The following is a 106512-nucleotide window of genomic DNA, read 5'->3' as shown; positions in this document are numbered from 1 at the left end:
CAATAGGGCTGTTCTGCCCCCAATAAGGGGTAATTATATCTTAGTTGGGATCAAGTACAGGTACTGTTTTATTATTACAGAGAAAAGGGAATCATTTAACCATGAAATAAACCCAATAGGGCTGTTCTGCCCCAATAAGGGGTAATTATATCTTAGTTGGGATCAAGTACAGGTACTGTTTTATTATTACAGAGAAAAGGGAATCATTTAACCATTAAATAAACCCAATAGGGCTGTTCTGCCCCAATAAGGGGTAATTATATCTTAGTTGGGATCAAGTACAGGTACTATTTTATTATTACAGAGAAAAGGGAATCATTTAACCATTAAATAAACCCAATAGGGCTGTTCTGCCCCCAATAAGGGGTAATTATATCTTAGTTGGGATCAAGTACAGGTACTGTTTTATTATTACAGAGAAAAGGGAATCATTTAACCATGAAATAAACCCAATAGGGCTGTTCTGCCCCCAATAAGGGGTAATTATATCTTAGTTGGGATCAAGTACAGGTACTGTTTTATTATTACAAAGAGAAAGGAAATAATTTTTAAAAATGTGAATTATTCTGCATTTCATCATCGCCAAATTTTTTGTACAAATCTGTATAATAATAATTTGGCATGATATAAATGTCGCCGAGACTCCATCTTAGAGTCATGAAGGAATTTTTTCCCCTCTGGGGCAAATTAGAGAGGCTTCAGATGGGGTTTTTGCCTTCCTCTGGGGCAACTAGTAGTTAGGCAGGTTATATATAGGCATTATGGTTGAACGTGATGGACGTATGTCTTTTTTCAACATAACTTACTATGTTGCTATGTACTTTTCTATACATTCCAAGGACAGTTATGCGGTACTTTATGACAGCAACATACCAAAGAGTATATATATTTATCTCCAATTATGTTCTTTTTTTTTTTTTTTAATTTGGAAGATGTGAAGGTGAGATCAAGGGTAAGGCAAATACTAAAGTCTATTTCAGTCAGAAAATACCAGGGAATCCTATGAGGAGTATTCTAAATATATGCACATTTGTCACATTTAAAAAATATGTATTTTATCCATATTCTGAAAAAGTGGCTGTGCAATTAGCAGTTTTAAAATGACAGTTTGTTGGAGTCCAGCTAATGATAAATGGTTGTTGGTCGCACCTGGACAACTGTCTCTGCTCTTCTTTTTCCCGAAGTAGCTGATTTCTGTGATTTTCTTGACCTAGTGAAAGTAAAGAGTCGGTGTTAGGAATATCCATGATCTGGAACGTTTGCCTTGAACAAATGTAGGGTGTAGGGACATGTTTGTATGCCACTTTCTTGCCGGCTAGTTTGAGGCTAGTTCTAAGATCTTCATCAGAGTTTCTTCTAGAGAACCACTTCCCATAAAAACAATTTTGAATAGACAAAATTGAAGTAGGATTATATGAGTATAAACAATTATCTGCAACCTCATGTTTCAGTACACTCTACGGGTAAGGTCATGGACCGATGAGAGAGTTCTACATGGTGCTAAAACCTTCTGAGTCTTCTGCAGATACAGCCATAAAAACGAGAGTCCGGCCTCCCCTTTCTACCCTAGCAAAGAAGACTCACTGGTTCTTCTCCAGCACTCACTACAGGACAGTAGATGGGGGCAAAATGAAGAGCTGCTGCTGTTCGTAGCCAGTGACCTGATATAGAGAGAGCATTCATCAAAGGAACATTAAGAGGAACCTTTAGGAAGGAACAGTAACTCTAAAAAATTTAAGTGTATAAAAGTAATTACAAAATAATATACTGTTGCCCTGCACTGGTACAACTGGTGTGTTTGCATCAGAAACTCTACTGTAGTTTATATAGTACATAACAGATAAAACACCATTGTATTCTACAGAACTTATCTGTTATCTGCTATTTAACCTGTGCCTTTTCTCCTTTTTTTCCAGCTTGAAACTATAGTAGTGTAAAGGTGGCCATACAGGGGTGGATTTCAGCTGCTGATTCTGGTCCTTCAGACTGATTCAGCAGCTTATGTGCATGTGTATGGGCACCCACAATCGGCCTACCCGACCGATCTTGATCGGGCAGGTTTGATTTTCTGTGGGATCTAAATGTGGGCAATATTGGGATAATTTGTATGTATGTATGTATATCTTTATTTATAAAGCGCTACTTATGTACGCAGCGCTGTACAGTAGAATACATTAATACAAACAGGGTATTAAGATATTAGATAAATACAAAGTATAACAATAAATACAGATAAATACAGCAGCAATAAGTTAAGAGTCGAGGACACAAGAGAATGGAGGTCCCTGCCCCGGAGAGCTTACAATCTATATGGGAGGGTAACTAACAGACACAAATAGGCAAATATAAGTGCTGTAGGTCACAGTGGGTGACATTACAATATAAGTGCCAGTTCCCAGATCAGGTGCTGGGCGTGTGCTCCAAAAGGTAGTCTTTAACCTTAGTTTTAAAAAGACTGGGGGAGGATTCTCTCCGGAGGAAATCAGGGAGGGCATTCCCAATGTAGGGGGCAGCAGGGCAGAAGGGTTTAAGGCGGGAAACCGCAGTAGTAGTTGGGGGCGCAACCAAATGATTGCTCTGCGAGGAACGAAGGAGTCGGCCAGGAACGTACGGAGACACAAGGGAAGAGATGTAGTGAGGGGCAGAGGAATGGAGGGCTTTGAAGGTTAGTAGAAGAAGTTTGTAGGATATTCTTTGTTTAATAGGAAGCCACGATAAGGCCTTTAGCAGGGGAGGGGCCTGAACTCTCCTGGATGAGAGGAGGAGAATTCTGGCAGCAGTGTTTAATATAGACTGTAGGGGGGAAAGATGGGAGTTAGGGAGGCCAGTTAGTAGCAGGTTGCAGTAGTCCAGTTGGGATAGGATGAGAGCATGCATGAGCAGCTTAGCTGTTGCGGTAGAGAGAAAGGGACGGATTTTGGCAATATTGCGTAAGAAAAAGTGACAGGTTTTGACAGTGGAGTTAATGTGGTTAGAAAAGGAGAGACTGGAGTTAAAGATCCCCCCAAACAACGTGCCGAATCGACAGGGTTGATGAGATAGAAAAGGGGGGGGAAGGACCAGGCTTGATTGTTTGGCCCTAGGGAAGACATAGGCACCATTGATTATGGGACTGCATCAATAAACCTATGCAATCCCCGATCCAATGGCGCCTATGCCTGCCGTACTAATTCGATCATTTGACCGTATGGCCAACAATCCAATTAACCCATTATCGCCTGAGAAGATCTGCTCACTTGGTGACCTCGCCAAAGAGCGAATCTTCCCGTGTAAGGCCACCTTTACTGTAGCAAGCACACAACTTGTCAGGACAGGGTGACAGTACATTAAATTTCATTTACTTTGAAAAACTTCAATATTTTACTGTTCCTTTAACCTGAGTTTGCCAGGCAGCACATTATTAATTGATTTCAGCCTGCCTTGTGAATGAAGAGAAGTGGCAAAAGGACAATATAGGTTTTCATTCATGTTCACTGGGCAAAAAACAACAATTAATGCTTATTTTGGCAAGAGATGAAAAGCATAAAAATGTACCACACAACAAACATACAGGTTTACAGAGACTACATTTGCCAATGTTTACTGTATATTTGTATTTATTTATCTAAAACACTTACCTAACAAAGATATACAGGACAAGGCCTATAAGCATGATCAATATGACAGCAGCTACACCTCCAAGTATCATAGGCAGCTCCTCTCCAGACCAGGGTGCTGCCAAAAGAAAAAAAATACATATAATATACCGTAATGATAATGTTGAAAATATAAGAATATTTTAATTTTTGTGTGAGAATACAGGGAGAAATCACAATGCTCATTGCCTGGTAAATGCCAATGCTGTTAGATTTATTTATGTTTGGCTCTATTACACACTACAGTACAGAAAGTGACCAGTGACCCGTAATGAAGTGTAGGGAGCGTGGGGCATGACAGAGCCGTAGGGGGATTTAAGCCACGCCCAGCTGTAAGGGATTGGTGGGTTTGAATGATGCAGGCAAGGGTATAAATAGGGGGGTTGGATTTTCTCCCGCTCACTTCCATCTTAGGCAGTGCAGGAAAACCCCCACCCTCCCTCCCTACACAGGTGAGTTAGTATAGAAGTTTTGACGGCGGGGTAGTTGAGTCCGGGAACCAATGGTTGCATAGTTATTGGTGGTTGTCACGCCTGGCACCTCAGGGGTAAGGAGGTGTATCAGGAGGTGAAGTGTTTGAGGAGTAGGTGGTTCCGGGCTAGGATGGCAGCTGGCAGCGCGAGTGGCGTTGTGCAGTTAGTGGATGGTTGCGGTTGTTTGTTATACAAACGTTTCAAGTTAGGTTTATCAAATGTTCATGATATGTTTACCATAATTTAATGTTATGTTTTGATATGTTATCATATGTTCAGGTTATGCCATTTGCTTATGGTATGTTCTAAATTAAAAGTCTATTGTTAATAAATGTTCTGCGGCCCTTTTCATCCAAACTGGTGTCTGTGTAATTCATTTGGGATTCAAGGGACAGAGGGGAGTGGTGTGGTAGGTTGTTAAGGGGCAGGGCAAAGTCCCAACGATGCGCCTGTCAAAGGGTTTCTGACAAACTGACACATTTATCATGTTAATTAATAAATATAACAATTCATTAAAACACTTTTCTGACTGGCAGGGACATTTTAATATTGTTGATAACCGTTAATAAATTTTGACCTGTAGGATTTTATATATATATATATACTGGAACAAGGACAGCACTCCTAGGATTTAAAGAATTGTGAGCAAAATGTAAATGCAACAATAGAAAGGTTTATTACTCAACGTTTCGGTCTCACACAGAAACTCCAGATGAAGGTTTCTGTGTGAGACCGAAACGTTGAGTAATAAACCTTTCTATTTTTGCATTTACATTTTGCTCACAATTCTTTAAATCCTAGGAGTGCTGTCCTTGTTCCAGTGCATTTTTTTGGTACTAGCACCCAGGTTTTGTTACTGCAAATGGTGTGCACCCTATGGACTATTTTATATATATATATATATATATATATATAATCAGGACATATAATAGTAAATTAGAAAAGTGCTAAATGTTGTGTTTATAAATATTTTATTTGAAATACTAAACTAAGATGTATATAACACCAAGCCCTACAAGGTGTGAGAGAAACACAATAAATCCCACAGTTACAGTTCCTTTGCCAATACAGACTCTAAAGTAAAGTTGCCACGGTCACAGCTGGAGCCGGTGCTACAAATTTCCACCAATTTAGTTGCTAGAAATTATTAATACATTGTCCTCCACCCCTGCGCTCTCTGATCCGCCCCTGTGCTCTCTGATCCACCCCTGCGCTCTCTGATCCGCCCCTGCGCTCTCTGATCCGCCCCTGCGCTCTCTGATCCGCCCCTGCGCTCTCTGATCCACCCATGTGCTCTCTGATCCGCCCCTGCGCTCTCTGATCCACCCATGTGCTCTCTGATCCGCCCCTGCGCTCTCTGATCCGCCCCTGCACTCTCTGATCCGCCCCTGCGCTCTCTGATCCACCCCTGCGCTCTCTGATCCGCCCCTGCGCTCTCTGATCCGCCCCTGCGCTCTCTGATCCACCCCTGCGCTCTCTGATCCGCCCCTGCGCTCTCTGATCCACCCATGTGCTCTCTGATCCACCCCTGCGCTCTCTGATCCACCACTGGCCGACCTTCTATCCTTTCCCCTTGATTGTGTCCCACTGATGTCATTCCCTGCCCCATTTACATCACAACTCTGCCCCAACATCATTTTCCCCACCCCTTCATGGATCCGCCCCCATCTAGGCAGTAAGAATTGAAACTAAAGGTGGCAACTATACTCTCAAGTGATTATAGAGTGTATCTTAAATTCATTTTAGGTTAGTGAAAGAGAAACAAAAGTCTCTTAAACATGTTTGCCCATATGTTTGCTCATTTAGCCTGCCCCCCCTTGTGTGCTGCAGAGCCCCAGACTGGCACAGGGTAAAAGGTTGGAATGCCAATCAGAGCCTCAAGTCAAGGAAATGAATTTGGGGGAAAAGTGAATACAGCAGGCAGAGTTACAGACCAAAGATGGCTGGCTTAGATAAATATCTGACCAAGGTTATCCAGATACTTAAACTATGTATCATTGTTGCCCTAGGCCAATTGCATCTCTTTATTGAATGGCAGCCTGTTTATTGTTCCATAGACAGTTTTCTTCACACCATAAGTCATAAGCATTCCGCATACTCACATGTGATTGTAACAGTAAGTGACAGGGAAGAGAAGTTTCCATCTGGGGTGTGCACCTTACAGCTGTAATTCCCAGAATCAGATTCCTTAATATCATATATTCTCAGTGTCCTTTGTGTCCCCTGGTTCAAGGGGATTCTATTCCTATACCAGCTGTACTGGGTCGATGACAAATTAGGCAGTAAGAAGACGCATTCAAGTTCCAGGACTTCTCCTTCTCTGGTGTCTTGTTGTCCTCCCATTTGGACCACTTTGGCATTAACTGGGACAAATATAGATTATTTTTAGCCTCTTAAAAACATTACCCAATCCATACACACATTACCCAATCCATATTGCTAAAGGGTCCTTGACAACAATGAACATTTTGCAAGTAACCAATATGTACAAAGTATCTATCTATATACAGTATATATATATATATATATATTATGTTGTTATGTTGCATCCTTTGGGTTAAGCCTAGTCACCTCCATTTGAGCAGGAAAGTCAATTTGGACTTTGTATCTAGATGCACCACTGGTACCTTCAGACTATTTCTAGATGAACTAGTTCTGTCCTTGCTTGTCCCTGTGGAACTTTCATGATTTTCTTATGGTAAAACATGGTGGTGTGCAAGTTGTTGAGGGCCAGGCCCAAAGCTAAAGATGGCTCTTATTGGCAGAAGAGCAGGCTTAGTTAGTAACCAAGTTACTCCCCTGGGGGTTGGAATTACCGTACATGACACACAGCTTTCATAGTGACATATTAAAGAAATGAGGCAGCAACCTCCCCGGTATTCAACTTTAAATTGGAAGACAAAAGTAAACAGAAACCACTTACAAAACAAGCTCAGTACTTACAGAACAGGCGCAGATCTATTATGGCAGAATCATTATTCCCCAGCCAGTTCCTTGCAGAGCAGGAAAACATCACATTCTCCCAGTTTATAGTCACAGTTATCTCCTCCCCATGTTCCTTTAGCTCCTCCTTTCCTTTTTTATTAATGCGGTACCAGGTATAGTTATTAGCGGGAGGGTTGGCATCGCTGGTACATTGTAAAGTCACTTCTTCTCCTTCTTTTATTTCCTTCTCTCCATCAAGTTTAGTAACTGTAACTTGTTTGGGAGGATCTAGTAGAAATTAATTTAACGTTATAGTTCATAATCAGTTATTAGTAAACATGTTGACTGTATCCAAACATATAAAGGTGCATTTATGAATGCAGGGCGGTGTGCAATATATGGAAACATAATTAGACAGACACATTTGTGCATTAAAAATGTAGATGACCCTGGTTTTTTTTTTCTCACAATGCAACTTTTTTTGCAAAATGACAGTGATTGATGGCACACAATGTTGCATCAGATACATGGGTGCAAGGATTGCATTGGTTCTTGAATTCTATCCATTGGGAAGCAACTTGTGTCTGCATAGGAAGGGGCAGGACATGGGTGGTTCATACACTGTAGGTGTTCCCATAAACACTCTGTTCTTCACAGCAAAAACATGTACAGTAGGCCTAAATAGGCCTCCTCAATTGGCACCTGAAGATCAGTATAATAGGCTCACTTCAGGAACAGATATCAATACAGATATCAATAATAAATAATAATAAATAAGTCAAAGCCAGTCATATAAAGAATATCCCTAGATAGTAATACAGTAACTGGCCAGTTGGGTAGTATGTTGGCCACAGGAGCCATAAAAACTCATTTATGTAAGAAAGAAACTCGCTCAACGGTTTTTTGAACAATGGGCAAGGTGTGATTTTTATCAACCTCATCTGATTAGTTGGTATGTGGGGGCAGTGGCTGAAAAGGGGTATAAAGGTAGACTGGACAGGAGAAAGAGAGGGAACAACATCGAGGAAAAGCATCTGAAGTGACAGGGGGGCAGCATGTGAGGCCTGGAGACCAGAAGAGATGGAGGACAGCCATGATGGGAAGACAAGCCGACCTTTATTCTTTTACACTGGTGGAAACAATAACGTAGACTTCACAAGGCACGCAATGGGATGCCATAGAAGATCAAAGATCTCAGATTCTGCAAAAATATGTAGAATATTAAGGGTTTCTTGTATGTAGAGACCTTCTGAAGGCAGGTATTGAGTACAGGACCCCTTACATATTCTGCCTTGTACCATATGTGAGTAAGTTGCAGAGTACACTGACTACATGTTCCATTGTAACAACATTGGAGTAGTCAGCTCCTCTCCAGCCAAGTTTTCATTTCCCATAATGTTCCATAATGTTTCCCTAGTTCCTTGGGTTGGGTTTAACCAAAACTGCAGGGTTCTAGATATGCCTTGCCCAGATGCTGACACTTCCAGTGACACATTCACAGTCAGCTTCAACTCTTTTATTAACTATATCAGAGGTGCAGAGAGCTTCCGCTGACAGTGCTGGGTGAAATAAAGGGACTATTTATTTCCAAAAAAAAAAAAAAAAGTCCTACATGCTAAAAAATATGGCTCGTAAAGAGTAAACTATCCCAACATTCTTTATTGGTCATGAAGAGATAAAATCAAAGATATAGAAACAGTACTTGAAAATACTTTATAAAGCACAATCTCTATTAACATCAGGCATTATAGAACCTCCTATATAGGTTTGTGATGGCCCATGCATTAATCTAGAAGGAAGTCTGCCTCACAATTCATTATACAGTAGTTCTTGCAACTTCACATTACAGTATTTTAATAGGCAGACCCATAGGCCATGCTATAGACTATGGTTCTACATGTCCTGTAAGTGAGAGACCCTTTGGGTTGGTTCGCTTGGAGCTTTTTATCTACCTGGGTTCCACCAATGACATTTTCAGTACAGGAAGGTTTAGGGATGATTGCAGCAGAATGTATAATAACCATGGAAGGCTGTAATAATAAGCAGCAACACGGAACATTAAAAATACACAAAACTTATACATAATAATGTGCTGAAATATAAAAGTAAGTGATACTTACATGTGATATCTAAGGTGGCTGTTTCCTGTGAGACTTGCCCTGAGCGATATATAGATTCACATACAATGGGAGAGCCGTGATCCTGATAGGTGGGAATATAATCCATTTCATGTACAAATCTCCAGACTCCTCCCTCAAGGTATTCCCTCTGCAATGTTCTATCAAAGCCGACTTTGTTCCACCGGAGCTCAGGGGGATTGTGGGTACAGGTGTGTCGCACAGAGCAGGTGATACGGGCAGGGGTACCTTCAGTCAGACTGGGGGGCAGCGTTAGTACTGGTTTCTCTGGGGTATCTGGGAGAAATTATATACACATTCCTGCATTTATATGTACAGATACAGACGTGTGTGTGATATAAAGAATGAACAGGAATAATCTGTGGCACAACTGATTTAGACTGTACCAATGTTCCCTCACTGTAGGGGGCACTCTCTGTGTAAGGGCGGGGGTATCTGTAACTTCATTTATGCACATACAAAGCTCTAAAATGGCTGAAAAACTGAGCTGGCACTGACGGCAAGTACAAGGGTAATTGTGCCCCAAATGCCCCTCACAATTTGCAGAGGGTGTCACTGCACCCACCAGGTTCACTCGTCAGCTAAGGGAACAGGAAAGATAGGGGCACATTTACTCAAATTTGTTATTTCTGGCTTTGAAAGTCGTATAATCGCGACATAGTATAAATTCGAATTGAAGTTGATCATTGCAGTTTACATTGAAAAATTCCAATTTTTTTCGAGTTGAAAGCATTGTTAAAAAGCGAAGAAATTCGAGTTTAAGCGGACTTCGTTTCCATGAATCCTCTTTATGTTTCCCAAACAGGAAGTGCTCCAGCAGCCATGTTAGAAGCATTGGCGCTCATTATTGGAAAACAATAATGTGTTGTTGAACAATAATGTGTTGGTGAAACTGAAAACAATGAGGGGATTAACTTCCCCTTGAACTGGGTGAAACGGAAAACAATGAGGGGATTAAGTTCCCCTTGAACTGGGTGAACTGCTTGAATGTTCAGGCCCTCTCCTATTACTATCACAGTATCTCCTTCAAGCCACTGCTAAGAAAAACAAAACCCTAGCAACCAGATAGCTGCTCAATTTCCAAACTGGAGAGCTGCTAAGTAAAAAGCTAAATAACTTAAAAACCACAAAATATATAAACCAATTGCAAACTGTCTCTAAATATAAATGTCTATGTCTGTGTCATTCTGAAAGTTAATGTAAAGGTGAACAATCTCTTTAACCCAAATTAGGTTGCTATGGGCAAAAGAACCTACCAAAGTCAGACTCTTGACAAAGTTAGCAGGTAGATTTACACATATTATGCTTCTCTAATTAGTGGCATCTGCGCCCGATTCTTAAGGTGCAAGGGTGCTGCGCCTACTGACACTGGGCATGAAGGGTGCAGCATCCTGACAGTAGCTCCAGGGTCCCTCTTCATCAATTGGTGCAGGCATTCTGGGAAAAATGAAATCATTGTGGGAGAAAACTTGGCGATTGTGCTTGAAACTGCACTTTGCTGAATGAGCTGAGTAATGTATTTCCACACAAAGTCTGTTTGTCTTCCCCTTTAAAACTTGTGTGCACATGTGTAAAAGGTCCCCAGACATTTTTCTTACAGCAGGGAGTGGGACATTTTAATGTTTCATTTGCCTTTAAACACTGCTAGACAGGAGCAACTAAGGGTGATTATCCCCCCCTCACACATTACTGTTTCTGTTTATTATGTGAGAGTTCTAGCTGTGAGTGTAAATTCTGTTATTTTCCCATTGGGTACCTTACCTGAGACCTGAACCCAGACTTTATTAAATCCTCTGATCAGATTACAGTTAATATTCCCATTTATACAGGGATAATACGTTTCACTGTCTCTCACATCATCAATCCTCAGGGAGCAGCTGTTTGATTCCTTCCCCATCAGGAACGTTCGGCCTCTGAATGCTCCATGTATATTGGATGGATTTTTGTTATTAAAGATTATGGGGTCAGTTCCAGTTTCATCCCTGTACCAAATCAGTTGGAAGCCTGCAGGCACCCTGGGGAATGTGCAGGGGATCTCCACACAGGATCCCCTCAGTGCTGGGATGGACTCCGGGAGGAGAACTGAGTTATCTTGAGACTCTGAGCCTGGGAACCAACCTGAGCAACACACAGGAACATTAGTGCAACCTCAGCAATGATAATGATTTCTACTCACAAAGGAACAGTTTAGTGTAACAGCCCCAATAACTGGAATGAACAAATCTCATGCACAAACTTGCATATTGCACATTTATTGTATTGGACAACTAAAAGAAAAAAAAACAAACAAAAAAACACAATGTTTACAATGCTGCATACCCCTCTCCAAATATTGTAATATTGCACTATTCTTGTACTGCACTGTTTATTTCATCACTGCACTGATTTTGTGTTGCAAAGTTCTGTGTTGATCTTTTTTTTCACTGTGTATACCATTTCACATTATGCTGTATATTATATTATATATTCATTATATTGTATATTCTTTATTTTATTATAGTTATTACAGTTATGTATATATCTTGTGTATTGCACCTTTTTGATCCAGGAGGACGATATTTCGTCCCACTGTGTACTTGTAAGTATATTGTTGGGATAACCATAAAACTCTACTTACTCACATCTAGGGGCTGATTTACTAATCCACGAATCCGAATGGGAAAAATTCGGATTGGAAAACGAACATTTTGCGACTTTTTTGTATTTTTTGCGACTTTTTCGTAGCCGTTACGACTTGTGCAAATAGTCGCGACTTTTTCATAGCCATTACAAATTTCGTGAATTGTCGCAACTTTTTCATAGCCATTATGACTTTCGTGAATTGTCGCAACTTTTTCATAGCCATTATGCCTTTCATGAATTGTCGCGACTTTTTCATAGCCATTACGAATTGTCGCGACTTTTTCATATTGAGCGCTCGAAAAAGTCGCAAAATACCGATCATTACGAAAAAAACGCATTCGGACGCTTTTCGGACGTTCGTGGATTAGTAAATGTGCCCCCTAGTATAAATAAATCTAAAGCAACTGGACTTGTTCAGTAATCATTTCAATGATTACTGAACAAGTCCAGTTGCTTTAGATTTATTTATACTAGATATACCATGACCTGGATGAATGAAAATCTTCATAGTCTACTTACCTGGAGAGCTGCTTAATGAGCAAGCTGGGAAACTAAGCATTATTTGCACAAAATTTTATTGTTTCCCCCAGTCGGCGTGTAGGCTCTATATGCCCGCACCTCTGGTGTGAGAAACTATTTTTTGCTGATAGCTGCCCTATAATGAAACACTAAAGCCAACCATAAAGCTGTCCCTCTGCACCCCCTAGACCTCTATAAACTTTAAAGGGAGGGGCATTAAACCAGCACTGAACAAGTCTGTCCCTTTATCCCCATGTCTGATTCCTGTGCCATATAATGACGGGAAAAATGCCATCATTATCTCTATATGTAAGGTACCAGCAAGGGGCCTGACACAGTGCTGGGAATCAGCATTCTCATTGGTCACTTCTTGAATTTATAATTAATGAATTGGTCAGTCGTATTCTCAATGGTGAATTGTATTCCATGTGTTATTAAGGTTTTTTCAACACCTACAGACAACGAGGGGCCCAGTTTATCAGTTATACTTTTCTCAGCCGCAATCCCTTTAGTTACAGCAGCAGACAGACCTCCCTTCCATTTTACAGTCCCCTATAAAGTGCAGTGAGATTTTCTTTTTACAATTTGTGGCCTGAATATAGCTCCTTTTAACACAACTAGGGGCGGATGTATCAACTACATTAATCCTATGAATCAGGTTCTGGATCGTTATCTGGATGGTGGGATAAAGGTTTTACCTTGAATAGCAGCCAGCAGAAATATCCTCTGTAAGGAAATGTGAATCTCCATGATCTGTAGGTTCAGCCGCACTTCTCTATAGAACTTGGCCTTTAGCTGTTTTATCCTACAAAGAAAGTGAATTAAAAATCTATATCTTTCATGCACAGTTATATTTAATAAAGTGTCTTATCTATTAACATATAATGTAAAAACATATAATAATTGTCCATTTAAGAAAAACAGAAGCTGTATGCATTATTAATACCTAAAGGGAAACTATAACAAAAAAGGAAACTAAAATGAGAAGTGTCTCTTTAAAAAAGGAATGATTTTTTTAGCATATTTTGGAAACTATAATCTTTCTATCTATCTAGACTCTTTCTATCTATCTAGACTCGTTCTATCTTTCATCTATCTATCTATCTATCTATCTATCTATCTATCTATCATCTATCTATCTATTATCATCTATCATCTTTCATTTATTACAAATAAACAAAATATTGCTACACTTACATGTCTTAGCATCAAAGATTAAATGTGCCTTTATTAACAAACCCAACAGGGGTAATTAACAGATCCCAGAATCCAAATGCCAGAGCTTCAAGGGGCCCCAGAGCAGCGTCAGATATGCTCCCCCAGATGCAGAAGTGACATTGTGTGCAGCATGTGCATGGTGTCACTTCCAGCCATGTGTGACATCACTTCCATACGAGTGATGTCACACTGACTGTGGCACACAGAGAAACCCTCCTACCCACCTCCAACTCCGGTGTCGCCTTTCAGCAGAAAATCTCTGGCTGGGGTGAGTTTTAATTTTTTTTACAGAAAATGTTTTATATAGTCACCCAAGGGACATCCCCCAAAAGCTGCCGCCCTCGGCACAGGCCCTCGGGTGCCTATATATAAATAGGGCTCTGCCCAAAAGTGCCCCCTTAGTGCTCATCTAACAAGCAGTTGTGCCTGGGGCAAGCTGCACTCTACTCCTTGCGCTGGGCTGCATTTGCACTTTTTTTCCAATTTTAATCTCCACAATAATAGGCTTTTTCGTTCACTTATAAGCCCTGTGAGTGCAGTTACCTACATACTGTGTGTGTCTGTGTGTAATGTTCCTGCTGCACTCAGGCTCAACCCAAATCTCCTTAACTTGAGTGCCGGCACAACGTGAATGTGTCTTTGCGTGTATGTATGTATATATATATATATACACACAATACATACAGTCTGATCATTTCCCTATGGGACCAAACTGTAAATTATATCCTTATAACCTTTCACAGTAACATTTGTTTACAGTTTATAACAAGCCCCCTGGCAACTGACCTGTATTATTGTGCTCACACTGTCTAAAATGACCCTATGGCTTTTATATTTGTGACTACAGATCCTCCTGACACAAATACAGTAAAAAGTAAAAAAATTGCTTCTGAAAACCCATGTACAGCTACTGGGCAGTCTCTTGTTTCTCAAACTCTCTTCAGCTGTAAAGCTACAATATAATTTACCCCAATGGGGGTGTTTGGATTATATCCAGAATTATATTATATACAGAATGATTCAAAATAGCGACAGAGTACTTACAGCTCTTCATCGATTCCCAGTTGTGTCTCACACTGCAAGGAAAAGGAAACAGTAGAAACTGTATGGTGTGTAACCACACTCACACCCAAACATAGAGTTCCTGTAGTGGCCCTGTGTGCTAATACTTCTCTTTCCTGTCACTGACGGGCAGTATATAGATTTTACTCTCACCTACTCTTTTCTAATATAGAAAGTAGAACTCAGTGACAGACTTGGCATAAAATCATTTTTTTCCAAACTTTTTTTGGAATATTAGAAAAAAATGCAACGCTCTAACCCATTTAGCATTTCCCCACTCGCCCCATTTTTCCCACAAAGTATTTCTTCTTATGGGCTCAGAAACTCTGCTGCAATCTCTCGGCCAAGGGGAAAAGTCACAAGATGTCTCTATACTGTGGGAAATGTATCCCAATGCAAGTCTGTGGGAAAGTATTAGTAACATCATTTCACTCAGGAAAAAATAATTTGAAAATAATAATTGTTTTTCTGCCATTTTTATTAATCTGTCCCCATTGTCTTGTCTCAGGTAGTAAAATGCAGGGGCAATACAGCTGAAACTTACTTATTATCCTTCAATAAAAGTACAGTATGGGGCACATTTATCAACAATCATACAAAAATGGCATTTTCAGGGGGAATAAAATCGCATTTACTGAAAAAAATGCACTAATCTGGGCCATATTGGGAAATAATCATCAGGTAAATCTACAGCAAAAAATTGTAACCTGTAATTTATGGGGGTGAGAGGAATAGAAGATATTTGAAATAATTACAATTTAGGACTACGTTTGGGATGTCCCATGTCTCTTAAAAGTCATGAACTTAAATAATTTCCTGCTGCTCGTATTGCTGATAGAAGAGTGCAAAAGAATAAAAGCAGTGCCGGGCTAAGCCGGCTGGGCATCTTGGGAACCCGTTTGGCTTTGCCCAACCCCCTGTGTGTGCCGCAGATGGGGGCGGGGTTGCCAGGGCCGCTGGAGGCGGGGTGATGCAGTGGGGGGGGGGGGAAAGGGCCTTGGAACAAGGGGTAGGTGAAAGAAGAGATACCTGCTTGCCCACTGTTGCACCCTAGGCTAATGCCTCTTTTGCTTACCCCTAGTGCCGGTCCTGAATGAAAGTCCCTGAGTATGAAAAGTATCAGTCTTATGTAGGATTGTTACCTGGCCACTATTTCACTATTGGCCTAACCAATAAAATAACAGCCAGGGCTATTGCCCGTATTAGAAATTTACCAGCAATGTACTGCTGGTAAATTTGTAATCCTTAATATTCTGCCCCCTCTCCTCCTCCATCCTGCCCATTCCCTCTTCCACCCTGCAGCTCCTAACTGTTTCCCAATAGTTTAAAAGCTTTACCCCCTCTGCATCATGGCTCCACCCCCTCAGCATCATAACCCCGCCCATGTCCGGTCCAACCTCAATTCAGTAAGGGGCCAAGAAAAAGGTGGCAAACCTAGGCTTCTGTAACCTAGGAGTTTGTCTTATTAAAGATGATCTACTAGGATTTCACTAAAGGGCCACAGAAGAAATATATTATATATTATTATTAAGCAATAGACCAATAGAACAAGTCCAGCACTTATATTTTCTTTCCTGCAAAACTGCATTTTCCAGGAACACTTCCTGCTCCCGCAGAGGGAACCAAAGTGCACAGCTGAGGTGGGGACTTTTACCTGATGCACCAGTTCCCATGTGTAGGATTAAGAGAATGTTCCTGTTGTCTTTCTGCTCCCTGCAAAAAATTGAATCACTTCTCTCTCACCCTGAATTGATTTTCATAAGTGCAACAATAATCGACATTCAATAGAATATAGAATAGAATATCTTTATTGTCATTGTTACGAGAACAACGAGATTTACAGAAGCAAAAAAAGGGACAACTCAAAGCGAAAAGCATTTAGCAGCAATACCGGCAATACATCAGTCTTTCATATTTAGGGCCATAATTGCTTTTGAATAGAAGCTATTTCTCATCCTATTTGTTCTAGCTTTCAAGACTCTATATCTCTTCCCCGATGGCAAAAGCTGGAAGAGACAGTGGCCAGGATGGGTTGGATCATGTATAATGTCCATAGCTTTTTTCCGGCAGCGAGAGCTGTAAATGTGTTCCAGGGTGGGGAGCGAACAATCAATTATTTCCTCTGCCGACCTAACAACCCTATTTAGTGCTTTTGCATCTTTAGAAGTGCAGCCACCAAACCACACACATAATCCATATGTAAGTATGCTTTCAATGGAACAATGATAGAATGCAAGAAGCAGATTTTTAGGAAGATGGTTTTTCCTTAAAATCCTCAGAAAGTACAGCCTCTGCTGCGCTTTCTTTAACAGCCCCTTGATGTTTGCACTCCAAGTCAGATCATCCTCCAACTCCATTCCTAGGAATTTAAACACCGAAACCCTCTCCACATTCGTTCCATCAATCATGAGTGGCTCAATGTCGGTCTTATTTCTCCTAAAATCGACAACCAGTTCCTTTGTTTTCGCAGTATTTAGGAGCAAGTTGTTAGTTCTGCACCACTCCGATAGCCGCTCAACCTCATCCCTGTAGTCCATCTCACTCTCTTTTCCCGAGATCAGTCCGATCACCGTAGTATCATCTGCGAACTTAATGATTTTATTTCCAGAGTAAGAAGGAACACAATCATATGTGTACAGAGTATACAGTAGTGGACTTCAACATGTCTGTTTGGTGCACATTTTGGCACCAAACAGAATGAGATTCTGATGCTGATGGATTCTAAATAAGCCAAAGTCTGCAGAGGGAAAGTTACCTACATGGGTGGACATTGACTACTTAGGCTTTTGTGGACTCATTTAACAATAAATGGGCTGATGTCTGGAATCAGGATGACCCACTTTTTCATTGATATTTGCCAATTTGCATTTATGCCTGGTTAGGTTAAGCACTTAAGTGCGACAAGGATATGCAGTGCTGTACAGGTATGGGACCTGTTATCCGGAATGCTCGGGACCAGGGGTTTTCCGGATAAGGGATCTTTCTGTAATTTGGATCTCCATAACTTAAGTCTGCTTAAAAACATTTAAACATTAAATAAACTCAATAGGCTTCTTTTGCCTCCAATAACGATCAATTATATCTTAGTTGTTTTACTTACTGTTTTATTATTACAGAGAAAAGGGAATCATTTAACCATTAAATAAACCCAATAGGGCTGTTCTGCCCCCAATAAGGGGTAATTATATCTTAGTTGGGATCAAGTACAGGTACTGTTTTATTATTACAGAGAAAAGGGAATCATTTAACCATTAAATAAACCCAATAGGGCTGTTCTGCCCCAATAAGGGGTAATTATATCTTAGTTGGGATCAAGTACAGGTACTGTTTTATTATTACAGAGAAAAGGGAATCATTTAACCATTAAATAAACCCAATAGGGCTGTTCTGCCCCCAATAAGGGGTAATTATATCTTAGTTGGGATCAAGTACAGGTACTGTTTTATTATTACAGAGAAAAGGGAATCATTTAACCATTAAATAAACCCAATAGGGCTGTTCTGCCCCAATAAGGGGTAATTATATCTTAGTTGGGATCAAGTACAGGTACTGTTTTATTATTACAGAGAAAAGGGAATCATTTAACCATTAAATAAACCCAATAGGGCTGTTCTGCCCCCAATAAGGGGTAATTATATCTTAGTTGGGATCAAGTACAGGTACTGTTTTATTATTACAGAGAAAAGGGAATCATTTAACCATTAAATAAACCCAATAGGGCTGTTCTGCCCCAATAAGGGGTAATTATATCTTAGTTGGGATCAAGTACAGGTACTGTTTTATTATTACAGAGAAAAGGGAATCATTTAACCATTAAATAAACCCAATAGGGCTGTTCTGCCCCCAATAAGGGGTAATTATATCTTAGTTGGGATCAAGTACAGGTACTGTTTTATTATTACAGAGAAAAGGGAATCATTTAACCATTAAATAAACCCAATAGGGCTGTTCTGCCCCAATAAGGGGTAATTATATCTTAGTTGGGATCAAGTACAGGTACTGTTTTATTATTACAGAGAAAAGGGAATCATTTAACCATTAAATAAACCCAATAGGGCTGTTCTGCCCCCAATAAGGGGTAATTATATCTTAGTTGGGATCAAGTACAGGTACTGTTTTATTATTACAGAGAAAAGGGAATCATTTAACCATGAAATAAACCCAATAGGGCTGTTCTGCCCCAATAAGGGGTAATTATATCTTAGTTGGGATCAAGTACAGGTACTGTTTTATTATTACAGAGAAAAGGGAATCATTTAACCAATAGGGCTGTTCTGCCCCCAATAATCTTATGTAGGGATCTCCAAAATTGGGTCCCTAGGATGGTTACCCCCAAGTTAGACCCCAAGGGAGGGTAGTGCTCGGTAATGGGACACCTTGGGATGGTTTGGTACTTAAACAGTTAAGTGGGAGTTAGCTTCCCTACAGTTCGGGTTATGGCCACAGGGTGGTACATTTAGTATATAAGGGTATGCAATCATGTGCTGCCAGGTCTTCCTGCCTGGGACCCCTCTTGCTATAGAGGTTAATAACAGGCCGGTGTTAGACAGAGAGTTGTGTGATTATAGTCCGCTCTAGGAGTGGAAGATAGGCAAGCTAGTCGGGCAGCTTGGCCCCAACAGGAGAATTACTGGATTAACATCCACCAGCACTCATAGCTGGATTCAGGGAACAAAGTGCTAAGTATAGGAGATTTGCCTAATCCAGGGGTATCTGAGTGTAAGTACCGGAGTGAGTTCTCAAGGGGGGTGTCCGCTTGGCGTGTAGTACCGGGGAGAGCCCTAGAGAGGGTCTTCTGGCGCGAAGTACCGGAGGGAACCCCTAAAGAGAATAATTTGGCGGGGAGTACTGCTAGTATCTCGTGGAGAGAGGGTCTCTTAAGGAAGAGGGAGTGTAACCTGACTGTAACATTGCTCCTGTGTGATATGCCGTCTGATACATTTGTGCTAATAAACAAGTTCCACTGGTTAAGCATTCATCCAGTGTCCTGGTCTCTGCATACCCTGAGGATCCACTCTGCCTGGTAAGAATCTACCCCAAAGGGAGGGGGCAAGGTGCCAGGAATGCTGGGAGTCCCCAAGTATAAGTACAATATCAAGTTCTCAGGAGGGGAGTTGCAGTTCAGTCTGTCCCTATCCTGGGTGGAGGCACGCCAAATAGTACAGCAACATCTGTTCCCCATAGTAAGCGGGGCTCAGGATCCTGTTAGCGCCACTTGATCTCAGCAGGTAGCAGCACAGTGTCACAAAAGTGGGAAAGTACAAACAGGGAGGAGAAGAATTATAATAAAACAGATAAGTATAAATATACAGAGATTACGTGCCGCGTGGTATGAGACACAGTAGGAACGAGGTCTCTGCCCCAAAGAGCTTACAATTAAGTTGATATTATTTACTATAAGATGATTTCTAGCTCATCCTGCCATGTAAAATGTGGGAATGCATATGCACCACAATAATAGCAAAATGAGAAAGTAAAGTGTATTCCATCAGTAAATACTTAACGACACTCGACTGTAAAATGAAATTATTATTCTGTACAACTGAGTGTGGGTTAGAGACAGAATAATATGAACAAGTGAGGATCTCAGTAAAGTAGTGAACAGCCAAAATCCCCCCCAGTATTTAACAGTTTGGAATATTTGCGTTGCTTGGCAGTTCACTTGAGAATCTTGTCTGATGCTAATTAGCAAAACCAACTGTCTGTGTTTATTTCTATCAGACATTTCCCATAGCAGAGAGTGGGAACTGTGTTGCTTACTTCACTAAAAAGAATGTAGAAACCTGCCGAACTTCTCAGTTAAAAGCAGGAAATGTCACAACTAAAGATATTTCCAAATAACTGCATTAAACTTTGCCCTATCTGCTGTAACCCATCTTATTGGAACTAATAATACTCTAGGGCAGTGCTTGCACCCCCCCCCCCATTAAAGTCTGTCTGCTGTGACTGCTTACCTTTGTGTAAGCTTAAAAAGGTATCAAATTAACTGACTCCTGCATTGCTCCACCTCAGATTAAAGCTGAAAGCCCTTGTATTGTTTACACATGTAAGGAGCTGCATTGTTCACACCTGCAAGCCCCTGTACTCTGCCTGCCCAATGCTGCCTGTGTGTTCCATACTCTGCCTGCCCTATGCTACCTGTGTGTGCAATACTCTGCCTGCCCTATGCTGCCTGTGTGTCCCATATTTTATCCTATGCTGCCTGTGTGTGTCATACTCTGCCTGCCCTATGCTGCCTGTGTGTGCCATACTCTGCCCGCCCTATGCTGCCTGTGTGTGCCATACTCTGCCCCTCCTATGCTGTCTGTGTGTGCCATACTCTGCCCGCCCTATGCTGTCTGTGTGTGCCATACTATGCCTGCTCTATGCTGCCTGTGTATTCCATAGTCTGCATTCCCTATGCTGCCTGTGTGCCATACTCTGCATTTCCTATGCTGCCTGTGTGTGGCATACTCTGCCCGCTCTATGCTGCCTGTGTGTGCCATAATCTGCCTGCCCTATGCTGCCTGTGTGTGCCATAGTCTGCATTCCCTATGCTGCCTGTGTGCCATACTCTGCATTCCCTACGCTGCCTGTGTGTGGCATACTCTGCCCGCTCTATGCTGCCTGTGTGTGCCATAATCTGCCTGCCCTATGCTGCCTGTGTGTGCCATACTCTGCATTCCTATGCTGCCTGTGTGTGGCATACTCTGCCTGCTCTATGCTGCCTGTGTGTGCCATACTCTGCCTGCCCTATGCTGCCTGTGTGTGCCATACTCTGCCTGCCCTACCCTGCCTGTGTGTGCCATACTCTGCCTGCCCTACCCTGCCTCTGTGTGCCATACTCTGCCTGCCCTACCCTGCCTGTGTGTGCCATACTCTGCCTGCCCTATGCTGCCTGTGTGTGCTATACTCTGCCTGCCCTATGCTGCCTGTGTGTGCCATACTCTGCCTGCTGTACACTGCCTGTTTAGGACATAGTTTGCTTACTAAGGCCTGGAGCATTACTATTATAGGGCTTATTTAAAAAGTGATAGCGTTGTCAGCCTGAAACTATAGGTCTGTTAGTTTGACCTCAGTGGTAGGAAAGCTTTTGGAAGTGTAATAAGGGATAAGATACTTGAGTACACTGCAAATCACAATACTGTGGTTTTTTCCCATGGTTTTATGAGTAAAAGATCTTGCGAGGGGACATGATAACTCTGTACAAGTACATTAGAGGGGATTATAGGCAGATGGGGGGGTTCTTTTTTCCCATAAAAACAATCAGCGCACCAGTGGCCCCCCCTTTAGATTAGAGGAATGGAGCTTCCATTTGAAGTAGCGTAGGGGGTTCCTCATGGTGGGGGCATTGAGGGGGTTGGGGAATGCCCTGCCGGGGGATGTTGGGTAGGGGGTTCCTCACGGTGAGGGCAGTGAGGTTGGGGAATGCCCTGCCGGGGGATGTTGGGTAGGGGGTTCCTCACGGTGAGGGCAGTGAGGGGGTTGGGGAATGCCCTGCCGGGGGATGTTGGGTAGGGGGTTCCTCACGGTGAGGGCAGTGAGGGGGTTGGGGAATGCCCTGCCGGGGGATGTTGGGTAGGGGGTTCCTCACGGTGAGGGCAGTGAGGTTGGGGAATGCCCTGCCGGGGGATGTTGGGTAGGGGGTTCCTCACGGTGAGGGCAGTGAGGTTGGGGAATGCCCTGCCGGGGGATGTTGGGTAGAGGGTTCCTCACGGTGAGGGCAGTGAGGGGGTTACATAGTAACATAGTAAGTTGGGTTGAAAAAAGACATACGTCCATCAAGTTCAACCATAATGCCTATATATAACCTGCCTAACTACTAGTTGATCCAGAGGAAGGCAAAAAACCCCATCTGAAGCCTCTCTAATTTGCCACAGAGGGGAAAAAATTCCTTCCTGACTCCAAGATGGCAATCGGACCAGTCCCTGGATCAACTAGTACTAAGAGCTATCTCCCATAACCCTGTATTCCCTCACTTGCTAAGAATCCATCCAGCCCCTTCTTAAAGCTATATAATGTATCAGCCAGCACGACTGATTCGGGGAGGGAATTCCACAACTTCACAGCTCTCACTGTAAAAAATCCTTTCCGAATGTTTAAATGGAACCTCCCTTCTTCTAAACGGAGTGGGTGCCCTCGTGTCCGTTGGAAGGACCTACTGGTAAATAAAACATTAGAGAGGTTATTATATGATCCCCTTATATATTTATACATAGTTATCATGTCACCTCTTAAGCGCCTCTTCTCCAGTGTAAACAGACCCAACTTGGCCAGTCTTTCTTCATAACTGAAACTTTCCATACCCTTTACCAGCTTAGTTGCCCTTCTCTGGACCCTCTCTAACTCAGTAATGTCCCGTTTGAGCACTGGAGACCAAAACTGAACAGCATATTCTAGATGAGGCCTTACCAGCGCTCTGTAAAGGGGAAGAATAACCCCCTCCTCCCGTGAATCTATACCCCTTTTAATACAGCTCAAAACCTTGTTTGCCCTTGCAGCTGCTGCCTGGCATTGCTTGCTACAGCCAAGTTTATTATCTACAAGGACTCCAAGGTCCTTCTCCATTATGGATTTGCCTAGTGCAGTCCCATTAAGGGTATACGGGGCTTGCATATTTTTACATCCCAGGTGCATGACCTTACATTTATCCACATTAAATCTCATCTGCCACTTAGCTGCCCAGATTGCCAGTTGGTCAAGATCCTGCTGCAGGGATGTCACATCCTGGATAGAACTGACTGGTCTGCAGAGTTTTGTGTCATCTGCAAACACTGATACATTACTCATAATACCCTCCCCTAAGTCATTTATGAACAAATTAAACAAAAGTGGACCCAGTACAGAACCCTGAGGGACCCCACTGAGGACCTTATTCCAAGTAGAGAATGTACCATTAACAACCACCCTCTGTACCCGATCCTGTAGCCAGTTTTCTATCCATGTGCAAACGGCTTCACTAAGACCAATAGACCTTAGCTTAGAAAGCAGTCGTTTGTGGGGAACGGTATCAAATGCTTTCGCAAAATCCAAATAGATTATATCTACTGCATCCCCACTGTCCAGCTTCTTACTTACCTCATCATAAAAAGCAATTAAATTGGTCTGACATGACCTGTCCTTCATAAAGCCATGCTGATTACTGCTCATAATGCCATTCTCCACTACATAATTTTGAATGTGATCCCTTAACAAGCCTTCAAATAACTTGCCCACCACGGATGTCAAACTTACAGGCCCTGCCGGGGGATGTTGGGTAGGGGGTTCCTCACGGTGAGGGCAGTGAGGTTGGGGAATGCCCTGCCGGGGGATGTTGGGTAGAGGGTTCCTCACGGTGAGGGCAGTGAGGGGGTTGGGGAATGCCCTGCCGGGGGATGTTGGGTAGGGGGTTCCTCACGGTGAGGGCAGTGAGGGGGTTGGGGAATGCCCTGCCGGGGAATGTTGGGTAGGGGGTTCCTCACGGTGAGGGCAGTGAGGGGGTTGGGGAATGCCCTGCCGGGGGATGTTGGGTAGGGGGGTTCCTCACAGTGAGGGCAGTGAGGTTGGGGAATGCCCTGCCGGGGGATGTTGGGTAGGGGGTTCCTCACGGTGAGGGCAGTGAGGTTGGGGAATGCCCTGCCGGGGGATGTTGGGTAGAGGGTTCCTCACGGTGAGGGCAGTGAGGGGGTTGGGGAATGCCCTGCCGGGGGATGTTGGGTAGGGGGTTCCTCACGGTGAGGGCAGTGAGGGGGTTGGGGAATGCCCTGCCGGGGAATGTTGGGTAGGGGGTTCCTCACGGTGAGGGCAGTGAGGGGGTTGGGGAATGCCCTGCCGGGGGATGTTGGGTAGGGGGTTCCTCACGGTGAGGGCAGTGGGGTTGGGGAATGCCCTTCCTAGTGATGGGGTAATGGCAGACTCTGTTAATGCCTATAAGAGGGGCCTGGATGAGTTTTTGAACAAGCAGAATACCCAAGGCTATTGTGATACTAATATCTACAGTTAGTATTACTGGTTGTATATATAGTTTATGTATGTGAGTGTATAGATAGGTCGGTGCAAGTGTGTATATATGAGCACTGGGTTTGGTTGCAGGCGCTGAACCTAATGGACTTTTTCCAACCCAACCTAACTATGTAACTATATGATTTAGATCTGGCACATTTTCGATGCTGTTATGTTTTTACCACATTTAGATCATTGTTAGATAACTTCACAAGGAATTAGTCCAAAATGTGCCTACACCGGGTGATCTGTTATCTAAGAAGTTCTCTTGAGTAAGAAGCATGAAAAACACATACAAATGCACTGATTCACCCAGAACATTTAACACTTTCAATCCTGAGTCACTTGTCTACTCTCTCTATCAGTATCACTATAACTTGTTTGGTTTATAAACAGACATTCTGTTAATAAGGAAAGCAGCACTTCTCTGTCTGTGTATAAGGAGAAGCAGCAACTAAATGGCTTCTAATAGAAGCACAATCAGCCCTAGTTTATGTGCCTGAGGAATGGAAATTAGATTGCAAGCTACTGGGGCAGTGCTTAACAACAACACTATACAATGAGACAGTATATTCAGTGTACTGCATGGTATGACTTCTTGTCTGCAATGAACTCCTTTATGTATTTTATGGCAAATAGTTGAAATAAAGATAATTCCTCTTGCACATCAGTGCGGTTAATGTGTGAAGAACATGAGAAGTGGTTAAAGATGCTTTCTCAGGAATGCCTACAGTACAGTGTATGTCAGTAAAAGCTTAGGGATCAACTCACAATATCCTTCCTCTGCCTTATTGTTCTAATCTCTGCCTCTTCACTATTATGCATGTGTACAAGCCAACCAATCACCGTCCTCTCTATCTGCTTACTAAGAACCTAAACCCTCCTCTGGCACTTTGATCCCGGAGCTGGACTTTAGCTGAATCCTGAATATAGTGAATCCCTAGTTGTGTAATGATCCCAAATGCTGAGCTGTGTTAGTGTTTCCTCCCTCACATAATCTTTGGTTCAGTTGCAGAATGAATTTATAAAGGGAGAGGAGTCCCATACACACGTACAGGTCAAAATCCATGGGCAGTACTTGTATGTGGGATCCCATAGGGCTTTATTGGGCAGTAAACACTGCAGCTTCCTATCAAGCATTATATTTAGGTTGGGATATTGGATTTGCACTGCTATATTTTGAAGGGAACCTAGAAAGCTTGGAGACATAGTCAGAACAAATAGCCTATAGAAAAGCATTACCTTGTAGACTTACATAGACATAAAAGCCAACTGATGTTATTTATACACTACCACTTCCATATTGTAGACAAAAACCTAATCTACAGACTGCAATAAAACATCTCATTTTGTCCAAAGTAAAGTGAATAGGTATTTGAGCACAGCCTATTTAATATAGGGAGATCACAAACTGTGACGAAAGTTATAGGCTCTCATTTATAAACACTGAGAAAGGTTGCTCCTGGGCAGTATCAGAAAATAGTGTCACTGATTGGTTGCTATTGGTTACTGCCCAGGTGCTAATTTGCCCAATGTTTCTACTTTGCTTATGCAAAACAGTCTGTCTGGGAATTTCCCCTTTGTAAATGTTTCCCTGTATGTACTATACTGATTTGTATATGAACCATGTGATCTCCCCATGTCCAATGAATGGTACATAAATGGCAAGTAAACTGATCTTTTTTATAAACTACTGATGCTCCCAACTCCAATTACAGGAACAAAGACGAGGAGCCAGAGTTACACAGATCAGCTGGGATTCTCATTGGAGGATTAGTTTGCATCTCCCCTATTGGGAAATATGAGAATTACAGGAGACCCATAGCAAGAGGTGAGTATTCACACTGTGTTAATAAGTTGATACACACTGTAATTTCAGATAATAGTTGTAAACAGGCTGGAGACAGCAGTGTCGTGCTCTGTGATTGGTGGGTTGGACAGGCTAGGGGATGCAATATATCCATGTATGTAATAGGATACATTATTGTGCCTGTACACTATGGGGCACATTTACTAAGTTATATTGAGAAAAAGTAGATGTGTCCAATATTATCCAAATTCTAATTTGGAAATTGTCCCAGAAAAATGCAAGTTTTTTGAAAATAACTCCCATAATTTGTGATTTATTAATGTTTAGTTGACTTTTTTTTTGGCAAAACAAAATTTGGCGGATTTGACCATTGTGTCTAGTGGAGACTTAGAATAGTAGAGGAATAGAATAGTCAGTGACAGCCTGTCCTTGGCACATTTTCAATTTAATGACTTTATTGTTTTCTATTTCACTCACTTTCAAGGGTAAATTAATCCCATCATTGTTTTCTATTTCACACACTTTCAAGGGAAAATTAATCCCATCATTGTTTTCTATTTCACTCACTTTCAAGGGGAAGTTAATCCCATCATTGTTTTCTATTTCACTCACTTTCAAGGGGAAGTTAATCCCATCATTGTTTTCTATTTCACACACTTTCAAGGGGAAGTTAATCCCATCATTGTTTTCTATTTCACACACTTTCAAGGGTAAATTAATCCCATCATTGTTTTCTATTTCACACACTTTCAAGGGTAAATTAATCCCACCATTGTTTTCTATTTCACACACTTTCAAGGGAAAATTAATCCCATCATTGTTTTCTATTTCACTCACTTTCAAGGGGAAGTTAATCCCATCATTGTTTTCTATTTCACTCACTTTCAAGGGGAAGTTAATCCCATCATTGTTTTCTATTTCACACACTTTCAAGGGGAAGTTAATCCCATCATTGTTTTCTATTTCACACACTTTCAAGGGTAAATTAATCCCATCATTGTTTTCTATTTCACACACTTTCAAGGGTAAATTAATCCCCTCATTGTTTTCTATTTCACACACTTTCAAGGGTAAATTAATCCCATCATTGTTTTCTATTTCACTCACTTTAAAGGGGAAATTAATCCCATCATTGTTTTCTATTTCACTCACTTTCAAGGGGAAGTTAATCCCATCATTGTTTTCTATTTCACACACTTTCAAGGGGAAGTTAATCCCATCATTGTTTTCTATTTCACACACTTTCAAGGGGAAGTTAATCCCATCATTGTTTTCTATTTCACACACTTTCAAGGGTAAATTAATCCCATCATTGTTTTCTATTTCACTCACTTTCAAGGGGAAGTTAATCCCATCATTGTTTTCTATTTCACTCACTTTCAAGGGGAAGTTAATCCCATCATTGTTTTCTATTTCACACACTTTCAAGGGGAAGTTAATCCCCTCATTGTTTTCTATTTCACACACTTTCAAGGGTAAATTAATCCCATCATTGTTTTCTATTTCACACACTTTCAAGGGGAAGTTAATCCCATCATTGTTTTCTATTTCACACACTTTCAAGGGGAAGTTAATCCCCTCATTGTTTTCTATTTCACACACTTTCAAGGGTAAATTAATCCCATCATTGTTTTCTATTTCACACACTTTCAAGGGGAAGTTAATCCCATCATTGTTTTCTATTTCACACACTTTCAAGGGGAAGTTAATCCCATCATTGTTTTCTATTTCTCACACTTTCAAGGGTAAATTAATCCCATCATTGTTTTCTATTTCACTCACTTTCAAGGGGAAGTTAATCCCATCATTGATTTCTATTTCACACACTTTCAAGGGTAAATTAATCCCATCATTGTTTTCTATTTCACTCACTTTAAAGGGGAAGTTAATCCCATCATTGTTTTCTATTTCACACACTTTCAAGGGGAAGTTAATCCCCTCATTGTTTTCTATTTCACCCAGTTTCAAGGGGAAGTTAATCCCATCATTGATTTCTATTTCACACACTTTCAAGGGTAAATTAATCCCATCATTGTTTTCTATTTCACTCACTTTAAAGGGGAAGTTAATCCCATCATTGTTTTCTATTTCACACACTTTCAAGGGGAAGTTAATCCCATCATTGTTTTCTATTGCACACACTTTCAAGGGGAAGTTAATCCCCTCATTGTTTTCTATTTCACCCAGTTTCAAGGGGAAGTTAATCCCCTCATTGTTTTCTATTTCACCCAGTTTCAAGGGGAAGTTAATCCCATCATTGTTTTCTATTTCACACACTTTCAAGGGTAAATTAATCCCATCATTGTTTTCTATTTCACACACTTTCAAGGGGAAGTTAATCCCATCATTGTTTTCTATTTCACACACTTTCAAGTGAAACTTGAAACACATTATGAAAACACATTATGAAGCGCCAATGCTCCTAAAATGGCTGCTGGAGCAATTCCTGTTTAGGAAAAATAAAGAGGATTCGTGGAAATGAACGTCCATTTAAACTGAATTTTTTTTTAATTTAGAGATTTTCGAATGTAAACTTGACATTTTGGTACCGCATCACAACATAACAGCATTTGTGACATTTTATAAATACAGCAATGATCGACTTTAATTCAAATTTGTACCATAAAAACTAATTTTACTAAATCAGCCACTATATATTCAGCGCTGCTTCAACAGACTCTTGTTCGCAATGCACACTTTTGGACTATTTGGACACTACCTTCCCAAGGTTGTTGTTGTGCCGACCATGTGGGGGCTGTGAAACAAAACAGAGACAGTTTTTTTTAATCATTAGTTATGCAAATGTATTTCTGCAGAAAGCGCAGTTATTTACAATCGATTGAATCTATAGTAGTACAGGTATAGGACCTGTTATCCAGAATGCTCGGGACCAAGGGTATTCCGGATAAGGGGTCTTTCCGTAATTTGGATCTCCATACCTTAAGTCTGCTAAAAAATCAATAAAACATTAATTAACCCCAATAGGGCTGTTCTGCCCCCAATAAGGGGTAATTATATCTTAGTTGGGATCAAGTACAGGTACTGTTTTATTATTACAGAGAAAAGGGAATCATTTAACCATGAAATAAACCCAATAGGGCTGTTCTGCCCCCCAATAAGGGGTAATTATATCTTAGTTGGGATCAAGTACAGGTACTGTTTTATTATTACAGAGAAAAGGGAATCATTTAACCATGAAATAAACCCAATAGGGCTGTTCTGCCCCAATAAGGGGTAATTATATCTTAGTTGGGATCAAGTACAGGTACTGTTTTATTATTACAGAGAAAAGGGAATCATTTAACCATGAAATAAACCCAATAGGACTGTTCTGCCCCCAATAAGGGGTAATTATATCTTAGTTGGGATCAAGTACAGGTACTGTTTTATTATTACAGAGAAAAGGGAATCATTTAACCATTAATTAAACCCAATAGGGCTGTTCTGCCCCCAATAAGGGGTAATTATATCTTAGTTGGGATCAAGTACAGGTACTGTTTTATTATTACAGAGAAAAAGGAAATCATTTTTAAAATTCTGAATTATTTGATTAAAATGAAGTCTATGGGAGACAGGCTTTCTGTAATTTGGAGCTTTCTGGATAACGGGTTTCCGGATAAGAGGTCCGATACCTGTACTGTTTATTCCCAATTTCTAACATTTAGATTCCCCCACATAATCACATATTTTGTAATAAATTTAAGCCCCACAACCTTTTGCAATCACAAATCCAGGACTGTTTACAATTAAAGGGAAAGTAAATGCAAAACAATGATTCCTATTCCAGTTATGACTTGTAGGGGGCCCATTTACAAAGGTTTTCCTAAGAAAACTACAAACATACAGAAAGACAAAAGGGATTGATCAATGCACATTCCCTGGTCCCCTGTTTCATAAGTAAATTGTCTATTAGTTTCATGCTAGTGCATACAGTATATTGACAAGAAACAGGGGTTTTTAGTTACAAAATTATGATCATAAGATTGGTAAGCCACCATACCATGTCAAGGTAAACCCCGTATGGTGGTCCTATCTATTTACCTCTGGTCATATTTTTCAAAGGCCGGCACTCCCGTGCACTATTGCCATTCTTGACCTGGGGGCTGGTTTGAATCAGAGGGCTTAGTCACTCCCATGCCTTTTGCTTATATAGAGAGAGATTGCCTGGTTCCCCAGACCAAATCCTCCCCCGCTTGCGGCTTGTAGAGGAGAAGACTGCCCATTAACCAACACCCATTCTTTTTAAAGGCATAAGACCACCATTAAAGGGACGGGTGTGGGGGTGCTGAACCCACATGGAAGTTTGGCCATTCTTCCTGCAGAATTAAATCTGCTAAAATACATAAATACACAAAAAAAAACCCTGTTTCTTGTCAATATACTGTATGCACTAGCATGAAACTAATAGACAATTTACTTATGAAACAGGGGACCAGGGAATGTGCATTGATCAATCCCTTTTGTCTTTCTGTATGTTTGTAGTTAATTTGGCCAGATCAGTTGCACTTCCATTGTATTTGTATACTTTATTTAGCCTTGGAGTGCTCCCACAACCTCTTTTTGTGTATTTCCTAAGAAAAGTTTGATTCTATTTTTTATGTTTTATGTATGTGGTTTTTGGCAGTATATGATTGCTTCATTTTTTCTGGAAAAATGTGAGAAATGAACAAATAAAAACTTTATGTGACTTTTTTAGACGCCACGTTTGATCTGTCAAGTACCATTGAGTCCTATGGAGGCTTAGATTAGTAGAGGAATAGAGACTGTCACAGAGAGTGACAGCCTGTCCTGACACATTTTCAAGGGGAAGTTAATCCCATCATTGTTTTCTATTTCACACATTTTCAAGGGGAAGTTAATCCCATCATTGTTTTCTATTTCACACACTTTCAAGGGGAAGTTTATCCCATACCTGTTTTCTATTTCAAACACTTTCAAGGGGAAATTAATCCCATCATTGTTTTCTATTTCACACACTTTCAAGGGGAAGTTAATTCCATAACTGTTTTCTATTTCAAACACTTTCAAGGGGAAATTAATCCCATCGTTGTTTTTTATTTCACACATTTCAAGGGGAAGTTAATCCCATCGTTGTTTTTAATTTCACACATTTCAAGGGGATATTAATCCCATCATTGTTTTCTATTATATACACTTTCAAGGGGAAATTAATCCCATCATTGTTTTCTATTTCACACATTTTCAATTTCTCCCAGTTTCAAGTGAAACTTAAACACATTAATGTTTTCCAAGAATGAGCGCCAGTGCTCCTAATATGGCTGCTGGAGCACTTCCTGTTTGGGAAAACTAAAGAGGATTCATGGAAATGAAAAGCCATTTTAATTTTTGGACAATAAACTCAATATTTGTATTAATAAATGCAAGAATGATTGTGTTTTATTAAAAAACAAACCCACCAAGTTGAATATACGAGTTTCAAGGCTATAACAATTCTAGTTTTAGTAAATCTACCCCTTAATGTCCAAATATACCTCCTTGTGTCATGGTGGCATTTAGGTTTGGGGCCACCCAGATGCTGCTATCCAGGACTTTTATTGGTCATTAAGCTAGTCAGTGACTTCTGAAATCTTTAGGTAATGTCATTATTATCCAGTTTATACTGTGCATTTGCCACTGCATCTGGTTTCTTTTACTTAAGTTCTTAAGGATTTACCTTGATTTCATCATATGTGTCAGTGTTGGGCTTCTGTAGTGCGGTGTAGGGACTGTCTGTAGTCTCGGCACCCTGGGAAAATACATGGGCAATAATAACCAAAAAAAAAGTAGCATCATTTATATGTATCATCAACCTTATTATTTTATAATGACATAGTTGTTAAATGACAGTTAAATAATATTTTACTTAATGGAACCAACTATGTGGGAAAGTCCTAAAAAATTCTACATTGTTGTAATTTTGCCCATGTCCAGTGATGGCCCTGGGCCCCGAGCAGCACAGTGGTGCCTGTAGCTCTGGTGTGGGAGCACTAGTTACACATTAGCCCTGGCTCAGGGGCACAAAGAGGACATCAGCATTGCTTTTTAGCATGAACATCTGTATAATCAAACCCTTATTGACACCAAAGCTTCTCCTGACTGTAGGTCGCAGATGAAATAGTCGAGACAATTTGCGAAAAAGTCGTGACGGTGACGAAAAGTCATGACAATTCGCAAAAAAAATCGCAAAAATACCGATCATTACGGAAAAAACGCATTCAGACGCTTTTTGGACGTTCGTGGATTAGTAAATGTGCCCCTAAGTCTACTAAAAAATCAATAAAACATTAATTAAACCGAATAGGATTGTTTTACATCCAATAAGGGGTAATTATATCTTAGTTGGGATCAAGTACAGGTACTGTTTTATTATTACAGAGAAAAGGGAATCATTTAACCATGAAATAAACCCAATAGGGCTGTTCTGCCCCAATAAGGGGTAATTATATCTTAGTTGGGATCAAGTACAGGTACTGTTTTATTATTACAGAGAAAAGGGAATCATTTAACCATTAAATAAACCCAATAGTCCTTAAAGAGTGAAATATCACTCATAAACTCAGCGCTTGTTGGTAATAGTCAATTATAAATAAAGTCTCCAATGCAGTGAAAAAATGTGAACTTGTGCTGCTTCTTCTTGATAAAAGAGTACATGGGGATGCGATTTTGCACATTTGATTTATTGCTCCTGAGGAAGCGTGCAGTATAGCACGTGAAACGCGTCGAGCTTTGGAGGACACTCCGATTGTTTTTACTTATATACTACTGCTGTACTGTAAGTAGCCTGCAGAGCGCAGGGCCTTTTATATTTATTAAATAGTTTTACACTATATTTGCCTCATTTTCTATTCTATATACACCGCTGAATTGGATCTTACTTCAATCAAAAGCCCAGTGGGGTGTGGTTTATATGCGTTTTGATACGTTATTCTGGTGAGCAGTTTGTACATATATAGAGCCGGGGTCACATTTAAAGGTGGTGTCCAACTAAAGCTCTCACCCGATTTATGGTTGTGTTTATTATTTTACTTTTTTGCACTATATATTTCTTTTTATTTTACATGCGCTTCTATCAACATTCTGTACACAAATAAACCCAATAGGGCTGTTCTGCCCCAATAAGGGGTAATTATATCTTAGTTGGGATCAAGTACAGGTACTGTTTTATTACAGAGAAAAGGGAATAATTTAACCATTAAATAAACCCAATAGGGCTGTTCTGCCCCAATAAGGGGTAATTATATCTTAGTTGGGATCAAGTACAGGTACTGTTTTATTATTACAGAGAAAAGGGAATCATTTAACCATTAAATAAACCCAATAGGGCTGTTCTGCCCCAATAAGGGGTAATTATATCTTAGTTGGGATCAAGTACAGGTACTGTTTTATTATTACAGAGAAAAGGGAATCATTTAACCATTAAATAAACCCAAAAGGGCTGTTCTGCCCCCAATAAGGGGTAATTATATCTTAGTTGGGATCAAGTACAGGTACTGTTTTATTATTACAGAGAAAAGGGAATCATTTAACCATTAAATAAACCCAATAGGACTGTTCTGCCCCCAATAAGGGGTAATTATATCTTAGTTGGGATCAAGTACAGGTACTGTTTTATTATTACAGAGAAAAGGGAATCATTTAACCATTAAATAAACCCAATAGGGCTGTTCTGCCCCCAATAAGGGGTAATTATATCTTAGTTGGGATCAAGTACAGGTACTGTTTTATTATTACAGAGAAAAGGGAATCATTTAACCATTAAATAAACCCAATAGGGCTGTTCTGCCCCCAATAAGGGGTAATTATATCTTAGTTGGGATCAAGTACAGGTACTGTTTTATTATTACAGAGAAAAGGGAATCATTTAACCATGAAATAAACCCAATAGGGCTGTTCTGCCCCAATAAGGGGTAATTATATCTTAGTTGGGATCAAGTACAGGTAATGTTTTATTATTACAGAGAAAAAGGGAATCATTTAACCATGAAATAAACCCAATAGGGCTGTTCTGCCCCCAATAAGGGGTAATTATATCTTAGTTGGGATCAAGTACAGGTACTGTTTTATTATTACAGAGAAAAGGGAATCATTTAACCATTAAATAAACCCAAAAGGGCTGTTCTGCCCCCAATAAGGGGTAATTATATCTTAGTTGGGATCAAGTACAGGTACTGTTTTATTATTACAGAGAAAAGGGAATCATTTAACCATTAAATAAACCCAATAGGGCTGTTCTGCCCCCAATAAGGGGTAATTATATCTTAGTTGGGATCAAGTACAGGTACTGTTTTATTATTACAGAGAAAAGGGAATCATTTAACCATTAAATAAACCCAATAGTCCTTAAAGAGTGAAATATCACTCATAAACTCAGCGCTTGTTGGTAATAGTCAATTATAAATAAAGTCTCCAATGCAGTGAAAAAATGTGAACTTGTGCTGCTTCTTCTTGATAAAAGAGTACATGGGGATGCGATTTTGCACATTTGATTTATTGCTCCTGAGGAAGCGTGCAGTATAGCACGTGAAACGCGTCGAGCTTTGGAGGACACTCCGATTGTTTTTACTTATATACTACTGCTGTACTGTAAGTAGCCTGCAGAGCGCAGGGCCTTTTATATTTATTAAATAGTTTTACACTATATTTGCCTCATTTTCTATTCTATATACACCGCTGAATTGGATCTTACTTCAATCAAAAGCCCAGTGGGGTGTGGTTTATATGCGTTTTGATACGTTATTCTGGTGAGCAGTTTGTACATATATAGAGCCGGGGTCACATTTAAAGGTGGTGTCCAACTAAAGCTCTCACCCGATTTATGGTTGTGTTTATTATTTTACTTTTTTGCACTATATATTTCTTTTTATTTTACATGCGCTTCTATCAACATTCTGTACACAAATAAACCCAATAGGGCTGTTCTGCCCCAATAAGGGGTAATTATATCTTAGTTGGGATCAAGTACAGGTACTGTTTTATTACAGAGAAAAGGGAATCATTTAACCATTAAATAAACCCAATAGGGCTGTTCTGCCCCAATAAGGGGTAATTATATCTTAGTTGGGATCAAGTACAGGTACTGTTTTATTACAGAGAAAAGGGAATAATTTAACCATTAAATAAACCCAATAGGGCTGTTCTGCCCCAATAAGGGGTAATTATATCTTAGTTGGGATCAAGTACAGGTACTGTTTTATTATTACAGAGAAAAGGGAATCATTTAACCATTAAATAAACCCAATAGGGCTGTTCTGCCCCAATAAGGGGTAATTATATCTTAGTTGGGATCAAGTACAGGTACTGTTTTATTATTACAGAGAAAAGGGAATCATTTAACCATTAAATAAACCCAAAAGGGCTGTTCTGCCCCCAATAAGGGGTAATTATATCTTAGTTGGGATCAAGTACAGGTACTGTTTTATTATTACAGAGAAAAGGGAATCATTTAACCATTAAATAAACCCAATAGGGCTGTTCTGCCCCCAATAAGGGGTAATTATATCTTAGTTGGGATCAAGTACAGGTACTGTTTTATTATTACAGAGAAAGGGAATCATTTAACCATTAAATAAACCCAATAGGGCTGTTCTGCCCCCAATAAGGGGTAATTATATCTTAGTTGGGATCAAGTACAGGTACTGTTTTATTATTACAGAGAAAAGGGAATCATTTAACCATTAAATAAACCCAATAGGGCTGTTCTGCCCCCAATAAGGGGTAATTATATCTTAGTTGGGATCAAGTACAGGTACTGTTTTATTATTACAGAGAAAAGGGAATCATTTAACCATGAAATAAACCCAATAGGGCTGTTCTGCCCCAATAAGGGGTAATTATATCTTAGTTGGGATCAAGTACAGGTAATGTTTTATTATTACAGAGAAAAAGGGAATCATTTAACCATGAAATAAACCCAATAGGGCTGTTCTGCCCCCAATAAGGGGTAATTATATCTTAGTTGGGATCAAGTACAGGTACTGTTTTATTATTACAGAGAAAAGGGAATCATTTAACCATTAAATAAACCCAAAAGGGCTGTTCTGCCCCCAATAAGGGGTAATTATATCTTAGTTGGGATCAAGTACAGGTACTGTTTTATTATTACAGAGAAAAGGGAATCATTTAACCATTAAATAAACCCAATAGGGCTGTTCTGCCCCCAATAAGGGGTAATTATATCTTAGTTGGGATCAAGTACAGGTACTGTTTTATTATTACAGAGAAAAGGGAATCATTTAACCATTAAATAAACCCAATAGGGCTGTTCTGCCCCCAATAAGGGGTAATTATATCTTAGTTGGGATCAAGTACAGGTACTGTTTTATTATTACAGAGAAAAGGGAATCATTTAACCATTAAATAAACCCAATAGGGCTGTTCTGCCCCCAATAAGGGGTAATTATATCTTAGTTGGGATCAAGTACAGGTACTGTTTTATTATTACAGAGAAAAGGGAATCATTTAACCATGAAATAAACCCAATAGGGCTGTTCTGCCCCAATAAGGGGTAATTATATCTTAGTTGGGATCAAGTACAGGTACTTTTTTATTACTACAGAGAAAAAGGGAATCAGTTTTAAAATTCTGAATTATTTGATTAAAATGGAGTCTATGGGAGACCGGCTTTCCGTAAATCGGAGCTTTCTCAATAACGGGTTTCTGGATAAGGGATCCCATACCTGTACCAAATAAAAGAGCTAAGGCTTTTCTCCTTGTACCCAGTACCAGTTTTGCCTTTGGCTGTTCCTCAGAACCTGCTGTCTCCCACATTCTTACTAAACCTTTCCTGATGGCCATTGGCCTACATAGTGTGTTTCTAAGATGTCTCTAAGATTGCATTCAGCCAGGCCATGATATAGATGTCTAAGTCAACTGGACTTGAAGTGTCTCCATTTGTCTTTTTCACCTATCTACAGAATAAGTTGCTGAAATGAATGGTGACAAGTTTAGTTACTGAGCAAACCCAAATGACTTAGACTTGCCACTGGTGGATAAAGTTTGGAATCCTACTTATACGTTGGTATTGATTTACAAGAGGAAAGGGTCATTCTTCCCATATATAAAGCATTGGTATGGTGTAATCTGGAATAATTAGTGCAGTTTTGGTATCCAGTGGTCAAAAGACATATTATTAAAATAAAGAGTTGAAACTAAGTTGATAAAGGGAACAGAAGGGTTCAGTTATGAAGAAAGACTGGCCAAGTTGGGACTGTATACACTAAAGTGGGGATATAACTATGTACAAATATACATTATATGGGGGCCATACAATAAACTCTCTCTCTAACCAATTGGGTCCTTCCAGCAGACTTTTGGGCATCCACTGAGATGAGGAAAGAAGGTTCCACCTTTAGGTGTGAAGATCATTTTTTTTAAAGTGAGTTAGGGGGTTTGGGTAATTCTCTCTTGGAAATGGCCATACTGGCATATACATTGCAGTGTTTTAAAAAAGGCCAGATTTTAGCATTAGAAAATATAACATTATTAAATCTAACTCTAAGAAGACAGCGACAGGTCCAGTTGCCTTTTTGGAGTCCGCTTCAAGTAAAACTGATGGAGTTTTAATGGAGAACTTGATGGACCAGCAGTCTAGGTGGGATAGCACCGACCGGTATAAATTTACTTATATATTAGAAATAATAAACTATGTTCTTGTTCTGATAAACAGTTATGCTCTTTTTATGTACTAAGTACATTCTTATTGTTTCTATTGCCATATATCCACATACATAAACTTTACATTACCTTTAATTCAGAATATTCTGCAGATAAGTCTCTCTGCCCTAAGTTCATGTAGGTAGCTTCACAGACCTCTGATGACTACAAAACAATTATTAATACAATATAAACAAACTGATTTTTATTTTTTGTTTGTATTTTTGATTTTGTATATCAAACGGTTGGGCAAACTTTTTTTCCTGACCCTGGTGACAGCATTTCATAATCTGTGGATTCTGATGGCTGAGAGTAAATTCCGAGAGCTCTTACTCATGAATTCTTGACTAGTAACTCCATTCACTAGAAGCCAGTGAGAATGTCTCTTAGCCAACTGTAATACCGTATATACTCGAGTATAAGCCGATCCGAGTATAAGCCGAGGTACCTAATTTTACCTAAGAAAACTGGAAAAACATATTGACTTGAGTATAAGCCTGGGGTGGGAAATGCAGCAGCTACTGCTAAGTTTCAATAATCAAAATAAATACCAATAAAATTACATTAATTGAGGCATCAGTGGGGTATATGTTTTTCAATATTTATTTAAAAGAAAAACAGTAAACTAGCTCTGTAAGCGGAGAAGAAGGTCAACAAAAACAATATGAGTACTACCCCATGCTCATTGCACATAGGCAAACTGGCAGCAGACCCAGTCCCGGAGGGATGTAAGGGGAAATAAGTATTGCTAGTGGGAGCCTAGGCCAGGGCACTGGAGGGTCTGGTTGCGGGTGGCCTAATTTGCACACAAAGGACAGAGGGTGCTAGTCTAGAGGGACCCATGGCACCCGACTCGAGTATAAGCCGAGGGTGACTTTTTCAGCACATTTTGGGTGCTGAAAAACTAGGCTTATACTCGAGTATATACAGTATGTTGTTTTAGTTGGTTTAAAACTAGAAGGATAGATTTGTCTCTACAGAAAATGTTATTTTCCTTTAGCCAAAGAAGCATAGATACAGGTTCCTCAGTTGAGGGATATCAAAGTCTGGGTTAAAAATGGCTGCACTGTAATATCATAGTAATACTCCCACCATGTCTCCAGCCCACAGCAAACCTTAGTTTTCTATAGAAGTTGCCAAAAAGTGTAATTTAAAATGCAAGAAAATTTACCACTGAGAATTCTACTGACCAAAAATCTCATTATAAATGCAAGAGAAGTGACCAATGAGAATGCTGATTCCCAGCACTGTGTCAGGCCCCTTGCTGGTACCTTACATATAGAGATAATGATGGCATTTTTCCCGTCATTATATGGCACAGGGATCAGACATGGGGATAAAGGGACAGACTTGTTCAGTGCTGGGAAACTGTGCTTATTGCTCCCAACTCCAATTGCAGGAACAGAGAACAGGGAGCCGGATTTACTCACATCAGCTGGGATTCTCATTGGGGGATTTCTTGCATTTTAATGGGGATTTGGGGGAAAGTTTTATTGTGCAATATTGCTTTAAGAATACAACCCTGATGTTGCTGGACTACAGCTCCCAGCATGCCTCACCCTTCATTATATGTTACATTATTCTGGGATTTGTAGTCCAGCGACAATTGAGTAACGTTTGGTTGAGCCGCGCCGTGCAGCAGGGTTTAGTGCCCCTTTAATTCATATTGTCTCTAAATGGCTCTCAATATTCTTTTTAAACTAAAATTATGATGTAGGGTTTTATTGATGATATGAACCAAGAGGTGAAAGGTCTAGTCAGCTGTAGCCAATCATAACCTTATTGTTTTCCTGTTTGAAAGAAAATATATTAGGGAGCATTAACAAACCCTGACGCAGTGAGCAAAGTGCAATTTCAAATGCAATTGGAATGGTTTTTTTTTCCCACAACGCACTACTTTTTTTTCCCCAGAATTCATGTGTAATTGAGAAAGCAATGAGGGCATTTTAGATGCAACTCACTGCAGGGAAAGGCACAAGTTGCCCCACAGCCTCCGTGGGGTATAAATGAGCCCTGTTATTGTTACTGGGGCAACTTTTTCGCCTTCTATTATAAAAATGGGGTTATGTATCTTAATCAAAAGATGGTTTCCTTACCAAGTTATTGCTTCTTGGGTTACAAGCAGAACATTGGCGTTTTCTTCTGTGGAAAGGTAACAATAAATGATTGTATCCTGATGTTGCTGACAGATACAGAGAAACCAACACCATAGGTTCATGCTATATAGAAAGGCAGCTGAATACATAGACAGACAGGCAGATATAATTGTTTGGGCCCATTTGCTATTGCCACAAGCATTAGAGCACTAAGATAAACAACATTTTGCCCCACAGGGCCCGTGCATCCATTCTAGCAGCGCAAACAGCAAAATCACCAGGGCAAAGAAAAAGTAGCAAATCAGGGCAGTTTGCCTCCATTTCTTTTTGCACTTTGTCCTATGTTAGAAAATAATGCCCATTGTACATATTTATGAAAACATTTTATATGTTATAAAATACATATATACTTTTTGGGACACTCGCACAGCACCCTCATCTGGCAACTGGCACTTATATTGTAGTGTCACCCACTGTGACCTATATTTGCCTATTTGTGTCTGTAAGTTACCCTCCCATATAGATTGTAAGCTCTACGGGGCAGGGACCTCCATCCTCTTGTGTCTTTGACTATTATCTTATTGCAACTGTATTTATCTGTATTTATTGTTATACTTTGTATTTATCTATTATTATCTTAATAACCCCCTGTTTGTATTAATGTATTCTACTGTACAGCGCTGCGTACATAAGTAGCACTTTATAAATAAACATATACATACCGACAAATACAGCACAAAATCAGCAGTAGAAGCAAGGAACCACTCAGCAGAGGGATGATGATGATGATGATGCTGGGGATGGGGTCGCTGATACTGACACTGTTACCTGTAAATTAGAGGCCAAAGAACAGTTAGTTGTCTCTTGCCCTCAAATGTAATAAAAGGCACTAAGTTTGCCCAGGAGCAGTAACCCATAGCAACCAATAAGAAGTTTGCTTTAAACAGGTGACCAGTAAATGCTGCCTGCTGATTGGTTGCTATGGGTTACTGCTCCGGGGCAAACTTAGTGCCTTTAATTGCATAACCCCTTAAAGCTGAAAGATTCCTTTAAGCTTAACACACTTCTCATGTACCAACCATTTACAGTTTTGTTGCTCTATTTGGCTGCCCAGGCTCCCAATTTTATCCGATCTCACCCTCTTATCCACTAGGCCACGCCCCCTATGGCTTGTCAAAGAGCATCATAGAACTTGATTCTCGCCAAACTGGAATATATATATACAGTGGTGTGAAAAACTATTTGCCCCCTTCCTGATTTCTTATTCTTTTGCATGTTTGTCACACTTAAATGTTTCTGCTCATCAAAAACCGTTAACTATTAGTCAAAGATAACATAATTGAACACAAAATGCAGTTTTTAAATGAAGGTTTACGTTATTAAGGGAGAAAAAAAACTCCAAATCTACATGGCCCTGTGTGAAAAAGTTATTGCCCCCCTTGTTTAAAAATAACTTAACTGTGGTTTATCAATTTCAATTTTCAATTTCAATATCAATTTCTGTAGTCACCCCCAGGCCTGATTACTGCCACACCTGTTTCAATCAAGAAATCACTTAAATAGGAGCTACCTGACACAGAGAAGTAGCCCAAAAGCACCTCAAAAGCTAGACATCATGCCAAGATCCAAAGAAATTCAGGAACAAATGAGAACAAAAGTAATTGAGATCTATCAGTCTGGTAAAGGTTATAAAGCCATTTCTAAAGCTTTGGGACTCCAGCGAACCACAGTGAGAGCCATTATCCACAAATGGCAAAAACATGGAACAGTGGTGAACCTTCCCAGGAGTGGCCGGCCGACCAAAATTACCCCAAGAGCGCAGAGACAACTCATCCAAGAGGCCACAAAAGACCCCAGGACAACATCTAAAGAACTGTAGGCCTCACTTGCCTCAATTAAGGTCAGTGTTCACGACTCCACTATAAGAAAGAGACTGGGCAAAAACGGCCTGCATGGCAGATTTCCAAGACGCAAACCACTTTTAAGCAAAAAGAACATTAAGGCTCGTCTCAATTTTGCTAAAAAACATCTCAATGATTGCCAAGACTTTTGGGAAAATATCTTGTGGACCGACGAGACAAAAGTTGAACTTTTTGGAAGGTGCGTGTCCCGTTACATCTGGCGTAAAAGTAACACAGCATTTCAGAAAAAGAACATCATACCAACAGTAAAATATGGTGGTGGTAGTGTGATGGTCTGGGGTTGTTTTGCTGCTTCAGGACCTGGAAGGCTTGCTGTGATAGATGGAACCATGAATTCTACTGTCTACCAAAAAATCCTGAAGGAGAATGTCCGGCCATCTGTTCGTCAACTCAAGCTGAAGCGATCTTGGGTGCTGCAGCAGGACAATGACCCAAAACACACCAGCAAATCCACCTCTGAATGGCTGAAGAAAAACTAAATGAAGACTTTGGAGTGGCCTAGTCAAAGTCCTGACCTGAATCCTATTGAGATGTTGTGGCATGACCTTAAAAAGGCGGTTCATGCTAGAAAACCCTCAAATAAAGCTGAATTACAACAATTCTGCAAAGATGAGTGGGCCAAAATTCCTCCAGAGCGCTGTAAAAGACTCGTTGCAAGTTATCGCAAACGCTTGATTGCAGTTATTGCTGCTAAGGGTGGCCCAACCAGTTATTAGGTTCAGGGGGCAATTACTTTTTCACACAGGGCCATGTAGGTTTGGATTTTTTTTCTCCCTAAATAATAAAAACCCTCATTTAAAAACTGCATTTTGTGTTTACTTGTGTTATCTTTGACTAATAGTTAAATGTGTTTGATGATCAGAAACATTTTGTGTGACAAACATGCAAAAGAATAAGAAATCAGGAAGGGGGCAAATAGTTTTTCACACCACTGTATATACATATATCAGTAAATATTTTCCTTTTTCATCTTTTTCCTTGAGCCGCCATTTTGTGATGGGCTGTGTGCTCCCTCAGAGATCAGCTGACAGGAAGTGATGCAGCTCTAACTGTAACAGGAAGTAGTGTGGGAGCAAAAGGCAGAACTCTGCCCATTCATTGGCTGATGGGGCCTAGCATGTATGTGTGCCTTGGCTTGTTTGTGTGCACTGTGAATCCTATGATCCCAGGGGGCGGCCCTTAGTACTTAAAATGGCAGTTTCCTATTTAGGATTACCCAATGGCACATACTACTAAAAAGTATATTTTTATAAAAATGGGTTATTTAGATGAAGCAGGGTTTTACATATGAGCTGTTTATGCAATATATTCTTATAGAGACCTACATTGTTTGGGGGTATAGTTTCCCTTTAAGGTTTATGCTATGGCAATTCCAAAGTCAAGCACCTTGGATCAGTGGTGACACATTTTCAAGACTTATTTTGAAGTCCAATTGCTTTAAAGAGGTCATAGAAGTGCAGATGCCACACGATACACAGCTATTTGGCTTGCAGGCTGTACAGATGAATACCATAGGGGGCCACCTTTCTGTTGTTCCATTCATTCAGGCCAACAGTCGAAATGACTGCAATATACTGATATGTGGTGGGAAGAAGACCTGTGGCTCCTCCCAATTTCCTTATCTGCTGATGTACCATACATTGACAGATATGGTGCAATAGGAGATTAGATTTTTAATACCTGATCCCTGAACGGACCAATGCCCATAGATTTCACATACACACACGTACCACAGTTTACAAAGTCGTACCAAGACACATAAGAATTAATATTGTTGGTACGTGTTTGGCCAGCTTTAAACTTATCCCTGCTTGATCATTTTGGCCTAGACTCATTTAAGTTTGTTTACTGATTCACAAACTGTTTTAAAATTGCACTATAGGCACCTTTCTGCACACTATGATATTCATTTGCCCCATGCGTTCCATATACTCACGTGTGACTGTAACAGTAAGTGACAGGGCAGAGAAGTTTCCATTTGGGGTGTGCACCTTACAGCTGTAATTCCCAGAATCAGATTCCTTAATATCATATATTCTCAGTGTCCTTTGTGTCTCATTATTTAAGGAAGCTCCATTCCTATACCAGCTGTACTGGGTTGATGACGAATTAGGCAGTAAGAAGACGCATTCAAGGTCCAGGACTTCTCCTTCTCTGGTGTCTTGTCCTCCCATTTGGATCACTTTGGCATTAACTGGGACAACATGTATAGGTTATAATTTAGCTTAGCTTCCTACAAACCACATAGTAATTAATGAGACCTGTGTTTCTTTGGTCATGAATTCTGAAACATTTGTAACCTTTGGTGAGCTCCAAACATTTGCTTATTTTCAATACAGTCACTTACAGTAGAAATGTCACCTCTCCCCCAATGTCTTGTTACCTTTGCACAGGTCCAAGGGTGATAAAAAATGTTCTCTTCTATACCAGATTAATGAAGGAAGGGGGGGGGGGGGGGGGGATAATTATTATTTATATATTGTATATATAGTGCTTAGTTTCTAAAGTCTCCATTGAATCTAGATTCCATACAGATTGATAGAAAACCCCCAGGCTGCATAGCTAATCATTTGTATATTTCTTCATTGTTTTTGGTAATCTGCTGTATATTTCACATTAAAACAGACCTGAATCAATTTAGTACTTACAGAACAGGCGCAGATCCATTATGGAAGAATCATTATTCCCCAGCCAGTTCCTTGCAGAGCAGGAAAACATCACATTCTCCCAGTTTATAGTCACAGTTATCTCCTCCCCGTGTCCCTTTAGCTCCTCCTCTCCCTCATTATTAATGCGGTACCAGGTATAGTTATTAGCGGGAGGGTTGGCATCGCTGGTACATTGTAAAGTCACTTCTTCTCCTTCTTTTATTTCCTTCTCTTCATCAAGTTTAGTAACTGTAACTTGTTTGGGAGGATCTAGTTGAAGTGCATTCAACAATACCGAGTTAGTTAAATGGGTTGAGAGAGTGTTTTTGTGTTTGGGGAGAATGGAACTAATTTTTACTTTTTTTACAAAAGCAGGATCTCAAATGGCCAGTCAAACAGGGCCAAAGTTATTGGGACACAGCCGCCAGATTAAAGGGCAAGTCAAATAATCTACCAAGAGTATCCCAAAACTCTTTGCTAGAAGACTAACCTTAGTCTTCTAGCAAAGAGAGAGGTTTTTTTGATTTTTTATCTACATACGCATTTACCCTTGGGTCTCAATTATTGAGTTTGATGTCGTGTTTTACTTGAGAGTAAAAATTCATCTTCCTCTTTAATCTAATTTAATTCATTATATAATCTAAATACATTTTCTAAGAATAGTCGTCTGTAGGAAATTATCTTCCTCTTCTTCTACTCATTGGTAAAAAGTACAATAAAGCATTTTACTCATTGTGAAAACAGAAAAGTTTTATATCTCTAACAGCGAACTGTTATGTCTAACTTTAACATGTGGTTTTTAAATACTTTTGATTATATGATTATTCTTCTTATGTGGCTGTTAAGATACATTTACTGGAGAGTATATAATATTTTTACAGAGAGCAGCGTTTTTAATGAGGGGCGGGGTTATCTTGTACTTAAATATATGGTTTGGAACCCATGGGGTTAGAACTGCCTATAACTACCATTGGGGTACAAACCGCGTAAGGCGGCGTGTTTTGGGGTTTGTATGTTTTTAATATGGATTTTCAAATAATTTTTTTTTTAATTTTTACGTTTTGGGATACTCTTGGTAGATTATTAGAATGGAACTAATGCCACAATGGCAAAGGCAGCCGCTATATCACTAATGTGGGAGTACACAGTGCCAGTGACTAATTCTGGCTTATCCTATCTCCAGTCTAAGCTCAAAATTCACAAGAAGCCTTGAGAATATGACATATGAGTTCTACTCTTTCCTATTCTACTCCAGAGTTCTCAGTATAAGGACATAGGGGTTGATTCACTAAAGGTCGATAACGCTTATTGCATGCTTTTTTGCGTTAAAAAGCATGCGTTAATTAAGTCCCGATTCATCAAAGTCATTTTGCGTGCATTAAGACCCATATCGCATGCGCAAAAAAACGCACTATCGCATGTTTATTTGCCTCGCATTGCATTAATTAGCGAATAGAAATAATACTAACGCATGATTCACAAATACATATGAAGCATTAAACGCGCTAAATATCGCATTAGTCTGTGCGAATATTAACACCTACTTGGGGCAGGCGGTACTTAAAGAAAATTGTGGTTCATGAGCTTTTGGCAACACAATAGGGACTTTGCAGTGGGATTTATTCAAGTCTGTGTTGGCCCCAGAGTGACGCAGCCGCCAGTTTGCAGGGAAATGGGCATTTTCAGTACAGTAGTTTTCCGAAAGTAATGGTTACGTGCGTTAAATCGTGTGCTAATATAGCATGGGGTGAAATATATTGCGCGCAGCGGGAACTAATGCATGCGGCGGAAAATAATGCAAGAAAAACACTCATCGTGAGTTAAATAATGCAAAGAACATCGCTTCTTAATTATGACATGTGTCCTTTTAGTGAATTGAGCATTAAGTCGCAAAAAATAAGAAGTGATAAAATTTTTAACCCACGCTATAAATAGCGCTCATTTTATCGACCTTTAGTGAATAGGCCCCATAGTGAAGCATTGGTAGTGCACTTCATGGCATTTCCTTAACTATTTAAACATTTTGATCTAGCTACTTCATCAATATGCAGTGTCGTACTGGCCCAGCAGGATACCAGGAAAACTCCCGGTGGGCCCAGGTGTCAGTGGCCCTCCTGCTCCTGATTATTTGGCCTGTTTCATGGTCATTCCCTATTTCTGAATGGGAAGAAAGAGGAGAAATAGATGGAAGAATAGATGCTAGCATGTAAATAAAAGAGACTGGGAGAATAAAGAGGTTGGGTGAGGAAAAGAGGAAAAATAGTTTGGAGAGTGGGCCTGGGGTCTAAGGTTTTCTGGTGGGCCCCTGGGGTCCTAGGCCGACACTGGAGTTATGGGAATTATATTTTCTGTGCAGGTTGCTTTGCAGAAAAGTCCTGACCATAAATACAATAAGTAGAGGAGTGTATATAACCAATGGAAGGCATTAAGTTTACATTTAGGGGCTGATTTACTAAGACACGATTTCGAATCCGAATTGGAAAAATTCCGATTGGAAACGAACATTTTGCGACTTTTTCGTATTTTTTGCGATTTTTTCGGCGTCTTTACGATTTATGCGTAAAAACGCGAGTTTTTCGTAGCCATTACGAAAGTTGCGCAAAGTCGCGATTTTTTCGTAGCGTTAACACTTGCGCGCAAAGTCGCGCCTTTTTCGTAGCGTTAAAACGTAAAAGGCGCGACGTTTCGCGCAAGTTTTAACGCTACGAAAAAATCGCGACTTTGCGCAACTTTCGTAATGGCTACGAAAAACTCTCGTTTTTACGCAAAAATCGTAAAGACGCCGAAAAAATCGCAAAAAATACGAAAAAATCGCAAAATTACCGACCATTACGAAAAAAACGCAATCGGACGCATTCGGCCCGTTCGTGGGTTAGTAAATGTGCCCCTAAGTGTCAGGGAATATGAAAAACTGCTATACTGATAATAAACAGACTAGAGTATTTAAAGATTTTAACACGTAATGCAGAAACATAAAGGTATAAGTGATACTTACATGTGATATCTAAGGTGGCTGTTTCCTGTGAGACTTGCCCTGAGCGATATATAGATTCACATACAATGGGAGAGCCGTGATCCTGATAGGTGGGAATATAATCCATTTCATGTACAAATCTCCAGACTCCTCCCTCAAGTTTTTCGTTCCGCTCTGTTCTATTAAAGCCGACTTTGTTCCACAGGAGCACAGGGGGATTGTGGGTACAGGTGTGTCGCACAGAGCAGGTGATACGGGCAGGGGTACCTTCAGTCAGACTGGGGGGCAGCGTTAGTACTGGTTTCTCTGGGGTATCTGGGAGAAATGATATACACATTCCTGCATTTATATGTACAGATACAGACGTGTGTGTGATATAAAGAATCAACAGGAATAATCTGTGGCACAACTGATTTAGACTGTACCAATGTTCCCTCACTGTAGGGGGCAGTCTCTGAGACACTTTTGCTCTTGAATTCTGGGTAAAATACTGCACTGTGGGCAAAATTACTGTTTACACTTACTGAATTTGAAATAAACTTAAATGAACCTTATACCATCTCTAACACTGTCTATTCAACTTACCCTGCTCTGATTTTATGCCTATAACTCTGATTCTAATAGAATTCTGACTTTATACTTCCAGCCTGTTATTTACAACACAACCTTTGCCCTTTGCACAATGTCTACTATTGCCTCTATTAGTCCTTAAAGGGTTTGTCCACTTTTAAGTTAAGTTTTAGTATGTTATAGTATGTACTATTCACAGCAACTTTGCAATTGGTCTTCATTTCTTTTTTTTTTTTTTTTTTTTATAGTTTTTACATAATTTGCCTTCCTATTCTACATGTTCCTATGTTCCAGCTTTTAAATGGGGGGGGGGGGGGGGGGGGGGGGACACTGTAAGCTAACAACGTTTTTATTATTGTTACTTTTATATCATTATCTTTCTATTTAGCCGCTCTCCTGTTAATATTACAGTATCTCAATCTAACCACTGCTTGGTTGCTAAGGAAAACAAGACCCTAGCAACCAGATAGCTGCTAAATTCCAAACTAGAGAACTGCTGAACAAAAAACTAAATAACAATAAAAAAATAAAAAACATGAAAACCAGTTGCAAATTGTCTCGGAATATCAATGTCTACAATCCCTTTAACCCAAATTTGGTTGCTATGGGCAAAAACACGTGCTTTTAGTTAGCAGGTAGATTAACACATATTTTGCTTTTCTAATTAGGTGCTCAGAAGGGAGGCAGGTAGGCTTATAGCAGTTAATTGCAGCAAAATCACACATAGAAATGCTTTGTTTATGAATTAACTGGTAATAATTTATATTAATTCAAAATAATTGATCTGAATGATTTATAAAAGTGGAGAATAAAAGAAAGGAATCAAGAAAGAGATAAATAATTATAAATTCACCAATTAACAATATATAGCACATAAAGAACTGAGCACAGACACCATTTACCAGAAAGCGAATGCGTCCAATCCGCAACAAAATCTGCGAGCAGCTGCATTAATTACGGAAAATGAACTGCAATTTTGGAGGAATTCTGGGAAAAAATGCATCATTGTGGGAAAGAAACTTGGTGATTGCACCACACTTTGATAAATGTTTGCTAATGTATAACCACACAAAGTCTCTTGTTTGTCTTTCCCTTTGAAACCCCCCAGACAATATGGGGAAAGATACAGATTTCTCACAAAAAACTCCTCCTTTTTCTTTTCAGCAGGGAGTGGGACATTTTAATGTTTAATTTGCCTTTAAACACTGCTAGACAGGATCAACTCACACATAAATGTTTTTCTGTTTATTATGTGAGTGTAACCTCTGTTATTTTCCCATTGGGTACCTTACCTGAGACCTGAACCCGGACTTTATTAAATCCTCTGAGCGCATTACAGTTAAAATTCCCATTTATACACGGATAATACGTTTCACTGTCTCTCACATCATCAATCCTCAGGGAGCAGCTGTTTGACTCCTTCCCCACCAGGAACGTTCGGCCTCTGAATGCTCCATGTATATCCAATGGGTTTTTGTTATTAAAGATTATGGGGTCAGTTCCAGCTTGATCCCTGCACCAAATCAGATGGAAGCCTGCAGGCACCCTGGGGAAAGTGCAGGGGATCTCCACACAGGATCCCCTCAGTGCTGGGATGGACTCCGGGAGAGAAGCGAGGAGATCCTGAGACTCTGAGCCTGGGAACCAAGCTGAGCAACACACAGGAACATTAGTGCAACCTCAGCAATGATAATGATTTCTACTCACAAAGGAACAGTTTAGTGTAACAGCCCCAATAACTGGAATGAACAAACCTCATGTAGCCATACCCAGCTGTGGCACTAAGGGCACGGGTTTAAACATGGCTTCACTTACAGTGGGGTTCTTTCTGGGTTCAACTGACTGGGAACTAAACTGCTGATTACAGATGGGGGCTTGTTGTATCTCAGCTGCACTTGGTGGGTCAGTGGTACAGGCACAACAGGAAATAATGGGTTCTGTAGAACTCCCAAGCAGAATTTCTAACAATCACAGTCCTGTTTCAACCCATGACTGGGCCCAGCGTAGTCAAAGGCAGTTTCAACACAACTAGGGGCAGATTTATAAGTGTGAAATGGATCCTTATCCACAGTGAGAATGAAGTTACCTTCAGCTACATTAATCCTATGAATCAGGTTCTGTATCGTTATCTGGATGGTGGGATATTTACCTTGAATAGCAGCCAGGAGAAATATCCTCTGTAAGGAAATGTGAATTTCCATGATCTGTAGGTTCAGCCGCACGTCTCTATAGAACTTGGCCTTTAGCTGCCTTGGGGCTTTTGTTTTATCCTACAAAAAACAGAAGATTAAAAAATATAGATCTTTCATGCACAGTTATATTAAATAAAGTATCTTATCTATTAACACATCCCCTATAGGCTCCTGCTGTAGGTTACTTAACAAGATGGTAGGAAGGGGCAGGGCCTGGGAGCCCAAGGGGAATGTAAGACTGAATTGAAAATGATCTTGTTTGGAAAGAACCATCCTTCACAAGGTACTCTGGGTATGGTACAAGAAAGTAGGGGTGCCTGGGATAAGGGGCTTCATGGTACCAGGGACTAGAAAAAAACAGAAGCTGTATGCTTTAGTAATACCTAAAGGGAAACCACAACAAAAAAAGGAAACTAAAACAAGAAGTGTCTCTTTAAAAGGAATTATTTTTGACATATTTTGGAAACTATTGAATAGTTTCCCCATGAATGGTTCTAGACCCATGGGTGAGATAGCCTGGTTCCCCTTCGATTTCAGAGGAACATTGGGCCAACGTCTTTCTAGAGTCCGGCACCCAGTAAAGCTCTGTAATGTGCTGCTGGTGTTACTAACAGCGACCAAGGCCCTTCCACTTCCTGTGGGGAGTTTGGTGTAATGGTGGAATCACTCAGACTGTACCTTCTGGGGCACTAAAACAGCTCAGTCCTGCACTTAAGGGCAAATGCCCATACCTGGTGCCTCTTACCTTCCAGTTTGTGCCTGTATGTTACCCACCCACTTAGATTGTAAGCTCTACGGGGCAGGGACCTCCTTCCTACTGTGTCTCATACCACATGGCACTTACTCCCTGTGTATTTGTATATATTTCTTGTATTTATTATAACACTTGTCCTCCCTGTGTGTAATTCTGTATATTGTAAGATTTTACTTTATAAATAAAGTTATACATACATACAATAGCAGTATACTTAGTTAAAATATACTCCTGTTTGAACCATTGATATATAATTTCATTCAATCAATCTTCAAGTCTCCATGAGCGTAAAACTTTTCTGCCGTGCATTGGAAATAGGACTGAGGCTGAGATACAATTCACAAATGTACAAGAGCCTTTATACACTCTGAGAACTATAATCTATCTATCAATCTATCTATCATATAGCTATGTATCTATGTATCTATCTATCTATCTATCTATTTCATCATCTATGTTTCTATCATCTATTTATCTATCATCTATCTATCTATCATCTATCTATCTATCATATATCTATCTATGTATCTATCTATATCTATCAGCAGCTATGTGTCTATCATCTATTTATCTATGTATCTATATCATCATACATGTGTCTATCATCTATCTATCTATCTATCTATCATCTATCTATCTATCTATCTATCTATCTCATCATCTATGTGTCTATCATCTATTTATCTATCATCTATCTATCTATCTATCTATCTATCTATCATCTATCATATATCTATCTATGTATCTATCCATATCTATCATCAGCTATGTGTCTATCATCTATTTATCTATCTATGTATCTATCTATATCATCATATGTGTCTATCATCTATCTATCTATCTATCTATCTATCTATCTATCTATCATCTATCTATCTATCTATCTATCTATCTATCTATCATCTATCTATCTATCTATCTATCTATCTATCTATCTATCTATCTATCTATTATCTATCTATCTATCTATCATCTATCTATCTATCTATCTATCTATCTATCTATCTATCCATTATCTAGTGAAAAGTTGCTGTCTGTGCGGCTCCTTTGCAGTCTCTTGTTTCTTGAGGTTTCTTTACATCTAAACCCATAAAATGTACCCCAGTGGGTGTGTTTGGATTATATCTATACGGAATGATTCAGATTTAGGTAGGGAAAGTGTACTTACAGCTCTTCATCCTTCCCCAGTCTGGTCTCACACTGCAAGAAAAAGAGAATAGTATAAATTCTAAAGTGTGAAACCACACTCACACACTCACACACTCACACACACACACACACACGCAGACAGGCATAGAGTTCCTGTAGTGGCCCTGTGTGCTAACACTTCTGTTTCCTGTCACTGACGGGCACTATATAGATGTTACTCACGCTCACTACAGAAAGTAGAACTCAGGGCAGTTTTAGCACAAGTTCATTTTTTTCCTGGTAAAATTTTGAAATGTTTTTTTGACATTCTGAAACTTTTTATTATGTTTTTGCAAGAATAAAAAAATACAAAAAAACACTCATGAGGGCTGATTCACTAAAGTGCGATAAATTTTATCGCACGTTTTTTGCGTTACATTAGACGCGAAAATTAGCGCGCGATTCACTACAGTAATACCGCCTGCGTTAAGTCACGTATGGCATGCGTTAAATAGCGCACTGAAAAGAATACTAACGCATGATTCACAATCACTTAGGCGCGCTAAATATCGCATTAGTCTGTGCGAAAATTAACACCTACTTGGGGCAGGCGGTAATTATAGAAAAGTACAGTTAATGAGCTTTTGGCAACACAATAGGGACTTTGCAGTGGGATTTATTCAGTCTGTGTTTCCCCTATAGTGATGCAGCCGCCAGTTTGCAGGGAAATGGGCATTTTTAATACAGTAATTTTCCGCAAGTATTGGCGTGTATGGCTAACATGGCGTGCGTTCATTCGCGCGACTATTTATATTTGGCTACAAGTGATGAAATGTTTCGCCAGGCATGGATTCGCAGCGAATTTTTGGACGTGCGGCAAATTTTTTCATGCGTTTCACAAAACAATCCGCCAATGGCAAAACGCACGAAAAAAATTTGCCGCGTAAAAATTCACCGCACGTCCAAAAATTTGCCGCGAATCCATGCCTGCCGAAACATTTCATCAATTGTAGCCGCATATAAATAGTCGCGGGCAACAATTTTTTTGGCCGCACGACATTGCGAATTTTTCGCTAAAGATAAACGGAACAGATTCGCTCATCACTAGCAGTTACTATTTATAAGCAGCTACTAATTATATGCTACCATTTATATGCTACTATTTATATGCTACTATTTATATGCTACCATTTATATGCTACCATTTATATGCTACTATTTATATGCTACCATTTATATGTGGCGACAATTCATAGGCGCATACTATCTATTTGCGGCGGCTATACGTGGGCATTAATTAGCGCATGTACCGTCAAATACCGAACGAAAATAGTCTCGGCGAGTTAAATAACGCATTCAATATCACGCGTAAATTATATGCTTATAGTGAATCGTGCGTTAAGTCGTGAAAATTTAGACGTGATAACATTTTTAACGCACGCTATAAATATCGCACGTTTTATCGCCTTTTAGTGAATCAGCCCTCTTCTCTGCAATGAACTCCTTAATGTACTTTCTAGCAAATAGTTGAAATAAATATAATTCCTCTTGCACATCAGTGCGGTTAATGTGTGAAGAGCATGAGAAGTGGTTAAAGATGCTTTCTCAGGAATGCCTACAGTACAGTGTATGTCAGTAAAAGCTTAGGGGTTAACAATATCCTTCCTCTGCCTTATTGTTCTAATCTCTACCTCTTCCCTATTATGCATGTGTACAAGCCAACCAATCACCGTCCTCTCTATCTGCTTACTAAGAACCTAAACCCTCCTCTGGCACTTTGATCCCGGAGCTGGACTTTAGCTGAATCCTGAATATAGTGAATCCCTAGTTGTGTAATGATCCCAAATGCTGAGCTGTGTTAGTGTTTCCTCCCTCACATAATCTTTGGTTCAGTTGCAGAAGGAATTTATAAAGGGAGAGGAGTCCCATACACACGTACAGGTCAAAAACCATGGGCAGTACTTGTATGTGGGATCCCATAGGGCTTTATTGGGCAGTAAACACTGCAGCTTCCTATTGAGCATTATATTTAGGTTGGGATATTGGATTTGCACTGCTTTATTTTGAAGGGAGCCTAGAAAGCTTGGAGACATAGTCAGAACTCAAATAGCCTATAGAAAAGCATTACCTTGTAGACTTACATAGATATAAAAGCCAACTGATGTTATTTATACACTACCACTTCCATATTGTAGACAAAAATCTAATCTACAGACTGCAATAAAACATCTCATTTTGTCCAAAGCAAAGTGAATGGGTATTTGTGCACAGCCTATTTATTATAGGGAGAAACACAAACTGTGACCAAAGTCTCATTTATAAACACTGGGCAAGTTTGCTAGCAACTCATTCATTGGTTGCTATTGGTTACTGCCCAGGTGCAAATTTGCATCATTGTTTTGTATTTCACACATTTTCAAGGGGAAGTTAATTCCATCATTGTTTTGTATTTCACACATTTTCAAGGGGAAATTAATCCCATCATTGTTTTGTATTTCACTCACTTTCAAGGGGAAGTTAATTCCATCATTGTTTTGTATTTCACTCACTTTCAAGGGGAAGTTAATTCCATCATTGTTTTCTATTTCACCCAGTTTCAAGTGAAGCCTAAACACATTATTAAAATGGCTGCTGGAGCAATTCCTGTTTAGGAAAAATAAAGAGGATTCATGGAAATGAACGTCCGATTAAACTCAATTTTTTTTTTAATTTAGTGATTTTCGAATGTAAACTTGACATTTTCGTACAACCAATAACAGCATTTGTGACAGTTTATAAATACAGCAATGATCGAGTTTAATTCAAATTTATACCATGTCATTTTTATACAACTTTGAAGGCCAGAAAAAACTAATTTTACTAAATCAGCCACTATATATTCGGACTCTTGTTCGCAATGCACACTTTTGGACTATATGGACTATATGGGGGGGGGATATCACTCCAACTTGCAGCGCAGCAGTAAAGTGTGCCTGAGTCTGAGCTTTCAGCCAGCGCTACACATTAGAACTGCTTTCAGCTAACCTATTGTTTCTCCTACTCCCATGTAACTGGAGGAGTCCCAAGCCGGACTTGGATTTCTTACTATTGAGTGCTATTCTGATACCTACTGGGAGCTGCTATCTTGCTCCCTTCCCATTGTTCTGCTGATCGGCTGCTGGGGGGGAGGGGGGATATCACTCCAACTTGCAGCGCAGCAGTAAAGTGTGCCTGAGTCTGAGCTTTCAGCCAGTGCTACACATTAGAACTGCTTTCAGCTAACCTATTGTGTCTCCTACTCCCATGTAACTGGAGGAGTCCCAAGCCGGACTTGGATTTCTTACTATTGAGTGCTATTCTGATACCTACTGGGAGCTGCTATCTTGCTCCCTTCCCATTGTTCTGCTGATCGGCTGCTGGGGGTGAGGGGGGGATATCACTCCAACTTGCAGCGCAGCAGTAAAGTGTGCCTGAGTCTGAGCTTTCAGCCAACGCTACACATTAGAACTGCTTTCAGCTAACCTATTGTTTCTCCTGCTCCCATGTAACTGGAGGAGTCCCAAGCTGGACTTGGATTTCTTACTATTGAGTGCTATTCTGATACCTACTGGGAGCTGCTATCTTGCTCCCTTCCCATTGTTCTGCTGATCGGCTGCTGGGGGGGAGGGGGGGAAATCAAATAAACTGTACTGGGCACTGTTACTGCTCAATTGTTCGAATGAAGGTTTTGATGAGTAGGGTCTTCTCCTTTCATTGAATCTTCATTTCCCCCACAGAATATATTATCTGAAATTTGCTCTACATTTTTCTTTTACACTTGTTGTTGTGCCGACCAATTGGGGGCTGTGAAACAAAACAGAGACAGTTGTATTTCTGCAGAAAGCCCAGTTATTTACAATCAATTGAATCTATAGAAATACTGTTTATTCCCAATACATAACATTAGGATTCCCCACATAATCACATCTTTTGTAATAAATTTAAGCCCCACAACCTTTTGCAATCGCAAATCCAGGACTGTTTACAATTAAAGGGAAAGTAAATGCAAAACAATGATTTCTTTTCAAATAACAACAGATAATTCAGTGAAAATAAAACCATATTTTAATGGCTCAAAGATTCTTTCAAAACATAACACATAACAAATTCAGATATATACTATACCAAACAGTGGCAAGGTGCATCCTAGTGCCTCTCCTAACGCGTTTCGCACATAGTGCTTCATCAGAGGAGGTATAGTGTACTGATGTCACTTCCCTTTTATACCCAACATCATCTCTCTTATACAGTGTGCAGGGTTAATGCTATACCTTATAGTGAGCATATATTATAACAATTCTTTAAAACATACACGTTCCAGGGTTCAAAACTGCCCTGTATTCAGCATAAATTATACAAATCACATAAAAAACCTTATAAACATTGTTAGTTTCCGAAAAGATCTTCTCGGTTAGAACTTTTTTAACTTTTTTGATTTTTCTAACCACTATAGTGGATATTATAGCCACTGTGTTAAAACATCACACACAATAAAATAGTATAGTGAGAATTCAGTGCCAAATAGTGCAAATCAGTTAAAACCAAATAAAAACATTTACTTTTTGTTCATTCACTTATTTCTTTTTATCTTTTTTTCTTCTTGAATTCTTTCAGACCCAGACCAGTTACCCTTAGGAAACTTCTTCAGACTCAGACCAGTTACCATTAAATTATTTTAGTACAGGTATCGGACCCCTTATCCGGAAACCCGTTATCCAGAAAGCTCCGAATTACGGAAAGCCTGTCTCCCATAGACTCCATTTTAATCAAATAATTCAGAATTTTAAAACTGATTTCCTTTTTCTTTGTAATAATAAAACAGTACCTGTACTTGATCCCAACTAAGATATAATTACCCCTTATTGGGGGCAAAACAGCCCTATTGGGTTTATTTCATGGTTAAATGATTCCCTTTTCTCTGTAATAATAAAACAATACCTGTACTTGATCCCAACTAAGATATAATTAACGCTTATTGGGGGCAGAACAGCCCTATTGGGTTTATTTCATGGTTAAATGATTCCCTTTTCTCTGTAATAATAAAACAGTACCTGTTTTTGATCCCAACTAAGATATAATTACCCCTTATTGGGGCAGAACAGCCCTATTGGGTTTATTTAATGGTTAAATGATTCCCTTTTCTCTGTAATAATAAAACAGTACCTGTACTTGATCCCAACTAAGATATAATTACCCCTTATTGGGGCAGAACAGTCCTATTGGGTTTATTTAATGGTTAAATGATTCCCTTTTCTCTGTAATAATAAAACAGTACCTGTACTTGATCCCAACTAAGATATAATTACCCCTTATTGGGGCAGAACAGCCCTATTGGGTTTATTTAATGGTTAAATGATTCCCTTTTCTCTGTAATAATAAAACAGTACCTGTACTTGATCCCAACTAAGATATAATTACCCCTTATTGGGGCAGAACAGTCCTATTGGGTTTATTTAATGGTTAAATGATTCCCTTTTCAATGTAATAATAAAACAGTACCTGTACTTGATCCCAACTAAGATATAATTACCCCTTATTGGGGGCAGAACAGCCCTATTGGGTTTATTTAATGGTTAAATGATTCCCTTTTCTCTGTAATAATAAAACAGTACCTGTACTTGATCCCAACTAAGATATAATTACCCCTTATTGGGGCAGAACAGTCCTATTGGGTTTATTTAATGGTTAAATGATTCCCTTTTCTCTGTAATAATAAAACAGTACCTGTACTTGATCCCAACTAAGATATAATCAATCCTTATTGGATGCAAAACAATCCTATTGGATTTAATTAATGTTTTATTGATTTTTTAGTAGACTTAAGGTATGAAGATCCAAATTACGGAAAGACCCCTTATCCGGAATACCCTTGGTCCCGAGCATTCTGGATAACGGGTCCTATACCTGTACTATGAATTGCAACCTTTACTTCTCCTACAGAAATTATTATTTCCAAGGTGATACAAGGAACGGTTTTAATTCAAATTTTGTATTCATCCCTTTTGGTATTACAGTATTTAATGTAAATATCCACTTAGATTCTAACAGCAACAGCTTAGTGACCAGATTTCCTTCACTTTGTTCATCTATTTTATCAATGCCAAACATTTGAAAATGTATCTGTTTGCCTTCATGTGCATATTTAAAGTGTTTATATAGAGGATTATCTTCATCTTTATTTTTTAATCCTTGCAGATGTTCTCCTAATCTTGTTCTTAATTGTCTTATAGTCCGTCGCTCATATAGGGAACCGCATTCACATTGTAGGCAATAGATGACATATTGTGTTTGACATGATATATAGGTATCTATGCTGAATTCGTTATCACTATTTTTACTGAAAAACATTTTTTTATTGCCAGTATATTTACAGGCTTTGCAGCATTTACACGGAAAAAAACCTTTTATATTACCTAACCAACATGTCGCTTTCTTGTTTTTATTTCTCTTCAATTTATATGGGGCTATAAATCCCGCTATTGATTTTGCTTTTCTACTTACAACACCTGGTTTCATATTTAGGTTTTTTAACACTGGATCCGCCTGTAAAATAATAATGATTTCTTTTCCAGTTATGACTTTTAGGGGGCTCATTTACAAAGGTTTTCCTAAGAAAAGTTTGATTGTTTTAAGATTTATGTATGTGTTTTTTGGCAGTACAGGTATAGGACCCATTATCCAGAATGTTCAGGACCAAGGGTATTCCGGATAAGGGGTCTTTCCGTAATTTGGATCTCAATACCTTAAGTCTACTAAAAAATCAATAAAACATTAATTAAACCCAATAGGATTGTTTTGCATCCAATAAGGATTAATTATATCTTAGTTGGGATCAAGTACAGGTACTGTTTTATTATTACAGAGAAAAGGGAATCATTTAACCATTAAATAAACCCAATAGGGCTGTTCTGCCCCAATAAGGGGTAATTATATCTTAGTTGGGATCAAGTACAGGTACTGTTTTATTATTACAGAGAAAAGGGAATCATTTAACCATTAAATAAACCCAATAGGGCTGTTCTGCCCCAATAAGGGGTAATTATATCTTAGTTGGGATCAAGTACAGGTACTGTTTTATTATTACAGAGAAAGGAGAATCATTTAACCATGAAATAAACCCAATAGGGCTGTTCTGCCCCCAATAAGGGGTAATTATATCTTAGTTGGGATCAAGTACAGGTACTGTTTTATTATTACAGAGAAAAGGGGAATCATTTAACCATTAAATAAACCCAATAGGGCTGTTCTGCCCCAATAAGGGGTAATTATATCTTAGTTGGGATCAAGTACAGGTACTGTTTTATTATTACAGAGAAAAGGGAATCATTTAACCATTAAATAAACCCAATAGGGCTGTTCTGCCCCCAATAAGGGGTAATTATATCTTAGTTGGGATCAATTACAGGTACTGTTTTATTTCTACATAGAAAAAGAAAATCAGTTTTAAATTTCTGAATTATTTGATTAAAATGGAGTCTATGGGAGACGAGCATTCCGTAATTTGGAGCTTTCTGGATAATGGGTTTCCGGATAAGGGGTCCGATACCTGTATATGATTGCTTCATTTTTTTCTGGAAAAATTTGAGAAATGAACAAACAAAAACTTTATGTGACTTTTTTAGAATGACAAAAAGTACGACAGGTTTGATCTGTCAAGTACCATTGAGTCCTATGGAGGCTTAGAATAGTAGGGGAATACATTCCGTCAAAGAGAGTGACAGCCTGTCCTTGATACATTTTTAAGGGAGTCATTCAATTTATTAATTCAAGTTAATCATTGTTTTCTATTTCAAACACTTTCAAGGGGAAATTAATCCCACCATTGTTTTCTATTTCACACCCTTTCAAAGGGAAATTAATCCCATCATTGTTTTTCTATTTTTCTCAGTTTCAAGTGAAACTTAAACACATTATTGTTTCCAAGAATGAGCACCAATGCCCCTAATATGGCCGCTGGAGCACTTCCTGTTTGGGAAAACTAAAGAAGATTCATGGAAATGAACAGCCATTTGACTTTCATGAATTTCTCACATTTTGTGGCTTGAAAAAAATCACGATTTTTTGACAATAAACTCAATATTTTCGTCCGACCCTACCAACATTATCTGACATTTAATAAATGCAACAAATATTGTGTTTTATTAAAAAATACCAAGTTCAGTTTATACGAGTTTTAAGGCCAGAAAAATTCTAGTTATAGTAAATCTGCCCCTTTATGTCCAAATATACCTCCTTATGTGATAGTGGCATTTAAGTTTGGGGCCACCCAGATGCTGCTATCCAGGACTTTTATTGGTCATTAAACTAGTGACTTTATTGGTCATTAAATTAGTGACTTCTGAAATCTTTAGAACACTTTAGGTAATGTCATTATTATCCAGTAAATAATCTGCGTTTGCCAGTGCATCTGGTTTCTTTTACTTAAGTTCATGAATCTAAAAAGCTAATTCAGCCCAGTTGGATTTACCTTTATTTCATCATATGTGTCAGTGTTGGGCTTCTGTAGTGCGGTGTAGGGACTGTCTGTACTCTCGGCACCCTGGGAAAATACATGGGCAATAATAACCAAAAAAGTGATAATTCAAGAAAATGAAGCGACATTTAGCATAATTTATATGTATCATCAACATTATTATTTTATAATGACATAGTTGTTAGATGACTACATTGTTGTAATTTTGCCCAGTGATGGCCCTGGGCCCCGAGCAGCACAGTGGTGGCTGTAGGCTCTGGTGTGGGAGCAGTAGTTACACATTAGCCCTGGCTCAGGGGCACAAAGAGGACATCAGCATTGCTTTTTAGCATGAAGATCTGTATAATTAAACCCGGACACCAAAGCTTCTCCTGACTGTAGGGCCACATTCCCATGTTCCCTTAGGTGTTCTGAGAGTAGACTTCGGCCTATTTATTCTGAACTGTGACTGACCAGTGTCTGTATTCAGATTTAAACAAACTTTTTATCTCCCTATCAGACATTGCCTGCTGTGCCAGTATTTCCTGTGCTTTCTGCTATCAGTACCATCCTAGTGCCTTGCTGGGTTTCCTCTTCTGCTTATTGCCAGTGCCAGCATTGCCTGTACCGAATAAAAGAGCTAAGGCTTTTCTCATTGTACCCAGTACCAGTTTTGCCTTTGGCTGTTCCTCAGAACCTGCTGTCTCCCACATCCTTACTAAACCTTTCCTGATGGCCATTGGCCTACATAGTGTGCCCGGACCCTCCTGCAACCTTAGATATCTCTAAGATTGCATGCAGCCAGGCCATGATATATATGTCTAAGTTAACTGGACTTGAGGTGTCTCCATTTGTCTTTATCACCTATCTGTACAGAATAAGTTGCTGAAATGAATGGTGACAAGTTTAGTTACTGAGCAAGCCCAAATGACTTAGACTTGCCACTACTGGAAAGGGTCATTCTTCCCCTACACAAAGCATTGGTATGGTGTAATCTGGAATAATCAGTGCAGTTTTGGTATCTAGAGGTCAAAAGACATATTATTAAAATAAAGAAGAGTTGAAACTAAGCTGATAAAGGGAACAGAAGGGTTCAGTTATGAAGAAAGACTGGCCAAGTTGGGACTGTATACACTAAAGTGGGGATATAACTATGTACAAATATACATTATATGGGGGCCATACAATAAACTCTCTCTCTAACCAATTGGGTCCTTCCAGCAGAAAGTTGATCCACGGACTGGTCCAGTTGCCCTTCTGGAGTCCACTTCAAGTAAAATTGATGGAGTTTTTGTTTTCCACTAGATCTAGGAGGTTATACAGGTCTTATTTGGAGTAAAGGTGGAACTTGATGGACCAGCAGCCTAGGTGGGATAGCACCGACCCGTATAAATGTACTTACTGTATGTGTTCTAACGGCTAATGGATAAAGGACTGAATTATAATGGCATCTCTTTTAACGAAAGGTGCTTTAATGGGTCTGGAAAGGGGGCCATTTGGGGGCTTGGATAATGTTCTTGTTCTGATAAACAGTTATACAATTAAGTTATATGCTCTTTTTATGTACTAAGTACATTATTATTGTTTCTATTGCCATATATCCACATACATAAACTTTACATTACCTTTAATTCAGAATAATCTGCAGATAAGTCTCTCAGCCTTAAGTCGGTGTAGGTAGCTTCACAGACCTCTGATGACTACAAAACAATTATTAATACAATATAAACAAACTGATTTTTATTTTTTGTTTGTATTTTTGATTTTGTATATCAAACGGTTGGGCAAACTTTTTTTCCTGACCCTGGTGACAGCATTTCCGAGAGTAAATTCCGAGAGCTCTTACTCATGAATTCTTGGCTAGTAACTCCATTCACTAGAAGCCAGTGCGAATGTCTCTTAGCCCACTGTAATATGTTGTTTTGGTTGATTTAAAACTAGAAAAATTTTATTTTCCTTTAGCCAAACAAGCATAGAATATACAGGTTTCTCATTGTACATTTAAGGGATATCAAAGTCTGGTTTAAAAATGGCTGCACTGTAATATCACAGTAACATTCCAAGTAAGTGTCAAACAACAAGGGGTTGTAAACCCAACCATGTCTCCAGCCCACAACAACCCTAGTTTTCTATAGAAATTGACAAAAAGTGTAATTTTAAATGCAAGAAAATTTCCCACTGAGAATTCTACTGAGCAACCATCTCATTATAAGTGCAAGAGAAGTGACCAATGAGAATGCTGATTCCCAGCACTGTGTCAGGCCCCTTGCTGGTACCTTACATATAGAGATAATTATGGCATTTTCCCGTCATTATATGGCACAGGAATCAGACATGGGGATAAAGGGACAGACTTGTTCAGTGCTGGGAAACTGTGCTTATTGCTCCCAACTCCAATTGCAGGAACAGAGAACAGGGAGCCGGATTTACTCACATCAGCTGGGATTCTCATTGGGGGATTTCTTGCATTTTAATGGGGGAAAGTTTTATTGTGCAATATTGCTTTAAGAATACAACCCTGATGTTGCTGGACTACAGCTCCCAGCATGCCTCACCCTTCATTATATGTTACATTATTCTGGGATTTGTAGTTCAGCAAACAGGCGATTAAAGTTGGGTTGAGCAGCACTGTGCAGAAGGGTTTAATTCCTTTAATTTATAGTGAGATCTCAATATTCTTTTTAAACTGAAATTATGATGTGGGGTTTTATTGGTGATATGTACTAAAAGGTGCAAGGTCTAATCGCCTCTAGCCAATTGCACACGTACTGTTCTCCTGTTTGAAAGAAAACATGTTAGGGAGCATTCACATACCCTGACGCAGTGAGCAAAGTGCAATTTCCAATGCAATCGGCATGTTTTTTTTCCCACAATGCACTAGTTTTTCCCAGAATTCATCTGTCATCGAGAGAGCAATGTGGGCATTGAATGAGACAGAATTGCCCTGCACCTAACTCCTGCGCCATAATAGTTTATGTCAGTTCCAGTGTTCAGCGCGTGCATGACATCTGTGATCAATAGTGATGAGCGAATTTTTTTTACCACACATGGATTTGTGGGGAATCTATGCAATTTGCCATTGGCTGATTTTATCGCAAAACTGCTGCAAAAATTTGCACAAAAAAAAAAATGGCGCGGCAAAAAAGTTGCACAACTTTTTTCTTTTTACGTGCACGCCTTTTCATTTTATGTGCGCACGATAGCCACTTTTCGCAAATTTTTCTGCCGTTTCACATATTTTGTCAGCGTTTCTTGGCAAAGCAAAATGGGACAGATTCACTCATCACTAGTGATCAATCTATTAGCCAGAAGTGCGCAGCGTCTTTTAACGCCGGGCGCTAAGGAAACCCCTGGAGCTACCGCCTGGTCAGGAGGTGGCAGTAGCTCCAGGGTCCGCAGAGCATCATGTGTCAAATGGGGCAGCAGCACTCAGTTTGGAACAGAAGGCAGGAAGGACTGATCGCCATTGAGCGCAACAATACGGAAGTAGGCAGAGTGCATTTTGACTGCAGGGAAAGTCACAAGTTGCCCACTGCATCTGTGGGTATAAATGAGCCTTGTTATTGTTATGGGTTATTGCACCGGGGCAACTGTTTTGCCTTCTATAATAACAATGGGGTTATGTATCTTAATCAAATGATGGTTTCCTTACCAAATTATTGCTTCTCGGATGACAAGCAGAACATTGGCGTTTTCTTCTGTGGAAAGGTAACAATAAATGATTGTATCCTGATGTTGCTGACAGATACAGAGAAACCTACACCATAGGTTGATGCTATATAGAAAGGCAGCTGAATACATAGACAGATTTGCCGTATTTTTCGCCGTATAAGACGCACTTTTTCTTCCCCAAAACTGGGGGGAAAAGTTGGTGCGTCTTATACGACGAACTGCCTCTCTGTGCCGCGGCTCTCTGCCGCATCCTCGCTTTTATAAGGTTGCGCCCGTGCGTACTGACGTCACACACACAGGGCGCAACGTTATAAAAGCACAGAAGCAGCTGGGAGCCGCGGCACAGAGAGGAAGACATCACGGGAGCCGGAGGCCGCTGGGGGCAGGTTAGGGGGGAAATGGAAGGTGCTTGGGGGCCCTGGGGGAAGCTGAACAATGCTGGGGGTGCCGTGGGGGAGCTGGAGGATGCTTGGAGGCCCTGGGGGACGCTGAAGGATACTTGGGGGGGGGAAGCTGAAGGGTACTTGGGGGGGCCCTGGAGGAAGCTGAAGGATACTTGGGGGGGCCCTGGGGGAAGCTGAAGGATACTTGGGGGGGCCTGGTGGAAGATGAAGGATACTTGGGGGGGCCCTGGGGGAAGCTGAAGGATACTTGGGGGGGGCCTGGGGGAAGCTGAAGGATACTTGGGGGGGCCTGGGGGAAGCTGAAGGATACTTGGGGGGCCCTGGGGGAAGCTGAAGGATACTTGGGGGGGCCTGGGGGAAGCTGAAGGATACTTGGGGGGGGCCCTGGGGGAAGCTGAAGGATACTTGGGGGGGCCTGGGGGAAGCTGAAGGATACTTGGGGGGGCCTGGGGGAAGCTGAAGGATACTTGGGGGGGCCTGGGGGAAGCTGAAGGATACTTGGGGGGGCCCTGGGGGAAGCTGAAGGATACTTGGGGTGGCCTGGGGGAAGCCTCATTATGTGCGAGCCCAGAGACAATTAACTTTATACAGTTGATATAAAATATTTTACTACAGTATTTGGTTCAGAATCTTTTTTTTCTAGATTTTCCTCCTTTAAAATTATATTCCTGAGCGTCTTATAGGGCGAAAAATACGGGTAATTGTTTGGGCCCATTTGCTAATGCCACAGGTGCCGGTGCTAGAGCACTAAGATGAACACAATGAACAGGGCCCGTGCATCCATTCTAGGAGCGCAAACAGAAAAACCACCAAGGTAAAGAAAAAGTAGCAAATCAGGGCAGTTTGCTCCTTTCTTTTCCCACTTTGTTCCATGTTAAAAAATAATACCCATCGTATATACTGTATTTATGAAAACATTTAAAAAAAAAATAAAAATAAAAGCATTGGCTATACCTTAAAATACAGAACAAAACTAGCGATAGAAGCAGGGAACCAATGAGCAGAGGGATGATGATGATGATGGCACCTGAAATATTCCCTGTAAATCAGAAAGTAAGTAATGGTTAAAGAACAGTTGTCTCTTAAAGCTGAAAGATTCTTTTAAGTGTAACTCTTTTCTCAGGTACCAAGCCTTTAAAAACCATTTACAGTTTTGTTGCTCTATTTTATCAGACTTAAACCTTTTATCCATTAGGCAACACGCCGTATGGCTTGTCAAAGAGCATACATTGGTAGTTATATTACTAGAACTGGGCATATTACAAGGGAAGCCTTCATTAGCTGGCTCAGTTGTACAGACAGATGAAAAATAAGACTTCAAAATTTCTGCCTTTTCCCTGTTCTCATCAACCGATCAGTAAAAAAATGAAGCAAGAAGGGGTGGGACCATTATTATCACAATAAAGTTCCCACCCCTTCTTGCTTCATTTTTTTACTATTCACATAATGAAAAAATAATTTTGGATTCTTTTTACTCCTAGCTGCAATATCCCTTTCCATTTCTATTTTAGCTGCTTGATAGCTTTTTTGCATGCTTTATTTGCTTCCTTGTACCTGATGAAAGTCCCTGCTGTCCCAGCTAACTTGAATGCTTTAAAGGACAAGGAAAGGTTAATATAAATTAAAAGTAAGTCTAAAGGCATTCTTTTTAAGTACTTACTGCATATCTAAATTCCCAGATCCCTGCTTGCTTCTCTGAGATATGGTGCTGGCAGCCTACAGCAGTGTGAAGCCTACAGTGACATCACTGAAATCTCTCTCCCCTTCCTGTAGGTGCCAGCGGCAGCCTTCCTATTCTCTGAGCATGTGTGTAACTTGATCCTCTCTCCTGTTCTGAGCTACACATGCCCACCAGCCAATCAGAAGCGGATCTGGCAGAGGGGAGGGGGGGGGAGGGAATGAAACACATGTGCAGTATGAAGCAAGGAGGGAAAGGAAGGGAGAATACCTTTAGAGATGGCTGCCTGTTCTAGAAAATGTGAGTAAGTGTGAGTGAGTAAATATGTGATTAGGTGAGCCAAAAGTGTGGCGTTTTTACTAAACAATAGGAGGACTATTGGGCAGTATGCTTTTTATATTTTGACTTGAATTCTGCTTTAAAAGCACGTTTTTTCTTACCAACCTCGACACTAACACTTTTATTCAGCCATAAAGGTTTTGCTTTGCGATGCCTCTCCTTACTTACAAGGGGGATATACTGTTGTGTATACCTGCAAAGCAATGATTTAAAGATGTTCCATTTTCCTTCTGTGTTTAACCCTTTCCCAACTGACACATTGCAGAGATGCCCTTACACTGGCAAAGTCGGCACGTCTGAAATTGAGTGTTTTAGTTACTTCCTCAGGCTAATGTCCCAAGGGGAGATTTAGTCGCTGCGATTTGTAAAAAGCGAGTTCCAGCGACAAGTCGCTCATTTTGTCTCTACATAGAGAAGAATACAAATCGCCAGTGCCTAAACCGACGACACTACTTCAAATCGCTTATCGCTCCAAATCACTATGAGACTCTTTTTCGAGTGATTATACAAACAAAGCACTGTCATTCAAACCTACTGGAATCGCTGAAAGTAAAACCCACTGAGCGGGAAGTCGCTGAGATTTCCCCATTGCACTGAATGTAATCTACACTTACAGTAGAAATGTCACCTCTCCCCTAATGTCCTGTTACCTTTGCACGGGTCCAAGGGTGATTAAAAAATGTTCTCTTCTATACCAGATTGATGAAGGGGGGGGGAATAATTATTTAATATATTGTATATACAGTGCTTAGTTTCTAAAGTCTCCATTTAATCTAGATTCCATACAGATTGATAGAAAATCCCCATGATGCATGGCTAATCATTTGTATATTTTCTTTTTTGTTAATCTGCTTTATAATTTTTCAGAGTCATATTGCTAAATAGATTAAAACAGGTCTGACAGGTACTTACAGAACAGGCGCAGATCCATTATGGCAGAATCATTATTTCCCAGCCAGTTCCTTGCAGAGCAGGAAAACCTCATATTCTCCCAGTTTACAGTCACAGTTATCTCCTCCCCGTGTTCCTTTAGCTCCTCCTCTCCTTCGTTATTAATGCGGTACCAGGTATAGTTATTAGCGGGAGGGTTGGCATCGCTGGCACATTGTAAAGTCACTTCTTCTCCTTCTTTTATTTCCTTCTCTCCATCGAGTTTAGTAACTGTAACTTGTTTGGGAGGATCTAGATGAAGTGCATTCAATAATTATGTGCATCTGATAATTATTCATTTTTATTACGTCAAATAAGCCAAGAGCATTCTAACCCAGGTAATAAAATGGGTTGAGAGAGTGTTTTGTGTTTGGGGAGAATGGAACTAATGCCACAATGGCAAAGGCAGTTACTATAGCACTAATGTGGGAGTACACAGCGCCAGTGACAAATTCTGGCTTATTCCATTTCCTACATGTCCAAATTCACAAGAAGCCTCAAGAATATGAGTTCTACTCTTTCCTATTCTACTATAGAGTTCTCAGTACAGGTATGGGATCTGTTATCCGGAAACCCGTTATCCAGGAAGTCCAAATTACAGGAAGGCCTGTCTCCCATAGACTCCATTATAAGCAAATAATTCTAATTTTTAAAAATGATTCCCTTTTCTCTGTAATAATAAAACAGTACCTGTACTTGATCCCAACTAAGATATAATTACCCCTTATTGGGGGCAGAACAGCCCTATTGGGTTTATTTAATGGTTAAATGATTCCCTTTTCTCTGTAATAATAAAACAGTACCTGTACTTGATCCCAACTAAGATATAATTACCCCTTATTGGGGCAGAACAGCCCTATTGGGTTTATTTAATGGTTAAATGATTCCCTTTTCTCTGTACAGGTATGGGATCCCTTATCCAGAAACCCGATATCCAGAAAGCTCCGAATTACGGAAAGCCTGTCTCCCATAGACTCCATTATAAGCAAATAATTCAGTTTTTAAAAATGTATTTCCTTTTTCTCTGTAAAAATAAAACAGTGCTTTGTATTTGATCCAAACTAAGATATAATTAATCCTTACTGGATGCAAAATAATCTTATTGAGTTTAATTAATGTTTTATTGATTTTTTAATAGACTTAAGGTATGAAGATCCAAATTACGGAAAGACCCCTTATCCGGAATACCCTTGGTCCCGGGCATTCTGGATAATGGGTCCTATACCTGTAATAATAAAACAGTACCTGTACTTGATCCCAACTAAGATATAATTACCCCTTATTGGGGGCAGAACAGCCCTATTGGGTTTATTTCATGGTTAAATGATTCCCTTTTCTCTGTAATAATAAAACAGTACCTGTACTTGATCCCAACTAAGATATAATTACCCCTTATTGGGGCAGAACAGCCCTATTGGGTTTATTTAATGGTTAAATGATTCCCTTTTCTCTGTAATAATAAAACAGTACCTGTACTTGATCCCAACTAAGATACAATGAATCCGTATTGGATGCAGAACACTTCTATTGGGGTTATTTAATTTTTAAATTATTTTTTATTAGACTTAGGGGCTGATTTACTAATCCATGAATCCGAATCCCGAATGGGAAAAAATCGGATTGGAAACGAACATTTTGCGATTTTTCCGCCACCGTTGCGATATTTCCGTAAATTGTCGCGACTTTTTCGTAGCTGTTATGACTTGTGCGAATTGTCGAGACTTTTTCGTATTGAGCGCTAGTAAACGGCGGGCAAACCATTCCGATTTTTTCACGACAGCTACGAAAAAGTCGCGACAATTCGCGCAAGTCGTAATGACTACAAAAAAGTCGCAACACTTTACGAAAAAGTCGCGACGGCGGCGAAAAAATCGCAAAATACCGATCATTGCGAAAAAATGAATTCGGACGCTTTCGATCCATTCGTGGATTAGTAAATCGGCCCCTTAATGTATGGAAATCCAAATTACAGAAAGATCCCTTATCTGGAAAACCCCAGGTTCCGAGCATAATGGGTAGTGCCAGGCAGGGTTTGTGGCAACCAAAAAGCACCTCATGTAGCTCTAGCTATTTCATCAATATTCTACTGAGTTATGGGAATTATATTTCCTGTGCAGGCCATAATTACAACATATAGAGGAGTGTATATATACCTGTGGAAGCAATGAAGTTCAAATTTGGTGATAGAGAATATGAAACACTGCTCTACCAATAATATACAGACTATTTAACACTTAAAACAAGAAATAAGTGATACTTACATGTGATATCTAAGATGGCTGTTTCCTGTGAGACTTGCCCTGAGCGATATATAGATTCACATACAATGGGAGAGCCGTGATCCTGATAGGTGGGAATATAATCCATTTCATGTACAAATCTCCAGACTCCTCCCTCAAGTTTTTCGTTCCGCTCTGTTCTATTAAAGCCGACTTTGTTCCACAGGAGCACAGGGGGATTGTGGGTACAGGTGTGTCGCACAGAGCAGGTGATACGGGCAGGGGTACCTTCAGTCAGACTGGGGGGCAGCGTTAGTACTGGTTTCTCTGGGGTATCTGGGAGAAATGATATACACATTCCTGCATTTATATGTACAGATACAGACGTGTGTGTGATATAAAGAATGAACAGGAATAATCTGTGGCACAACTGATTTAGACTGTACCAATGTTCCCTCACTGTAGGGGGCACTCTCTGTGTAAGGGCAGGGGTATCTGTAAGTGTATGAATGTAAATGCACATGTAAAGCTCTGAGCTGGCACTGACGGCAAACACAACGGTAATTGTGCCCCAAATGCCCCTCACAATTTGCAGAGGGCGTCACTGCACCCACCAGGTTCACTCGTCAGCTAAGGGAACAGGCAACTTTTGTTCTGGAATTCTGGGTAAAATACTGCATTGTGGGGAAAACAGGTCTCACTATGTACTGAATTTGTAAATGAGCCAAACTAAACCTCTAACACTGTCCCTGTCTCTTTCTCCCTCACTTTATATATCCCATTATGTCCATTTCTGCCTCTAATAATGCTTTTGGGATATTTACCTTTAAGTTAACTTTTATGGTACAGGTATAGGACCCATTATCCAGAATGCGTGGGACCAAGGGTATTCCGGATAAGGGATCTTTCCGTAATTTGGATCTCCATACCTTAAGTCTACTAAAAAATCAATAAAACATTAATTAAACCCCATAGGATTGTTTTGCATCCAATAAGGGGTAATTATATCTTAGTTGGGATCAAGTACAGGTACTGTTTTATTATTACAGAGAAAAGGGAATCGTTTAACCATTAAATAAACCCAATAGGGCTGTTCTACCCCAATAAGGGGTAATTATATCTTAGTTGGGATCAAGTACAGGTACTGTTTTATTATTACAGAGAAAAGGGAATCATTTAACCATTAAATAAACCCAATAGGGCTGTTCTGCCCCAATAAGGGGTAATTATATCTTAGTTGGGATCAAGTACAGGTACTGTTTTATTATTACAGAGAAAAGGGAATCATTTAACCATTAAATAAACCCAATAGGACTGTTCTGCCCCAATAAGGGGTAATTATATCTTAGTTGGGATCAAGTACAGGTACTGTTTTATTATTACAGAGAAAAGGGAATCATTTAACCATTAAATAAACCCAATAGGGCTGTTCTGCCCCAATAAGGGGTAATTATATCTTAGTTGGGATCAAGTAAAGGTACTGTTTTATAATTACAGAGAAAAAGGAAATCAGTTTTAAAATTCTATATTATTTTATTAAAATGGAGCCTTCCGGATAAGGGATCCCATACCTGTATAGCATGTCCTATTCCTATGCAATTGGTCTTCATTATTTATTGTTATAATTTTTGCATTATTTGTTTTTCTCTTCTACATATTTCCAGATTTCAAATGGGGGTCACTGACCCCGGCAGCCAAAAATCAATGGCTCTGCGAAGCTACAATTTTATTGTTATTTTTACTTTTAAATTTTAGCTTCTCATTCAGTCCCTCTCCTATTAATATGACAGTAACTCATTCAAGCCACTGCCTGGTTGCTAAGGAAAACAAATCTCTAGCAACCAGATAGCTGCTGAAATTCCAAACTAGAGAACTGCTGAACAGAAAACTAAATAACTGAAAAACCAATACTGATCAGGGTTAGACTGGGTCGGCGGGGCACCAGGATATAAACAGATAGGCCCCGGCCCAGGTGGGTACCACAGACCCACTCCCTCCGCTAACTGCGGGCTCATCTCCGCCCCATCGCGGCTGCAAGGAGGAAGTGTGGTACACGGTGGGGGGGAGGGGGGTTAATATCAGAACTGGGGTGGGGAGCCCCCAGATGGCAGTTCAGGTGGGCCCCAGACACCCCAGTCTGACCCTGATACCGATACCTAATTCCATTGCTACCCAGAGTAGCATCATGAGAAATACAATGTCACAAAATTGTCAGAAATGTCAGTTTATGTTCAGTTGGGAGAAATTGAAATTAGTTATTAATGAATTAACTGATAATTCATAGAAATTGAACATATATTTGATAACTGACAATAACCAGATATAATTAATCTTATCAAATTTTTCACTGAAGTGCCAAAATGCGGAAATTCACTGCAAATCCGCGCCTGGCAGAAAAATTTGCTCATCACTAGCAGGGACATTGTAATGTTTGACTTGTTGTTTTGTTTTAAATAATCCATAATTGTAACAATCAATTGATTTGCTATTCAATATATTCATTTTAATATACAGTTATTGGTGTGGATTATTTGTCTGCTTCTCAAAAGAACCGGAACCCTAGTAAGATGGGTGATTAATATTATATTAATATATTAATTCATATAATATTATTAATATATATATATATAGTCAAAAATCTTACAAGGGCATGAGCAACTAAGGGTGATTATCCCCCCCTCACACATAAATGTGTTTCTGTTTATTATGTGAGAGTTTTAGCTGTGAGTGTAAATTCTGTTATTTTCCCATTGGGTATCTTACCTGAGACCTGAACCCGGACTTTATTAAATCCTCTGATCAGATTACAGTTAATATTCCCATTTATACACGGATAATACATTTCACTGTCTCTCACATCATCAATCCTCAGGGAGCAGCTGTTTGATTCCTTCCCCACCAGGAACGTTCGGCCTCTGAATGCTCCATTTATATTGGATGGGTATTTGTTATTAAAGATTTGGGGGTGAGTAAATAATTCATCCCTGTACCAAATCAGTAGGAAGCCTGCAGGCACCCTGGGGAAAGTGCAGGGGATCTCCACACAGGATCCCCTCAGTGCTGGGATGGACTCCGGGAGGGAAGCGAGGAGATCCTGAGACTCTGAGCCTGGGAACCAACCTGAGCAACACACAGGAACATTAGTGCAACCTCAGCAATGATAATGATTTCTACTCACAAAGGAACAGTTTAGTGTAACAGCCCCAATAACTGGAATGAACAAACCTCATGTAGCCATACCCAGCTGTGGCACTAAGGGCACGGGTTTAAACATGCTTTCAATTATATAAACATTAAAGAAAGGGACATTAAACCAGCACTGAACAAGTCTGTCCCTTTATCCCCATGTCTGATTCCTGTGCCATATAATGACGGGAAAAATGCCATCATTATCTCTATATGTAAGGTACCAGCAAGGGGCCTGACACAGTGCTGGGAATCAGCATTCTCATTGGTCACTTCTCTTGGATTTATAATTGGTTGGTCAGACTCTCTTCCATTGTACAGTCCCCTATAAAGCACAGTGAGATTTTCTTTTCAGTTTGTGGCCTGCATATTGCTCATTTTAACCGGTAGAATTTCTAACAATCACAGTCCTGTTTCACCCCATGACTGGGGCCCAGCGTAGTCAAAAGCAGTTTCAACACAACTAGGGGCAGATTTATCAGTGTAAAATGGATCCTTATCCACAGTGAGAATGAAGTTACCTTCAACTACATTAATCCTATGAATCAGGTTCTGTATCGTTATCTGGATGGTGGGATAAAGGTTTTACTTTGAATAGCAGCCAGCAGAAATATCCTCTGTAAGGAAATGTGAATCTCCATGATCTGTAGGTTCAGCCGCACTTCTCTATAGAACTTGGCCTTTAGCTGTTTTATCCTACAAAGAAAGTGAATTAAAAATCTATATCTTTCATGCACAGTTATATTTAATAAAGTGTCTTATCTATTAACACATCCCCTATAGGCTCCTGCTGTAGGTTTCTTAACAAGATGGTAGGAAGGGGCAAGACCTGGGATCCCAAGGGGAATGTAAGACTAAATTGAAAATGATCTTTTTTGGAAAGAACCATCCTTCACAAGGTACTCTGGGTATGGTACAAGAAAATAGGGGTGCCTGGGATAAGGGGCTTCATGGTACCAGGGACTAGAAAAAAACAGAAGCTGTATGCTTTAGTAATACCTAAAGGGAAACCACAAAAAAAAGGAAACTAAAACAAGAAGTGTCTCTTTAAAAGGAATTATTTTTGACATATTTTGGAAACTATTGAACAGTTTCCCCATGAATGGTTCTAGACCCATGGGTGAGATAGCCCGGTTGCCCTTCGACTTCAGAGGAACAGAGGGCCAATGTCTTAAAGTAATTAAAGCTCTGTAATGTGCTGCTGGTGTTACTAACAGCGACCAATGGCCCTTCCACTTCCTGTGGGGAGTTTGGTGTAATGGTGGAATCACTCAGACTGTACTTTCTGGGGCACTAAAACATTATTTTGCCCAGTCCTGCGCTTAAGGGCAAATGCCCATACCTGGTGCCTCTTACCTTCCAATTTGTGCCTGTATGTTACCCAACAACTTAGATTGTAAGCTCTATGGGGCAGGGACCATACCTGGTGCCTCTTACCTTCCAGTTTGTGCCTGTATGTTACCCAACCACTTAGACTGTAAGCTCTACGGGGCAGGGACCATACCTGGTGCACTCTTACCTTCCAGTTTGTGCCTGTATGTTACCCACCAACTTAGATTGTAAGCTCTACGGGGCAGGGACCATACCTGGTGCACTCTTACCTTCCAGTTTGTGCCTGTATGTTACCCACCCACTTAGATTGTAAGCTCTATGGGGCAGGGACCATACCTGGTGCACTCTTACCTTCCAATTTGTGCCTGTATGTTACCCAACCACTTAGACTGTAAGCTCTACGGGGCAGGGACCATACCTGGTGCACTCTTAACTGCCAATTTGTGCCTGTATGTTACCCACCCACTTAGATTGTAAGCTCTACGGGGCAGGGACCTCCTTCCTACTGTGTCTCATACCACATGACACTTATTCCCTGTGCATTTATATATATATATATATATATATATATATATATATATATATAGAAAAAGGCTGAGGCACACACTTATAGGGATAACAACCTGGGTGCAAATCAGATAAACAATGTAAATATGTAAAAAATGCTGATGCACACCAGGAAAATTTTATCAAAAAAAAGATACTTCGTTTATTTAGATCGACGTTTCGGTCCTCACCCGGGACATCTTGATAAAGGTCCCGGGTGAGAACCGAAATGTCGATCTAAATAAACTAAGTATGTTTTTTTTGATAAAATTTTCCTGGTGTGCATCAGCATTTTTGACATATATATATATATATATATATATATATATTGTATGTATTTATTATAACACTTGTCCTCCCTGTGTGTAATTCTGTATATTGTAAGATTGTACTTTATAAATAAAGTTATACATACATACATACGATAGCAGTATATTTAGTTAAAATACACTCCTGTTTGAACCATTGATATATTATTTCATTCAATTCATTCAATCAATCTTCAAGTCTCCATGAGCGTAAAACATTTCTGTGATGCATTGGAAATAGGACTGAGGCTGAGATACAATTCACAAATGTACAAGAGCCTTTATACACTCTGAGAACTATAATCTAGCTATCTATCATATAGCTATCTATCTATGTATCTATGTATCTATCTATCTATCTATCTATCATCATCTGTCTATGTATCTATCTATCTATCTATCTATCTATCTATCTATCTATCATCATCTGTCTATCTATATCTATCTATCTATCTATCATCATCTATGTGTCTATCATCTATCATATATCTATCTATGTATCTATCTATTTATTTCTATCATCATCTATGTGTCTATCTATCTATATATCTATCTTTCTATCTATCATCTTTTTATCTATCTATCAGTCTATTTATCTGTCTAACAATCATCATCATCTAATGCTGTGCTATCTATCTATCTATCTATCTATCTATCTATCTATCTATCTATCCATTATCTATCTATCTGTCTGTATACCTATCTGTTTTCCCTCTCATCTATTAAAAATAAACAAAAAATTGCCACAATCACAGGTCATAGTTTTAAGATCTTCCTGATACAAATACAGTAAAAAAGTGCAAAGTTGCTGTCTGTGCGGCTCCTTTGCAGTCTCTTGCTTCTTGAGGTTTCTTTACATCTTAACCCATAACATGTACCCCAGTGGGTGTGTTTGGATTATATCTACTTACAGCTCTTCATTCTTCCCAGTCTGGTCTCACACTGCAAGAAAAAGAGAATAGTATAAATTCTAGTGTTTGTAACCACACACACACACACACACACACACACACACATGCAGGCATAGAGTTCCTGTAGGGGAAGTGGCCCTGTGTGCCAATACTTCTCTTTCCTGTCACTGACGGGCACTATATAGATGTTACTCACACTCACTACAGAAAGTAGAACTCAGGGCAGTTTTAGCACAAGTTCATTTTTTTCCTGGTAAAATTTTGAAATGTTTTTTTGACATTCTGAAACTTTTTATTATGTTTGTTCAAGATATAAACGCATTGCTTCACGTTTAATGTGAAAAGGATTGGCGTACTTTTTACTTCCCTTCTTCACTGTCCATTTCGTAGTTTAAATAAAAATAATAAATAAAGTGGGAACAACCACATGTATACAGTGGCCAGGCAGGGACAATCTTCTATGCTGGGAAGAAACTACAAGGATGGATGGCAAGAATGGCCACACTCAAAAGTTCCAGTATGTTTGGGAAAAAAGATCCAGTGGGATGTATGGCACCCTGCCTCACAATCTACTTTAGATCTACTAGTATTCCAGAATCTACCTCTTGGGCACCCCTGAGCTAGCCCATTTACCGTTTCTCCACTCTCCCCATTTTTTCCCCACAAAGTAATTCCTATTTGCAGTCCAAAACCATTTTACAAAGGGCCCAAAAACTCTTCTCCAAGCTCTCAGTCAAGGGAAAAAGTCACATGATATTTTTACACTGTAGGAAAATGTATCAGAATGCAAGTCTATGGGAAAGTCTTAGTAACATGATCAATTCATTCAGGAAAAATGGTTGAAACAATTATAACAATGTGACGTTTGATAATTCTGCCCCTTAATGTATTTTTATTTCTCTGTTTTAGCCACAGACAGGGCGTCTCTGTAGTACTCTCCACAGGGCCAAATGTCACCTCCCAAACTTCAATCAGCTCATATGAAGCAGTGTCTCAGTGACCAACTAGATACAATTTACAGCAAAACTGTGAAGACTCTCTAGGATCTTCCTTCTGATAGTTGCCTCAGGGCCATCAAGCAACTTGACAGGGAACAGGATGGGCTCCCTCTGTACAGCTGGAGCTCCAGGCCTAACCTCCTGGCCAAGCGTAATGCAGGCTGATGCAGACTCCTGTCTACATTCGTGGACAGTATCTCTCACTCTGCCAGAGTTTCTGCAGAAGCTCCTTCTTAGGCTCTCCTGGCCCACCCTGTAGACTGGGCACCAAAGCAAGGTCCTGTTTGGGCTCTCCTCTTTTTCCAACTGTACCCTGGGGCACCCAGTCTCTGTAGAACTCTCTACAGGGCCAAATGTCACCTTCCAAACTTCAATCAGCTCATCTGAAGCAGTGTCTCAGTGACCAACTAGATACAATTTACAGAAGAACAGTGTAGACTCTCTAGGATCTTCCTTCTGATAGTTGCCTCAGGACCAGTCCTAGTGGACATCAAGCAACTTGACAGGGAACAGGATGGGCTCCCTCTGTACAGCTGGAGCTCCAGGCCTAACCTCCTGGCCAAGCTTAATGCAGGCTGATACAGACTCCTGTCTACATTCTTGGACAGTATCTCTCACTCTGCCAGAGTTTCTGCAGAAGCTCCTTCTTAGGCTCTCCTGGCCCACCCTGTAGACTGGGCACCAAAGCAAGGTTCTGTTTGGGCTCTCCTCTTTTTCCAACTGTACCCTGGGGCACACAGTCTCTGTAGAACTCTCTACAGGGCCAAATGTCCCCTCCCAAACTTCAATCTGCTCATCTGAAGCAGTGTCTCAGTGACCAACTAGATATAATTTACAGCAGAACTGTGGAGACTCTCTAGGATCTTCCTTCTGATAGTTCCTTTAGGACCATCAAGCAACTTGACAGGGAACAGGATGGGCTCCCTCTGTACAGCTGGAGCTCCAGGCCTCACCTCCTGGCCAAGCTTAATGCAGGCTGATGCAGACTCCTGTCTACATTCTTGGACAGTATCTCTCACTCTGCCAGAGTTTCTGCAGAGGCTCCTTCATAGGCTCTCTTGGCCCACCCTGTAGAGCACCAAAAGAAGGTTCCGTTTGGGCCCTCCTCTTTTTCCAACTGTACCCTGGGGCACCCAGTCTCTGTAGTACTCTCTACAGGGCCAAAAGTCACCTCCCAAACTTTAATCAGCTCATATGAAGCCGTATTTCAGTGACAAACTAGATACAATTGACAGCAGAACTGTGAAGACTCTCTAGGATCTTCCTTCTGATAGTTGCCTCAGGGCCAGTCCTACTGGACATCAAGCAACTTGACAGGGAACAGGATGGGCTCCCTCTGTACAGCTGGAGCTCCAGGCCTCACCTCCTGGCCAACTTAATGCAGGCTGATACAGACTCCTGTCTACATTCTTGGACTGTATCCCTCACTCTGCCAGAGTTTCTGCAGGAGCCTTTATAGACTCTGGTGGCCCACCCTGTAGACTGAGCACCAAAGCAAGGTTCTGCTTGGGCCCTCCTCTTTTTCCAATTGTACCCTGGGGCACCCAGCGGCCTTAGACATTTCTCCAACCTCCCAGCCAATCGGATCACTCACCTATCTGTAGCCGGGGAACCTATCTGTCACAGGCAGAGGAAGCTAAGGCACAGGAGCTGGCTGGCCTGAAATGAACGCAGTCAGAAAAGGGGGAAGAGTTCTCTGATCCTCTACATGAACATAAACAGAAACATTCTGAACTTACTGCACCAGTTCAGAGATTAAGAAGTTTCATAAATGTAATGATTTATGTCTTCAAAGTTATCCATCTTGTGACTTTTTTGGCCACCTTTTGAGTGACTGGAGGCTATGCACATGCTCAGTGAGCTCTGTGCTGCTCTTGGGAGGCTAAGCTTAGGGATCATCATAAATTATCAAAACAGCACAAGGCAGGTAACATCTGCCATAGAATGCGATAAAGAATCACAATCAGAATACATGGGCTGTGCTAATTCCGAGTTGCCATGTAAAGTAATGTGGGTTTTATAGTTTTTCTGTATTGTTTAATAAAACTGTTTCCAAACTCTTCAGATCCATTGGTTGCATTAAAATGCAAGAAATCCTCCAATGAGAAAGTGACAATAACGTTGGTCACAGTTTGTGTTCTCCCTATAATAAATAGGTTCTGCGTGATTCATTTTGGTTTGGCTAAAACAAGATGTTTTATTCTTTTTATTGTCTGTAAGTTAGGTTTTTGCTTTCTATATAGAAGAGGTAGACAGTGTTCGATCTCTATAGTGTATGAATTATAATGTCAACCTGCTTTTATATTTAATTCATGAGTTAACAATATAATGGCTTTCTATAGTTCTTTTTGACTTCTGACTATGTTTCCAACCTTTGTGGGCTTCCACTAAAATATATCAGTGCCAATAGGAGAACGTAGTGCAAAGCCTGAAATTGTAACCCAAAAAATTAATTGTGTCCCTGTTTATGAATGTAAAATGTAAAGCTCCAATTATATTTCTTGTTTTTGTCTGTATTTCTATAGAAATATAGGGGGGAATGCAACAATGTATGCCTCTGTGCCAACCAATCTGCACAAATCTAATATGGGCTTTGGGAACGCGGAAACTGGTTAGTGACCACTTCCAACAGTGGAAGGAAAGTTTGTTAATTTTATTGTGTGCGACAAGTGTAGGTAATAAAGCTTCTTAATGAAAAAAATATTGTTTGCTCCAAAGATTACTCCACCTTCAAATATGCCCACTATGTGCAATTAAAATTTGCAATGGCAATAACAGTCTAATGAACACTATTACATAGCGAAGTGAGAATTTTTATTCTTATTCTTATGCATTTTTTTTCTGTTTACAACTTTTATTACATTTTCCCATATGGCTCTGTGTTGCTTCTGTAATTGATGCTGTATAATGGAGCTCCTTCTGTAGCTTACATGCCCCCAGGTTGGAGATATATTGGCAACTTCTGAAGTGGCCCCTGAGATACCCTGCAAAGCATTACAGCCAGGGGGCATGATACCACCCGGCCCTCCCCCCCTCGGGCGGGGGGCCCAGCTGTGCTGCCTGTACCCGGGCCCCATCAGCACTAGTTCTGTTATTGCAGCTCAGTAACAAGTTCCCTGCTTATATCCATCCCAACAACTCACAGCACACAGAGGAAGCCGCAGTTTACTCTGAGCTACAGAAAATGTTGGGTCTGACTGTTTTTGAGTCTGAAGCATGGCTGTACCCAGGGGCGGGCCAAGCCGACCAGGCGCCCTAGGCAACCCGGTCGGCCAACTCCGCCCACCTCCCCGCCCCCCCCGAACGGCGCATGCGTGCCAAAGCACAGGAGGCGGTGCAGGGGGGGCGGGGCGATTAGATCGGTCATTGCCTCCGCCGCTAATGACAAGCGGCGGAGGCAATTACAAAGTAGCACTAGGGGTAGGCAGGAGAGGCTCCTGCCTGGCCCCCCTCCATCATTGCGCCCTAGGCAGCTGCCTCTTCTGCCTACCCCTAGTTCCGGCCCTGGCTGTACCCCCCTCTATAGTAGCCCATAGCATGCTATTATTGGCTTATTATAAGAGGATTGCAACACAAGAGGAGAGCTATGGAGAAGACAAAGAACATCATTTCACATCTCTACCGATTATATTGATTTATAATTATTTGCTGATAATAACAATACTATCACTTTGAGAAAAGAGTCTGAAAACAATGATTATCAAAATGATTATACAGTCACTCCTTCCCATTCCTACATACCTCAGACAAATTTAAAAGGACAACTGGCCCTTTAAATGTCCTTAGCTCTACCGACTTGCTACCTCTATGTCAGTTGCATTTTCCTGCTATGGGACCGTCTCTGGATCAGGTGTAGCTTCAGGGTTCCCTCCAATCCCTCTGCCAATAGGCTCAGCGCAATTGCGTCTTAAGTTTTGGTCTCACACGTCACTTTCACACCGAACACTGGAAATGATAGTAACCGAACTTGGAAAATTTTGAGCACAATTGGATGTGATTTACGTCCAGTGCGAGTGCATAGTTACATAGGGTTGAAAAAAGACCAGAGTCCATCAAGTTCAACCCTTCCAAGTAAACCCAGCACCCACACCTACCAATCTATCCACTCACATACATAAACTATATATACAACTACTAATACTAACAAAGTGCAATTCTGCTAATTTTGATCTGCTGCAACTCCTCTTGGTGAGCACAATGCTAGAATTTTGGCAAAAAAAAAAAATCATTATTGAAAAAAAACATGGCACTTTGCTCACTTGCGTTCTTAATGACCCTTATATTTCAGCTGCTGAGCTGCACTGAGCACTAACACTCCATAGCAGTTGAAACAATTAGGATAAAGTGGCAGTGGTATCAAATTTGATTCTTCAAAAGACTTCCTTATGACAGTCAGCAAAGATCAAACTACTTGGTAATCCTTCTGGAGACTCTTTGAGCTTTAATAATATGTAATAAAATTTAAAATAAGCTTTAAAATGGTTCCCCAATGGTTCCATACTGGTCTCAACAAAGAAAAGCCACTGAAGGATTGAGTCCATAATGGCTTCTCCTTCTGTTGAACCTTCACAACCTTCATGGTCTCCACGAAATACCTCTTCACGTTACAAATTCTCGCTGCTGTTGCAGTGAAGGCGGTTTCTTTACTTATGGATCGAGGGCTGTAACAGACAAGAACATTTTTTACAATTATTTGTGTGTTTTCTCTCTCTTTAATACAGTTTCACTGAAATTTAGGAAATGTTTATGGGTCTATTTACTGATCCTTAGATTTCTTTTCTTTCCGTTTTAGATTTTGTAAGCATAAAAAAAAATTTGTTTTTCTTTGGCCTTGGAAGTCGTATAAACTTGACATGGTATTCGAATTGGATTCTAATTAAACGTGATTGTTGCTGTATTTATAAAATGTCACAAAAATGCTTGGATCGTTCTTACCAATATTTCGAGTTTACATTCGAAAATCCTGAATTTTTTTATTTTTCCCAAACAGGAAGTGCTCCAGCAGCCATTTTAGGAGCATTGGCACTCATTCTTGGAAAACAATAATGTGTTTAAGCTTTACTTGAAACTGGGTGAAATAGAAAACAATGATGGGATTAACTTCCCCTTGAAAATGTGTGAAATAGAAAACAATGAGGGGATTAACTTCCTGTTGAAACTGGGTAAAATGAGGAAAAAAAATTAGGGGATTAACTTCCCCTTGAAGCTGGGTAAAACTTCTCATTGAAAGTTCAAGAACAGACTGTCACTGACTATTTTATTCCCCTACTATTCCAAGCCTTCATAGGGCTCAATGGTACTCGACTGATCAAACCTGCTGAATTTTTTTTTTTTTTTACAAAAAAATTAACTGAAAATTAATAAATCACAAATTATGGGAGTTATTTTAAAAATACTAGAGTTTTTCTGTGAACAATAACGAAAAAAAAAAAAACGAGTTCTGGCGAATCCAATCTTGACATTATCTAGAAGTAAGAAAAAATTCTGACTTTATCTCAAAATTGCTTAGTAAATATGCCCCTTACTGTCAAAAAGGCTAAAAATCTGAATCTGACAATCCCACTGGTTTGACAGCTTTTAGATGGTGTGTGTTTATATTGGCGTGGCTTTGGTGCATAATAAATGGTGAAAATGTTCCTTTTTTGTATTAAATTAAAAATGTGCATTTATAATGCAAAAAATACAAATCGTAAATAAAAAATATGATCTTTGATAACTGAGCTCCATAGTGACCCATATTCACAAAACTTTCACAATTTTCTAGTAAGTCCTAAAACATTTTGCAACCCAAAATCCAGGACTGTCCAATCAAATAAGATAGTTTGAAATATGAAGGGAGAGCCCAAAATATCCTTAATATCTACATATATGCACCCCCCCCCTGCAAACAGTAAATTGGAACATCCCACAAAGACTGACTGCACAGACACACTGGGAAGCTGTTTATTCCGTCTCACTTCTGTTAGAATTCCTGTTTGTATAAAACTCATGATTTGTTACAGTTAGGGGCAGATTTACCAAAACTCCTAAATTTCACCTTTTTTTTAACTTTAAAATTCACATAAACTCGTTTTTTTACTAAAATGTCTAAACTGGAAAAGTCAGCACGGGAAAGGTCACGGAAAATCTGAATTTGTTTGCTTTGTGTGAAAATTGGGACTTTTTTCGAATTGTCACACAAAAATCCGAACCCTCTAACATTTCGAAGCAAAAGAAGAATCCTCCAGGGAAGGGAAGGGACATTTACCCTTGACTTCTACATGATCTCAGCAACTTGTAGCTGGCGACTTGGCGGAAACTGATTTTTAACTATTTTGACGCATAGTAAATCTTGGAAAAGTCACCAAGAAATCCAAATCGGGAAATAAAAAATCTGACGGTTAGTAAAATGGCCCCTTTAGAGCTACATCACTTCCTGTCAGATGATCTCTGAGGGAACACACAGCCCATCACTAAATGGCGGCTCAAGGGAAAGGATGTAAAAGGGCAATATTTACTGATATATATATTCCAGTTTGAGATTCTTTAATAGGCCACTTAACATACTGTATATACTCGAGTATAAGCCTAGTTTTTCAGCACCCAAAATGTGCTGAAAAAGTCACCCTCGGCTTATACTCGAGTCGGGTGCCATGGGTCCCTCCAGACTAGCACCCTCTCTCCTTTGTGTGCAAATTAGGCCACCCGCAACCAGACCCTCCAGTGCCCTGGCCCACTCCCAGTCGCAATACTTATTCCCCCTTACGTGTCCTCCGGGACTGGGTCTGCTGCCAGTTTGCCAATGTGCAATGAGCATGGGGTAGTACTCATATTGTTTTTGTTGACCCTCTTCTCCACTTACAGAGCTACTTTATGGTTTTGCTTTTAAATAAATATTTTAAAAACATACCACTGATGCCTCAATTTATGTAATTTACTGGTTTTTATTTTGATTATTGAAACTTAGCAGTAGCTGCTGCATTTCCCACCCTAGGCTTATACTCGAGTCAATACGTTTTTCCAGTTTTCTTAGGTAAAATTATGTACCTCGGCTTATATTCGGATCGGCTTATACTCGAGTATATACGGTAATATAAACTGTCTGTTGGGTAAGTTTTCATTCTGGGGGTGTAGTTTCCCTTTATATATTTGTATTTATTTCTCTGACGTCTTCTTAAGTCTCCAGTAAAATGTTCTATCAGGACCAAACTAAAAAGACTTCGATGTAAAAAGCCAATTCAGCCCAGTTGGATTTACCTTGACCTCCACATACTCGTTGGGCTTCTGTAGCGCGGTGTAGGGATTGTCTGTAGCACCCTGGGGAAATACATTGACAATAATAACCAAATCTACCTTTATCTTTAACTGAAGTCCTGCAGTAATTGATATATTCTGTTCATATTTCAATCGCCAAACTCTTTCAAAGTAAACACTGTATTGATTGCTTACTGGGCAAACTTTGAGGCTCAGCCTCTAAAACAAAATACACATGGGGCCCAAGATATGTGGTTGATTTTTAGATCAACTCTTAGGGGCCCATTCATAAAAGTACAAATCTGAATCACCAAATGAGAATCTTTTCATTTAAAAACTACTGAAACTACTTTCGTAGTCGTTGAGACAAATACGATTTTGTTGCACAAATTGTCTCAAAGCACGAAAATGTCGCGGAAATGAACAAAATAATCACAGAAAATATGCACAGTTAGAAAAAATACGATTTTTTTTGTAATTGCAACCAATCGTACATTGATAAATGGGCCCCTAAGCATGTTATAGAATGCCCTATTCCTTGCAACTTTGCAATTGGTCTTTATTATGTATTTGTTATAGTTTTATTTTTATCATCAAATGGGGGTCACTGACCCCAGCAGCCAAATAACTACAGCCGTGTGAGGCTATAATTTATTGTCATTGTTACCTTTTATTCCTTATCTTTCTATTCAGCCCCTTTCCTATTCATAATCCAGGTCTCTCATTCAAACCACTGCCTGGTTGCTGAGGCAAATAAGACCCTAGCAACCAGATAGCTGCTGAAATTCCAAACTGGACAGCTGCTGAACAAAAAGCTAAATATGTATGTATGTATATCTTTATTTATAAAGTGCTACTTATGTACCCAGCGCTGTACAGTAGAATACATTAATACAAACAGGGGGTTATTAAGATAATAATACAAATAAATACAAGATACAGTTGCAATAAGTTAAGAGTCAAAGACACAAGAGGATGGGGGTCCCTGCCCCGTAGAGCTTACATATCTTAGCTTATATATCTGAAAAACCACAAAAAATAAAAAGTGAAAACCAATTGCAAATTGCACATCAATGTCTACATCCTACTAAAACTAACTAAGATTAAAGGGGAACAACCCCTTTGAGTTTAAGATTTAAATTGCTGAATTACTACATCTCACACATATGTGCCCCTTATAGTCCCATACACTAAGCAGTTGTGTCTACTCAAATCACAGGGCCCAGGGGCCCAAGGATCCTAAAGGGGAGGGCCTACAGGGGCCACGACTGCCCACTTATACATGGATCTTACATGAATGGAACAAGGCAAGCCTGCCAGTTGGTAACACGGGAGGGGCCAAGAATTGTGTTTCTTTTTTTTTACCTTTCCAAAGAAGTCATGTGATCAGAACCATAGGAAAGACCAATATAATATTGTACAGCGCTGCGTACCCTTGTGGCGCTTTATAAATAAAGTTATACATACATACATACAGACCCAGTGCACCGGGCTTGTTCTTCATGTTTATTCCTGCAATGTTAATGGCCAGTTCAGCCGATATACAATTTACCTTGATTTCTTCATATGTGTTTGGCTTGTGAGGTGCAGCGTAGGGATTGTCTGTAGTCTCAACTCGCTATGGGGATACAATGACACAGTCGAATGAAGTATTTGCTGAAAAACCAAAGGTGCTGCTATACTTTTTTTAACCAAACTAATGAAATATTGGAAGGCTCGGTGATGAAAAAAGTCTGGCCAAATTGGGAAGTTTACACTGTAGTGCTAAAGGGAGATATGATAGATACATACCAGTATATTTTTAAAAATGTCATGGAATCACTTAATTCTACAACTTGAAACTAAATGGAAATTCTATCTGCACACTCGGATACCAGATGGTCTAAAAAGCGAATATGATGTAACCCGTTTTTTCCGTCAATCTGCCTTTTCCCTATAACTTTAGAACTTAAACTAAATTATATGTGTATGTATATCTATGTATATATAATCAAGATTGTTCGACAAAACAATGTTTTACAAATCATAGCCTATTCATTACTTTTAATAAATAACTTGTTATGCTGTGACCCTAAAGTGTACATAATTAACCTCTATTCTCCGGGATATTAACTATCGCCCCTATTACTGTTCACGGACTGATGTCCAAATGTATTTGATTACGATTTTTAACATATTTATATATATTTATACATATATATATATATATATATAGTGATGTACTCCACCATTTTGTTCTATCCCTCTTTTAGAACATTCCACGGGATTTACAGATCCACTTTATTGTAGTTTGTATGCATGTTTGATTGGCCTTCGTTTGATTCACTTTGATTGGTTATCACCCCTATAAATAACCTGGAGCTGAAGACACACGGAGCTACTAGTAGCAGCTACTTGTCGTGGCTACTAAAACAGACAATGCTGATCATTTACTGATAATCGTCTCTCATTGTCTATGGCAGGGTATTTTCTGCCATTGAGTAGCCGTGAAAAAGTAGCTGCTACTAGTAGCTCAGTGTGTCTTCGCCCTAAGTCATCTTAGTTGGATATACCTTGATTTCATCATACATGACAGAGTTCGTCTTCGGAACATTAATGTAGGGATGTTCATTGCTTGCTGTACTCTGGGAAAATACATAGAAAATAACCACAAACAATTATAATAAAGTATTAATAACAATAATATTAACTTATTAAACATTAAAAATCTGCAGTATTTGATTTTATTCCCATTTCAACCCAACAATAAAGATCACGGTGTTTATGTAATAACAGTCCGATATGATTATTAAACTTTCACACGGATTGTAATCATTCTTAATAAAGAACAATAAAAAGAATATCTAATTAGTTATAAATACTACTCTGTGTCCAGTTGATCAACATTAGGCACATTGTTACCTACTATGTAATATACCTACATACAAAAGCTTTGCATTACCTTTAATTCAGAATATTCCACTGTGGTGTCTCTCGGCATCAGGTCTGTATAGGGGGCTTCACTCTTTGTTTCCTAAAATGGAATGTTTTACACAATGTTTTTTTCTTCTTTTTAACTTTTTTTTTTGAAACTTAGTCGAAACTATTTACTTAATGTGGATTCAGATGCTTTCTGACCATCATCAGCGAAAGGTGCTGATCTTTTCTCTTCTGTATATTTTATTGCAAAATAATTCAACATGAAAACAACAAGCGCTGAAATGAGTCACAAAGCAAGTAAATAGCAATACAGGTATAGCACCCGTTATCCAGAATCCTCGGGACCAAGGGTATTCCGGATAAGGGGTCTTTCTGTAATTTGGAGCTCCATACCTTAAGTCCAGCAAAAAAGCAATAAAACATTAATTAAACCCAATAGGATTGTTTTCCATCCATTAAGGATTATTTATATCTTAGTTGGGATCAAGTACAGGTACTGTTTTATTATTACAGAGAAAAGGGAATCATTTAACCATTAAATAAACCCAATAGGGCTGTTCTGCCCCAATAAGGGGTAATTATATCTTAGTTGGGATCAAGTACAGGTACTGTTTTATTATTACAGAGAAAAGGGAATCATTTAACCATTAAATAAACCCAATAGGGCTGTTCTGCCCCCAATAAGGGGTAATTATATCTTAGTTGGGATCAAGTACAGGTACTGTTTTATTTCTACAGAGAAAAAGGAAATCAGTTTTAAACTTCTGAATTATTTGATTAAAATGGAGTCTACGGGAGACAGGCTTTCCGTAATTCGGAGCTTTCTGGATAACGGGTTTCCGGATAAGGGGTCCCATACCTGTAATACATTATATTTCAAAGGGTTCCTGTACCCCAAAGCTTTTTGTCTAATAAGATACTGTAATTCTATGCTACTTCCCAATACACATTCATTTTACAGTTTCACTGGTTTTAAAGTTATGTGTAAAATGTAATTGCCATTGAAAGCAATGTTATAACGATAACAGGAGTCAGTTCTCCACCAGGTCTGTTAATCAGCTGCCTTGAACATTGTTTGAGGACTCAGAACCAGTAGTGCAGAGAATATTACAAGCTAATATTGCTATACAGAATCTGACAGATACTGTTTCAATAGCAAGTACATTTACAAATAATTTTAAAACCAATGAAAATGTGTAATAATGTATATTGTATATTGGCAAAATGTTCAGAATTATACTTTTTTTAACTGTACCAAAGACATTTTTGGGCAGAGTTCCCCTTTAATGTAGCAAACAAACTATATGACTATGCTGAAACTGTGTCAGTACTCTTCCTTGTGAAGATTAAATCATTATATTTTACTTTAAAGATGATGAATTAGTATTTTTTTATTTTAAATATAATAATTGTGCATATTTTTGCAGAATAACAATGCATCATCCAGATAGGATTGAACTATACAGGAATGATCAAAGCATACAATAACAAGTATTTTACAAAACAACTAATAATAAAGATAGCAACATAACAGCTCAAGTTTGGCACATTTTGAAACTTACCAAATTATTTTTCTTACCTCCAGGTAGAAAACCACTTCACCACAAAAATCTTATTATAGCTTTTCCACTATCACCCCTCCCCAAGGCCCAGTGTCTGTGGGTTACCCCTGATTTATCCCTTTACTTTATTTCTTATATTCAGTCAACAACTAAATGATACGGTCCCCAACCGACTGCCCTATTGCCGCCAATATAATTTGATCGTTTGGCTCCCTGATATCGCCCACCCGTAAGTGGGGATATCGGTTGAAGATCCGCTCGCTTGACGATGTCGCCAAATGAGCAAATCTCAGCGTGTATGGGGACCTTAAGTGGTTGAGGTAGAACTCTTACCCGTAGTACTTTGAGGTCCGGGTGCTCATGCCCCAGACCTTCAGCATAAGGGAGCCAATGTAGGAAAAAATAAGTCTAGGCTTTATAGCATTTATGTGTATATATAAATAAAACTATTGTTTGGTTTTACTGACACCTGAGCCACACATCTACTTTTTTTGCGATCCGGAGTGCCTGCCTGCTTTACTTTTTTGTAACTAAATAATGTCAATTAGACCTGTGGAATCTCATCATGTCACGTATTGACTACTCTAACCCTCTACTGATTGGTCTACTGACTGTCACAACTCTAGGCTCATACAGCTCACTAACAAAGTAGTACCCAACTCTGCCCCATAATATCTCTGAACTTCTCTCCAAATATTCAAGAGACACTTTTGGTCGAGTAAGCAAATAATGTGATTCTAATTCTACCTATTTGTTAAATCTAAATCCTCCCCAAGACAACCAGGCAAATGTCTCCCAGCCAACTGGAATATGTTGTCTCTAGCTGATTTAACTCTAGATTGGTCTTTACTTGACTGTGTGGTTTTTCTTCTGAAATACACTGAAATTTCCTTACCATATTTGTCTTTCCCTGACACCAAGCAGGGCATTGAAGTTGTCTTTTTCTGTAAAAAAATAACTGTATTAATCCCTATATAGTTGATAGATATTAAGGAAGGACTATAGGTAGATCGATACAACAGACAAATACAACAGCTCTATATACCTTAAAATATAGTATAAAATCAATACTATAAGAAGGGGGGCAATGACTGAAGGCAAAATGATGATTTTTGAGAAGCTATTTCCAGGCACACACGCTGTAAGACAAAAAAACAAAATTAATCAACTACAATCTCAGATCATTTCTACATAGAAGTATCCAACTTTAACCATAAGCACCAATTGCAGATTGATCCAATTACCTATAGACCCTATATATAGCCCGTTAAAGATCACTGAAACTATAAAGTGCTTCAGATACCGTATGTTTTTTGATGACCCCTATTGCATTTCTTCTAATCATGGGTCATGAAGACCAGTGTCGGACTGGCCCACCAGCATACCAGGAAAACACCCGGTGGGCCCAGGTATCAGTGGGCCCTCCTGCTCTTGAACTTTTGGCCTATTTCATGGTCATTCCCTATTTCTGAATGGGAACAAAGAGTAGAAATAGATGGAAGGATAGATGCTAGCATGTAAATAAAAGAGACTAGGACAGGGGTGTCAAACTCAATCACATAAGGGGGCCAAAATCTAAAACACAGGCTAAGTCGAGGGACGAATTTTTTTTTAGTTACTATGTGAGGAGAATGAAAATTGATTATGCTTGATGGTCAGACACACTCACCAAGGGCCACATAAAACAGCCAGGCGGGCCGGATTTGGCCCGCAGGCCTTGTGTTTGACATATATGGACTAGGAGAATAAAGAGGTTGGGTGAGGAAAGGAGGAAAAATAGTTTGGAGAGTGGGCCTAGGGTCTAAGGTTTTCTGGTGGGCCCCTGGGGTCCCAGTCCGACACTGATGAAGACTGATGAGTATCTGCTATTTGTGGAGAGTACGTCTGTGGTAATTCAATCTTTATGTACCAACTAACTTGCCTTCTGTCTGGGCAGGGCACACTCATTGGTCAAATGACATACTTCCTAATACCAGATCCCCAAAAATATTATTATGTATTATCCTTAATCCCACCAACCTCGCATACACAACAAATGCCAGTGAAGAGATGAGAAGAGAGAGTCTTTAGCAGAAGGTAAGGAGGTGAATTTTGAGAAAATCATATCCAGCTGGCAGAGGAACTAAGGTGTCCAAACCTGAATATTCTGCCATTTTTAAGCTTGTGTTATCTGTCCATCATTACCAAAAAAGTTACTCTTGTATCACTTTTGAAAATTGAATAACAATTGCCCCATGCGTTCCATATACTCACCTGTGACTGTAACTGCAAATAACAGGGAAGAGAAATTTCCATCCGAGGTATACACCTTACAGCTGTAATTCCCAGAATGAGATTCCTTAACATCATATATTCTCAGTGTCCTTTGTGTCTCATTGTTCAAGGAGATTCTATTCCTATACCAGCTGTACTGGAATGGCCATTGGCGACTCATTGAGAAGTGGCATTCAAGTTGCAGGACTTCACCCTCTTCAAACTCTCGTTTTCCTCCCATATGGGCCACTTTGGCATAAACTGTCAAAACAAGCACATATGAAATTGGTTCAGCCTCCTAAAAGTCACAAGGGGTTGTTAACAAAATTGAAGAGTGAAAATTGCAAAAAACAGGCACAATCATCCATTTTTGGCACTTTCCAACTTGCCTTCAAGACTAACAGAATGGCTGCAGGTCTCTATACTCTTTGGCTGCCGGTAAGGAAAGGTCTGGTCTCTCCTCTGAATTATGTTTATGTAATATATAGTTAATTATAAGGTTCTCTAGTGCCTTTAGCACCCCTGAGCACCATAGTTGTGTGCTGTAAATTACATTAGATCTAGGGGGGTTCCAGGGGGTACGCATAAGCTGCCCACCTCCTGCCAATGCACTCCAAGAACACAGTATCTGGAAAGGCCATCTCTCATAGACTCCATTATAAGAAAATAATTCTAATTTTTAAAAAAGATTTCCTTTTTCTCTGTAATAATAAAAAAGTACCTGTACTTGATCCCAACTAAGATATAATTACCCCTTATTGGGGGCAGAACAGCCCTATTGGGTTTATTTCATGGTTAAATGATTCCCTTTTCTCTGTAATAATAAAACAGTACCTGTACTTGATCCCAACTAAGATATAATTACCCCTTATTGGGGGCAGAACAGCCCTATTGGGTTTATTTCATGGTTAAATGATTCCCTTTTCTCTGTAATAATAAAACAGTACCTGTACTTGATCCCAACTAAGATATAATTACCCCTTATTGGGGGCAGAACAGCACTATTGGGTTTATTTAATGGTTAAATGATTCCCTTTTCTCTGTAATAATAAAACAGTACCTGTACTTGATCCCAACTAAGATATAATTACCCCTTATTGGGGCAGAACAGCCCTATTGGGTTTATTTCATGGTTAAATGATTCCCTTTTCTCTGTAATAATAAAACAGTACCTGTACTTGATCCCAACTAAGATATAATTACCCCTTATTGGGGGCAGAACAGTCCTATTGGGTTTAAATGATGTTTAAATGATTTTTTAGTAGACATAAGGCATGGAGATCCAAATTACAGAAAGATTCCTTATCCGGAAAGCCCAGAGTCCTGAGCATTCTGGATAACCTATACCTGTATTGCAAACTGTATCAGACATTTTGGAAATGAGCCGTATAAGGTTTCAGATTTGCATTTCAGAATAGGGTTAAAACAGACCTGAATCACTTTAGTACTTACAGAACAGGCGCAGATCTATTATGGCAGAATCATTATTCCCCAGCCAGTTCCTCGCAGAGCAGGAAAACATCACATTCTCCCAGTTTATAGTCACAGTTATCTCCTCCCCATGTTCCTTTAGCTCCTCCTTTTTCTTAATGCGGTACCAGGTATAGTTATTAGCGGGAGGGTTGGCATCGCTGGCACATTGTAAAGTCACTTCTTCTCCTTCTTCAATTTTTTTCTCACCATCAAGTTTAATAACTGTAACATTTTTGGGAGGATCTATAAGAAAGTGATTTATCAATAATTTTATGTGCAGCTAGTAACTATTCACTTTAATTCCGTAGAAATATATTAATTATATGCTAAGCAAAAGTGCACAGTTGTAATGCCATGACCTTTTATGTGGTCACAGAGCTCCCCAATGTTTTCTAATATCCTTTTCATTTACAGTAGGGGGTACATTATCCCTTATAATACATGAGTGATACTCAGAGTTCCCTGTATAACTCAGCCTGCAGCCTTGTGCCTTTATATGGGCACAGAACCCCTCAGTGACTTCTAATATCCTTATCATTTACAGTAGGGGGTACATTATCCCTTATAATACATGAGTGATACTCAGAGTTCCCTGTATAACTCAGCCTGCAGCCTTGTGCCTTTATATGGGCACAGAACCCCTCAGTGACTGCTAATATCCTTATCATTTACAGTAGGGGGTACATTATCCCTTATAATACATGAGTGATACTCAGAGTTCCCTGTATAACTCAGCCTGCAGCCTTGTGCCTTTATATGGGCACAGAACCCCTCAGTGACTGCTAATATCCTTATCATTTATAGTAGGGGGTACATTATCCCTTATAATACATGAGTGATACTCAGAGTTCCCTGTATAACTCAGCCTGCAGCCTTGTGCCTTTATATGGGCACAGAACCCCTCAGTGACTTCTAATATCCTTATCATTTACAGTAGGGGGTACATTATCCCTTATAATACATGAGTGATACTCAGAGTTCCCTGTATAACTCAGCCTGCAGCCTTGTGCCTTTATATGGGCACAGAACCCCTCAGTGACTGCTAATATCCTTATCATTTACAGTAGGGGGTACATTATCCCTTATAATACATGAGTGATACTCAGAGTTCCCTGTATAACTCAGCCTGCAGCCTTGTGCCTTTATATAGCCATCCTTATAACATCCTTACAATTCACAGTAGTGGGGTATATTAACCCCTATAATACATGAGTGATTTTAGCAGTACCAAGTATTGTAGAATCCTACGTGTGTGCCCTCTGTAAGAGCTAATATTTTAACTTTGTGTTGCTCAGGAGAATATTGCTCCAGTGAGAGGTTTTATTGCTTTTTTGGAATCAGAAGGAATAATGGCAAATTTGACACAGTTTCATTTATTATTTTTTTTTAAGTTACAGTACAAAACAATTACTTGGGCACAATATCAAAACTGATATACTGTAACTATGGAGTGCACAGTTGAAGTAGAGACAGAGCTTGAGAAGCTCAGACACAGTGATAGTATTAGAAGATGCCATCAAAAGTCAAAAACAAACAACTAATGTTTTATCATTAACATTTTTACTCACTTGATACATATAAATAAGTTCTAGTGTATTTAAATAAGTAAATGTACAGTTTCTTTTTCTGTTACCAGGCAACATTTAATGTTTGCTCCTAACAAATTGCATTGACTTCTTAACAACAAGAAGATGCTATCACAAAAAAGTACCCTTATATCATTCACATTTTTACTCCGTGCTTATTATAAAGAAATACATGATTTGCAAATAATTCTCAGCACCCAACATCAACTAAAGCTCAAATGGAGAAAATGATAATTATCGGAAAAACGAAACACAAAGGAAAAATGATTTTGCGGGCAAGGTGAAATGGAAATTGCTATTATTACATAAAGGGAGCAGAACAACAGAAAAACATTTGTCTCCAAGATATAAAACCAGTTGAACAAAGAAGCTCTGCCCCGGTTGATCCCTATAGGGCAACACAAAGGCTTGAGAGAGGTTTTGGGGGTGGGACGGGGTTTGGTAACAAAAACTGCTCTGGGATAAAAACGAAAATACCAAGGAACTGTACAATGGCTCCAATACATATGGAGAAATATAAAAAGTGATACTTACATGTGATATCTAAGGTGGCTGTGTCCTCTAAGACCTGTCCCGTACGGTAATTAGATTCACATACAATGGGAGAGCCATCATCCTGATAGGTCGGGATATACTCAATTTCACTTACAAATCTCCAGACTCCTCCCTCAAGTTCTTCGCTCCGCTCTGTTCTATTAAAGCCGACTTTGTTCCATTGAAGCACAGGGGGATTGTGGGCACAAGTGTGCTGTACAGAGCAGGTGATACGGGCAGGGGTACCTTCAGTCAGACTGGGGGGCAGCGTTAGTACTGGTCTCTCTGGTGTATCTGTAAGAAATTAGATGCATATTTCCTTGTAGAAAAGAAGTGCTGTATGTAAGGTAAAGAAAGTTCTTCTGGTTGTCTATATGTATATCCTATGTGCCTGTCTATATGTATATCCTTGTGTCTGATAATTATGGGACATGTTATTTTGGCATAAAGTGTTGAACTGGCTGACCGAGGGAGAAAGCCCCACGAGCCCTGGTTCTGGTGGCCCCAGCCTTGTCCATCGTCATAGTATTGGGTTCCCTTCTGTCCCCTAGTGCTGGGGACCAGACCCCTTTTCACTACACTGCTGTAACTTGCCAATTACTCCAACCATTGTGTATACCCAAACTCTTTTGGGCAGGGCCCTCTTCACCTTTTGTATCGGTTACTGATTGCTTTATATGTTACTCTGTATGTCCAATGTATGTAACCCACTTATTGTACAGCGCTGCGGGATATGTTGGCGCTTTATAAATAAATGTTAATAATAATAATAATACCCAGAGGCCATAGGGCATTACACAAGCTGAAAAAATAGGTATATCTGTTCTAAATACAACACCTTAGCCCTATATCTGTATTTAAAAGGCACCAACCACATATTTTGAACGCTCTTTCCAAATATTTGTGGTCTTCAAAACAGACTGTATCCACTTACCATTAATCTGTTGTAATCAGCAATTACAAAACATCTAAATATGATGGAAATTTCACAAAAATAAATAATTCAAGGTCTAATTCAAATCTGAATGTCAATACTGCTATAGAATATAGATTGCGCCTGACCTATGCTATGTTTCTGCCATTTTGCTGTGTGCCCTAATAACCTAGTTAACTAGCGATGGTTACAGTAAAGTCTATAACACATGGTGCTTGATTGCTTGACATTTGAAGGTGATAATCCAGGGAAACCTACAATGATTCCCAATCATGTCCATTCAAGAAGCACTAAACAAAGTGTGTAATAGGTCTCAAAGCATAGTTTAACATACTATACAATAAATGATTACCTGTCACTATCTTATGTTATTAAGACTAACTAAGAATAAATTAAGATTAACTATGTTATTGTCCTTTGGGCCAACCGTACCTGGGTCTATTCCTAATGTTTTACAACCCACAAATTTTCCAGCTTGGCAGGTGATGGCTACGGCAATTATCAGTGGAGATGAAATGCCCAGCTCTTTGTCTGCCTGCCACAAAAATGCATGGGTGGCAAACTGCTAAGAAAAGCTTATTGCCATTGTTTGGTTGCTGGCTTGAATCCTGCATTGGGTCAGCTCCCCTCAGGTTACTGCAAAAGGTCGGTATTTTACAAGTAGGACTTGCAGATGCTGTTATGGGTGCAGATTGGGTAACAGGACCCAAGTGAGACTATAAACTAAGTATGATTAGTACTTATGTCAATGTTCTAACTGTTATTTTCCCATTGGGTATCTTACCTGTCACCTGAACCCGGACTTTATTAAATCCTCTGTACTGATTACAGTTAATATTCCCATTTATACACGGATAATACGTTTCACTGTCTCTCACATCATCAATCCTCAGGGAGCAGCTGTTTGATTCATTCCCCACCAGGAACGTTCGGCCTCTGAATGCTTCATGTATATCCAATGGGTTTTCATTATTAAAGATTTGGGGGTCAGCAAATGGCTGCTCCCTGTACCAAATCAGTTGGAAGTCTACAAACACCCAGGGGAATGTGCAGGGGATCTCCACACAGGATCCCCTCAGTGCTGGGATGGACTCCGGGAGGGAAGCGAGGAGATCCTGAGACTCTGAGCCTGGGAACCAACCTGAGCAACACACAGGAACATTAGTGCAACCTCAGCAATGAAAAGAATTTTAACTTAACAAGCACAATTATGTCTAACACAACCCAAGGAATGGAATGGATCCACCATGAGTATGAACAACGGTGTAATATTAAGTGACATGGAATAAAAACAAACATGAATCAGACAGGGCACATTTCTGGTTCTTTGTATATCTTCCTCTGTTATAACTCTAGACAGAAAAACACAATTTATGGAATGGAAAATTAATTATATCCTTTGGATACATTTTTACATTCTCGGCATTATAAAGGCCCAATGATTGTTGTGCATTTAACCTTCCAGTGGAGCTCTGTGTCCAAAAGTGGCAGACAGACACTAAGGGGTCTATTCATCAAAGTACGATCGCTCTGAATACAAATAATTTGTATTTCTTCGTAGCTTGCGTATTTTTGCCGTTTTTTTCTTTATTTTGTGCGACCGTACCGTGCCGTACCGTACCGTGCGTCAAAGTAATTTAGTCTAGAAAACATCTAACATAAAGGGGCCTTGTCTGTAGGAGCATAGGATGATGGGACACTATAGGGCTCATTTAAGCCTACAAGTGTAGTGAGCAATGATCAATTTCAAGCACAATCACCATCATTTTTACCCATAATGCTCTGTTTATCCCCGCCTAAACTCCAGAGTTGTTGCAGTCGCAAGGGAGCATTGCTCCTGACGCAGTTGTGGGTGAAATGAATGCATTTGCGCTTGCAGCTTGGACACAGTTGTGCTGAATGTTTTGGATCACCATTTGGATCAATCTTCTGGTGGGTCTTCCACTGGGGTATTTTTTTATGGAACTTAGGGTGGCTCAGTTACCTACCCTAAATACTTAGTGCCTCAACTTAATAGTCCAGCCCTCAGACTTTCTGCTCTTCACTCATAGACTCTCATTCTCTAATATGAACTTCACTGGAGCCTTCAGATTCTAAAGCAGAACCTTAAATTAAATGGGGAGACTAGTCCTGTGATTCAAAACCTTCTTTCACCAGTGCAATAAAGAAATAAAGATCATGGATGACAGTGACTGTACACTATAAACATTCTTTGGAAAGTAACAGGTTCTGGATTAATTGTTAAATGGTGTTGGGATATAAGTTTTACCTTGAAGAGCAGCCAGAAAAAGTATCCTCCTTAATGATATTTGACATTCCATTATCTATTGACACATCCACGCTGCCTTGGGGAGCTCTGCGTTTTGCTTTTGTTTTAAACTACACAAACAACAAAATGAAAAACATCTTTCATGCACAGTTATATCCAAGTGTCTCAGCAAGTGATGCAGATCCCGTATATTATATCTATAATATCTCACTATATTGCGTGGGGTCCTGCATCCACCGATGCCTTATCTGAAGTCCACTTTCCCAAAAATAAGGGTTAAAAGTTTCAAGTAGAATAAAACTACCTAAAATACAAACCCACCCAGATATACATGCATTAATACAAATTCTCCAAAAACATAAAATGTTGTATAATATCACTACTTATTTTTAAACAGTTTTATCCAGGGCAAATTCCATTTTACAGCTAATTATAAGAGTCATTTACTTGGGCAAATGTACGTGCAAAATGCACTTTTGTACCAAGTTTACAGTTATTTTCCCCAGAATGCATCATTTTCCCCACAGTTTGGGGGTGAGGGAGCTGTTTTTGCTCTGGAAGTTTTCTTAGTCGGAATTCCATTAGTTCCGGCACTTGTGTGAAAATCACAGAAGGCTTTCTTTAGGCACAATGCCACTATGTGAGAACCTTGGAATTACAGCCAACTAGAAGATAGCTCCAGGGTTCCTTTGCATCAAGAAAGCAAGGTGAGAACAAAGATACCTTTTTCAAATGTGAGTATGGATATTCTCCTGTACTAAGCATAACAGACAAAGAACAATTTCTGGTTTGCTCAAAGACTGTACAGAATTATATCATACAATGATACCAGCATACAGATGGAAAAGAACCCTGGAAGGCACAGACCCATTTAGCCATACTCCAGTGCAGGTAGGGTTCCAGTAAAGAGTAGAATGACTATGCCTACTAAACACCCCAACTAGTAAACTGTCAGTTTAGGGCTATGTAAATGTACTTACACGGGATGATTCCAAATGAAATACCAACGCTGTACTTACAGGTCTTCATCCATCCCGTTTCTGGTCATAAAGTTCAAGAAAAGGGAAACATAAACTGGAGCTTCTATAGTCTGTAACCACCCACGGCAGGTTCCTTCTCAAAAAGTGGCTTCATGTCCTAATACTTTGTGTTTCCTGTCCCGCATTGACGTTCATTATGTGCTTTCACTATGTGAGGAACTAGGACTTGAACTTAAAATGCCTTTTCTATTAGCTTCAGTTCTCTGTTTTAGCTCAGTGGTTTTGACTTCTAGGATAGTCATTCCTTAAGGATATATACAATTTGGGTTATATTGTTTTTTTTCTGAGCACAACACATTATACTTGTGTAATACTTTGAGATTCAAACGAGACAATAAAGGTCCCCATACATGGGCCGATTTTAGCTGCTGATATGGGTCCCTTAGACCGACTCCGCAGCTAATCGGCCCCTGTATGGGCACTACCGACGGACCTGCCCGACTGATATCTGGCCTGAAATCAGCCAGATATCGATTGGGCAGGTTAAAAAATCTAGTCGGATTGGTGACCGCATCGGCTCGTTGATGTGACATTGATCCGACATTGCCTATACCCGTTGTTATAATCCGATCGTTTGGCCCCAGAGCCATGATTCTCCCGATATCGCCAACCCGTAGGTGGGGGATATCGGGAGAAGATCTGCTCGCTTGGCGTCATTGCCAAGCGAGCGAATCTGAAGGTGTATGGGCACCTTAAGACAGTTATCATCCTTATTTAACATAAACAGAAAACTCCATTGGAAGCTACTTGGCACAGGGACTTTTTGCCGTTTGGTTCTCAACACTTTGCACGTAATCTTAAATGTTAATTTATGTCTATTAGCATTTGTTTTTACAGTATAAGTGATTAGTGAGAGTCTGTAAAGTTTAAAATTTTTGAAAATATTTGAAAAATAAAATACCTTGCATTTTAAAGACTAACCTCCCATTGTCATCTCCAGAAGCTAGCCAGGTTTTAGTTACCAATTTTATTGGTATTATAAATACATCTCAAAAATTCCAGTTTGGAAAACCTGAATGTGAAAATAATAGATTTTTTGTATTGCCGCAAATTATTTGAATTCTAATTTTAGAAAATTGGCCCCTTCAATTCAATATATCTGGTAGTTCAAACTTATATGTCAATATAAAACCTGGTAGTTTATCTAGGGGAGGCAAAAGCCCCATCAGAAAACTCTGCATTTTGCCTCTGAAGTGGAAAAAAATCCTTCCCAACTCCAAGATGGACCAAGACCAATCCTTGGATCAACTTGTACTAAGAACTCTCCCATAACCCTGTATTCCCTCACTTGTACTGAGAGCTATCTCCCATAACCCTGTATTCCCTCACTTGTACTGAGAGCTATCCCCCCTACCCCTGTATTCCCTCACTTGTACTGAGAGCTATCCCCCTACCCCTGTATTCCCTCACTTGTACTGAGAGCTATCTCCCCTACCCCTGTATTCCCTCACTTGTACTGAGAGCTATCTCCCATAACCCTGTATTCCCTCACTTGTACTGAGAGCTATCTCCCCTACCCCTGTATTCCCTCACTTGTACTGAGAGCTATCTCCCATAACCCTGTATTCCCTCACTTGTACTGAGAGCTATCTCCCCTACCCCTGTATTCCCTCACTTGTACTGAGAGCTATCTCCCCTACCCCTATATTCCCTCACTTGTACTGAGAGCTATCTCCCCTACCCCTGTATTCCCTCACTTGTACTGAGAGCTATCCCCCCTACCCCTGTATTCCCTCACTTGTACTGAGAGCTATCCCCCCTACCCCTGTATTCCCTCACTTGTACTGAGAGCTATCCCCCATACCCCTGTATTCCCTCACTTCTACTGAGAGCTATCCCCCCTACCCCTGTATTCCCTCACTTGTACTGAGAGCTATCTCCCATACCCCTGTATTCCCTCACTTGTTCTGAGAGCTATCTCCCCTACCCCTGTATTCCCTCACTTGTACTGAGAGCTATCTCCCCTACCCCTGTATTCCCTCACTTGTACTGAGAGCTATCCCCCCTACCCCTGTATTCCCTCACTTGTACTGAGAGCTATCCCCCATACCCCTGTATTCCCTCACTTGTACTGAGAGCTATCCCCCCTACCCCTGTATTCCCTCACTTGTACTGAGAGCTATCCCCCATACCCCTGTATTCCCTCACTTGTTCTGAGAGCTATCCCCCTACCCCTGTATTCCCTCACTTGTACTGAGAGCTATCCCCCCTACCCCTGTATTCCCTCACTTGTACTGAGAGCTATCCCCCATACCCCTGTATTCCCTCACTTGTACTGAGAGCTATCCCCCCTACCCCTGTATTCCCTCACTTGTACTGAGAGCTATCCCCCCTACCCCTGTATTCCCTCACTTGTACTGAGAGCTATCCCCCATACCCCTGTATTCCCTCACTTGTACTGAGAGCTATCCCCCCTACCCCTGTATTCCCTCACTTGTACTGAGAGCTATCCCCCATACCCCTGTATTCCCTCACTTGTACTAAGAACTCTCCCATAACCCTGTATTCCCTCACTTGCTAAGAATCCATCCAACCCTTAAAGCTATCTAATGTATCAGCCAGCACGACTGATTCGGGGAGGGAATTCCACAACTTCACAGCTCTCACAGTAACAAACCCTTTCCGAATATTTAAATGGAACCTCCCTTCTTCTAAACGGAGTGGGTACCCTCGTGTCCGTTGGAAGGACCTACTGGTAAATAAAACATTAGAAAGGTTATTATATGATCCCCTTATATATTTATACATAGTTATCATATCCCCCCTCAAGCGCTTCTGCTCCAGCGTAAAAAACCCTAACATGGTCTTTCCCCATAACTGAGACTTTCCATACCCTTTACCAGCTTATAAAGTGAAAAAAAAAATGTTTAGTGCTTTACTTGGTCCGCCCAAGCATTGTGTTATATATTTCTGCAGATCCCTTTTTTCTTCCCCTCCGTTGGAGCTCCAGAATAACAAAACAAAACAATTAATGCAATTAGTTTGTGAAATATGCGGTAACACCCTTTGCAAATGTGTGTGTCTCAATTTCCAAGGCACAATAAATTTAAAGTGATATCCCCACTGAGGTAAGTGCCCAGTCATAACCAATGGGAAAACCTCTCCAGCGGTGAGTCAACCAATGACCTAAGCATTATGCCCCTTAGTGCTCTTGCACTTGTGCCCCCCGGAGACAGAAATAGTGTTTACCCAAAGGCATTCCTGTACATTGCATGTTGTTACACATTTACACCTTCTGTCATAGTTTATTCTAAACCTATTTATAATAAAATGGCCATAACCCCATGCAATTGGTTTAAAGTTTTATAAATAAAGCTTTAGCAGTACAGGTATAGGACCCCTTATCCAGAATGCTTGGGACCAAGGGTATTCCGGATAAGGGGTCTTCCCGTAATTTGGATCTCCATGCCTTAAGTCTACTAAAAAATCAATAAAACATTAATTAAACCCAATAGGATTGTTTTGCATCCAGTAAGGGGTAATTATATCTTAGTTGGGATCAAGTACAGGTACTGTTTTATTATTACAGAGAAAAGGGAATCATTTAACCATTAAATAAACCCAATAGGGCTGTTCTGCCCCCAATAAGGGGTAATTATATCTTAGTTGGGATCAAGTACAGGTACTGTTTTATTATTACAGAGAAAAGGGAATCATTTAACCATTAAATAAACCCAATAGGGCTGTTCTGCCCCCAATAAGGGGTAATTATATCTTAGTTGGGATCAAGTGCAGGTACTGTTTTATTATTACAGATAAAAGGGAATCATTTAATCATTAAATAAACCCAATAGGGCTGTTCTGCCCCCAATAAGGGGTAATTATATCTTAGTTGGGATCAAGTACAGGTACTGTTTTATTATTACAGATAAAAGGGAATCATTTAATCATTAAATAAACCCAATAGGGCTGTTCTGCCCCCAATAAGGGGTAATTATATCTTAGTTGGGATCAAGTACAGGTACTGTTTTATTATTACAGAGAAAAGGGAATCATTTAACCATTAAATAAACCCAATAGGGCTGTTCTGCCCCCAATAAGGGGTAATTATATCTTAGTTGGGATCAAGTACAGGTACTGTTTTATCATTACAGAGAAAAGGGAATCATTTAACCATGAAATAAACCCAATAGGGCTGTTCTGCCCCAATAAGGGGTAATTATATCTTAGTTGGGATCAAGTACAGGTACTGTTTTATTATTACAGAGAAAAGGGAATCATTTAACCATGAAATAAACCCAATAGGATTGTTCTGCCCCCATTAAGGGGTAATTATATCTTAGTTGGGATCAATTACAAGGTACTGTTTTTTTACTACAGAGAAAAAGAAAATCAGTTTTAAAATTATGAATTATTTGATTAAAATGGAGTCTATGGGAGACGGGCTTTCCGTAATTTGGAGCTTTCTGGAAAACAGGTTTACGGATAAGGGGTCCGATACCTGTACTGATTTGCTATGAATATTGATGCTATTGCTAATGATATTTTAAAGGGGTCTAGCATTGTGTAGAAATAGCTTTACCATATAAATGAACTGGAGCTAGGGGTAGGCAGTCAAGGCTTCTGCCAGCCTGGACCATTGGGGCACATTTCAGTGAATCAGAAAAGAATAAACAACAGCATAGTACTGCATCTTTTTTGAAGCCTGAATGTGTTGCTCTTAAGTATCACGGTAGAACTCGTAACACTGAACTCGCACCCTGAAAGTGTTCACTCATGGAGAGATTATTTCTCTTACTTTGTAGATTGTAAGCCTTTTTGGGCAGGGCTCTCTTCACCTCTTGTATCTGTTATTGATTGCTTTATATGTTTCTCTGTATGTCCAATGTATGAAACCCACTTATTGTACAGCGCTGCGGGATATGTTGGCGCTTTATAAATAAATGTTAATAATAATATGTCATACTGCCCGGGCAGTTGTATTGAGAATGGGAAATAAACTTCCTGTTCCATGGCTGGAAAGTGTCAGGGCAGCAGTTTAATCTGTGGTGATATCTAAAAGCAGCACTCTGGCCTCTCAAATAGATTGAGTGGGCTGCGGTTCCAAACAAAACATTAGGCAGAGGCTACTGAAGAGGGCACTTTACTTAGATTGTAAGCTCTATGGGGCAGGGACCTCCTTCCTACTGTGTCTCATACCACATGGCACTTACTCCCTGTGTATTTATACTTATTTATTGTATTTATTTTAACACTTGCCCTCCCTGTGTGTAATTGTGTATATTGTAAGATTGTACAGCGCTGCGTACCCTTGTGGCGCTTTATAAATAAAGTTATACAGACATACATACATACTTTACGGAAAGTGGCCTATGAGAGAGAAAGGAAGTTTAAATAACAATGGCCATTTTGGAGACTGGCAAAAGGAGAGAGTAGCTGTTGTAGGGAGTGATTTGAAATACAGAGATCAAGGGATCGGAACATAACGGGGGAAAGCAGGTGTGGATGCTTATGGGCTAAAAGCAGAATGGCTTATGAAAACTCAAGAATGGAGGACAGAAGGGGGGAAATGTGGAGAGAATGGCATATTTGTGGTAGGGGGAGAACTGCACATGTGGGGTTAGGGAGAGAATGCACATGGAGGCATATTCACTAAAGGGTAAATGTTACATTGAACATATTTTTGCCAAAACATTTCCATGATATTGGAAATCAAGTAGTAAGTTTGACCATATGAGTTTCCTTAGTACAGGTATAGGATCTATTATCCAGAATGCTTGGGACCTGCGTTTTTCCAGATAAGGCATCTGTAATTTGGATCCCCATACCTTAAAAATCATTTAAAAATAAAATAACCCAATAGGATTTTGATTTCAAGAAATAATATGACTACCATTAATCCTATAAAGATAAAATGTGAAACATTATTTGTCATCTAATAGTTGTGGTAATAGCTTAGCACCTAATCAGTTAGTAAAACTTGTTCCTACTGGAAGAAAATGACATTGTACAATCACAGAATTACCCAAAAATAGGCTGTTCCTTTAATATGAGAGCACAAATAGTGGGTTAACTGGAAGAATATAAAGAATAAGAAAGGCAAGGGATAGGAATAGGAGGGAAAGAGATAGAGGGGATGAGAGGAAGAAAAAAGAGGTATGAAAAGAGGCGACAGAGAAATATGAAATTGGGAAGGGAAAAAGGGGGTTCCGGTATATAGTCCTGAGATACAGGGGGTTCTTACTACAACCCGTTATATTCTTCTGTATAATTATGAAATACCCAAGTCAACCAGAGAGCTTTGAATTTGGTGAACAGCTCTAAAGTATTTGTATGACTCTTCCACACTATTGCTAGAGATACAGTATGGTACTGACGTGGCTATAATAGGTACTGGCTTGTGTTCTGGGAGAGTTGTTTGGGATGATCTATGCAGCCTATATCAAGCAATAACCCCTGGAACCAAATGGCTTGTTAGAATTGCTTTTATTAAACAACATTTTTTATGCATTTTGCCAAAGTTGTCCTATATTTCTTGCACTGTTCCATGCCTGCTGGGTATTTTCTGCCTGTGTCTCATCTTCAAGGTACTATGAAGAAGCAACAGATTAAATTTAGCTTAAAGAACATTCTTATTTTTTATTATATCAAAGCATTCACATTATGCCCATTTTTCAAGGCTTTGAGTGCAAATAAAATGACATTTTAAAGAACTGTGTGTTATGTCTGTGCAGCTCTACAGGCAGGTCCACGGATAAATTGAATTATGAGCAATTGTTGGGGACGTTTGCTATATGGAATAAGGGATAATTACAGTTATATATAGTGAGAGAGTACAGGTATGGGACCCATTATCCAGAATGCTCGGGACCTGGGGTTTTACGGATAAGGGGTCTTTCCATAATTTGGATCCCCTACCTAAAGTCTGCTAAAAACATTATTTAAGCAGTAATTAAACCCAATAGGATTGTTTTGCCTCCAATAAGGATTAATTATATCTTAGTTGGGATCAAGTACAGGTACTGTTTTATTATTACAGAGAAAAGGGAATCATTTAACCATTAAATAAACCCAATAGGGCTGTTCTGCCCCCAATAAGGGATAATTATATCTTAGTTGGGATCAAGTACAGGTACTGTTTTATTATTACAGAGAAAAGGGAATCATTAAACCATGAAATAAACCCAATAGGGCTGTTCTGCCCCCAATAAGGGGTAATTATATCTTAGTTGGGATCAAGTACAGGTACTGTTTTATTATTACAGAGAAAAGGAAATCATTTAACCATTAAATAAACCAATAGGGCTGTTCTGCCCCCAATAAGGGGCAATTATATTTTAGTTGGGATCAAGTACAGGTACTGTTTTATTATTACAGAGAAAAAGGAAATTATTTAAAAATGTGAATTATTTCATTAAAATGGAGTCTATGGGAGATGGTCTTTCTGTAATTCTGAACTTTCTGCATAATGGGTTTCT

General features: G+C 39.7%; 4 protein-coding genes across 4 annotated transcripts in view; all 4 read right to left on the bottom strand.

The window, feature by feature from the left end:
- Positions 1-17129, bottom strand: part of LOC101732706 (sialoadhesin-like) — a 22329-nt gene extending 5200 nt beyond the window's left edge. Inside the window, exons 1-9 of the mRNA XM_031906568.1 lie at positions 16922-17129; positions 14575-14632; positions 13011-13117; positions 10933-11289; positions 9154-9447; positions 7052-7321; positions 6211-6471; positions 3618-3714; positions 1150-1210 (exon numbers count right to left, since the gene is read on the bottom strand). Of these exons, the coding sequence (XP_031762428.1) occupies positions 1150-1210; positions 3618-3714; positions 6211-6471; positions 7052-7321; positions 9154-9447; positions 10933-11289; positions 13011-13117; positions 14575-14632; positions 16922-17129 (1713 nt within the window). The remainder of the gene's footprint in view (positions 1-1149; positions 1211-3617; positions 3715-6210; positions 6472-7051; positions 7322-9153; positions 9448-10932; positions 11290-13010; positions 13118-14574; positions 14633-16921) is intronic.
- An 11718-nt stretch (positions 17130-28847) lies between these two features.
- On the bottom strand, positions 28848-52421 carry LOC100488956 (sialoadhesin). Its single transcript, XM_031906669.1, has 11 exons — positions 52339-52421; positions 50374-50494; positions 49517-49873; positions 47676-47969; positions 44681-44950; positions 43969-44226; positions 40833-40938; positions 40111-40156; positions 38105-38179; positions 32037-32108; positions 28848-29117 (listed from the first exon to the last, which is right to left on the bottom strand). Exons 2-11 carry the CDS (start codon positions 50423-50425, stop codon positions 29067-29069), a joined length of 1581 nt encoding a protein of 526 aa, XP_031762529.1. The 5' UTR covers positions 50426-50494; positions 52339-52421; the 3' UTR covers positions 28848-29066.
- On the bottom strand, positions 50467-72803 carry LOC116412394 (CD166 antigen-like). The gene is made up of 9 exons (XM_031906567.1): positions 72774-72803; positions 70053-70346; positions 67774-68043; positions 65799-65883; positions 63538-63544; positions 62394-62468; positions 60784-60855; positions 52339-52370; positions 50467-50494 (listed from the first exon to the last, which is right to left on the bottom strand). Exons 2-9 carry the CDS (start codon positions 70156-70158, stop codon positions 50467-50469), a joined length of 675 nt encoding a protein of 224 aa, XP_031762427.1. The 5' UTR covers positions 70159-70346; positions 72774-72803.
- Positions 72804-87247: 14444 nt separating this feature from the next.
- On the bottom strand, positions 87248-98401 carry LOC105947865 (sialoadhesin). Its single transcript, XM_031906566.1, has 9 exons — positions 98055-98401; positions 96570-96926; positions 94852-95145; positions 92711-92974; positions 91259-91519; positions 90051-90144; positions 89901-89949; positions 87466-87537; positions 87248-87340 (listed from the first exon to the last, which is right to left on the bottom strand). The coding sequence occupies exons 1-9, from the start codon at positions 98104-98106 to the stop codon at positions 87248-87250; spliced, it is 1536 nt and encodes a 511-aa protein (XP_031762426.1). The 5' UTR covers positions 98107-98401.
- Positions 98402-106512: the final 8111 nt, after the last annotated feature.

Source organism: Xenopus tropicalis, chromosome 7 (genome assembly GCF_000004195.4).
Source record: "Xenopus tropicalis strain Nigerian chromosome 7, UCB_Xtro_10.0, whole genome shotgun sequence".
Taxonomy (NCBI): Eukaryota; Metazoa; Chordata; class Amphibia; order Anura; family Pipidae; genus Xenopus; species Xenopus tropicalis.
This window is presented reverse-complemented; position numbering and strand designations above follow the sequence as displayed.

What these genes read in the sequence shown, in the direction of transcription:
- LOC100488956 (XM_031906669.1), bottom strand. Translation starts at nt 50,425, where the DNA reads ATGGAAATTCACATTTCCTTACAGAGGATATTTCTCCTGGCTGCTATT. An exon ending in TCTCCTGGCTGCTATTCAAG is followed by an intron (nt 49,874 to 50,373) that starts GTAAATATCCCA and finishes TGTGTTGCTCAG; the next exon opens with CTTGGTTCCCAGGCTCAGAG. An exon ending in ACACATATGATGAAATCAAG is followed by an intron (nt 29,118 to 32,036) that starts GTAAATCCTTAA and finishes TTTGTTTCACAG; the next exon opens with CCCCCACATGGTCGGCACAA.
- LOC116412394 (XM_031906567.1), bottom strand. Translation starts at nt 70,158, where the DNA reads ATGGATTATATTCCCACCTATCAGGATCACGGCTCTCCCATTGTATGT. An exon ending in AATGGATCTGCGCCTGTTCT is followed by an intron (nt 65,884 to 67,773) that starts GTAAGTACCTGT and finishes TCTGATTTACAG; the next exon opens with GGAATATTTCAGGTGCCATC. An exon ending in CTGGGGAAGGATGAAGAGCT is followed by an intron (nt 50,495 to 52,338) that starts GTAAGTACACTT and finishes TGTTTTTTGTAG; the next exon opens with GATAAAACAAAAGCCCCAAG.
- LOC105947865 (XM_031906566.1), bottom strand. Translation starts at nt 98,106, where the DNA reads ATGGAATGTCAAATATCATTAAGGAGGATACTTTTTCTGGCTGCTCTT. An exon ending in AGTCCGGGTTCAGGTGACAG is followed by an intron (nt 95,146 to 96,569) that starts GTAAGATACCCA and finishes AATTTCTTACAG; the next exon opens with ATACACCAGAGAGACCAGTA. An exon ending in AATAGATCTGCGCCTGTTCT is followed by an intron (nt 91,520 to 92,710) that starts GTAAGTACTAAA and finishes TTGTTTTGACAG; the next exon opens with TTTATGCCAAAGTGGCCCAT.